Below are 125,654 nucleotides of genomic sequence, written 5' to 3' on the forward strand. Positions count from 1 at the left end.
ACAAAACCTAATTAAGTACCTTTTTAGAAACCCGTTTTTTTCGCAGGCACCGTTTGACCGACTCGTTTTGCTCTCTTTACTTTAAAATGTTTTTCCTGTCGTCCTCTATAAAAACCGTCCCATGCCTTCTTCCGGAGACAGCAAAAGTTAATTACAGCAAAAGTTAATTACACAAAATTAATAGTTACTTTCTAAAAATGTACTCTGCCAAAGTGATCTCATTGCAATTGAAGGAAGTGGAGAGGAAAAAGAGTTCATGTTTCATTACAGGTATTTGATGGTTCTTTTGAAAATATGGTAGTTTTTTAGTTTTAGCTTTTGAGGATTGGTTAATGTTTAACAGTTTTCGGTCTTTTACATCGTCTACCTAATTAGTGTTTTGCCGATTTGATTAGGACCTGTGGGTGAGGACTTGTATCACTGGGATGCTATCATAACGGGGCCTAAAGGTTCACCCTATGAGAATGGTGTTTTCAAACTAGACATTCACTTTCCGCTTGACTACCCTTTCGCGCCACCGAGGGTAAGGAATGAAGCATATGATTGCTCTCTCAAATTTCTGTATTTTTAGGGTTTGGGATTTCGTCAGTAAAGATTTCAATTACTAATAACATTATTCTTGCAGGTGATGTTCAAAACAAAAGTGTAGCACCTAAACGTTAATACTTATGGGAACATTTTTCTTAAGATGTTGAACCCAACTCACTTCAAGACCAACAACAGCATCAATGATGTATTTTTACTTATGAAAGAAAGAAATCGTTATTGTCTTTTGCTTAATAATCTTAATTTTGATTAAATCAGGGCTTTACTGTGTATACATGTCTATGTAATCAGGTACTCACTGAAATACACCAAATGTTAACTGCCCCCCAAATAAGTGAAGGACACTTTTTTGTTGAAGAAATTGCAAGGATTTACGTGGAAGACAGGGCTGTTTTTGAAACCACTGCACTTGCATGGACGGTGGAGCACGCCGGAGGAGCATGAAGTCGTGAATTGTTCTATTTCTTTTGTTTGTTGAATTGTGTTATTTCTTTTGCAAAAAATAAGACCACTATTTTGTTAGCGTGTTTTTATCGAAGTTTATGACTTTATATAATTTTTTATATCAATTTATGCTTTATATGTTTAGGATTTCATAAATTGTCCAAGCATTTGTTAGTTTCGTCATTAATTACGTAAATATGTATCCGATATGAAACATAAGTCATCGATTATTAATTCAAAGATTCATCATTACATACTATAAACTAGGTGTTTGGCCCGCACCTTGTGCGGGCTTAGAGATTTTGATGTTATAAATGAAAAACTGAAAAGAATTAAAACAACTATTTAAGAAATACATATATGATAATATAAAGCAAACCCAAAAAGTAAACACTATCCAAAATTAACAACAAAATAATTTACTAAATAAGTAATTGAACTCACAGATCAACTGAACTAGGACGTGTTCTTCATCTCCACATAATTGTTTTTGATCTTTTTTTCTTCCTCTTATTTATCTTTTAGTTTTTCTTATCGTCTTTTCCTTATATTTCTTCATCATCTTCTATATTTATATCTTCTTCTTATTTCACGATTTCTTTTTTAGTTTTCTCTCATTTTCTTTTATTTCTTTGTCTTTCTCTTTTTCATTACTTTTTATTCATCATATGTCTTCATCATCATATGTATTTTTTTACTTTTTATTCTTTAATTTTTTTTATTACATCTCCTTCTTCTTCACTGTTTTCTACATCTTTTCATCATCTTCTTCCTATTCTACTTATTCTTCTTCTTCTTCTTCTTCTTCTTCTTCTTCTTCTTCTTCTTCATCACCTTCGTGTTCTTCGTTCTCTCCGACTTCATATTCTTCTTATTTTCCTTTGTTTTTTATATCAATCAAATACATGTACTGGAAAACTTTAACTCTCTTTCTCTCCTCCATGCATCCCTCCCTATCATTCTCTCTCTCTCCCTCTCTCTCTCTCTCTCTCTCTCTCTCTCTCTTTCAATATATCTCTCTCATTCTCTCCTTTCCCCCTTCGTCTTAAACTGTATATATCATACGATTTAGATCACTACATTTATAGTAAGAAGTGTTTCAAATATATAAAATATAAAAACACAGAAAATACAAACTAATATAGATTGAATATCATGTCCCTATAAGGTTTAACTCTCTCTACCATTTCTCTTTCTCTCTCTCTATCTCTCCATCTACATGTCCCTGAAGCATCTACATATCTCTGAAAGCTTTAACTTAATTTCTCCCTATCTCCCTCTTTCTCCAAATCCATCATCCACTTACACTTCTTATTCTTTCATATTTTTGTCTTGTCATAATTTTTCTTATTATGATTTTTCTTTTTCTTTTTTTCCAGTCTTCTTTTTCGTTTTTTCCTTCTTCGTTATCATCAACGTCAATTTTCTTATTCTATCTTTTCTTTCCTCTTCTTCATCGTTTAAAACTTCTACTTCATTTCTCTATTCTGATTTGTCTTCTTCTTCTTCTTTTTCTTCCTCTTTTGTTTTGTATTACTCCTCTTCATATTCTTTATCTTTTGGTTTAGTTATTCTTCGTATTGTTCTTTTTTTTTTATTATTATTATTTGTCTTCTTCTTCAATCTCCAATTTTAAGGCTTTTGTTTTCTTTTGCTGCCCCAAATTCTTCATCTTATTTTTCCTTATATTTTCATTCTTCTTCATCTTTCACTTGTACTTTTTGTTTTCTTCATCTTCTTTTTCCTCATATTTTCATTCTTCTTCTTTATCGTCTTTGACTTGTATTTTTTTTATTCTTCTTCCTCTTATATATCTTTCAATTTTCATATTCTTCACCCTTCTCTTTCATATTCATCATTATCTTTGACTTCTTCTTCATTATATTCGTATTCTCTCAGTTCTTCTTTTTTTTTAAAAAAAAATTTTATTAGCCTTGTTTATTCTCTACTTCTTATTCCTCTTTGGTCTTCATCAAACTCTTCTTCTTCTGTTTTTCTTCATCTCTTTCTCATCTTCACCTACTTGTCTACTTTATTTTCCCATTTCTACTTTTTTTACTTTGTTTTCTTCATCTTTCGTTTTTTTCTTCCGGTTTCCTTCTTTAACTCCAACATCTTTTTTTCTTATCTTTATTATTCTTTACTGTTTCATGTTCTCATCTGCTTCTTATTCTCCATGGTTTTTTATTCAAATTCATCTTTTTTTTAGTTCTTATCATCAACTACATCTTCTTCTTTAAACTTCTACTTTAAAGTTGTAAGAATTATAGGTGAATAAAAGTAAGAGCAATAGATATGATTTAGCAGGAAAAAAATATATGTACGTCTTTTATAACAATAAATAACAATTATGAATGAGTAAAAAAAAGAACAATACATAAATTACTAATTAGCAAAAACTAATTAGAAATCTATTTAATCATTTATTTTTACTGATGATTATACAGATTTCTTAGGCATTAGATTTACATAAGAAGAACGTCTAGAAGCAGAAAAAACATTTAAAACACGAATTAAAATAAAAAACATAATTTTTATTTACCTAACAATACTATTGTAAGGTGAGAGATGAAATATTCAATCAGCGAAGTATGAACTATAAAAATAGTAGGTTGTCATTACAGAAATGCATAAATAATAGTATATATCAATTTTAAAAAAAGACATAGATGGATTTTTTTTTTTAAAATGCTAAACCTTAGAAGACGGACGTTGTATGTCAGAAATAATGAAAACCAAGAGGAGTATACATAGCACGATGGATATGCTAGGATTTAAGTTACTACCAACTTTGATATAGGTGGCCAATAACCAAAATCAATGGCTAGGGCTGACTTCAAGATAGGTGGCCTACAAACAAAATCGCTGGCCCATAATCAAGGGAAAAAGTCATATCACGAGTATTTACACATAGGATTAATGATTGACCTATAAGAACTAATTAAAATGCCACATATTTTTTTTTAAAAAAGACACATAGGACAATCAAGTAAAACCAACCACCTATAGTTATACGAACAATAAAGAAGAAGATGTCTAGAGAAAAAGAGATTAGATTCTACAAACAATAAAGGAAAACCAACAACTTATAGTTCTTTGAACAATAAAGAAGAAGACGGCTAGAGAAAAACAAAAGCATTGAACATTACCAGAAGACGATTTTTGTACGTTAAAAAAATATGTAGGCAATAGAGGTATATATAATGCGATAGATGTTTTAGGGTTTAGAGTTTCGAGAATCGGTGGTTATGATCGAGTATAAAATAAGTGGCCCATCTTGTTGGCCCATTATCGAAGGAGTCCATGAACAAATTCGTTGGCCCATTATCGTAAGAAAATCTATGTCACAGATATTTAACATGTAGGATTAATGATTGAACAATAAAAATTAATTAAAATGACACATATTAGTGACATTAATGATTGACCAGTGAAAACTAATTAAAATGACATGTATTAATGACACGTAGGACGATCGCTGTGGAGACGACACCTAAGATTTTTGACTTCGTAAATAATAGTATAGATGAAATATAGGTGTACACTTCATATAGTCTACACATACTCGTGTACACTCGAGAAGGTGTACACCATAAACTTATTTTTAAAGCATTTCGCAGATACGCCTAGCACACCAATATATGAAGCAACCATTGCAAAGTACTCGGATCTCAGGTTTGAAATGATCAAATGCACAATCAGGCGGCTTGATGACGTCGTCGTTTGGATATGAAAATGAGTCTAAGTACGTATCCATGTACGCGGTACCGTAATATGAAATCTCAAGAATCAACTCCTCACCTAATTGTTGCACACGCTCTGACTGTAGACTTCCATGATGCATTGCCAACAATTGCAATGTTTGGCTTGCGGAACAAGGGTCACCCAAGCAAACGCTGAACATGGCCGACGCCAGGGTCGAGAGAGCATCGGTGGGAACATTTGGTTCCAGCATGCTCCTACTTGCAATGAGATCGGCACCTTGGGTTGCAAGTCTCAGGCCTTCCCAGTATCTTGCCTCAGGGTTTCCACTCGCCAAACATTTCAGAAAGAATGGGCGTCTTTCGTTTCCAGGGCATATGTCGTCGGGGACACAACAAAGGGCATAAATGTTGCAAGATTTGAGGACATCGTCGGTGAAAACAAGCCGGAGTGTGCGCTTTCCAGTGCGGACAAATTGTCCGAGTCGCCAAAATGCTTCACTGCCGACCCTCTTGAGGATTTCGATAAAATTTTCATCAGGCAAGTCTGGGAGCATCATGTTTGGTTTAGGTTTTGTTTTCATTGGAAAGGAGGCATGTTTAGTTAAGACAAAGCAAATTCATCATATATTGACTTCACTGGTGTGTGGTTGGGGGGGTGGAGAATTTATGATACGGTTGAAAATAATATAATAGTGTTCTGCCTTTTAGTAAATATTTCACCTAACCATTTTCTACCCACCATTTTTAAGAATAATGGTCAGTTCGCTTTTATTAAAGTGCCCGAAACCAGTTTTCTTTATAATGTAGTGCGACGTGTTGGGGTCAGTTTAGCAGTTATTGAAGTGCCTCTTAACTTTATACCAACCACGAATTAGGACATTTATATATCTATCCACCCTGTCTACAAATAAAGCGAATCAAATTTATTTTTCCGCACACTTAAACAATAATGCACTACTTAAACGATGATGTTTTAGGGTTAATAGTAAAGAAACTAGCTGAGGATGACTCCTACCATCTTGGCTCCATCATTCGCGCAGGAAAACGTGGAAGAGCCATCGCGTTCACCGATGACATGTTACGGTCTGCAGACATCTCTCGATTGGTTGAGTCACCGATCGACGTATCCCCAAACAACCCTTACCGCCCATTCTTTGAACGTTGTCTTGGCGCCTACAATCCACGAGCTATTTATTTTGAAGCCATTAGAGTTGCCATGCGTGAGCGAAGATTGTATTCAGCGATTAGGATGCTTAACCGACTTGTCCCATGTGATAAACATGCTACTTTCGCATGTGCCATGTTTGAAATTTGCGTCGGACGTCCACGAAGGGCTAAAAAACTCCTCACGTATGTATTCACCCTACACGTCCCTTATGCGGCTAATGAAATGAAGCTGTTAGGGCACGACGTTATACGTCACGTATGGGAGTTCGCTCTAGGGCCGTTTCAAGATACGTGGGGTAGCCTTTGGTCCTTCCCCATCACCCTACAAGAAGAACCTATATCGGAGTGTGTAGATGAGCATTACGATGGCACAAATACACCAGACTGCGAGTATTGTCTTCTACAATGCACGGCTCTGCGGATAAGATATTTTTTTTACTTTAGTTTTTTTAATTGCAACTAGTAGTTTATTTTTTGTAATAAATTAAAGGTAGAAAGTAAGTAAACAATTGCATTTCCAATTTTGGAAGGATAAATTATCCAAGCACTCTCATTTCAAACAAGCGTATGTCCAAGTACATCATAAAATATCCAACAACTTATTTATTTAACAAGCCACTCTCATTTCAAAGTTTTCATTTAAAAATGTGTAATGTTATTTTATTTTGAAACAGCTTTATGTTTGAAATCTGTTTATGATCCCGTATACGTAAGTAGGTGTACGTACATAGGTATACGTGAATAGGTGTACATCATTAATTACTGTCAATGAGATGAAATTGATATCCAACCACTTTCATTTCGATTTTGGAAGGCTAAATTCTCCATTTTTAAAAAAAAAATTAAACACCTTTATGATTAATTACTACATTTACGAACATAATTATCATAAAATCAACTACTAAGAAAGATAATGTTTATACAAAAAGTAAGAGTTGCAACTAAAAAAACGAAAGTAGACATGAAAAGGAAAAACATCAGTTGTAGTTCGAAATACTAAGACAACATCAATAATTAAAGACACACGAAATGCAACAAAATACTAAGACACATAAGGTTACGGCTTTCACCAATCAATCATCAACGGCCAGCTTGGAACAACGTTCCTAATGAAGCGGAAGAACCTTTGGGTCTCTTGGGCCCAGAAACATGTTATGCACTTTGGGTCCTTAAAATCTTCTTCAAACCACTGGTGCCAGTAATTGATAACCCCGCACTGACAGGTGTACAACGCCAGGAATCTCGGATGAAAGGCAGCCGCTTTCTCAGTGAAATCGATTGGCAAGTCGAAATTCCATCCGTGTGGAACGTGGGCCAGCAACAACCGGCTCATCCTCCTCCAATTTTTCACGGTGAGCCTGCCCAAATAATCCTCTGCACGGACGAAGTCTTCCGACACTGCTCTGAGCCACATCCTGTACACAAAAATGGCTCGGTCATAGCCTCTCTCCGCAGCATCCCTTATCAATTCCACGCCTTCACCATCGTGGAACAAAAAGTAGGCTTGCATCCCCCTCTGGAAAATAACCCCTGGATTACCCGCGTCATGGAATCTCCTCATCATCGTTGGGTAATGTGGAACCGCCGCTTGTTCATGGAGGATTTGGGTGGGATCAATCGCTTAGAAACTCCTGCTTGTGCCGATACGGTTGAAACGAGAACATACAGCACGAAGGTGGGCTATTTCCCTTAAAAATGGGTTTGTAGCGGCTAGAATTGTTTCCAGCAATTCATCAGGGAGTGAGAGAAGATGGGAAAAATCACCATCACCACCTCTGTTTCTCCTTGGAACCATCGTTTATTTCGATGAAAAGAGAAAAAGAATAGATAAGAAAAGGGATTGAGGAAGAAGAGAATGGATTGAAAATGGAATGAAAGAGGAAGTTATGATGGTTCTAAGTAGGATGTTACAGTGAAGGGATTGAATTTAAAGAGGTAGTTCGGTTTTAGTAGAGCCGAATAGCTGTCTTTAAAAAGAGACATTGAAAAGAGACAAAAATATGTCTTTTCGTTTGCCGGCAAAATTAAATTACCACAATAAATACAGAGAATAACCAAATCCAAGCAAAATTCACAATTTAACTTTTATGATTTATGATTTAATTTATCTTAAGATATACCATAATACTTTTATGATTTATGATTAAATCGAAATTTCAATAACAACACAGATCTTTTTATATTTTGGAAACTACATTTTCTTGTCATCATTACAGTTTCAGTTTTCTCAACAGCACGTTAACCGAGATATAGAGTACACATTGACGAAATCATAATTAGTTTTTAAATTATGCGTACAGAAATAGGTAAAGTGAGACTTTAAATAGATAATGTCGTTTGTATACCAAATCTTCTCCGAAAATTCCCACAAAAGAGATAATGTCATTTGCATACTCAAAATATAGAATATGTGATAAATGTCTTTAACATTCAGGTGTACAAATTTAGGTGTACACATCCTAAACAAACGACAAAATAATATGAAATATCGACCAAATGGAGTACATATTGAATCCAAATTGAGGTGTTCTTTATTTTCTAGTTATTAGGCGTACAGAGAGAGGTAAACTGAGACTTTAAAGATATAAGAGATAATGCTTCTCGAAAAACTACCACAACCACCCACCGAAATTAATTAAAGTCAAACAAAATTAAAGTATACATACATAGAAACAAAAACAAAGTATACATAGAAGGCGTAAATAATTACGTGTACAGATCCTAAACAAAATATTAAATCATAAAGTATGAAATATGGAATCAAATCGATTACATAACCTAAAGAAACATATTCGCGGATGCTAATCAGTTCGATGAATTCTGAAATAACATCAAAAGATGCTAATTATATTGGTGTACACAACGCCGAGGTGTACACACCGAAACTGGTTGAGTTTCACCAATTAGTCACCATTTTTCCATTGACGGCCCTGACCTCACTGCATACCAAAAAAATACGAAGAACTTTTGCATTTCCTATGCCCAGAAACACGACGTGCACATGCTTGGCCCCTTTAACAATTCGTCATGCCAATCAAGTTGAGCATTGGCAACAGCACAACGACAAGACCAAAGTTTCCCAAACTGAGCATTAGTTTCAAATCTCCTCTTCGAGAATTCTTCAGGCAAATTATTGACATAACCACGCTCACCTCCATTATTCTCCTCATTGCCCCTCTGCCTAGTTTTGAAAGATACTCTAAACCCACGGGGTCTTCGACCACTGCTTTCATGTACATCCCATACATGTAAACACCTGTTTCGTACCCCATATCTGCAGATTCCTTGATGAGTTTTATGCCACAATTGTCTCCACGGCAGAAGTAGTCTAAACCCTTCATGAACAGCAAACCCGGATTGCGTGCGTCATAATTCCCAACTTGCGATAAAAGGTATATCGAAGTCTTCGGGAATAGGCATCTCCAATTCCACGGGATCAACCGATGCTAGAAAATTATTGGTTAAAGTGCAGGCCTGGAACCGTTTGCAAACTTGCTTTAGTGTGAAAATTTGTTGGACGGAATTGCAACTGTATGCGAGAACCTTCTCCAATAGTTCGTCGGGTAGCACCATCAGAGGGGATCGACAATCATGGATAACTGCATCACATCGCCCTCTCTTTGGTGCCATAGTTAATTTGTGAGGTTGATTTGTGAAGAAAACGGTTGTTTATAGAGATGTAATAAGTGCGGTTTAGGATTTGTGAGGATAACGGTTGTTTATGTTGCATATATATAATTATTAATGGGTGTCTTCGTTCAATTAAAAAATAGACATATATATATATATATAATTATTAATAATTCACACTAACTGAGCGTATACATTAAATGTGGTTACCGTTAAGATTGTAAATTTGGTGTCTAAACCTAATTTTTCTTGATGTACACCCATTTGATGTACACCTAAATGCATATTGGTGTACAGATACCAAATTAATCCGGGAACAAAGTATTCACACACCAATTAATAAATACTAAAGTCAAGTAAAATATAAACAATTTTTTCTTGATGTACACCCATTTTATGCATTTGATGTACACCTAAATGCATATTGGTGTACGGATACCAAATTATTCCGGGAACAAAGTATTCACACACCAATTAATAAATACTAAAGTAAACTAAAGTATAAGCATATAAATTATTAAATGTATCCACATCCTAAACATTATCAAACACATTATCCAACAAATACACCTTTCATAAACAGTCAATTTCAACATTAAAGTTCACCATTCGTCCTAAGCGTTGGCAACAGCCGGATTCCCAACAAACTCTTCGTATGAGTCCATGGCGTATTTCTCCCTTAACCTGTCAACGTCATCGTCCATTATCAAACCCATATCTTCCACTCCAAGCCCTGCAGCATGCATCTCTAAGAATTTGGCCGCACATGGACCACGGTCACTTGATCTCGCGTTCTGATATATGCCCTCCGAACGACTCCATGTATAAGGGTGGTGCGTAGGCCTTCCGTTAATTTGCTATCCAAATAACGCTTCAATATAAATGGCATACTTTGACACACGGGCGCCAAATACTGCTCCACAGCCGCTTCATCATTATGACTGATGAATGAGTCCAAAATCTCTAAGTTGCCCATTTTAAACTCAATTACAAGGCCCACCCAATGCTCAGACCCCCAGTTCATCAGGACGTAGACAACGTCCACAAACCGTAGAAACATTTGTCTCTAACGCTGATTAGCCCACTTTGCAGATTTTCCCAATACAATGCCCTGAATGGTTTTCTCCCAGTCATACTGATTTTTGTCTCCAGATATGAAACTGTTGTAGTAGTTACCGATGATGGATATGAACAAGGTGTCTACAAATGTTACCCTGTCTTTCAAGTATATTTCACTTCTACGTCTCCAAAACATGGCCATATTGACTTGCATGTGCTGACGAATAACAAAAAATAAATAACAGATAATACAGATAATTAAAAAAATTCAGTAGGTACTAACTATATACTTACCATCGTGTTAACCCACTCAGTAGGCTTCGCTGTTTGTAGGAAGAATTGATTGTTCACAGTATGACCAGTGACAATGCAAAAGTCGCTGTAATGAGAGCAATTGGTAATTGATAACAATGAAAGTTTAAGGATAAATTGCTTTGCATACGATATAACTTACATGTTCATTTCACGCGATAATAACTCCTGGAATGCCTTGAACTGGTCTTGTTCCACTGTTTCAAGTGGTTTGTATGCAGCTTTCGATCTGGATACAAATAGAGCTTTCACCTTTGAATCTGCGGTGTAAATATCTATAATCTTGTCCGACCGTACGCGTGCGCGTTTTCCTCTACCTCTTCCTCCTCTTCCTGTTCCTCTACTTTTTCTCTTTACACCAGACGATCCCTCAACTTCTTGTGGGGGTTTTGGAGTACAAGGGGTCTTCTGCGAAGCATCACTTGCATCCTCAGACGCAGTATGGTAATCGTTCGCCGCATTTTAGTCCTCCTCATTAGCCACAGCCTACAAACCGTAACAATAAAGTGTATACCATATCAATCGTATACCTAGCGTATACCTAAAGAGTACCGTATACCCATGCATATCATATGAAGAAGTTTAATGTCTGACCAGTGCATCCTGTGCATCTGTCTGCGCTTCATTTTTCTTATATGCGTAACTCAATGGGTGAGCAGTCTGAGGTTTGTAGACTACTAAGATGTCTGACCCCAAATTTGTTCGACCACCATCCACCTGAATAAGTCAGAAAAATTATTGCATAGTACACACCCGTTATGAAACTTAATAGAGTCAGCTGCTAACTAAACAAATAGCTCACTTCGTTGGGGCCAGAAGGTGGATCTTCATCCGGATTGACGCCGTAAGGAGGTGGGCGACTTGTTCCTGAATTGGCTTGTTCAGGTTCAGGGGTCTTCGTCGGAGCTTCTGGAGTCTTCAAGTTAGCATGGTCCTTGGGAGAATAATGGTCCCCGCCGTAGTAAGTAGAGGTCCCTTCTTCATCATCTCTTTCTTTCTGGTGTACACCACCAAGGTGGTGTACACCATCATCATGGCGTATGCTAGACTGTGCACCATCATCACCTCCTTCTTCACCTCCATCTTCATCTTCGTCTTCATCTTCATCCGGCTTTTCACCACCTTTTTTTGGATTCTGTCCTTCGCCATCCTGTTCCCCATGATCTTTTGACTGGTGTACACCGTCATCTTCTTCGTCCGATTGGTATACGCCCAATCTCTTGTCTAACACGGTCTTAATCTTACCCAGGAGCAATTCATTCTGACTTATTATCTATCTTTTAAGATCTGCAATCTGTCCACTTTCAGGGCTCTCATCTTCCGATAGATTATACGAGTTCTTTCCCATGCCTCTTTTCCTCTACATCTTTCGTTTTTCAGTTTGATGAGTTTTCAGTTTCTTCTTCGGTCGGGTGGATGGCTCCGGTTCCTGTTCATTGTTAACCTCGTTCTCTGCATCACTAAGATCCACGATAGGTGCCGTTGCCACAGCAAAATCCGAAGGTGTGAATTTGTACCCGACCATGAGTTCCTGCATGAATGCAACTTCGGCATCCTCTACTCATCTCCACAACGCAATTCATTCTGTTGGTCATTGTCACCATCATCCACTACCATCTGTTTCACAGACAACTAAGACAAAAAAACAATTGCAAAATTACCAACACAATCACATAGTACTTATCTTATAAGACAAGTACTACAAATAAGACTACTAAATATAATACTACAAATAATTTACCAGAGGGTCGGATTCCACGGCAAGTATCCTCAAGATGCAATAGTGTGATAACGTTTTGACAACCTTTGGGATCTTCAATGAAAGTCTTCAAGTTATCAGGTTGAGGAATTTTGGAGACCAACATTGGTATAGATTGGAGGGCCATGAGTTGTAGTGATAGAGGGAACCCGTAGCATGCACTGGTTTTCTGTTTAAGTTGATGACGCAATCGTGTTAAAGGATTCTCCCTTTTCTCGGCATCCGTGATTGGCTTCGGAGCTTGAAAACGAGATACTGTTTCTAGATGATATAAGAGTAATCCAACCGTTTGAATTCAATATATAGACATAACTACTAGAGTTCATAACCGCTAATACATAAATCAGACCAATCAGGCGCCCCGTTTCAATCTTAATTTGAGTTAACAAACCGCCAGTACAGTTCAGACAAGGTCGAAGTTCATAAAAGTAACTTACTTTTAGAATTCTGAGCAGGTCATTCTAGAAGAAGAGGAGCGAATTGTACTTTGGAGCTACACCGCCGGCGTGGATTGAGACGACTCGCGTGGATGGGATGTTCAACCCCGTCACTCCGTCGCGGTGGCATGGGCGGTATGGGCCACTGCTCCGTCGGAGCTGTCTTTGAGTTACTCCGGAGCACACGCCTGGACACCGGAGGGACGGTATTGCGCCTAAACGATTTTTTAACTCCCTGCGCCATTACAACGGTCACTCGGAGGGCTAATCGGAGATGGATTGCCGGAGATGCTAGATGGACTACGTCCAGATGTGGATCCCAAATTTTTTTTTAATTTAAATGTTGGGGTGTCGATAAATTATACATTTGGTTTTACTTCGGTTTATGATATTGGACTTTGGTTAATGATTTTGTGTCATCGGTTTACCACATTGGATTTTACCAGAAATTTTTAGTTATTTTAGTTCGACAATGGCAATTTTGAAAATAAAAAATTGCCTTAGGGGCCTAGCGGGAAGACAAACAGTAAAAACAACCATTTCCTTCCTTGGTTTTCAAAACTACACATTCCTCTAATTTAAAACTTAAAAACTACCCATACAGCAATTTTCTCCTCAAAGAAACTGTTTATATGCATCAACCGTCTGGTTTTTGGGATCGAACCAAGCCTGATCATGTTTGCCTTCTCCATCGCTCTCTCTATCTTTTGAAGCAGGCCCCTCATGCCTGGTATAATCGTTTTGCCACTTATGCACGTCGTGTCGGTTTTATTCAAAGCATTTCAGATTCATCTCTTTTTGTGATGTCTCGTGGCAGGTATATCGAATATATGCTTCTCTACGTTGATGACATTGCACTCACTGCTTCCTCCAAATCCCTCCTCAACTCAATTATCGCGTCTCTCCACTCTGAATTTGAGATGATTGACCTTGGAATGCTTCATTTTTTTTCTTGGAATCTCGGTGCACCCCAATGATTGTGGACTATTTCTTCACCAACAAAACTATGCCGCTAACATACTTCACTGGTCCAATATGACAAATTGCAATCCGTGTCACACTCCGGTTGACACCAAACCAAAACTTGCGGCTGTTGACAGCCCTCCTGTTGCAGATCATACCCTCTACCGTAGCTTGGCTGGTGCTCTCATTATATTACTTTCACTAGACCGGATATCTCCTATGCCGTTCAACAAGTGTGTATCTTTATGCATGATCCCCACGAAGCTCATCTTCAAGCTCTCAAACACATACTTTGATATGTTAAGGGAAGAATTTCTCTGGGGTTGCAGATGTACAAATCCTCCACACCAAGTCTTGTTGCTTACTCCGACGCCGATTGGGCTGGTTGTCCCTATACTTGTCGTTTCGGCTTTTGCGTTTTTAATGGCAACAATCTCATTTCTTGGTCTTCAAAGGGACAACATACCGTTTCTCGTTCCAGTGCTGAGACTGAATATAGAGGCGCCGCTAAGGCTGTTTCGAAACTCTCCTGGCTTCGCACTCTTTACCTTGAAATGCATCTTCCTTTACACAAGGCGTTTGTCGTGTTTTGTGACAACGTCAGCGCTGTATACCTCTCCTCCAACCCGGTTCAGCACCAGCTTACCAAACATGTTGAAATTGACATTAATTTTGTCCGTGAATGTGTCACTCTTGGCAACGTCAAGGTTCTCCATGTTCCCTCTTCTCACCAGTATGCTGATATCTTCACCAAAGGTCTTTCTACGCCTTTGTTTATGGAGTTTCGTTCTAGTCTGAGCATCCGCCAGCCTCCTGCTTCGACTACGGGGGTGTTCGACTGACTCTTTAACTAGCACTGATTACAATTACAATCAAATCTTTGACTAGCATTGATTATCCATTCTCTCTTGTAATTGTATATGTACTTAATGAGATCCTCTCCTCTCACGGAGATTCATCAAATTACAATTAGGTCTGAGATTATAAACGAAAACAAAAGTGTTCAAAAAGGAACGAAATTTCCCTGAGAGAAGTTTTTTACTTATTTTAGCCTGTTCATCGTGATACGACTAGGAAAAAAAAGATTCAATGTCTTTTAGCTCTAAGAACCAGACACCTTCAAAAAATTTATTAAGGCAGGGATGACTCATATAAACAAAAACGGCGAAATACATGCTCATATTCATATTTCCATCAAGATCAAAATGGTGATGATTCAAGGATTTACTGCACAGGCTGTTAGTTATATTGGTTCTTCTTTTTCTTTCTTTGCAATATCCAGCTTTGCACGTCTTGCAGTTTGCTCTTGCGCAGAAGTTTTCGCTGTAGCATCTTCCTCACGGATGCAATCCTTTTTAGCCTTTCTTTAACATCCATCGCAGATTCTTCCTCAGTCGTTTCAGACCCAGCTGCTTCATGTACAACATCCGGTTTGCTGTTTGCTTGTTGTTCTTGAGATTCTTTTACCTCCTTCTGTTTATCCTTCTTTTTCTTCTTTTTTGATGCCTTTGACTCCCCACCTTCTGCATTATCTTTCTTCTATCCCTCTCCACTGAGCTCTTCTTTCTTCTTTTGTTTAGCCTCTCTTAAACAACATGCAAATTTTTTTTGTCAGATTAAACTTCTATCAGTATTAGCAAAAACCTACACAGATCAAAATTTGGGTTAGAAATGCTAAACTTCTATCAGTATTAGCAAAAACCTACCTAAATTTGTCATTACTTATCTTAGTCATTTTCTTTCAATTTACCTTATTTCATATTTGCCTCTTCAAAAGGGACATCGTTTGAGAATACAACAATTGAAAAAAAAAAAAATATAAACACTATAAGAAAATATGCTGATTCTTACAAATTTTCCTACTAACATTTTGGAAGGAAATTTTTTTAGGGTTGTTTTGAAAATAAGGACGTTTTTAAGTTTTAATTTGAGAAAAGGTTAGTTTTATGTTTTAATTAGTCAGGGTAGGGACATACTTTCATAATGCCAAACTTACCCTTGTTTCTGAGAAAGAGAGAGACAGAGAAGTCTGTCCTTTAGAGAGATACAGACCCAGAAAATACCGTGGATCCCAGGAGTAGTCTGTGTCCGCGCGCGTAACAGCCGGGAAGAGAGCAACTCATGCACGTGATTGGGTCGTTTTTTGTGCCTGGTTTGAATTTCGGAATGAAATTTCCAAAAACCACCTTACTGTGCCTCGGTTATGGGCCGGACACTATCCAACTCATTAGACGCAAAACTACCCTTCCCATTCTCTTTTATTTTTGGCGAGAAAAATTGTTAATTAGAGATAATGAAGATAAATTGGTTAAAATAAGAAATAAAGTACCCTAACCAAATTAGAAACCTTAGTTTCCCTTTCCAGAAGATGTTGAAATTGAAGGAGAAATTATGTGATGATCAAGAGGACAACAACAACGGTTAGTTACTTAATCCTATTATTGTACACCCATAGATTTGTCATTGTTATTTTCGAATTTTTTCGTTCTGGTGTTCGCTATTTGCCAGTAGTTTTTTAGATATGGTGTTCGCGATTTGCAGTGGATGCGTTCATTCTCATCCATGTGTGATAGTTACTCCTCGAAAGTACAAATTCTTCCTTTCGCTGCATAAGTCTGATAAGTCTATGAATTTATTTGTCACATTCAATGAGTCAGTAAATGGTAAAATGGTGAGATTGAAACGGAAGGAAAGTCTTGAAGTTCAAATTACTAGGGAACGGCGAAAGTCCTTAGGGACAACAAACTTCATAGCCTCTTCTTCGGCAGAGTCTAGTCAACCCGATGATGAAGCAGATGATGAAGATATCGATGATTGTTTGCTGATAGCACATGCCGTGAAAGTAGAGGCAGAGGCCGCAATGAACACCTCCAAAGGTGTACAACCTGAAGCTGTCTCTGTTATCCATCCTGCGTTGGGATTAAAAATGTCCCAGGAATCAGAGAAAGTAGAGGCTAAGGCCACCACTAACACCTCCGTTAATGTAAAACCTGATGTTCCAAATCACGCTATCTCTGTTGACCACCCTGTGTTGGAATTAAAAATGTCCCAGGAATCAGATGAGGCGAGAGATTCGGAAGAGAAGGAAGCTGATGATGTTGACGATGACGCATACGGCTCTGATGATGATTATGATCCGGATTATAATTTTGACTGGTGGAATGATTACGTACTAGCAGATGGTAAGGGTTTCCATTCTAAACCTGGATTTGAAGAGGATAAGGATGACTCTGGTAGTTCAGGGGGTTGTGGACGTAGTCGCGGAAGTGAGCCGAGTGATTCAAACCATATGGACTACTCCATTGTCTTAACGGAGAGTCCTATTCATTTTCCTGGAAGAAAGAGGACTGTATGTGAGAAGGTTCTGGCTCCCCATGGAGATGATGATGATTTTGTGGAGACTCCGACAGGTGATGTCGTTTGGGGGCGTCAGAATGGCGGTGCAGATCTGAAGAAAGCGATTAAACGTACAGACCTATATGGATTTCCGGATGTGGCACCAGTCTCTGATGATATGGAACGGGATTTCGATGAACTTGATTTGTCAAATGAAGATGGAGAGATATGGGTTGGGAAAAAGTTCAGGAACAAGGAACACTTTAAAATCATGTTGGCCATCAATGCGCTGAAGAATGTAGTGACGTTCGAATTCAAAAAGCATGCGAAGAAGTACACAGTCACTGAATGTCCAGCAAAGATATGTGATTGGAGGGTGTTGAGGTGTCAAGTTGGCGACTCTGCGTTGTATGAGGTGAGAAAGGCGTGCTTGAAGCATACATGCCACCTGGATACAAGAAAGAAATTTTCTAAGCATGCGACTTCTAAAGTCATGGCGGCTCTACTGAAGTCTAAGTACGAAAATGCAATAGTTGGTCCACGTGCGAGTGAGCTACCTGTGATTGTTCTCTCCGAATATAATATTACAGCCTCGTACTGGAAATGCTGGAAAGCTAAGGAGCTGGCTATATACTCTGCTCACGGAACAGAGGAGAATTCTTTCAAATTATTACCGATTTACCTCCATGTGCTCAAGTATGCTAACCCCGGCACCATAACGCATTGTCAACCGAGAGAGATGAAATAGATGGAAAATGTATGAACAGGTTTAAGTCCGTATTTATGGCATTGGCTGCGTGTATATCTGGATGGAAACATTTGAAACCGGTAGTTGTTGTTGATGGGACTCACCTGACTGGTAAGTATAAGGGTTGTCTATTAACGGCAAGTAGACAAGATTCTAATTACCAGGTTTTTCCAATAGCGTTCGCCGTTGTCGATGCAGAGTCTGACCAGACATGGAGGTGGTTCTTTGAGAAGTTGGTAGACATTATTCCAGATTCCTCTGATCTTACTATTATCTCGGATAGGCACGGTGGAATTGCCAAAGCTAAAAAGAAATGGTATCCACAGTCACACCACGGTGCATGTCTTGTCCATATCTAGAGAAATGTTCACGGTAAATACAAAGGTTCCGGTCAGAAAGGATTGGTCGGAAAGTCTGGAGAAGCGTTCACAGTTTCTAATTTCAAGAAACTATACGCAAGGCTGAAGGATGTTGATTATCGTTGTTGGGAGTACATGGAAAAAATCCCTCTTGCGCTCTGGACTAGATCACACTTTACTGGTAAGAGGTATAATATGACCTCCAGTAACATTGCGGAGTCTCTGAACAATGCACTATTTGCAGCAAGAGACAGTCCAATCGTTGCAATGCTAGAATTTATCAGGCGAATGTTAAGTAGGTGGCTTGAATGCAGAAGAGAGAAAATTCAAAAGATGGATGGTGACGTTCCAGAAGAAGTTGACAAGTTAATGAACCTGCAGCTTGAAAAATCTGCTGCACTATCGGTTCAAGGCATTTCTTTGTGGGAGGTTGAAGTCAGTTCTGAGTTAGGTGTACGGCGGCATGTTGATCTCCTAAACAAAACATGCTCATGTCTAGAGTTTCAGACATTGAAATACCCTTGCCGACATGCAATGGCCGCGGCTAGGCTTCGTCAAGTGGAGTACAGCAATTTGGTTGATCCAATTCTTAAGAAATCAATTTGGAGTGCAACAGTTAGTGGCAAAATCCTACCAGTGCCCGACCCTGACGACATTCGTATCCCAGCTGAGGTGCGCATTATGGCTTATGTATAATTTTACATTATATGGTGTACGCATATAAATATAGGTGTATGCACATTACGGCGTATGTTTAGGGTTTAGGGTTTAGGGCTTAGGGTTTACGATGTAGGGTTTAGGATTTTTCTTATTTAGGGGATCAAAATAATTTACAAAGACATGGTTCTAGATCAAAATAATTATCAAAGATATGGTTATGAGAAAGAAAACATTATCTATAAAACGGACAATGATCGTGCCTTTGAAATGAAATTGTAGGACAGGACAGCACAAATAAACGGTTTTTTCAAAAATCAAGTCATTACGTTTTTGAAAACCGCAATAATGGAAAACAGTGTTTGAGGAATAAACGCGACCCAAAAAATCAAATGGGAAACGACAAAACTAATTAAGTACTTTTTTAGAAACTCGTTGCACCGTCTGACCGACTCATTTTGCTCTCTTTACTTTAAAATGTTTTTCCTGTCGTCCTCTATAAAAACTGTCCCCTGCCTTCTTCAGTGAAACAAGTTTCCGGAGGCAGCAAAAGTTAATTACAGCAAAAGTTAATTACACACAATTAATAGTTAATTTCTAAAAATGTACTCTGCCAAAGTGATCTCATTGCAATTGAAGGAAGTGGAAAGGAAAAACAGTCCATGTTTCAGTACAGGTATTTGATGGTTATTTTGAAAATAGGGGAGTTTTTTAGTTTTCGCTTTTGAGGATCGGTCTTTTACATCGTCTACCTAATTATTGTTTTGCCGATTTCATTAGGACCTGTTGGTGAGGACTTGTATCACTGGGAAGCTATCATAACAGGGCTTAAAGGTTCATCCTATGAGAATGGTGTTTTCAAACTATCCGCTTGACTACCCTTTCGCGCCACCGAGGGTAAGGAATGAAGCATATGATTGCTTTCTCAAATTTCTGTATTTTTAGGGTTTGGGATTTAGTCAATAAAGATTTCAATCACTAATAACACTGTTTTTGCAGGTGACGTTCAAAACAAAAGTGTATCACCCAAACGTTACTATTTTTGGGAACATTTATCTTAAGATGTTGAACCCAACTCACTTCAAGACCAACAACAGCATCAATGATGTATTTTTACTTATGAAAGAAATAAATCGTTATTGTCTTTTGCTTAATAATCTTAATTTCGATTAAATCAGGGCTTAACTGTGTATACATGTCTATGTAATCAGGTAATCACTGAAATACACCAAATGTTAACTGCCCCCTAAATAAGTGAAGGACACTTTTTTGTTGAAGAAATTGCAAGGATTTACGTTGAAGACGGGGCAGCTTTTGACACCACTGCACTTGCATGGACGGTGGAGCACGCCGGAGGCGCATGAAGTCGTGAATTGTTCAATTTATTTTGTTTGTTGAATTGTGTTATTTCTTTTTCAAAAAATAAGACCACTATTTTGTTAGCGTGTTTTTCTTGCGAAGTTTATGACTTTACATAAATTTTTTTATATCAATTTATGCTTTTTATGTTTAGGATTTCATAAATTGTCCAAGCATTTGTTAGTTTCGTCATTAATTACGTAAATATGTATCTGATATGAAACATAAGTCATCGAATATTAATTCAAAGATTCTTCGTTACATACTACAAATGAAATATAGGTGTACACTTCATATAGTCTACACATACTCGTGTACACTTGAGAAGGTGTACACCATAAACTTATTTTTAAAGCATTTCGCAGATACGCCTAGCACACCAATATATGAAGCAACCATTGCAAATTACTCGGATCTCAGGTTCAAAATGATCAAATGCACAATCAGGCAGCTTGATGACGTTGTCATTTGGATATGAAAATAAGTTGAAGTACGTATCCATATATGCAGTTCCGTAATATGAAATCTCAAGAATTAACTCCTCACCTAATTGTCGCACGCCTCTGACTGTAAACTTCCGTGATGCGTTGCCAACAGTTGCAATGTTTGGCTTGCGGAACAAGGGTCACCCAAGCAAACGCTGAACATGGCCGACGCCAGGGTCGAGAGAGCGTCGGTGGGAAATTTTGGTTCCAGCATGCTCCTACTTGCAATGAGATCTGCGCCTCGGGTTGCAAGTCTCAGGGCTTCCCAGTATCTTGCCTCAGGGTTTCCACTCGCCAAACATTTCAGAAAGAATGGGCGTCTTTCCTTTCCAGGGCATATGTCGCTGGGGATACAGCAAAGGGCATAAATGTTGCAAGATTTGAGGACATCGTCGTTGAAAACAAGCCGGAGGGTGCGCTTTCCAGCGCGGACAAATGGTCTGAGTCGCCAAAATGCTTCACTGCCGAGCCTCTGGAGGATTTCGATAAGAATTTCATCAGGCAAGTCTGGGAGCGTCATGTTCGGTTTAGGGTTTGTTATGTTTGGTTTAGGGTTTGTTTTCGTTGGAAATGAAGCAAATTTAGTTAAGACAAAGCAAAATCATCATATATGGACTTCACTGCTGTGTGGTTGGGGGGTGAAGAATTTATTATACGGTTGAAAATAATATAATAGTGTTCTGCCTTTTAGCAAATATTTCACCTAACCATTTTCTACCCACCATTTTTAAAGAATAATGGTCAGTTCGCTTTTATTAAAGTGCTCGAAACTAGTTTCATTTTTAATGTAGTGCGACGTATTGGGGTCAGTTTAGCAGTTATTGAAGTGCCTCGTAACTTTATCCAACCACGAATTAGGACATTTATATATCTTTCCACCCTGTCTACAAATAAACCGAATCAAAATTATTTTTCACCACAGTTAAACAACAATGTACTACTTAGACGATGATGTTTTAGGGTTAATAGTAAAGAAACTGGCTGAGGATGACTCCTATCATCTTGGCCCATTATTCGCGCAGGAAAACGTGGAAGAGCCATCACGTTCACCGACGACGTGTTACGGTCTGCAGACATCTCTCGATTGGTTGAGTCATCGATCGACGTATCCCCTAACAACCCTTACCGCCCATTCTTTGAGCGTTGTCTTGGCGCCTACAATCCATGAGCTATTTATTTCGAAGCCATTATAGTTGTCGTGCGTGAGCGAAGATTGTATGCGATTACGATGCTTAACTAACTTGTCCCATGTGATAAACATGCTACTTTCGCATGTGCCATGTTTGAAATTTGCGTCGGACGGCCACGAAGGGAAGCTGCTAAACCCTAAACCTTAAACCTAAAAAACTCCTCACGTATGTATTCACTCTACATGTCCCATATGCGGCTAATGAAATGAAGCTGTTAGCGCACGATGTTATACGTCACTTATGGGAGTTCGCTCTAGGGCCGTTTCAAGATACGTGGGGTAGCATTTGGTCCTTCCCCATCACCCTACAAGAAGAACCTATATCGGAATGTGTAGATGAGCATTACGATGGCACAAATACACCAGACTGCGAGTATTGCCTTCTACAATGCAGGGCTCTGCGCATAAGATATTTTCTTTAATTTAGTTATTTTAATTGCAACTACTAGTTTAATTTTTGTAATAAATTAAAGGTAGAAAGTAAGTGAACATCACTTCACAAACTTATTGTAACAAGTAGCTACTAAGAACGTAACTAGTTGTAACAATGTAACTAGTAGTTTAATTTCTGTAGTTGTAAAAAAGTAAGTAAACATCACTTCACAAACTTATTGTAATATTACTTCTGTTCATCTACACATTAAACCCTGCAACTACTAATTGTCTTACCATTAACTATTTCTCAACAAGAACTACCCATCGAATTCAATATATAGTTTCATAAAATTGCGAAGAAAATTCACCCTACACAAACCCTATAACCTTCCCAAAAAATGCCAGATTTACCAGATCATGTTTTCGAAATCATTTTCAAGAAAGTAGCTGAGTCTGACTGCATCTACCTTGGACCGATTATTCTGGCAGGGACCCGTGGTAGAGACATTGTGTTTAGCGCGGAAGTACTCAGATCGGCATACCTATGGACATTGCATGACACACCATCTCGGATATACCCTGATGGAGTATATCGGCCTTTATTCCTGCGCTGCTTAGCATCGAGAAATCCACGGGCCATATTGGTCAAAGCTATAAGGTTCGTGTCAACAGAGGAGAAGATCTATACCGCGATCAGGATGCTAAATAAGCTCGTTCCATCAGACGTCTATGCCACTTACAGCTGTGCCATTTTGCAAATGTGCGTGGGGCGCCCTAACAGAGGGAAAAAACTTCTAAAGATGGTTTTCAGGTACCACTATCCTCATCATTCTCGTGAACTTCGTGAAGTCGCCGAAGATATAGTATCCTTATTCTGGTCATTTTGCCCACGTAATAAAGATACATACAAGAAAAAGTTCAGGTACCCTAGTCTCATTCATGAAGAAACCGACGCGTCGTGCGGAGTGTATCACGAGAATTTTCATTATATTGTTAAATGTGAAAAATGTATCTTACATGTTCGGCACAACGCATAGCATACATGCTTTAGTATCGATGTGGTATGGTCGCTTGTCGATTGTTTTTAAAAATATAATATTTCAAAAAACAGCCTTATGTCTAACAGCCTTATGTCTAAAAAGGTATATGATCCCGTATACCAATGTTGGTGGACGTATATAGGTGTACGTATACCATTGTTGGTGGACGTATATAGGTGTACGTATACGTATATAGGTGTAGGTATTCATCGTTCTTTAAAAATGTGTAATGTTATTTTATTTTCAAACAGCTTTATGTTTCCAATCTGTTTCTGATCCCGTATACGTAAGTAGGTGTACGTCTATAGGTATAGGTTAATAGGTGTACATAAATAATTAAAGTCAACGAGATAAAATATAGGTGTACATAAATAATTAAAGTCAACGAGATAAAATTTATGTGAATAGGTGTCAAACCACTTGCATTTCAAATTTTGTAAGGATCAATTATCCAAGCACTGTCATTTCAAACAAGCGTATGTCCAAGTACATCATAAAATATCCAACAACTTATTTAATTAACAATCCACTCTCATTTCAAAGTTTATTTTATTTTCAAACAGCTTTATGTTTCCAATCTGTTTCTGATCCCGTATACGTAAGTAGGTGTACGTCTATAGGTATACGTTAATAGGTGTACATAAATAATTAAAGTCAACGAGATAAAAATTTATGTAAATAGGTCTCCAACCCTGTTTATGATACGAACATAAGTATCATAAATATCATAAAAATCAACTACTAAGATAGATTATGTTTATATAAAAGTAAGAGTTGCAACTAAAAAACGAAAGTAGACATGCAAATGAAAAACATCCATTGTAGTTTGGAATACTAAGACAACATCAATAATTAAAGAGACACGAAATGCAACAAAACACTAAGATTACGGCTTTCACCAATCGAGCATCAACGGCCAGCTTGGAACGACGTTCCTAATGAAGCGGAAGAACTTTTGGGTCTTTTGGGCCCAGAAACAGGTTGTGCACTTTGGCTCCTTAAAATCTTCTGCAAACCACTGGAGCCAGTAATTGACAACCCCGCACTGACAGGTGTACAGCGCCTGGAATCTCGGATGAAAGCCAGCCGCATTCCAAGTGAAATCGACCGGCAAATCGAAATTCCATCTGTGTGGAACGTCGGCCAGCAACAACCGGCTCATCCTCCTCCGATTTTGCACCGTGAGCCTGCCCAAATACTCCCCTGCACGGACGAAGTCTTCCGGCACTGCTCTGAGCCACATCCCGTACACAAAAATGGCTCGGTCGTAGCCTCTCTCCGCAGCATCCCTTATCAATTCCACGCCTTCACCATCGTGGAACAAAAAGTAGGCTTGCATCCCCCTCTGGAAAATAACCCCTGGATTACCCGCGTCATAGAATCTCCTCATCATCGTTGGGTAATGTGGAACCGCCGCTTGTTCATGGACGATTTCGGCGGGATCAATCGCTTGATAGAAACCCCTGCTTGTGCCGATACGGTTGAAACGAGAACATACAGAACGGAGGCGGGCTATTTCCCTTAAAGATGGGTTTGTAGCGGCCAGAATTGGTTCCAGCAATTCATCAGGGAGTGAGAGAAGATGGGAAAAATCACCATCACCACCTCTGTTTCTCCTTGGAACCATCGTTTATTTCGATGAAAAGAGAAATGATAAGAAAAGGGATTGAGGAAGAAGAGAATGGATTGAAAATGGAATGAAAGAGGAAGTTATGATGGTTCTAAGTAGGACGTTACGGTGAAGGGATTGAATTTAAAGAGGTAGTGCGGTTTTAATAGAGCCGAATAGCTGTCTTTGAAGAGAGACTTTGAAAAGAGACGAAAATGTGTCTTTTCGTTTGCCGGCAAAATTAAATTACCACAATAAATACAGAGAATAACCAAATCCAAGCAAAATTCACCATTAAACTTTTTAATTTATGATATACCACAATACATTTATGATTTATGCCACAATACTATTATCATTTATGATTAAATCGAAATTTCAATAACAGCACAGACCTTTTTATATTTTGGAAACTATATTTTCTTGTCATCATTACAGTTTCAGTTTTCTCAACATCACGTTAACCGAAATATAGAGTACAGATTGAGTCCACATAGACGAAATCATGATTAGTTTTTAAATATGCGTACAGAAACAGGTAAGGTGATACTTTAAATAGATAATGTCGTTTGTATACCAAATCTTCTCCGAAAATTCCCACAAAAGAGATAATGTCGTTTGTATACTCAAAATATATAATATGTGATAAATGTCTTTAACATTCAGGTGTACAAATTTAGGTGTACATATTGAGTCCAGATTGAGGTGTTCTTTATTTTCTAGTTATTAGGCTTACAGAGAGAAGTAAACTGAGACTGTAAAGATATAAGAGTTAATGCTTCTCGAAAAACTGTCACAACCACCAACCGAAATTAATTAAAGTCAATACAACTAAAGTATACATAGATAGAAACAAAAACAAAGTATACATACATACATAGAAGGCGTAAATAAGTACGTGAACAGATCCTAAACAAAAGATTAAATCATAAAGTACGAAATAACAGCAAAAGATGCTAATTATATTGGTGTACACAACGCCAAGGTGTACACACCGAAACTGGTTGAGTTTCACCAATTAGTCACCATTTTTCCATTGACGGCCCTGACCTCACTACATACCAAACAAATACGAAGAACTTTTGCGTTTCCTGTGCCCAGAAACACGACGTGCACATGCTAGGCCCCTTTAACAATTCGTCATGCCAATCAAGTTGAGCATTGGCAACACCACAACGACAAGACCAAAGTTTCCCAAACTGAGCATTTGTTTCAAATCTCGTCCTCGAGAATTCTTCAGGCAAATTATTGACATAACCACGCTCACCTCCATCAATAATATTCTGAATTACTCTCCTCATTGCCCCTCTGCCTAGTTTTGAAAGATACTTTAAACCCACGGGGTCTTCGACCACTGCTTTCATGTACATCCCATACATGTAAACACCTGTTTCGTACCCCATATCTGCAGATTCCTTGATGAGTTTTATGCCACAATTGTCTCCACGGCAGAAGTAGTCTTGCATCCCCTTCTTGAACAGCAAACCCGGGTTGCGTGCGTTATACATCCTCCTCAATAAGTTGGGAAATTCCCAACTTGCGATAAAAGGCAAATCGAAGTCTTCGGGAATAGGCATCTCCAATTCCACGGGAACAACGGTTGCTAGAAAATTATTGGTTAAAGTACAGGCCTGGAACCGTTTGCAAACTTGCTTTAGTGTGCAAATTTGTCGGACGGAGTTGCAACTGTATGCGAAAACCTTCTCCAATAGTTCGTCGGGTAGCGCCATCAGAGGGGATCGACAATCACGGATATCTGCATCACATCGCCCTCTCTTTGGTGTTATTGTAAATTTGTGAGGTTGATTTGTGAAGAAAACGGTTGTTTATGGAGATGGAATAAGTGCGGTTTAGGATTTGTGAGAAAAACGGTTGTTTATGTTGCATATATATAATTATTAATAATTCACACTAACTGAGAGTATACATTAAATGCGGCTACCGTTAAGATTGTAAATGAGTTTGTAAATTTGGTGGCTAAACCAAAATTTTCTTGTTGTACACCCATTTGATGTACACCTAAATGCATATTGGTGTACGGATACCAAATTATTCCGGGAATATAGTTTTGACACACCAATTAATAAATACTAAAGTATAAGCATATAAATTATCAAATGTACCCACATCGTAAACATTATCAAACACATAATCCAACAAATACACCTTTCATAAACTGTCAAGCTCAACATTAAAGTTCACCATTCGTCCTAAGCGTTGGCAACACCCGGATTCCCAACAAACTTTTCGTATGAGTCCATGGCGTATTTCTCCCATTAACCTGTCAACGTCATCGTCCGTTATCAAACCCATATCCTCCACTCCAAGCCCTGCAGCATGCATCTCTAAGAATTCGGCCGCACATGGACCACAGTCACCGGATCTCGCGTTCTGATATATTCCCTCCGAATGACTCCATGTATAAGGGGTGGTGCGTAGGCCTTCCGTTAATTTGCTATTCAAATAACGCTTCAATATAAATGGCATACTTTGACACACGGGCGCCATATACTGCTCCACAGCCGCTTCATCATTATGACTGATGAATGAGTCCAAAATCTTTATGTTGCCCATTTTAAAGTCAATTACAAGGCCCACCCAATGCTCAGACCCCCAGTTCATCGGGACGTAGACAACGTCCACAAACCGTAGAAACATTTGTCTCTGACGCTGATTAGCCCACTTTGCAGGTTTTCCCAATACAATGCCCTGAATGGTTTTCCCCCAGTCATACTGATTTTTGTCTCTAGAAATGAAACCGTTGAAGTAGTTGCCGATGATGGATATGAACAAGGTGTCTACAAATGCTACCCTGTCTTTCAAGTATACTTCACCTCTACGTCTCCAAATCATGGCCATTATGACTTGCATGTGCTGACGAATAACAAAAAATAAATAACAGAATAAGGATACTATATCTTCGGCGACTCAGTAGGTACTAACTATATACTTACCATCGTGTTAACCCACTCAGTAGGCTTCGCAGTTTGTAGGAAGAATTGATTGTTCACAATATGACCAGTGACAATGCAAAAGTCGCTGTAATGAGAGCAATTGGTAATTGATAACAATGAAAGTTTAAGGATAAATTGCTTTGCATACGATATAACTTACATGTTCCTTTCACGCGATAATAACTCATGGAATGCCTTGAACTGGTATTGTTCCACTGTTTCGAGTGGTTTGTATGCAGCTTTCGATCTGGATACAAATAGAGCTTTCACCTTTGAATCTGCGGTGTAAATATCTCGAATCTTGTCCGACCGTACGCGTGCGCGTTTTCCTCTACCTCTTCCTCCTCTTCCTGTTCCTCTACCTCTTCCTCCTCTTCCTGTTCCTCTACTTTTTCTCTTTACACCAAACGATCCCTCAACTTCTTGTGGGGTTTTGGAGTACAAGGGGTCTTCTGCGAAGCATCACTTGCATCCTCAGGCGCAGTATGGTAATCTTTCGCCGCATTTTAGTCCTCCTCATTAGCCACAGCCTACAAACCACCGTAACAATAAATCGTATAACATATCAATCGTATACCTAGCGTATACCTAAAGAGTACTGTATACACATGCATATCATATGAACAAGTTTAATGTCTGACCTGTGCATCCTCTGCATCTGTCTGCGCTTCATTTTTCTTATATGCGTAGCTCAATGGGTGAGCAGTCTGAGGTTTGTAGACTACTAAGGTGCCTGACCCCAAATTTGTTCGACCACCATCCACCTGAATAAGTCATAAAAAAAATTGCATAGTACACACCCGTTATGAAACTTAATAGAGTCAGCTGCTGACTAAACAATTAGCTCACCTCGTTGGGGGCAGAAGGTGGATCTTCATCCGGATTGACAAAGTAAGGAGGTGGACGAGTTGTTCCTGAATTGGCTTGTTCAGGTTCAGGGGTCTTCATCGGAGCTTCTGGAGTCTTCAAGTACGCATGGTCCCTGGGAGAATAATGGTCCCCGCCGTAGTAAGTAGAGGTCCCTTCTTCATCATCTCTTTCTTTCTGGTGTACACCACCTTGGGGGTGTACACCATCATCATGGCGTACGCTAGACTGTGCACCATCATCACCTCCTTCTTCACCTCCATCTTCGTCTTCTTCTTCATCTCCAACCGGTTTTTCACCACCTTTTTTGGATTCTGTCCTTCGTCATCCTGTTCCCCATCTTCTTTTGACTGGTGTACATCATCATCTTCTTCGTCCTGTTGGTATACGCCCAATCTCTTGTCCAACTCTGTCTTAATCTTACGAAGGAGCAATTCATTCTGACTTACTATCCATCTTTTAAGATCTGCAATCTGTCCACTTTCAGGGCTTTCATCTTCCTATAGATTAGAAGAGTTCTTGCCCCTTCCTCTTTTCCTCTGCATCTTACGTTTTTCAGTTTGATGAGTTTTCAGTTTCTTCTTCGGTCGGGTGGATGGCTCCAGTTCCTGGTCATTGGTAACCTCGTCCTCTGCATCACTAAGATTCACGATAGGTGCCGGTGCCACAGCAAAATTCGAAGGTGTGAACTTGTACCCCTCGGCCATGAGTTCCTGCATGAATGCAACTTCGTCATCCTCTACCTCATCTCCCCAACGCAATTCATTATGTTGGTCATTGTCACCATCATTCACTACCATCTGTTTCACAGACAACTAAGACAAAAAAAAACAATTGCAAAATTACCAACACAATCACAGAGTACTTTTCTTATAAGACAAGTACTACAAAATAAGACTAAATATAATACTACAAATAATTTACCAGAGGGTCGGATTCCACGGCAAGTATGTCCCCAAGATGCAATAATGTGATAACGTTTTGACAACCTTCGGGATCTTCAATGAAAGTCTTCAAGTTATCAGGTTAAGGAATTTTGGAAACCAACATTGGTATAGATTGGAGGGGCATGAGTTGTAGTGATAGAGGGAATCCGTAGCATGCACTGGTTTACTGTTTAAGTTGACGACGCAATCGTGTTAAAGGATTCTCCTTTTTCTCGGCATCCGTGATTACCTTCGGAGCTTGAAAACGAGATACTGTTTTGTTAAAGGATACCCTCCCCCATGGATACAGCATGAACCTATCCAAGTCAGTCAACATGTCAACGTATTTCTCGGTGAGGGCCAGATTTTTGCTATTGCAAAAGAGAACACTGTCGACAAGAACGATTAGGGCCAATGGTAGCCGTTTCCATTGGGGTAGATCCGGGTCCTTTAGCATTTCAAGCACATCAAACACGTTCATAGCGGTCGCTCTTCCAAACAGGTCTTTCCAAATTCCTGTCTTTCCAACATCTTCTTCTTCTTTTGTGCTATCAGGTTCGGGATTGCAATTCAATCGAGTGATTTCCTTAAACTCCCGTATCGAATATCTGAGAGGCTGTCCACCAAAGAGGAACCAAATCTCGTGTTTCTTCGTGGTCACAAGTTGTCGTGATAGAAGGGCATGGACTAGTTTTGCGCTGTTGCAAAATCTTGCAACAGGTAGATGGAATAACTTCCCAAACTGGGAATGAAGTAGCTTCTCAAGATCTTCAGTACCCTTTAACGCCTCAACAAGGAGGCCAATGACATTGGCCTTTGAATATATGTTCAACCGAGCACCAACGGGGTAGCAACCATCGCCGAGGACCCTTTTTGGTAGTTTTTCCGAAAGGTTATTTGAACCTTCTCCATCTTCCATGCCTCTATTTGAAGCTTCTCCGTCTTCCATTCCTGTATTTGAACCAAAACAACAAATCCGAAATGCAGGAAAGATATAATATTCTGGAGAAACAGTTAAATGCAAACCAGGGAAAAATTTTGAGGGAAAGGAGTTCGAAGGAGAGAACAGAGATCTGGAAAAACTACCTTATTCGTATTGATATGATCGTGACCAGCTCAGAGGAGGAGGAACCAGAGGTAGCTGGCAGGATCACTCGTTCCAGAGCTAGAGAGATGGCTAAGGAGGCTCACGCACTCATTGCCACAGAGGACAGCGATCACCAGGAGGCTGGAGTTCACATCTTCAACATCTCTATCTTGAAGAATGAAGAACCCAGTAACAATGACTAGGTAACTTAGGTGATGATTCTGTACTCTTTTCCTTGGTGAGGATTTTGGAAGGCAAGGAGGTTCTTCTCCAAGGTTTTTAACGAGACAGAAATCATTGCTACGTCGAGTTACTTAGAAGTTGTTACTAATGGGTAATAACGTGCAAAGTCACAATGACTTGTGCACTAGTTGTTTTAGGCGCACCACTTAGGTTTAGAAGGGACGCCTCGCTGTTTTATTTTTAAATTAAACTTCTTGTTGTTTTATTTCAAACTCCATGTTGTTTTGTTATTAGGGCTGCGATTTTCTCTCTTAGTCTATAAAAAAGAGAAAATCGCCTAAGTCATATTCAGTGAAGAATTTTGATCAAACTTTTAACGTGTTCTTCTCTCTTTGATTTCTGAGAACTAAAAACTCTGAAATTCGAATCTCTTAAAAACTAATTCCGTTTACAAGAGATTCTTCTATCTTATCATCTCATCATCACCACACCAACAATCGATCATCTTCTCATCCTCCACCATATCCATCGATCCGCCGAGCCACCATCATCACCATCGATCCGCCACACCACCATCGCACATCCACGATTCGATCTGCCGAGTCTCCACCATCATCTCTCATCATCGCGAGCCATCCTCGTATCACTACCACCATCCTTTTCGCTTCATCGTTTCAGTCTATCCACCATATCGCCGCATCTATTGTTCTTTGCTTCAGAGTAGATCACCTTGGATCGTATCACGTGGTATCAGAGCCAACTCTGAACCAAAGGCTGAGAAATCTCTAACCCTAAAATCGCCATACTTGATTTGATTCCTTGTTCTGATTTCGCTGCTTAGATCATTAGGGTTTGACGACTTCTAGTGATTATTTGCATCGTGTGTCTTCTGCTTCATTGAATCATCATATCGTTGTTAAATATTGCTTCAAATCGAGTTTGCGAGATCGTGTTAGGGTTCGTTAATTTTCGATTTGGTTAAGTTTGATATTTCGTGTTCATCGTATTCGTTAGGTCTGGTACATCGAGTTTAGGGCTTTGATTGTTCTCGTTTTCGTTAAACTTGATATTTAGTTGCTTCGTTTTTGTTAGGTTTTGTTAGAGAGTCTAGTATTTTCGTCTTCGTTTAGGTCTATTAAGTGAGTCTTCGTTTTTCTTCGTTCGTTTGATTAAAAAAAAAAAAAAAAAAAAAAAAATTTCGTTAAATTTCATTAGTTTCGTTAAGTTTGTTTTTAGATTTCGTGGGGATCTTTTAATTTCTTTTTATGATGCGTTTAGTTTTGCTGTTTTTGTGATTCCTTCTAGAACAAGTTACTGCGAGTTTTTTTTAAATTTTCAGGTACCATGGAGCTTTCGGCTGAGGCGATGGAAGCTCTGAACCGAGCAATGTCTCAACAAATTAAAGAAGCGAATCAGGCCATAGCAACTCAGCTCACACAACAAATCGAACAACTCAATGACAAGTTCGAGACGAAGATGACTGATCTGCTCAAAGACCTCAGTGCAAGTGGAGAAGAGTCGTCTCAAACTCCAACTCCTTCGGAAGCAATGCGCTTAGCAAAGGGTAAAGGGCACATAGGATCTTCCCGGAAACTTCCACGCCACCCAACACCTTCCGAAGCCAGGACTAAAGCTAAGTCCAGTCGAAGCCAGATTGGGGGCAGAGAGACTACGTTTAATCCGAGGAGAAATCCTACTGGTGCAGAACGAGATGGCCCAAGGGTAGATCGTCAGCACCGCCGAGAGGAATATATTGCTGGGCATCGAGTTACCCTGGAATCAGATCCAGAATACTATGAGGAGGACGAAGCTTCTGATCATAGCAGAGAAACTGTGAGACGAGATCGAGGCCGAGGACATGCCCGAGATTATGATCCTCTACGTCAGCAGCTGCGTCATATCAAAATCCAGTATCCTCCTTTCCATGGAACCAATGATCCCGAAGCTTATCTAGATTGGGAAAGGAAGATGGAGTCTAATTTTCTGGTCCAAGGAACTTATGAGCTCAACATTGTGAAGATTGCAGTTTCAGAATTTCATGGGTACGCGCTTCTATGGTGGGAGCAGTTGGGAGTCACCAGAAATCGCCTGAGGGAACTTCCGATTACTACTTGGGATCAGCTTGTTATACAGATGAGGAAGCGGTTCGTTCCAGCCCATCATCAGCGCGAGATACTCAACAAACTTAGGCGCCTTGTCCAAGGTACGAAGTCTGTTCGAGATTATTATCAAGAATTGGAAACTTTGCTCATTCGTGCAGATTTACGAGAAGGCGAAGAGATGGTAATGTCGAGATTTCTTGGAGGACTTAACCGAGAAATTCAAGACAAGGTGGAACTTCAGGATTTCGCAGATATACAAGAGATGGTGCATAAGGCTGAATTGGTGGAATCTCAAGTCAAGAGGCGAAATTTCAAGTCCACATTTACGCCTAGTGTGCCGAAGCCTAAGGAGATCAGCAAGCCAGCTTACTCCAGAGACATCAAACCACCCTCCACTGGACTTAAAGAAGAAGCTAAAGCTGAGTTCAAACCAAGAAGTGGTACTTCTATCAGCAATGTGAGGTGTTTCAAATGTCAAGGAATGGGACATTACTCTCGAGATTGCCCAAACAAGAAGGTCTTCTTGTTACAAGAGGGAGGAGAGATAGTTCCTCAAGAGGATTCAGAGGCCGAATATGAATTAGAGGAAGAGGAAGAAGCTGCTGCTGTGGGCGAGATGCTGGTTGCCAGAAGGACTTTGAGTGTTCAGAGTCAACCTGAAGAGCCTTGTTAGCGAGAGAACCTGTTCCATACGAGATGCTTCATTCAAGGAAAAGTTTGTAGCCTGATCATAGATGGAGGAAGTTGTACTAATGCTGCAAGCGAAGAGATGGTTAAGAAGCTCCAGCTCAAGACTATTCCTCATCCAAGGCCGTATAAGCTTCAGTGGTTGAATGACAGTGGAGCCTTGACCGTATCTCAGCAAGTGATGGTTTCTCTATCCATTGGGAAGTATGAAGATGAGATTCTATGTGACGTCATTCCCATGGGTTCGAGTCATGTGTTGCTAGGCAGACCGTGGCAATCAGATCGTAGGGTGATACACGACGGTTACACCAACAAGCACTCATTCGAGTTCAAAGGTCGCAAAATTACCCTCCTACCTCTCACGCCTACCGAGATTTATCAAGATCAAGTTCAAATGAAGCTCAAGGAGAAGGAGAAAGTCGCCAACAGCCTCTACATAAACCACAGTGAATTTTCTAAACTCTTTGATCCTGAAATGACTACTTTTATGTTTGTGTACAAGGAATCCCTTGTTAGTACTAACCCTTCACAGGAGCTTCCTAGTGCTATGTTTGAGATTTTGCAGGAATACAAGGACGTCTTTCCAGTAGAAATTCCACCAGGGCTACCTCCAATTCGCGGGATAGAGCATCAGATTGACTTGGTACCAGGATCAGCCTTACCTAACAGGCCAGCATACCGAACCAACCCTGTAGAGACTAAGGAGCTGCAAAAGCAAGTGGAGGAGCTGATGAGCAAAGGCCATATCCGAGAAAGCTTGAGTCCATGTGCAGTTCCAGTTCTGTTGGTGCCAAAGAAGGATGGTTCCTGGAGGATGTGTGTAGACTGCCGAGCTATCAACAACATCACTGTGAAGTATCGGCATCCGATCCCAAGGCTAGATGATATGCTGGATGAGCTCTGTGGGTCGACAATCTTCTCTAAGATCGACTTGAAGAGTGGATATCATCAGATCAGAATGAAGGAAGGGGATGAGTGGAAAACGGCATTCAAGACAAAGCAGGGACTCTACGAGTGGCTAGTTATGCCGTTTGGCCTCACCAATGCTCCCAGCACCTTCATGAGACTAATGAACCATGCCCTGAGACCATTCATTGGCGTGTTCGTAGTGGTTTATTTCGATGATATCCTCATCTACAGTAAAGGTTTGGAAGAACATCTAGATCACATCAGATCGGTTCTTGATGTTCTTCGCTCTCAATCTCTCTTTGCTAATTTATCTAAATGTTCATTCTGCACTAACGAGATTGTTTTCTTAGGCTTTGTAGTAAGTGCAGGAGGAGTTAAAGTAGATGAAGAGAAGATAAAAGCTATCAAGGAGTGGCCAACCCCCAAGAATATTGGAGAAGTCCGAAGTTTCCATGGCTTAGCAGGATTCTACAGGCGTTTTGTTCGTGATTTCAGCACCATAGCCGCGCCTTTAACCGAAGTAATCAAGAAAGACGTGGGGTTCAAGTGGGGAGAGACGCAAGAACAGGCTTTTACAGCCCTTAAAGAGAAGCTTATCAATTCGCCCTTACTAGTACTTCCTGATTTTACTAAGACTTTTGAGATTGAATGCGATGCTTCTGGTGTAGGTATTGGAGCAGTTCTTATGCAGGATAAGAAGCCCGTCGCTTACTTCAGCGAAAAGTTAGGAGGATCAACGCTGAATTATCCCACGTATGACAAGGAGTTATACGCATTGGTTCGAGCTCTCCAGACGTGGCAGCATTACTTATGGCCTAAGGAATTCGTCATTCATACCGATCACGAGTCTCTAAAGCACCTCAAGGGTCAGCAGAAACTTAACAAAAGACATGGGCGATGGATGGAGTTCATTGAGACATTCCCCTACATTGTTAAGTACAAAAAAGGTAAAGATAATGTGGTCGCAGACGCATTATCCCGGAGGTACACTCTTATTTCGACTTTAACATCAAAGTTGATTGGATTTGAGCATATTATAGATCTTTATGAATCTGACACTGACTTTTCTGAGAGCTATGCCAAATGTCATAACTTTGCCTGTGAGAAATTTTATAGACAGGATGGATACTTGTTCTTCAGTAACCGATTGTGCATACCACGAGGATCCATTCGAGAGTTACTGGTACGAGAAGCTCATGGAGGTGGATTAGCTGGACATTTCGGCGTCACAAAGACACTTCTTGGGCTACAAGAGCACTTCTACTGGCCGAACATGAAGAAGGACGTTGAGAAAATCTGCTCTAGATGTGTCGTATGTAAGATGGCTAAGAGTAAAGTTCAACCTCACGGTTTGTATACTCCTTTGCCTATTCCTTCTCAACCTTGGACTAATATCTCTATGGATTTTGTAGTTGGCTTACCTCGCACCAGAAATGGTAGAGATTCCATTTTTGTTGTTGACAGGTTTAGCAAGATGGCTCACTTCATCGCTAGCCACAAGACAGATGATGCTGTGAATGTAGCTAACTTGTTTTTCAGGGAAGTAGTACGACTGCATGGAATGCCACAGGTTATCGTTTCAGATCGAGACACGAAGTTCTTAGGACACTTTTGGCGAACGCTTTGGGCTAAGCTGGGAACAAAGCTCTCATTCTCAACTACGTGTCATCCTCAGACCGATGGACAGACCGAGGTGGTGAATAGAACGTTGTCCACACTTCTAAGGACTTTGGTGAAAAGTAACCTCAAGACATGGGAAGAGTGCCTGCCTCATGTCGAGTTTGCTTACAATCACGCTAAGCATTCTGCTACTCTCTTTTCTCCTTTTGAAATTGTATATGGGTTTAATCCACAATCACCTCTAGACTTGATCCCTTTGCCTTTAAGTGGAAAATGCAGTTTGAATGGCAAGGAGAAAGCTGAACAGGTCAGAAGAATTCATGCTAAGGCTAAGGAGAATATTGAGAAAAAGACAAAGCAGTATGAGAAGCATGCCAACAAAGGACGAAAGGAGCTGATTTTTGAAGAAGGCGATCTGGTGTGGATCCATCTGAGGAAGGAGCGATTTCCAGCTGAACGAAAGAACAAGCTAATGCCCAGAGTGGATGGACCATTCGCAGTCATCAAAAGAATCAACAACAACGCCTATCAGATTGATCTTCAAGGTAAGTATGATGTTTCTGATACTTTCAATGTTTCTGACTTGCTTCCTTTTGTTGCAGATTCTGATTTGAGGGCAAATCCTTTTCAAGAGGGAGAGGATGATATGATCGTGACCAGCTCAGAGGAGGAGGAACCAGAGGTAGCTGGCAGGATCACTCGTTCCAGAGCTAGAGAGATGGCTAAGGAGGCTCACGCACTCATTGCCACAGAGGACAGCGATCACCAGGAGGCTGGAGCTCACATCTTCAACATCTCTATCTTGAAGAATGAAGAACCCAGTAACAATGACTAGGTAACTTAGGTGATGATTCTGTACTCTTTTCCTTGGTGAGGATTTTGGAAGGCAAGGAGGTTCTTCTCCAAGGTTTTTAACGAGGCAGAAATCATTGCTACGTCGAGTTACTTAGAAGTTGTTACTAATGGGTAATAACGTGCAAAGTCACAATGACTTGTGCACTAGTTGTTTTAGGCGCACCATTTAGGTTTAGAAGGGACGCCTCGCTGTTTTATTTTTAAATTAAACTTCTTGTTGTTTTATTTCAAACTCCATGTTGTTTTGTTATTAGGGCTGCGATTTTCTCTCTTAGTCTATAAAAAAGAGAAAATCGCCTAAGTCATATTCAGTGAAGAATTTTGATCAAACTTTTAACGTGTTCTTCTCTCTTTGATTTCTGAGAACTAAAAACTCTGAAATTCGAATCTCTTAAAAACTAATTCCGTTTACAAGAGATTCTTCTATCTTATCATCTCATCATCACCACACCAACAATCGATCATCTTCTCATCCTCCACCATATCCATCGATCCGCCGAGCCACCATCATCACCATCGATCCGCCACACCACCATCGCACATCCACGATTCGATCTGCCGAGTCTCCACCATCATCTCTCATCGTCGCGAGCCATCCTCGTATCACTACCACCATCCTTTTCGCTTCATCGTTTCAGTCTATCCACCATATCGCCGCATCTATTGTTCTTTGCTTCAGAGTAGATCACCTTGGATCGTATCACGTATGCTCTCATATATAAACTTCTGTAACTGTTTCTAGATGATATAAGAGTAATCCAACCGTTTGAATTCAATATATAGACATAACTACTAGAGTTCATAACCGCTAATACATCAGACCAACCAGGCGCCCCGTTTCAATCTTAATTTGAGTTAACAAACCGCCAGTACAGTTCAGACAAGGTCGAAGTTCATAAAAGTAACTTACTTTTAGAATTCTGAGCAGGCCATTCTAGAAGAAGAGGAGCGAATTGTACTTTGGAGCTACACCGCCGGCGTGGATTGAGACGACTCGCGTGGATGGGATGTTCAACCCGGTCACTCCGTCGCGGGGGCATGGGCGGTATGGGCGACTGCTCCGTCGGAGCTGTCTTCGAGTTACTCCGGAGCACTCGCCTGGACACCGGAGGCACGGTGTTGCGCCTAAACGATTTTTTTACTCTCCGCGCCATTACAACGGTCACTCGGAGGGCTAATCGGAGATGAATTGCCGGAGATGCTAGATGGACTACGTCCAGATGTGGATCCCAAATTTTATTTTTAATTTAAATGTTGGGGTGTCGATAAATTATATATTTGGTTTTACTACGATTTATGATATTGGACTTCGGTTTATAATTTTGTGTAATCGGTTTACCAAATCGGATTTTACCAGAAATTTTTAGTTATTTTACTTCGATAATGGCAATTTTGAAAATAAAAAATTGCTTTGGGCCCTAGCGGGAAGACAAACAGTAAAAACAGCCCTATCCTTCCTTTGTTTTGAAAACATCCTATTCCTCTAATTTCAAACTTAAAAACTATCCATACAGCTATTTTCTCATTTTTTTATACCATTTTTCTACAAACTTATTACAAAAGTAAAAATGATAGGAAATAAAAGTGATAGTAAACATAAAACCAATTTTCTACGATAAAAATCATTGGAAAACGATCAAAAATTTATCATCAACATTCAACCAAAATAATATCTGTAAAAAAATTTATCAGAAAAATGGTAGGAAATCCGTTAAAATTTTTTATGTGATAATAATAAAAAATTCGTCAGAAATTTCTGACGACTTTTCTACACACAGAATATATAAGAAATTACCTATCACTTTCCTACAAAATAAATATTTTATTATTTAAATGTCCTTCAAATTTTCTACCAAAATCAATCAAAAAAAGAAATGGAAAAGGTCTCACATCGACAAAATAGAGGTTAAGAGCACACTCAACATGTTCTATAAATAGTGTTATACAAGGTAAATGTATGGTGATTCATACAGATCGGAGAAAGACCCAAAGTTTTTTCAAGATAGAGCAATTCTTAGCTCGATAAATGTAGACGTGGGATTAATAAACAAATATATGTTATCGGAAGTACAAGGTAAACATATTTAACGCTTTATAAATATAGATATATGATCTTACACTTGAGTTTCATATCGATATTTTTAGTTATACTTAGTGAACTTTGTTTAACATTTTTCTAGGTGAGGAACATACATGTTTTAGCTCGGACAGTATTGATACTTCTGATAAAGGCAAGATTGACGAAAAAGTCTACACCCAAGAATATCTTAATAATATTAAGATCTTAGGAGTGTCGAACCATGAGTTGAAATTAAAAATAGGAACACCTATTATGTTGCTATGGAATATTGAGCCTAGAGGTAGTTTATGCAATGGAACAAGACTCTTGGTAACACAATTGGCCAAACATGTTCATAACTAATGAGTATATTGGTCAAAAGGTCTTAATCCCACGAATGTTTGTTTTCCCTACCGAGACAAAATTTTCTTTTAGAATGAGGCGTCGACAATTCCCTGTAGCCAATGACTATCAATAAAAGCCAAGACAGATTTTGCAAAAAGTTGTATTGTATTTACCATAACCCGTATTTTCTCATGGACAACTTTATGTAGCTATATCACGTGTTACTTTGAGATCTAGTTTGAAGATTCTGATAACGAATACTATGGGTAAGCCACAAACTAATAATTTGAACGATGTATACAAGGCCGTCTTTCAGAATGTAAAGAAATAATAGTTTATTTTATTTGTTTTGGTTTAGTCGGCGCCTAGGTGGCCGCCTAGATGGCTGTAAGGGGTTAACTGACCCGATTTTCATAAAATCAGTGAAGCAAATCTGGTTTAGTAATAAATTGGACCAAGTCGGAGAAAATCGGAAAAATCAGACCAAATTGGTAAAATCGGTCAAATCAGACTAATTATTTTTATCTATTTTTCAATTATTTTTTATGGTTTTGGATGGTAAACCAACATCAATTTACAGAAATGAGAAACAAAAAAAAAACAAACGAGATTTGATACGTTGGTTTAGGTTTAATAACATAATATAATCATCCCCACTTCTCCATCGTCGCTTATCTCATTCCTTTATAAACTTTTACTGAAGAATGGTTAGTCGATCCATTTCAAATTAATGAAGAACCTAATGATCATCCTACTTACCAAACCCAAAGTGATGAGCCAACTATAAAAATGATATAGCCATTGATTTTGAATTTGAGTATGAAAATGAGCAGGTGGTGGATATGGATGTGTTTGAAGAATAAGTTAGATAAATTTCTCTTTGTATTACATTTTTAAAGTTTTTAGATTAAAACTTACTTTAATTTGAAGAATTTGATGATTCTTAGTTTGGTTTTTATGTTGAAATTTATTCTATAATTTTATTTATCAATTTTATTTATTTATTTTTATTAAAACATATATTTTGACAAAGTAATTTAAAAAAAAACGATTAAAACTTTGCTAATGTCTAGTCTCTAACTATTCCGCCTAGTCGCTAGTCTCCTATCACACGCCTAACTATCACTTAGTGATTTTTTAAACATTATTTATAATAGTTAGTATTGTTAAAACAAGAGAATATTAAAACATATTATTTTAAAATATTATATATAATTTATAAACATTCTATTTAACCTTTCAAAATATATATATAACTTATAAATATTCTATTTAGCCTCTACAAATTTTGAATTTATAAATATCCTATTTAGCCTCTACAAATTTTGTAACAAGCTTGGTATACATTGTAAGTCTTGACGAAGATATCCATCTAATTTATATAATAATTTGTTTAATATTTTCCGTGAGAAATTATGACACCTTAATTTTAGTATAAAAGTGTGTTAAAAATGCATTTATGGTTTAAAAGGAGGTAAGTATTATTATATTAGTTTTTTTCAACCTTTTTCATATATAGAATTCGCTTCAAAATACTAGAAAATGGTATCTTCGTTCTCATATCAATGTATGAACCTAATCTCATGTGCAGATCAAAATACCCAAGTTGTTCCCATTACTTTGAAATGGAGGATTAACATTTCAACAACGAAACAAAGAGATGCTGATGGCTCACACGTAATCAAATGAAACCATTAGACAAACCATAAAGCAACCATCAAACCATAGATAAGAAGATAATTGAAGAGAACACAAAATCATCAAACCTAAAAAGGGTCTGAGATTAACAAAAGAAACAAAAGTGTTCAAAAAGAAACGAAACTTTCCAGTTTGTCTTTAGCCTGTTCATCGTGATACGACTAGGAAAAAAAGGATTCAATGTCTTTTAACTCTAAAAACCAGACACCTTCAAAAGATTTATTAAAGCAGGGAGGACTCATATGAACAAAATACGGCGAAATACATGCTCATATTCGTATTTCCATCAAGATCAAAATGGTAATGATTCGGGGATTTACCGCACAGGCTGTTGGTTATAGTGGCTCTTCTCTTTCTTCTTTGCAGCAGCCAGCTTTGCACGTCTTGCAGCTGCCTCCTGAGCAACAGTTTTCGCTGCAGCATCCATCTCTTTGCTTGATTTCTTCTTCCTCATGGATGCAATCTTTTTTAGCCTTTCCTTGACATCCATCGCAGATTCTTCCTCAGTCGGTTCAGACCCGGCAGCTTCGTCTACAGCATCAGATTTGCTGTTTGCTGCTTGTTCTTGAGATTCTTTTACCTCCTTTTGTTTATCCTTCTTTTTCTTCTTTTTTGATGCCTTTGACTCCCCACCTGCTGCGTTCTCTTTCTTCTCTCCCTCTCCATTGAGATCTTCTTTCTTCTCCTGTTTAGGCTCTGTGAAAGAACACGCAAAGTAGTCAGATTAAACTTCTATCAGTATTAGCAAAAAGCTACATAGATCAAAACTTCCTATTGATACAACACATTAAATAATAGAAATACAGTAGAGCACAATTGTCTGAAGCAATCAATATCATTGATTGTTCTAGTATATATAAAAGGGCAAGAGTTGAAAACATAAGTACCTTGAGAGTCCTCTTGGCCATTATTCTCTTTGGGGGCAACTCCAAAATCTGCTAACAAAGCCTCTAGCTCGGCAAGTTCCTTCTTCTTTCTCTCTTTCTTGGAAAGTTGCCTCTCTGCCTCCTTAGGAGGTGCAGGAACTTCGGGAGCTTTCTTCACCTCAGGCTCTGGTTCTGGATGAACTTGTACCTCTGTTTCCTGATCGTGCTCTTCGTCCACATCATCATCGCCTTCATCAAGAATGTCTTCCTCACTCTCACTTTCCTGACAATAAAAAACAAGCGAGTTTTCATCAAATCACACATGCAATCACGCTAGAAACAAGTGAATCTGAACAAAAACGTTTTAAATAAGAGAAGGAGAAACCAAAGCCTATATATTAGGCTGTCAAGGAAATGATACCACAACATGTGTAACACAAAAGTGAAAACATTCAGGAAGGAGAAAGCAACTAGCTTCAGAGAGAAACAGCATGAGCAACGATAACAATTCCTTCTTCTCCCACACCCAATTAACCCATCAAACATAAACATAGTAGAAATCAACAACCGAACAAAGAGAACCGTTAAGAGATAGACAGATAGCAACTCAAAGCTCAATAGGCATACTACAAATACCACAACCAGCTCAGGAACCAGAGAGACAATACAATGCTACCACTACACATAAGTGATAACATTCAAGAAGGAGAAAGCAGCAAGCGTCAGAGAGAAACCGAATGAGCAACGAAAAAAAAAATTCCTTCTTCTCCCACACCCAATTAAACCACCAAACATAAACAGCATGAGCACGTTTGAAATAATTTATCAGAGAAAATCTCAATAGGCATACTTCAAATATCACAAACCAATTCAGGAACAAGAGAGACAATATAATGGTTTCACTTCAAACCTCAATGTGAGTGTCTTTTGCATCAGTATGGGAAGTTTCAGAAGTGCTCCAGCCAGACTGGATAGGAGCAGTGGTTGCGTAATAGTCATCATCATCATCGTCATCATCGATATCAGCCCAAGACTTAACTTTCAAAGGCGTAGGTGCCCAGAAAACCTGTGGCTCAGGCTCCTTCTGAGGCTCTTGCCGTGAAGACGACTTAGAGGACCCTTTGCTCTTACCTGACTTGTCCGTCTTCTTCTTCTTCTTGCGAGTGTCCAAAGCTGCAAACAAGTTGGTGCTCTGAATCGTAATCGATCCTTCGTCTCTCTTGCTTCCACCTCCAGCCATCTTACTTCCTCTCAAGCAAACGCGATTCAGAAAAAATCAACAACGAAAAAAAGAAACAAAGATCGAGATAAAAGCAACAAGCTTTCTTCTGACAAACTCGATTTCACCTAGAAGTCTCGACGGATAAACAAATATAAACAGAAATAAAAATATGTTAATCTGGGTTCGATTTCTAGGCAAAATCAAAATCTTTGATCGAAAATCATTAATCAGTGATTGCCCAAAAGAAAGAACAGTGCAACCCGGTGGATTGAAAAAATTAGGGTTCGAGATGGGAAATCATGAAATCCACAAGAGGTTAGAAACGGAAACGAGCGAGAGATAGAAGAAGAGAAACTCGATTGGTATAAGAGATAAAGTTAGGGTTTTGCTTCTTCCTTGTTAAGGATGAGGAAATCTGGGTGTAGCAGCCGTATAGGTTAGGGCTAAATCCGAGAGAAGGAGATAACGCGAGAGAAAGACATTAAAAAGCTCGTGTCCCTGAATTTATATGAGATATGTAAATTTACCTTTTGGTACCTAATAATATTTGGTTTATCTTTTTGCTCAATTTGTTTATGGGATATACAGTTTAGCCCAAAAGTTTAGATGGTTAAAAACGATATATGGGGAATTGTTCTGTTCCAGTAATCATACTGGTTTACATGATGTTTTTTTAGAGTTGTTTGACTAAAAACGCTAATGTCACACATCAAATTTTATGTAGTATTTGAGGCTAGTTCATGATTTGGAGTTTGAAATTAGCATAATATATGTCCATCTTTAGTTGGTGTTTTTTTTTTTGAACATTAATTTGTTGGTGTTCTTAATATGTTAACAACGATAATATTAAGAACGGCTTGTGTAGCTTGAGGAATTGGGAATTATGATAGTGTTTGATTATTAACTAGGTGATTACCCGCACATTGTGCAGGATGAATATTAATCATGATTTTTTTATTCGAATATATAAATATAATATATATAAATACAATTAAAAATATTAACTGATATTATAGTTGCAAATTTATGCACTGATTATATAATAACAAATAATATTTACAATTATATTTATTTTATAGTATAATTGTATAAATGCTAGATACTTGTTGGTTTTATAATTAACTTTAATGGTATCTTTTATATGAATAAAATTGCACATTTGAATATACTAAATTAGATTATACATTCTATCTAACCGGTTCAACATCAGACTAAGATATTTAAATTTTAATAGAAAAAAAATTAATTATAATATACATTAAAAATTAGATTTTTTATTAAATAGATAATGTGTTTTTTTTAACAAAATTAAGATCAAAGAAATATGATATAAAGAAATATAGTGTTATTATGTACCTAAGTAATATTATGTATTAAATTTTTATAAATCTGTTTATAAGAAATAGAAAGAGAAAGAATAATATCTTTACAAATTAAATATTAAGTATTAAATATATAATTGATATAAACTAATCTCTAAACAAATTAATGCTAATAGCAAATGGTGTAATTACTCTAGTAAAACAAGTATTTTTTATATGTATTTTGAGAAGTTTTCTTATAATGACACATTAGCATGACTATCTTGTACACATAAATGTCATTTTTAAATTGTCCTTTCTCGAATAATAATAGAAGATTTTGCAGCCATAACACCGCCTAGAAAGAGAAAAAAAAAAGGAAAAGCAAAAAAAAAAGAGTGAAGCAGCTAGTTTTAGAGCATGATTTCTTTTTTTTTTATTGAGAAGAGAGAAACGGAGAGGATGATTTTTTTTGGGCAATTCTTTAAAATATCCCCAAAAACTTAAACTTGACAAAAAGAGCTCCGTGTTTTAGTGCAGACCAATATAGCATTGTTTTAATATAAAAACAATTGATTTCTATTTTCATTTCGATCTTCTCCGAAAACCTTCATTGAATCATATCGCGATCGAGATATACCGTTGCCGGAATCTTTGAAGTGTAATCGCCATAAACTGATCATCGGCGGAGTCGTATCTTCAAGAGGTAATCAATTTTCCTTTTGTTTGTGTGAGCTTTTTGGGAACCGAACCCTAGATTAGGTATCCATGGGGAAATGACTAGAACCCGGCGATCGGCCAAATTTCGTCGGATTTGTAGGTTCCGATGTTCGGATTGTGTGTATTGGGTATAGATGGTTGGATTTGTGGGATTTGTTTTGGTCCATACGGATTTGTGCATTTTTAGTAACATTTCTTTTTGAATTAGGGAAAGCTTCTTTGTTCAAATCGGATTTGTAGGTTCTGATGGTCGGATTGTGTGGTATTGGGGGTTAGATGGCCGGATTTGTGGGGTTTGTAGGTTCCATGTCTTGGTGCGACTTGAGCAATTAGTTTCATTTAGGCTGTTGTATTTTGTATCCAGATTAAGGCTGTGATTGTGTTGCTAAGATTTCTTTCTTTAGGTGATAACAGAGATAGTTCCTTTCTCACATGAAGCTTACGACTTTATCAATGTCACGTCTTGATTCTCTTTTTGTTGACTTTGACTGTTCATTATTTTAACTTCTCCTTGCATAGGGCTTTGATGAGTACATGAATTTAGTGTTTGATGATGCTAAGGAAGTGAGCATCAAGAAGAATACCAGAAAACCACTTGCTGAGTTATTTGAAACTTCGGTTCACTGGGAACCAACTTTCTGGAATCATTCAAATGATATAATTAATCTTCTTCGCATGAATTATCAGGCCCTTCATCAACACAAGTGGAGCTTGATTGATCATCAATGCATATGAAGCTACCATTTTCATTTGTTTTGTAGTTTGGTTCTGTCTCAAAAGGATGAGATACTAACCCAGATGACTTATTGGCATACTTATTGGGTGATTTGATTAAGGGAGCTGGCCGAAGAGTTCTTTGCCTTATGTGGTTGTTGCAGTGAACTTTGAAGAAGAGTTCTGCATAGGAGGTTTTGTAGGTTCTGAAATCTGCATGTATGATAACACATGATTTTGACCATTTTTATGGATCACTTTCAGTATCTTATGTAGGTGTTTTCATTCAGTTTTAAAGGTTTTACAAGTGTTTTCCATGTTTTGGAGTTTTAAAAAGCTTTTCAAGAAACTGGGAACTTTGGAGTGCATTTTGGAGCATATGTACATTTTTGGATAAATTCAGGCCGTCAGAAGTTTGTCAACCAATGAAGACCTTCTCAGCGTCCGATCATCCCCAAATTTGGAGACATTATAGAGGAGACAACCAGCTTTCCAACACACTTGGAATCAAAGCAATCCAACGGTTAGATCTCCAGATATCATCAATGCCCTGAAGGTCGATCAACACAAGCCCAGTCAAGCACAAGTGCTTTCACCCGCGGCTTAGGAAGTTTCACCCCCGGTGGACCTATGTCCGAACCTCAGGAGCCCAACTAAGGCCCAAGACACTTCCTACACCTATTTTACAAGCCCTAGACGCCCAAGACTTGGAGAAACACTATAAATACTCATTTTTAGGTCTTTTGTAAGGGAGCATCTTTCTTCTCTTTGAGAGAAAACTCATTTTTAGTTTTAAGTTTTATTTTTATGCATTTGTAAAAGCTCTCCATCGCCACTCTGTCTTCAATAAGAGAAGTTTTTCTGCAACTTTTTTTCTTTTACTTTTCTTGTTCTTAGTTCTAAACCGATGATGATATCTACCTCAGCCATGTCTGAGTAGTCACCTAGTTGGGTGAAAGGGTAATTCAAAGGGACCCCATGTTCGAGTGACATCTAGGTTTTTAGGAAAAGGATTTCGATTTTTAACATGATTCTCCCATTCATCCAAATCTCAAAGCGGTAATTCTGAATTGATCACCCAGAATCCGATCCTAGGTTTAATCCGAGCCACGAGAGTATTGTATCTAGGTTGCCTGAACTGGATCTTATGGATGTCACCGTCGTAGGAGACGAAAGCTACCTACGGAGGATACGTAAGCAGAGATGGATTCCGATCTACAAAGCATGATCTTGTTCTGGCATGAGAGCGAGAGATAATTGCCATGAACAAGTGATTAGATGATTAGGGTGACGAGAGTTAGCTAATCTTACATGTGTCTATCCTAGTTTCAGAGTCATAGAAAATCCTTGCGTAAATCCCTTGTGTTTTAGAACATGAACCCTAAAGATGAACCTTGAACCCATCGCCGTTCATATAGTTTTCAACCGATTTTTATTTTTAGCTTTTTAATTCTCTGCATAATTAGATTTAGTGACAGACCAAAACTTTTTTTATTAGATTAGGTTTATGATTGTCTTTAGCATCAGTTAGGAGTCATCAACACACAAATCTCTGTGGATTCGATCTCTAAATACTATTGCGTTTGCTGTGCACTTGCAGCTTGTCTAGGGTAAAACTTGTGTTGCCCACTGCACTCACATCACTGTATGAAGCTGATGTACATAAAATAGGATCTCGATTGTTTAGAATTTTAACAGTTAGAAAAGTTGTTTCATTTTGAATGACAAGTAAATTAATTTTAATAAAGCCTTCCTGAAAGTTTAAAAGGTTTCTTATTTGTTTAAATATATCTTCTGAAACATGAAATGTGCACATAAAATCATCATGTTCATAAACAAATCTAGAGTTAATAAAGAGTTACAAATATTCAGTGGCTTCCTAAACTTTTAGAAAAAAAATCATAAATCTTTCAAGAAAGCTTGCATACAGTTTTTAGTAAGTTTAAGAAGGTTTTTAACAAAACTTTCTACAAATTTAGGAAGGTTTTCCCAAATATTTAGAAAGAGATCCATTTTTTATTTGATCAAAGTTGTAATTAACACAGAATTTAGGAAGACTTTTCTTGGCCAAATTCATAGAGACTTTATAAGACTCTCCTAAGAAAATTTGTTGTCTATTTATAAATTTAGGAATGCATTCTTAAATGTTTAGAACAGCTTCCTAAATTTGCGTCATTGTATACATAGGCACAAATTTTTCATTTATACGTTTTAGGAAGACATTACTAAATGTGTAGGATGACTTCCTCAATTTGAGTTAGACACAAAAGTTTTTTACAGTTTAGGAAGGTTTTCCTAAATATGTAGATCGATTTTCTGAATTAAGTTGTATAAACACTTATTTAATACTCATATCTTTGTTTCTTGATTATTGATGAAGACGTTCCTAAATTTGTATGAATGTTTTCTAAATATTTATAAATGCTTCCAAAATTTGGAATTAAGGAAGCCTTTTTGATATGTTAACCCCTTACTATTTGAGCAAATGAAAATGAGTTTTAACTTGGTACTTATGTCTTTTGTAACTTTTCACTTAACTTGGATATATGATGAATCCCTATCATTACAAAAAAGACCACATGTCATATGCCCTATCAGTATTTGCTTTGGGAAAATTTATTTTCTTATAGCTTTTCAATTTTAGTGGGAGTGAGATCTTTAGCATCAATCTCTGCAATTAAACTCTGCAGCAGTGTAAAGGGTACTCATTAACATCTGCTTAAATGGAAGAAAGCAATGGCCTACAAGAATCACCACATCTGCTTAAATTGAAAAAGCTATTCAGAAACCCTTCCTAAAAGTATAAACATCCTTCCTGAATACTTCTAAGTGGTTACGATTCTACTTGTTTTTAGATAGATAATACAAGTAGATATTAAGTAAAATAAAACATACAATACTAACTGTATAAACATCCAATTTCAATTATGTTGCATTTTCTCTCGTTTAATTCACTTCTTCACGAACCTCTCTGCACAGATTTTTCAACAAGAAGATTAGCAAGAGATATATGTTGATTCACTTGATAAAAGCAGAGTAAAAATGTAAAATCTATAACAATTCGCTTGCTTCCTTCTCTCCTTCTTTGTGTTATGTATCAGACATATGACTAATGGAGAAAATGAGACAACAATGTAGTTTTCCTGAACATATGCACGTGTTGACTTATATCAGCTGTCCTAATTGCGCATCAAAGTCCCGCAAATTTGGTGTTAAACAGAGAACCTTCGTCTTCTCCATCTGGTTTTAAATCTTCTGGTGGTGCTGAAATGGAATTGTTGCAGGTATTTAATGGTGGTAAATCTTCTTCATGATCAATTCCTTTCCTAAAGAAATCTACATAGTACTTCTCTTCTACAGTTCTACTTATTCATATGAAAGCTCTGCCCTTGTAAGTTTTTCATATAAAAGAGCCTTTTTATCCAAAGCAATGTACATAATAGCGCCATCTTTGACTGCTTTAAGCTCAAGCTTATCCCTTCATTTCCCATTTCCTACATACAAAAGAACATTCATAGTTAAGAACAAACAAAGTAAAATCACAAGAGATAATCAAGCAGCAGAATTGGTCATAAAGGTGATCCGCATATAAGATTGAAAAAGTTAGGAAGCTTCAACGATTTCATCAACTTTAATCAAAAACAAAGAGCAGAACCCAAAAAATCGAATCGATTCTGGAATTACGAAACCTGCGATAATCAAATCGATTCTGGAATCGAATCGAACTTAATAATCAAAATAAGAAGTCTGCGATAATTACGAACCTGCGATAATTACGAACCTGAGAAATTCTCCAAATCGATTCTAGAAAATAGTTAATTCTGAACTCGAAAAATCTCAATCGAGAGAAGAAATTCAAATGCCCGGAATGAGGATAGGTCAGAAATCACAAGAGCGATGTCATCCTATCTTAATTCATCCAATCTTTAATGAATTTAATGAATGCTATGGTTGTCCCTTCCAGAAAAAGTTTAGTTTTTTGGGGCCATTTCATTCAATTTCTTTTTTTTTTGCCATAAAAAGATCGTTTTTGACGGTTATACTACGTATAAGACATTATAAACTTTCCAAAATCTGTACTCTAAACTTTGTTAAACACAGAAAATCATTCTAAAAATCGTAAAACATATAGAAATCCATAATACATATTCTAAACTACGTCAAAGATATATCTATACTATTAAAAAAGAAGGGTATTTTGTTTCCAAACAAGTTTTAATTAGTTTTTTACTATTTTGTTTTTAGATAATTCATATTTATGCTACCAAACAAATCAATTTAATATAATATTAATAAAATAATATATATTTTAGTTTATATTTTACAATAAATTTTAAATTTTAAATTTAAATTTAGATTATTATAGATTTCCTTAAATTTAGGTTATATTATTTATCAAAAATTATAAAATAAGTTATTATTATATTTTTACAAAAATAATAAATTTGATATCAATTAAGATTTAATTTAAATATTTAAATTCAAATAATATTTCAATGAAAAAGATAAAAATAATATATTACTGTATATTTTTATTAAATAAATCTAAAACTTTTAATATTCAAACTTAAAAAATATATAAAATATAAAAATAATATGAATGAACGGATTATAATTATGTTTTAATAACTATAATTTTTTCGGATTAATATAATTAGATATGTTATAATAACGTTTTTATAATTATTGTACTTATTATATTAATATAAACGGACAAAATAGAATAATGTTTTTCTAATCACAATCATTTATATACTAAAAATAATTAATTAATAGAAACAAAATATATATAAATAAAAAAATATTTATCATTTATTAGAAAATTATATATAAAAAACAAAAACATAAAATATATTACAAAAATTGATTAATTAAAAATAGTTTTCGTGCGGATGCACGGGATAGAATATAGTATATATTAAAACAAAAAAATACAGAATTCAAAATTCCAAAAACTGTAGAACCTATACAAAGAAATAACCGTGAAATAAAAAAAAATTCATTAACAATTTCTGTTTCTATTTTTATTGATATTTAAAGAAAATTCACAACATTATAGTCAAAATGTCTCTTTTTCTCAATTTCCATAATATTGCCTATATTATTGCAAAGCTAACATCTGCTGACAGTCCGGCTATGGATAGAAAAATGTTTATCTCAGGTTAGAACATCATATCAAGCTAGATACTTTTATCTATCAATCAACAAATTTCAAATCAACAGGTAGGTATAGAGTAAAATCATTGCAAATCCGAACGATCTTGATCATAGAAGACAATATTGGTTATGGAATTGTCTCCCATAGCAAGATCTTGTGCACGAACTTCCTCACGCAAGCAGACAAAGCCAGGGTCTTCAAAAAATTGCGTAGAAGATTCGTAAGACATATTTCATATCCTTGTAAAAATACAACAGTACTTATGGAGTCGTCGGAATCTGCCAAGCTTCAAGACGACAGATTTGAAAAGGTCTTGGCTGTAGCCGATGTTAGCCCATTGACGCGTGCAGATCGGCTCCCATAGCCGCTCGTCTTCTGGCGTCCTGTACCAGATCTTGCTCACGCAAGAGAACATAGCCAAGGTCTTCGCGTCCATGTGCTTAAACACCTCGGCTCGTACAGTACATTCTCGTCTAAGTTCGTGAATCTTACTTCTGATCCTTGTTGTTCTTCCTCTGAGCTCATCTTTTTGTTCGCGTTCCTCGCATCATGCTTTATCTGAGATCGACTAAGCAAATTTGAGGCTTAACTTCCGAGCTTGTACCTCTGTTTCATGTTCGTGCTCTTCCTCCACATCAACATCACCTTCATCAAGAATTTTTTCCTCACTTTCACTTTCCTGACAATTAAAACAAGAGAATTTCACCAGAACCCGAAAAAATCACACATGCCTACGCAAGAAGATGCTACCACAACACATAAATTAAAACCTCAAGGAGGTGGAATGCAACTATCTTCAGAGATGATAAATCACCAAACACAAACTATTACGTTTGCGATCATTTAGCTAAGTAAAATTTAGGAACCACAAAACAAAATCAGACAATTCAGAACGGAAAGAGAACTCAAACTCATGAGATTGAGAACAAAAGGCACTCATTTGAGGTCATAATCTGATAAAACATAAGCAAAACCTATGAATTTGTTTGGTTTCTGACCTCAACGTGACTCTCTTTTGCATCATCTTTCCGTGACGGCCCTTTGCTCTTACCTGATCTGTCCATCTTCTTCTTCTTCTTTAACGAAGCAAACAAATTGTTTCTCTGAATCGTAATCGAACCTTCGTCTCTCTTGTTTCCACCTTCGGCCATCGTAATTCCACTCAAGCAAACACAATTCAAATAATGCAGCAAAAATCCGCTTTTACCTGAAAGCCTCGACGATTCAACAAAGGGAAAGAGACGTAAGAGATGAAGGAAAAAAAATAGAAACAAATTATGAAATCTGGGTTCGATATCTACGCAACAACAAATCTTTAATCAAAATTTCTAGACGTGACGTGACTAACCACTGAATCCCACCAGATAGAGCAGTACCCCCGATGGATTGCAAAATTAGGGTTCGAGATGAGAAATCATAAAATCCACCGGAGGATAAAGGAAAGGAGCGAGAGAAGAAGAGAAACTCAATTGGTAGGAGTGTTTTCTTTATGGGAGATAGAATTAAGGTTTTGTCTTATGTTCCTGAATTCGAGCAAATTGTGTGAAACTGTGAATGGAGATGAGAAGAGACGAAGAACGAGTTATAGATTGTGCATGGAAGCTAAGAGCATCTCTAATGCTAAACCCCTTTATGGAGTTCATAGGAATATTATAATATTCTTTTTTTTGAGTAATGAATAGTTTAGAACTCTATTCTTTTTTCTTCCTCCAATGCTGAACCTCTTCATAATTTATTTTGTTCACTATTTGATTCTTATTTGACAAGAAAGTAAAACCAACGTAAACAATTTATTACTCAAGCTTGTAAAACCCTTACATGAATCCGTAGCCAATGACCGACATGTTTAAAAAAAAAAATACAAGAGCATATCTGCATGTCCTGTATTTAAAGCTTGGTCACCTGCAATCACTGAAGCAAAACAAACAAAAAAGAACATTTGGATCATTAAACTCGTCATAAAAGTGAAAAGAGTAGCTGTTTTGCAAGAACTAATGATGTAACGTTTGCCATGGTTTAACACAATGACTTGAGAGGTTTCGCACCTTGGTTTGGAGGGAAGATGAAACTCTGCTCAGAGACTTTTTCCTACAAGCCTGCTTAAAGGAAACGATGTTTCCATGAGAAGATGATGAAGGAGAGGGTTTAGGAGATCATAATGTTGAGAAACATTTGAGATTAAAACTCTTAAGTCTATGGATTAGAGGTTGAAAACATCTATTAAAATAATGGATGTGGTGTACCACTACTGCAAGAGACAATAGCTAAGACAAAAAAAAAATCCAACGTAATATCTAAAACGGGATTTTAAGGGTTGAATAAGTACCTTACCTTCTACTTCTTTGTCCCAAGGCTCTTTCGTTCTCCTCTCTTCTCCTAAGCTGGAGACTGCTAACGTGAGCCACCTTGAAGTCTTTCAATAACTGCTTAATCATGGCGCTTTTAACTGCGAGCTGGTTTGGATATTCTACAGAACCGATGGCTACCTGCAGAGAAGTTCTTGATCGTGAATCACGAAAGTGCAAGAACAAGAACTAATTAGGGACCAAAAAGCTGCAGAGAGCTGCATTATTGATAACAAAACAGCTGGATAATCCATTGCCAAGGAGATTACAATTAAATTACCACAGTTGTCTCTTTTACAACAAAAGAAGAATATTATGAAACCAAGTAAAATGGCTTCATTCACTAAAACTGGGGCACATTGCTACATTCTTTCTTCTTTTTTACAACGGAAAAGACCGTCTTCGTTGTAAATAAAAAAACAAACACAGAAGAAACAAAGTTAATAACCGTTTAGGTGTTAGACAGGTCCAGAGAGTAAAAAACGAATCTATGAGACATCACACCTGTATGTGAGTTTTGATGATCGCCTTTCTGATTAAAGTTGCTAGAAAGAATTCCCATTTCAGAACTCAGTAATCCAACCTAAAACTAGAGATTCAAAACAAGATAACAACAAAACATGTTTCAACGCAGAGCATCCTAATAAGATCATCTAATCAATCAATGACGAAAGTTAGAGGAACAATGGCGCTCACAGCGGTATAAGGCGCGAGAGGAGTGAAAGACAAGATGTCATTTCGATGCAGTAATTTCTTGAATCAGCAGCTTCAGGAGAATCAGGTTGGTTGCAGTAAACCACACGAGAGAAACCAGGTCGTCCAATACGTGAATGGTCTCTGGCTTGAAACAAGTTTTAGCAAATGTTAATGTGAAAAGCTTGCTTAATTATACCTTTCTTCTGCGTCTCCTCTCACCTCCTGCCATTGCCTCTCAGTTCACACCTACGAATAGATCCACACATAAGAATCAGACTTTGAGAACCTCAAAAATCATGGAAATTTTAATATTGTTAATATGTATGTTTATCTACGCAAAACCGAACAAGAAAGGCCATATTTTTGTTGCGTCACAGTGAACAAATCTCTTCGCAATCGCAAAGTTAAGCATCTCGATTTGGCTTCAGCTGATTAGGTTTGAAGGTTTCTCTCAGGAATCTTTTTCTTATTGCTCTACGAAGAAGACGATACGAAGAACAGAGAAATTTGAGAAGAGAGAGAGAGAGCGTCTCAAAAAAAACGTCTCACTAATAGATTACTGACACGTGGCTGATGAACCCTTCCAAAAGTGGGCTCTTGAAATCCTTCCCAAAGAACCGATTCATCGCTTTTCTTTTATTTTTGATTTATTTTTAATCAAAAGATTCTCTATGAACTTCTCCTGAACCCTGCGTTGGAGGTGGTCTAACCAACCAAGTGTAACATAGACATCTCAATTAGTCGAATCAGAAATAAACGGGTCGAATCGGATCGAGCCGGGTCGAATCGGATCGAGCCGGGTCGAATCGGATCTAGCCAGGTGAGATCTCATTGATTATTAGTAATACGGTCGGATCAGCGATAGATGACAAATTAAAATACCAATCATAAAAACCCGGCTTATATACGCCGGTTAGCGTTGAGACCGATTAAAACATCAACGCTTAATACTCAAATCTCGGAACAACCTAAAGCAGGACGGGTTTGATAACTTTGGTTAATAAGGCTGTTTCGGTTCAGGTAAACCTTACCATATCAACCAAACCAAAAAAAATCCCAACATGAACCGGAACCGAGTCAAACTACACGTGGTCCTAGGCTCTAAACCATTTATTTACCGATGGATGATGATATATAAACATAAAGAAGGTGAATCAGCAAAGTCTAGTGTCGAAGTTGAGAGTGACGCTCATGCTGAAGAGCTCCTGATACAGAACCTTAGCTCCATAAGGCACATAAACCCTAACCACATGGTCTGGAGATTGGCAGAGTCTACAGTAAGGTCCTCTGATCTTTCTTCCACCACCGGTTGGTGTCCTCTCGATCACATTAGCAACGTTTTGACAAATTCTGCAGATGTGCATCTGTGAAGAGTCACTTAGAGTGAAGAGACGCTCGTGCAGATTAGCTGAAGCGCCGTGAGCAATTAAGTAGCCTCGCTCCATATCTCCAAACTTGATTCCTCCGAACTGCTTCCTGTCTGCAACTGGCTGGCGCGTTAACGGGTGGACCAGTCCGGTGTTCCGGAATTTGACTTTGTCCTCTAACATGTGAATAAGTCGCTGGTAGAAAGTTGGCCCCATGAATATGAGTGTATGCATCATCTCTCCTGACCTTCCGTTGTATACCCTTTCATTTCCCCATCTTGACCCTGACCACAAAAATATTAACAATCCGGTATCAGGAGTGTCAATAATCAACCACAATCTAAGAATCATGTTCAGTGTATCATCACACAATCACAAGGCAAATGACTAACTTCTTAGCATAGTCTTTCAGAGATAGTGCACATCATAAAAGTCATGCTATCTTTTACTACTCTAGGAGATAAAACCAATATTCACTATGAGATGTTTCAATCTTATAAGGTGTTCCCTAGGAAGCAAATGTCGATCACTTATATTGCATACCAACTGACCAAGCCCTGTACTATTTCAATATTATGTATAGATTGCTAAAACCAAGTGAAAGTGAGAAGAAAATACCTGTGAAGCTGGTCGGTGATTTCCTTGACACTGGGAGTGGAGAAGGGAGTGTCATGACGTGTCAAATTTGTATATGCCTCAGAGTTGTGCATGGGACAAGCTATTCCTTTGGAGAGAGCAGCCTCCAAGAGTTGGCCCGGTGTTTGCCTAGAAGGGAAAGCGTGTGGGTTTATCACAATATCAAGAACTATGCCTTGCATAGTGAAAGGAAAATTCTCATGTTCCCTCTATATAGCCTAAAAACCTTTCTGGCCATGCATACTGGAAAATTTATCTCCAAGACATGGAGAACGAACCTGCAAGATGTAAAAGACAGATCAATGAAACATTTAGATTAATGCAAAGGGATATGCGTTATCTTAAAGACAGCTCTCACTTCAGTATGATCTGGAACTTACCTGTCTCAGAGAAACCACCGCAAAATTCTTCCCATCGTCATTAGTATAATGTTTGTAAACTGATGATATTATTGATTTGGGTATCGCTGTATATATACAAGTACAAGAGGAGATAATATAGGAAGTTATACATATCTGTAAGTTAGAGAATATTCAAGAGATATGCAGTATATTCTATACGAATATATCCCAATATCCCCCCTCAAGATGGACGGCGGTTAGCAAGTCCAATCTTGATGAACATGTCGGCGAACCGGGAACGTGGAAGCGGTTTGGTAAGAGCATCTGCAAGTTGATCCTTAGACGAAACATGAGAGACTCGTAGATTGCCAGCCTGAACGAGTTCACGGATGAAATGATAGTCCAACGCAAGATGTTTCATTCGAGAATGAAAAACAGGGTTGGCGCTGAGGTAAGTAGCACCAACATTGTCACAAAATATAACCGGTGGAGTAGAAACAGCGAACCCAAGTTCCTTCATGAGGGAGTAAAGCCAACGAACTTCAGAAGCAGTGGTGGAGACAGCGCGATACTCGGCTTCGGTTGAGGAACGAGCAACACCTTTGAGCTTTGTGGTAGACCAGGAAATAGGATGCTGACCAACGAACACAACGTAAGCACCAGTAGAGGTATAATCATCTCTGTTACCTGCCTAGTCGGCATCGGAGTAGGCATGGAGAGTCATGGTGTTGTTGCGTCGTAAGAAAATACCAGCATGCGACGTGCCAGCGAGGTAACGCAAAACTCGCTTAGCGGCGAGCCAATGAACCGTCGTGGGCTGATGCATAAACTGCGAGAGCTTGTTGACGGCAAAGGCAAGATCCGGACGAGTAAGGGATAAGTATTGTAGACTGCCAACAACAGTCCGATACTCAGTAGGATCAGCAAGAGGAACACCATCACGAACAGAGAGGGAAGTGGATGAGCACATCGGCGTTGGGACAGGCTTCGCATCAGACATATTATGCCGGTGAAGTAAATCAAGGATATACTTACGTTGACAGAGATGAAGTCCATGAGAGCTGCGGGTGACTTCTATCCCCAAGAAATATGAAAGATCACCCAGGTCTTTGAGAGAGAACCGATTAGAGAGGATGGTGATGAGCTCTTGAACTTTTGCTAATGAACTGCCCGTGATGACAATATCGTCAACATAGACGAGGATGTAAAGTGCAACACCATGAGCATAGATGAAGAAGATAGAAGAGTCCGCAAGGGAGTTCTGAAATCCAAGGCTGGTGAGAAAGGTCTTGAGCTCCTTGTACCATGCCCGAGGTGCTTGTTTAAGCCCATAGAGGGCTTTCTTCAACTCGCACACGTAGTCAGGTCGATCTTTGTCAATAAACCCTGCTGGTTGAGACATATAAACCTCCTCCTCAAGATTTCCTTGTAAAAACGCATTATTGACATCAACCTGTTTGAGTGGCCAATCATAAGCAACCGCATGACCAAGGACGAGACGAATAGTAGGGGCCTTCACGACTGGACTGTAGGTCTCATAGTAGTCAACACCAGGGCGTTGGTGAAAGCCCTTGGCAACAAGACGAGCTTTGTATTTGTCCACCGAACCATCAGGATTAAACTTTGTGCGAAAAACCCATTTGTTGCCGACGAGATTTTGCGTTGGTGATGGAGGCACAAGATCCCATGTACCATGACGAACTTGAGCATTAAACTCTGTGCTCATAGAATTTCTCCAGCGTTCATCTGCAAGAGCTTGACGAACAGTCTGCGGCTCAATATTATTGGAGAGAGAAGCCGAGAGAGAGTACTTGGGATTAGGCTTGCGAATCTGGTTCTGAGAGCGAGTAACCATACGAGTTGGGACTGGCGGCTCATCTTGAACATCATGTAATGGAGTAGGAGGCGGCAAAGAGGACACCGACGGCTCTGGTGAAGGATCAGGGGGCGTAGGAACTGGTGCCGGGAGTAATTGTAAAGGAGTGACCGTAGGAACCCATGCTTCCTCTTGCTCTTGGACCGATGGTGAAGGAGACCCTGCACTATGAGAAAAGGGAAACACAGACTCGCAGAAGGTGACATGTCGTGAGACAAATAGGCGAGAAGAGGAGGGATCAAGACAGAAATAAGCACTTTGAGAAAGAGAGTACCCAAGAAAAACAAAAGGAGATGAGCGTGGTTCAAGTTTGTTAGTCGTATAAGGTCGCAGCCACGGGTAACACAAGCACCCAAAGATCCGCAGCTTAGAGTAGTTTGGTGAAACTCCAAAGAGACGTTTGTAGGGAGAGTCCATGTTGAGAGTCTGCGTTGGCATCCTATTGATAAGGTAAACCGCGGTGGCAAAGGCATAGGTCCAATAGGTGGCTGGCATCGAAGCATGAGTGAGTAATGAGAGGCCGGTTTCAACAATGTGACGATGCCGTCTCTCCGACATGCCGTTGTGCTCCCGAGTGTGAGGTGGTGTGGTAAGATGTGAGATACCGTGTTGCGCAAGAAATGGTCGAAGTGCAATGAATTCCCCACCATTATCAGTATAAAAGGACCCAATCTTGCAGTTGAATTGATTTTCCACCAAGGACTTGAATTGGGTGAATGTGGCTGCGACCTGCGACTTGAATTTCAAAGGGAAAAACCACATATAGCGAGTGAAATGATCAACAATGAGAAGATAGTATTTAAAACCATCAACCGAGTGAGTAGGAGAGGACCAAACATCAGAAAACAGAATTTGTAAAGGACGAGAAGAGACAATAGATGTTTCATGAAAGGCTAGTTTATGACTTTTATTGATTAAGCATGAGTTGCAAGGTGGGAAATCTGAGGGTTTACAAGAAAAAGATGGAGAAAACGACAAAGAGATAGCTTTTAAAATGGGAAATGCAGGGTGGCCCAATCGGTGCCAATCAACAGATGAAGATGGAGAGGCAGATAGAGCAAGAGGAGCAGGAGCGGTGTTGTATGGCCATTCGTATGTGCCATTTTTAACTGGTCCCGTGAGCACCGGAGCCCCCGTTCGAAGATCCTTCACCTGAAACATCCAAGGGAAAAATTCGACGGAAGCCTGATTAGTGTTAGAAAACTTATGCACCGAAATAAGATTTTTCCGCATCGATGGAGCATAAAGAACATTGTTTAAGGCAAATTGACGAGAATGAGAGGGTAATGTAAGGGAACCAGTGTGCGTAATGGGTTGTCCTGTCCCATTGCCAATGATGATGGAGTCATTGCCTGTGTAGGGAGCGTGGAGGGACAAAGCGTTGAGATCAGAAGTGACATGGTGAGAAGCACCACTGTCCATTAGCCAATCATCAGGATGAGTGTTGGGGACGTAAGCAGCGTGAGCATTGGGCCTCCACGATTGCGGATGATATGAAGTCGGAGATGGCATAGAATGTGCCTCGACGATGCGAAAAGAAGGACAGCATTGAACGCTATGGCCTTGAACTCCACAGGCTTGACATTTACCAAGATACGGGCGAGAAGGACGAGAGTTGTCACGGCCCTGATTGTTGTAGGAACGCCCATTGTTGGTGTAGTTGGAATTGGTGTTTGAGGAGCGCCAGTTGTTGTTGGAGTTGTTATTGGTGCGAGAGTTCCGTGACGCATTGTTGGCAGTGACTGGGAACGACGGCATCGGAACCTGCACACACATGATCATCGCTTCACGGTTAATCAGCTTCTCCGAGAGTTCAGGGAAGGAGATGAGGTTGTCACGGCTGTTGATAGCATCAACTTCGGGCTTGTATTCTTCAGGAAGACCAATGAGGATCTGTTCGATGAACTCCTCCGGATCCATGGGTTGACCAAGGAGAGACAGTTCGTCAGCTTTAGCTTTCATGGTGCGAAGATACTCGCTGATGGTCTTAGTGCCTTTGGTGCAACTTTTGATTTGGAAACGGAGTTGACGTGTGTGTCCACGAGATGGTGTGCCAAAGATGGAGACAAGAGTGCTCCACACTTCATGAGTTGTGGTAGCACTGGCAACAAGCGGCTGCACGGCAAGAGAGATAGCACCGATGATGGCGCTATAGAGAAGGCGGTCTTGGCGTCGCCATGGTATGTACGCCGGATTAGGGCCAACGATACCGTTGGTGGTGATGGTGGCATCGGGGGTTTGAGTGGTCTTCTCGAGCCCTTCAAGAAGAGCATAGAATTGACAACTCCACATGAGATAGTTGGAGGAGGTGAGTTTGGTGATATTAGACATATTCACCGAGAGCAGCGTTTGCTGTGGGTTGGAGGAGTCAAAAACCGCGGTGCGAGTAGCAGTGGCGGAGGACTCGTCGGAAGTAGAGATCATCGTGAGAGAGATGAGTAAGAATTTTAGGGTTTATAGGATCAAAAGCTCTGATACCATATAATGTTTGTAAACTGATGATATTATTGATTTGGGTATCGCTGTATATATACAAGTACAAGAGGAGATAATATAGGAAGTTATACATATCTGTAAGTTAGAGAATATTCACGAGATATGCAGTATATTCTATACGAATATATCCCAATAATTAGATGATAATACCACTTTTTGCACAGTCCCTCTCTCAGTGTGCTTGAGTTTTACACTCTTATCATCCCCAGAGTCTGTACATCTGCCAATGACAATACTGTGTATATTAGCACCAAGAAAAGAGAACCCGTCATCATCAAGGCTGTCTACTCTTCCTTTGTTACTGTGTGTCTTTCCAAACTGAACCAGCTCATCCATCTTCTTCCTCGTCTCCGAGTCCTTACTGTCAACATCTGCTTTGTAGCTCCTGATCTGTTCCGAACGAAACATACTGCGTTCCAATGAAGCCTTGTTCATTACAATGGAATCCTCTTGGTTGTATCCAAGATGAACATTCACAGCAACTATTGCGTTCACCAGGAAAAGAAACAAGAAATAAAGTATCATCTATACAAAATCAGTATAAATGGATTAAACACAGGTGGGACTCAGCACTCAGCAGGAAACAGTGTTCACCATCATAAACTAATTGAAATACGATAATACGAATATAAGATCAAACAGACTGAAGATTTAAATTCGAGCAAATGCAGACATTACGACATAGGTTTAGTACGTGGAATATTTAAAACAAACCAAGGGACATGGAAATGTTACTTACGGGTATCTATCATCTCCAATCTTGCCGGTATACAGGACTTGCTGCAGCGTTCTCCTCAGATCAATCAGAGTCTGCAATGGGTTGGCCGGCCGGCCAAGATTAGCTACAACACCAGAAACCCTTTCCATCTTCCTGAAAGGATGAGATGCTCCAGTGGAGAAGGCTCTTCTAAGCCCATTTATGATAATGGAAGCATCCAAATAATGCTCAATAGGCTTCAAGTCGCCACCACTTGTGAGGTGTCTCTGCATGGCCTTGGTAATTGTTCGTCTAGCATGTGTCAGATGCACCCTTATCTCCCTCTTCAAACAGTTCTCCAGCTAGCTCAATCCTCTTGTTCCTGAAGCTGTCTCTATTCACACATTTTCTTTTCCCAGCATATGCATCCAAAAGACACTTCACCATGCAGCCCAGGAATCATGCTTTCTGCTTCAAACTCTTGAGGCATGGAAATATATACAGACGTAGGCAGTCATCCACACTTTCGCCAGGTGGGAATTTTGTGCTTTTTATCTGCTCTTCAACATACGAGAAAGCATTGTTCCCATAGCTAAAAGCTTCACATTCCTAGTCTTCAAGCAGGTTGATGCTATATGGTTCTCACCAAACCTACTTCATTTGATCTCAGACAAGTTACATCAAAATATTTTACGACACATAAAACTATAACAAACATGAGTGATCAAACATCATCATGTTAGGAAGTAACAGATGGAGTATAAATATGAAGAAATTATTATCTAAATATGGTTATTAGCTTTATTATAAAATCAAATACTTTGCTATTTCTCATTTTATTAATTAACGATGATGAATTATTAAATCATAATTGATTTAGAATTGTGAAATTTTTTTTAGTAATTAAAAGGGTATATGCATTTATAATTAATTTTTTCCTTTTAATATGTGTAAAAAATTCAAAAAAATCAAATCAAATCATTTTGAACCGACGAAGTAGTACTAAAAAGTAAAAACTAAAAAGACGGGGTATTATAGTCATTTCTATTAGATGATTTGGCGCGTATAGAGACAGATCTTTCGAGGAAAAAAGGAAACAAATTGGGGATTTCCATTTTCCTCTCCTCTCTCTCTCTCTATAAACCTTGTTGGTCTTCAACAATTTTCTTATTTCTCCTCGATATTAAAATTTCGACATTTCCTCCTTAGGGTTTTTAAACTCGAGTTCACAGCTTCCGGATTTGCCGTCTCACTCTTGAATCTTTGATTAGTTCTCGATGATTTGGGAATTTGGGTTTTTTTTTTGGTGGTTGTTTTTTCTTGCTCCTAATCAGAGAAACCATGTCTCTAGTTGTAAACTCTTCTCTGCAACTGGAGCCCAAAAGGCGAAAGATCGAACATCTGGCGATCAAAGACTCACTGTTTTGTAATTGCGATCACTGGTTCGTTCGCTATGGAATCTGTATTTCCTGCAATTCGAAAGTTGACAAAAGCAAAGGCATATGTTTCGATTACCTCGACGAAGGGATAACAATGAGCCACAAAGCCTTAACCTTTACGAAACGCGTCGTCTCTCAAATCTCTTGGCTAGAAGACAAGAAGCTTCATCTCGTTCTTGACTTGGACCACACGCTTATCCACACCGTAAGAACTTCACAGCTCTCTGAATCTTACAAGTATCTAGCAGGAGAAGCAAAGTCGAGGAAAGATCTATGGAGGTTCAACAGTGGGTATGCAAGTGAAACCTTGATAAAGCTAAGACCTTTTGTTCACGGGTTCTTGAAAGAAGCAAGTGAGATGTTCTCTATGTATGTTTACACAAAGGGTTGTCATGAATATGCTCAGCTCGTGCTTGAGCTGATTGATCCGGACAAGGTTTACTTTGGGGAACGAGTTATAAGCAGAAGAGAGTGTCCTCGTGCGAAGAAGACACTTGATCTTGTGTTGGCTGATGAGCGTGGGATTGTGATTGTTGATGACATGTGTAGTGTTTGGCCTGATCATAGGAAAAACTGGCTGCAGATCGCAAAGTATGACTATTTCAGAGAGAATGATCTTGAGTCGAATAAATCCTCAGAATGGAAGAAGTTGATGAGAGTGAGGAGAAAGGACCATTGGCGAGTGTTTTGAGATTCCTCAAAGAAGTTCACAAAGGATTCTTCAGTGACTGCTCGGAACAAGAGTTGGATGCAATGGATGTGAGGCCGTTGCTACGAGAACCCTCCTCAAGATCAAAGCGCAAGACTGATTGATGTTTGGGAGTATAATTCATTTTGTTAGTTTGTGTTTTTGTGTTATATGAGATATTGTTAGTTATTACTGTAAAAGAGGTGCATTTTGGGGTATGAAATTTAATGAGAGATATGACTTTTGATTCAAATTCAATCCACCATACCCCAAAGAAGATCTATTAAGTTCTTGGTACTTACAGAAACTTACTCTTCTATTAAGGATGTTTTTCTGGTGTTGTCACAGCTTTTGAAGTGAGACAGAAAATGAGATAATAGAAGCTAACTTGAAAGTTGGAAGCAGCTCCTCTGCTCACTCAACTCCCAAAAGACAAAGAATACCTTTTGTCCTTAATTGAGAGATTGATCTTTTTACTCACAACATACCTCTTAAATTGCTTTTCTACAACTGCTTTTGGTGGCATACGCTTGGCCAAGCTCATGCAGAGCCAAGAATGTAACTAGATCCAATCTGTTTTCTGCCTCACACCTCATACCAGAGTCTCAAGAGAAAAATCTATCACACGAATGTTACTAGCTCCACGGTCTTTGTTTGGCGTCTGCCATCTGAGTTTTTGGGTTCTAAGGGTAATGATTTTTGTTTAATGGTTCTCCTCTTGCATGGCTGAGGTCGGTACTGTGACTGAAACATGATTTCATGGAAGCTGCAGTGACACGTACTACTAGAAGTCAAGTTTGTTGCTAGTAATCGACTATTTAAATAGCCAATCATTTGAAAAAACGGTGTTCTACAGATGGCTGCAGAGCAATTTGGTTCATCTCTCCAACTTTTTTTAATATTATCACAAACATTGTACACTGATTTGCTATCAAAAGAAATCAAACTAATGTTGTTATTACAATGCACTTGGAGTAGTAATATGCAGTTCAATAAACTTTTAAACTTTTATTCTATTTTAAACAAAAAGCCATTCGAAAGCATAGAAGAAGAAGATCAAAAACCTTCAAGGATGTTCATCTGCTGTTTGCAGGGGAAGTCCGGTCGGCTTGACCCTTCCGTAGTTCCTCAACCACAAAACCACATACAAAACAATCCCAGCCACAAAGCCTAAGGCAGCATTTGAGCCTAAAGACACAGCTGTGCAAATAAGCATCACAAATGCATCTCCCTTTGTGTTCATATCCCTAGCAGCCATTGCAAGCTCAATACCTGCAAATAGCAACAAAGCTCCAAGCACACCAACCGGAAACTTCTCCATTATACCAACCAATGAACTTCCTAAGACCACTCCTAGCAACAATTTGGCTATTCCCAATACTGCCACACACCCACCACTTCTCCCACCAAACTTGTACTGACCAGCTAACCCGCCTGCTCCATGACAAGTAGGCATTGCCCCAAACCAACATCCCACCATGTTCATCAGCCCAACAGTCATCGAAACCGATGTAGCCGAGAACTTCTTCTCAGGGAATAAATCATAAGAAAGCTTACACACAGCCACAACAGAGTTCAGAACAGAGAGAGGTAACTGTGGAATCGTCCCTTTCAAGAACCCATTTTTCCATGCTTTTTTGCTCATCTTCACTAACTTAATCTTCGACGGTCCGAACTTAATCTCACTCACAAGACTCGGCTTCCTTATAAATGCCAAAACAACACCTAACAAGAAAATTACCAGAGCTGATGGTACATAAGCTATAATCTTCCTTATCGAAACCCATCTTCTTCTTCTTCTTGAATCATCTCTCTCTTCCTCTTCTTCTTCCTCTTCACCATCTCCATTGACAAGAACTATGAAGAGAACACAAGCCAAAGCCAATACCAAACCATCAAGCCCTAACCATGGCCTATCACCAACACTCTTAGACTTCGAAAAGTTCTGTTCTTTCCTTATATACTTAACCGCAGACATTGCAAAGGCTAAGCCCTGTGACAACTGAATCCCTCTAACAACAGATAAAGGAATGATATTGAACACAAACTGCATCAAACCAGAGATCCCTAACACGAACAAGATCCCTCCGGTGCAAATTCCGGCGGTCATGATCTCCGGTATGCCGAAATCATCCGACGTTGATGAGATAGCCACCGCTGCGATCGATTTCATTGGTTGGACCGGCATCGGTACGCCGTAAACCGCTCCGGTTATGGCGTTGTATATCCCCGTGAAGATCAGTGTTGTGCCTAAATCTAAATCCTTGGCGAGAGTTAAAGCGAGGACGATTGGTATGTAAGTTCCGAGATCACCCATTGCACCGTTTAGCTCGGCGAGCTTTGATCGGAAAACAAGATTGTTTTTCAGTATATTGAACATTCCGGTGAAAGGAGAACGCTTTGGGGTCTCCGGTTGACTAGTTTGAGACTGAGACTCCATTGTTTGTGTTTTGAGTTTTGAACTTTTGTATCAAAACCAAACAGAGCAACTCGTATCTCTTTATATTGATGATGAAAATGAATAGCTCCGATGGTGACAAAGAAGAAAACGAAGAAAAGCTGGTGATTGGTGACAGTATTTGATTCTGAGTTATTGTGTGTTAAACATAATTTCCTTAATTTATTAAAATCGTCTTAATATTTTTATGATTTAATTTTTGGTCAACTATAAAGTTGTTGATGAATTTAATATTGGCACATATTCTTATGTCTTCAGTTAATACCCTTTGCATGCTGCAGGTGTTTTCCAAATGTCAACAAAGATATCTTATGAGAGTTTTTTTTTAGGTTTAATGAGGAAAATACCCTATTTATATATATATATATATATTTATTTTTAATTTGAAAACATATCTCTTGCCAAAAAAAAAAAGATAACTGTTTTTAGATGTGAAAAGCCATTTTTTTCCTGATTTAAGTTATATATCAAAGTTAATATATGAAACTATTATTTATTCAATATTATTGCTTTTTCTAAATTTATCAATAGATAGAAAATGAATCTTCAAAGTTAAACAAATAGTGATTGAATTTTTTCAATAATTTTTTTTTGAAGTTTATCTTACTTTAAACTAATAGTATGAATTGTCATTTTATTTTACTTTTCTTTGTTAGTTAGTTTTTTTGAAAGCAAATGCTGCTTCCCTAACTCGGCTAGTGCAGCATTGAATTTCTTGTTTTATTGATATAGTTACTACTTACTTGTTTGAGTGTATTTAAATTACAGTAAAACCTCTATAAATTAATACTCGATAAATTAATAATCACTATAAATTAATAAATTTTACTGGTCCCAAGTCAGGCCAATATAAAAATCCATCAAATTCGATAAGATAATAAGATAATATTTTTTGAAATTCCTATGTAAATATATGGTCCCAACAAAAATATAAATTAATAATTATATACATTTATACAAATATATGTAAATATAGTATTCTAAAATATGACTAATGTGTTTGCTTTTACTAAGGTTGAAATCTCATTGGATCTTATTTCTTTAATTATTATATAAGTAGTTTTTATTGATGTTTTACGATATACATTCAAAATTTATGATTATTTTTAATGTGATAATTGATTTTTTTATCTGTAAATGTTTTTAAATGTATTGTAGTGTTATCTTCAATTTTATCATCAATAATATGGATAGTAACCATAGTCTTTTTATAAATTTTAAACTTATGAACATGTATATTTTTACATGTATAATCCAATATAGTATTAAAAACTATTTTATTGCGATAGTTATGATTGTTAAACATAATTTACATTACGAAATTTTTTAAAATTTTAAAATATAACATTATTCTAAAGAAATTTTTAGAAAATTATAAGCTGAAAGCAAATTTTCTCTATAAATTAATAATTATTAATTTATAGATAAATTAATATCATGATAAATTAATAAAATATCATGGTTCCGACATTAATTTATAGAGGTTTTACTGTAGTCCAATAGGTAAAGGAACAGACCTGTAGTTGGGATATCCAAGTTATCCATTTGGAATTAAACTTTTTCAAATTACCTCAATTTTAAAAAAAATTCTTTACTTTCAAAATTATTGAGTATTAGATAGTGATTTTAACTTCTCGTATTTGATTAAGACGATAGAAAAACAATAGAAGAAATATTCGGATATAGTTTTTCAATAGCCGAATTATTTGTTTCTGGATTTTTAACTCCTATCCACTACTTCCTGTTCCATGAATTCCTGAAATAAACAGACTTGGATGAGATAGTTTGAGTAATGCACCAAATTATGTTAGGAAAATGTTTTGGTAAACCTGACCCCAGTATCTTTTGAGAGGAGAAGTCAATAGATGTCGAGGATTTCGGACCATTGAGTTTGGAGGCATTTCACTGATCAGTTCTCACTATTATGGTTCCCCTTCATTTTAAACTCGTTTTACTTTGTATATATTATATTTGTACTATATGTACATTACCAAATGTATAAAATCTTGAATTTAATAGCGAAACTACAAAGTTATATAAATGTTTTAAGAATTTTTATTTAATAATCTTTCAGTGAAAATGGATCAAAAAAAAAAATTTTTCTATACTTTTAGTATCTGCATCCAAACACTCCTAAACATTTGTTTATAAAGTTCTGTCTGGAAACAATTTTAACATTATCTTAATTTATTATAATATTCATTAAAATTTTTATTTTATTTATATTTATATCTAACTCCAAAAATAGAGATATCAATTTATATTATTCTAGATTTTCTTAAATATCTATACAACTATTTTAGGTTAATTTGAATTTTTTTAAAATATATGTGAAGCTATTTATAAAAATTCAGTTATTATTGTATTTTTTAAAAATAATAAACTGGAAATTAATTTAGAAATTGTTGATGATAAATTCGATTTTTTTCTATGTGGACGAACTGCATGCTTGCACATAGTGTTCACAACATTTTTTCAGGTACAGCTCCCTATACCAAGTGAATATTTATATTGGACTTACGACCCAATATGATATACGGGGTCTCAAATCCATTTAGATTCGGGAGATATAGTACAATAGACTACATGTTTCTGAATTCTTCGTATCTGAGAGCGTATGCCACGCTGTCAGAGACAAGACGGTCGAAAAATGAGTGGTCAGGAGGAGGAGAGGTCACGTTCCCTATGTCTTAGGCATAAACTTGGTAATCTGGAAGGATCAGGATATAAGGAAGTGTGATCCGCACATGTACCCGAAGAATGGAGTCGTCCATGGAAACAACCCCGACAGCCCGGTCTCTGTATCGAGGGATCCAAGCTGTTTAAATTTCTCTCTATTCGACAATGGAAATATACCTTAGTCTGATTTAATTGCCCATACCCTTACAAACCCAAGAGATTGGCATTTAATGTATTGTTATTACACCTGTCAGGTGACAATGACCCTTCAGAGAAACCAGAGGAAAAGCAGAGGTTCAGCAGAGGCCATACCGCGTCTGAACCACGGGCCTGAACCGTACATTCGGGATGAAAAAGACGCGCCAATGAGCAGTTTTGCAAGGAGTGAATCAAGTTAGGGAAACCAGAATGGTCAAACAAGGAAAGCCGAGTATTCCAGAAGGAATATAAGACTTCAAAAGAGAGAATAGCTGATAACAAGAGTTTTTCAGGCTCTTTGGGTATCAACCCCCTTTGTCTGTTGTAGCACAAAATGTTATCAATCCAAGAAGCAGTTTCGCATGGAGTGAATCAAGCTAGGGAAAGCACAATGATCAAACAAGGAAAGCCGACTATTCCAGAAGGAACATAAGACTTCAAAAGAGAGAGTAGCTGATAACATGAGTTTTTCAGGCTCTTTGGGTATCAATCCCCTTTGTCTGTTGTAGCACAAAAGGTTATCAATCTAAGGTGTGGTGCTTAGTACACTAGACTATGTGACCAGCTCTTAATCCAAGCAAAACAAGATGGTTTAGATTCAAACAAGTGACAATATTGTAATTAAACAAGATTAAAGACTTAAACAAGCAATAAACAAAAACAGCAAATGGTTAAGATGATATGAATATATTAAAACATAGAGTTCTAAACATGATAGTTGGTTAGAGTGCATCAGGGTTTAACTAAGGAGCTAATGACAATGATGATAAATGATCTAATCAGCTTAAGATTCCAAAAAGTCTTAATCTTTCCCAAGCATCAAGACACTAAACCAAACATTGCTCATACCTAATCATCATTAGAGACACAATGAAAGGAATGCATTAGAGATCAATCCCAATATACCATATATGCTCAAAACAACATGTCCATGTGAATCAAACAATAGACTATTGACTTATCTCGTTCAGCCATTTCATCCAACACCTTTTGGGTAGATGAAATTCCAAAGAACTGGATTAGAGAGATCATCTAAACCCCAGCATTAAGATTGGCTAAGCAAGAAGAAGATGCATAAATCTAGCCATAAGCAACCTTAATCAAACTCCTAAGCATCGTAACCTACATTTCTAGAGCCTTAATGAGGTGACTACTCACTAATCATATTTAACTCTCTATTTCCTTTGCAAGAAGAGAAGTTAAACATGACTAGATGATGAATAGATGTAGAAGATGGGATGATGAAGATGGATTGATGATTAAACTCTCAAGAACTCTTTTGATTAAGAACTAAAAATGGAGATATCTCTCACAAAGTATGTTTCTTTCACAAAATAGGCAAATAATTTAAGGGAATAAAGCATAAGTCTTTAGAAAAAACCCTAAAATGCATTTATAGACTCTTGGTTCGAACCGGGTCAGTCCAGAACAAACTGGGTACTGAGTCGGTTTTGTTGGGCTGATGAAGTTTTGCTGTGGCTCAGTTCTAGTCTTCTCACCCGCAGCACCTGACTCATAGCCTGAAGCGAGTGTACCTGCGGGTCAGGTCTTCTCCTTCTCCACCCGCAGCTCTCATGTCGCAGCCACAAGCAAACCTTCCTGCGAGTCAGGTCTTCTCCTCCTCCACCCGCAGCACCTGAGTCACTGCAAGTTTCCACACTTAGAAAATTTTATCTGTGGCTTTTCTCTATCTGCTCCGGGTCTCCTTTGTATCAGCATCACTTGCAGCATAATTCCCAGAATTGAACACATGTTTCTGCGACTCAGCCCAGTCGCAACACTTAAGTTGCAACATTTCTCATTTTCTCGGACCAACTTGCACTTGAGCTTGCATAACTTATGGGATATTGGTCCAAAAGACTCGGGACAAACTCTAGAAGGAACACAGCTCAATTACCTAGAACTTTTCTGAATAGTTCGGGTGCATCCAAGGAGAGCAAGGCTTTCCAGTAAGCGGTTCTTTGCGTCTGCTCAAGAGGTTTTGGTTTATTTCTGCGAGACATGTCTGTTCCCCGTTTGCGATATCTTCCAACTCATCACTCCAAATCAGATGATTACAGGCGTTCTGGAAAGATGACTAAAATCTCTCAATTCTTTATGAAGGCCTTGGAAACTTGATCGGAAGGGAAGGGCTTCGTCTTGGGTAATCTTTGAGGTGCATCGGATTGGTCCGGAATGGATGCGAGACAGGTTCATCTTCTGTTGGTCATATCTTCCAGATCACTGCCCTAAATCCATTGATTCCAATTTTTTGGAATCGTGATTCGATCCTCTTTACGTTTAATGAAGACTTCAAAAACTGAATCGGACGAAAAGGCTTTCCGGCAACACGATCTTTGAAGCGTATCGACACCTTGGAATTTTTGCCGAGAGAATATGCACGCGATTCAAGTTTTGGCTGAGAAATCCTTCCCACAGTAAGTGTTTTGGCCGAGAAATCCTTCCCGTGGTACACCATTTTTGACGATAACCTCCAAATGCCCATTTTCATCATTTCTTCACCTTCTTTCACCATTTCTTCTACTTGTTCCATCTTTTCTACTCCCAAACACATCCAAAGCACCTGAATATCACTCCTAACATGCAAGACTCCCTTGGACCTAATGCAAAGTTCTAAAACTCTAAAACAAAGACAAAACATGAAGAATCTATCTAAAATGCATGCATGAGACTCTATTCTGGGACCAAAAATGCATCCTAAACATGAAAATATATGAATATATCAACTCCCCTATATTTATTCTTTGCTTGCCCTCAAGCAAACTATAACAAATGAGAGAGAGAGGTTGAATGATTGGGAGTTCATTTCCAAAATGAGAGAGTTGATCACTAAAAGAATTCAAAGTTCATTTTCTTAGTTGCTAATTCTTAAATGCAAAACAAACAAGATTACTCATAAAACATTAGTCATACTCATCAAAAAGTGAATCAAGCCCAAAAATCAGCCTTCACAAGCATTCCTAATTCCAACCCTTTGACATTCATTAAAGTATCATGTGGATCATGTTCATGCAAAAGAAGTTGATTAATTTGGCTAGGAAATGGGTTTTGAGATTAAGGTGATCTCATTCAAGTAATTTGTACTCCAAGCAAGGGACCTCTCAATGAAAAAACAGACTTTAGTAGAATGCTAAGGGTGAAAAGCAATGGATGCATACATATATAGAACTACATTTACCCAACACTCCAAATGCTTTCACTCCCTAATCTAAACCCATAAAGTCTCTCTCTCTAAGCTACACTTTTCCCAAAGGCGTTTTGCCTTGATGATCATCAGCCCTCATTCATTTCTTTACTTTTTCTATAGGGGAATGCTCTTTTTATTTTCAACACTTGGTGAGTTTCTATTCATTAAACACTTAGCTTTTTTCTTTTCTTTCAGTCTCTCTCTTTTGATCTTTTATTTTTTTTTCTTGAGACTAACAATTCACTTAGAGCTTTTCTTTTCATTTCTCACTCACCACTTTTTTTGCAGAGTTTCCATTCCCATTTCTTTCCTCATTTCCACACTCTCAAAGATCTCACTTTCAGCACAAAGCTCAATCAACCCCTAAACCTCAACCAAGCCTAAGCTAGTCCTGATGATGGACTAGAATCTACATGCAGCCCTATCTATGTCTCTCTAGACCCAACACCTTTTACCAAGTCTACTTTGAAAGAGGCCTCACATGCACACACTAATCATTTGGCTTCAAGGATGATTAAGTTCAAGGTGTGGTACCAGTCTCAAAAGTGGAGAACAACTATTTGAGCTATCAAGAGTGGCAAAAAGGGATAAGAAAGCTCAAATATATCTAATGGTACCCATGAATCAACAAACAAATGCATGAACATGACAACTAAGAAGTCAAATTCAGGGTTATCACTTTAAGCAGGGATGAAACTATTCAAAGCCTGATCCAACTAACACAAAGAAAGTGAAAAACAAGTTCCAAGCATGGATCAATCTTGATTTCTTTCTTGTTTGCAGCATCAGAGAATTAGAAACTAGGGCAACGAATCAAACTCTTAAAGTGATGCTCTCTCTTGAAAAAAATCTATCATTACTCTCTATGCATATGATGCAAACCTATATGAAATGCAATTTACACACAATCCTAAAATGTAAATGCAACTAAATGAACCTTTTTTGTGAAAAATTTTCAAAATTTATGATTATTTTTTGGTTTTTCTATGCACTTAGATGCTATGCATGATCAATAAGACTCAAGATGCAAAAAAGAAAATAAGAACATAGAAAACATGATTAGTAAACACAAAAGACCTCCCCCACACTTAAATTACACAGTCCATGTGTAATAAAAGCATGAGAAAGAGGATAAACAAACATGAAATGAAAAAGATAAAGAAAAATGCTAAATGTTCATTTACAAATGTTTGGAGTGATACCTGATGTGTTGTTTATGCAAAGGAGGAGTTAATATTGCATCAGATGAGGCTAGATATTAGTGGAGATGGACCTGGGTTTATTGGTACTACTTGCTGCGACTCAGCTCACCAGCAGCATCTCACCAGCAAGGAACTTGTCTGAGGCAAGGAATTTTGGCCGAGAAACGCCTTAGTCGGAGTCGGTGAAAATTTAAAAATTTTTCTAACAAAGCGAACCAACCTGGAAAAGATAAAGGATGGAAAAAAAGATTTTTGCTCGAAAAAGAAGAAGACAAACTCGGACAAACTGCAAGTTTGTTCGGAGGTGAAGGATTTGGCCGAGTATTAGCCTAAAACCAAGAAAATCACCTAAGTGTCAAAGGGGCTGTTGGGACTTGGACCCAAATAGTTATCAGAGGATTTATAGCCAAGAGGAGAAGGAAAAAGCTCAGAGACAAGAAAAAGGGAAATGGGCTGTAGCAGGGCAACACATGTCACCAACCGAGAGGACCAGCTGGTCGGCAAAACTTGAACCGCAAGTTTTCTGAGTGCTGGGTACTGTTCACACACTGTTGAGGATACTGAGCGACAGGATGGGAGTCCTGAACAGAATAGGGACTGTAGTAGATACAGTATCGCCTTTATTATTTTCGCTGACATGTAGGGACAAAACAGAGATAATGGGGGACAAAATCTGTTTGAGCCGACCTAGGACTGAACCAAAGTGCTGTAGACTCGCGAGGTGTCAAGGCGGATCACTGCATGCACTGATGGGACATTTTGGGCGACAGATGTATGGTTGCATGAGCTGAACCGCGGCTACATATAGGACTGAACCCTTAAGCAAAAATTTATTCTGAGATATCTCAGCTTCTCTCTAGAAATTTTTTCAAGCGAGTTTAGAGAGAGAAAGTCCGAGAGAGTGTGAAGCAGATCGTGAAGGGGGGTCGTGGTTAGATGCGCAGGTAGAAGATAGGCGAGCGGAATCCGACTTATCGCATCAGGATAATCAAGGTGAGTCACTTTGATAATCACGGTGAGTCACTTAGTCGTGTTAAACTTGCTGACCATGGTTGGTGCAGGTGTTAAAAGGGTTGCATGGTGGTTTAATCCTTTGGGAATAAATACCTAGTGTTTGGGATTGTGTAAAGGCGGTGAATCCACGGATGCAGCCATGGAGTTTGCATTCGCAGATGTGTCGGGAGGACGGTACCAGCGTAACCGTTAAGGAAACAGTGAGATGGTAGAGTGAAACAGTAGATGAGGAGTTTATGCGGTATGTGAGGTAAGTCCCTGTTGGGCAAACAAGGGCAAGACACAGTGGGAATTCATTGAGCTTGGTTTAGGATAAGTCCCAGAAGGGTATAGGAGGGCAATAGACGGTATGAAACCGTTGAGTTTAAGAGTAAGTCCTATAAGAACAATGTAGGGAAAGAGACTGAGAAACCATTGAGCTTGGTTTAAGAAAAGTCCCGAAAAGGCAGAGGCAATACCCAGTACGTAACCGGTGAGCTTAGAATAAGACTGGGTAGGGAAAAGAGGAACAAGAGACGGTTGGCAACCACTGAGCTTAGGTGATAAGTCTTGAAAGGGCAGATTACGGGTGAGGCCCATGAGTTGTTTTAGAAATACGGGAGAGGCCCATTGTTTGGTTGCTTGTTGCGGGTGAGGCTGCAAAGTGATTGTGTGATGCATGTAGGTTCGTATGTAGGATTAGGCCAAAAAGAATTCAAGGAGGAATTTCTCGGTTAAGACACAGCCCAGAGAAGAGGCTCGGAGAGGTACTTGGGTTGCTCCCTTAACCGAGCGCTGCACGATGGTGTGACTCGACTGGTCTGTGGACCGCTTACATGGTCAGAACGTGAGCTCGCTCTGTGAATTTGTGTGGTGATCGGAGTGTGTGTGGGTGCTCATGGGGCAGATGTGTCAAAGTGTGATATATCATGGTTTTTAACCATGGTATAAGTCTTATTTATAGAGTCTTTTTAGTGTTTTTCGAGTTTTTTGGAGTCTTTACAGGTCTTAGGTACGTTTGGAGCTTAACTGGAGATTTTGGAGCAGTTTGGAGCTTAATCAGGATCAAATTCGTCAAGGATGGATTTTGTGCTTTAGTGTCGCTCGACACCATGGAGAGTGACGCTCGACACTTGTCAAAGTAATAAGGAAAAGACGATTTTGTTTCCTGTTTGAAGAAGGAGTTGGGCCCAGAAATTCCCAAATAATTCCAAGAAGGCCCAAAACGTGTTTTAGAGATATATATATAGGGTTTTTATTCCCTTTTTACGAACACCTTAGATTTTTGAGAGAGAGATACTCTGAGTTTTTGCTTTGGGCAATTTTGAGAGCTAGAGGAGAGAAGTCTGAACTCTGTCCGTTTAGAGAGAAGATTTCGAACCCCTTTATCTATTTTGATTTAATCTATTGCTTTCTATTCATCATGTTTGTTGTTCTAATAATCATGTCTGAGTAGATCACTTGTTAGGTTTAGGGTTTAATTAGGGTTTTCTTTGAATGTTCGATTAACTTGCTAGTTAGGGTTCATATCTGTTAGTTCTTCACCATAGGTTGTTCTTAAAGCTAATTCTGGACTGATCACCTAGAACTTAGATCTTAGGTTGCTTAATTGATACGGAAGTGTAATTGAATAACTGGAAAGAACCTAGGGTGAGCAAAGTAGCTATTCGCAAAGGAATTTGGTTCAGATGCTTTGTGAACATATCGAACTTGTGTATTAAATCTGGTTTAAATCTGTAGGATTTACAAAAGAATTTAGAATTATAGGATTTTAACTTAGATAATTTTCACAACGGAAGTTGGTTAGTTATAGTTCTGTGTTTCGAGCTCTAGAACCGTGCGTAAACCTGAACTCTGATTAGTCAAGTTAATCTGCATTTATTGATTTCCTGAAAAACGCCCTAGACCTAATCTTTCTCAAATCAAACTTACATCCTTTTACTGTTGCCTATTTATTTTCATTCTGAATCGCTATTTATTTCCTATATTTCCGCTTAGCGTAATTCGAATCCTATAAGGTTTATTGAGTGATCTCTTGTCTCTGTGGTTCGACCCCTACATACTACAACTGCACATCTGTGCTCTTGCAGAGTAGCTTAGGGATTAAACTTTGAGCATATCAAGTTTTGGCGCCGTTGCCGGGGACTTGATTTCGCCATTAAACCTAATTTTTGAGTTTCGACTAAGTTTTTCTTAGTTTCAAGCGAGCGCGACACCTTTCGTTTTTATAACCTAATTTAATTATTTTGTTTTCTCTCTTTGGTTTTGGTGCTTCAGGTTTATGCATACTTGTGGAACCAGAAGCAACAAGGACATCCCGCTAGTGAATTTGAGCAACGAGGAGCTAGCTGAGTTAGAGCGAACGAACAGAAAAGCAAAAGATACGGCAATGATGGAGAACGCCAACGGACTTGTTCGTGATGATGCTGGAGTCTGGAGAGACCAAGAGGGTCATGTGTGCAATGCGAGAGGCCAAAGGCTTGATGGAGATGGTAACATCATTCCACCAGCACCTTTACCAGTGGATGTTGTTAACCAGAATCCACCACCTGCACCGCGTGGTAATGCTGCGATCGTTCCAAATCAGAGGAACGTTCCAAAAGATTAGAATGTGAGGGAACCTGCACCTGCAAATCGGTCTGGGATTCGCGCCCCTGCGTTTCAAAGGAACGATTTTGAGCTGAAACCTGTGTACTACACTCTTGTGGGTCAGCATCCCTTTCATGGTCACTCTCATGAGCCCCCTATAGATCACATCGAGAGATTATAGGACTTGGTCACCAGCATAAAATACAATGGAGTGTCCAATGATTTCCTCCTCTGCAAGCTGTTTCCTTATTCTCTTGCTGGAGAAGCAGCTAACTGGTTGAAGCAGTTGGAGCCATGATCACTCACTACTTGGGAGGAGACCAGGAATGCCTTCCTGCACAACTTCTTCGATGATGCTAGGTCTGAGGAATTGAGAACAAAAATCTCGACATTCTCTCAAGAACCAACTGAGGCGTTCAAAGCTTCTTGGGTGAGATTTAAGTTTTACCAGCGAGACTGCCCCCATCATGGCTTCTGCGATGTGCAGCTGTTAGGTATCTTCTTCAGAGGTATTGATTGGAGGTATCAGATGGCTCTTGATGCAGCGAGCAATGGAAATTTCAACACCAGATACCCAGACGAAGCTGTTGAGCTCATCGAAAACTTGGCATCTAGCAATAGCACCAAGAATGCCAATCTTGAGCGGAAGAAGCAAGCTGGGAACATGGATAGATCGCAGATTGCTGAGGTGAAAGCTAAGCTTGACTCTGTGCATAGCCTTCTAGTGGGTAAGAAGTCTGTCAGACTCGCACAGGAAGTGGAGAGTTTCGAGCCTGAGGATGAAGCTGAGGAGGAAAATGTCAACTTTGTAAATGGATCAGGGTTTCGGGGTCAGAGGTTTGGTAATCAGCAAGGTAACATAAGTTACAGTGGAAACAATCAGAGGAGCACCTTCAACAGTTATCAGAACCTCTCTGGTTACACGCGTAAGCCTCAGTACCAGAAGCCTTACTCCAGCAACAGTTTTTCCAGAAACTACACCACTCCTTCAGCTCAACCTCAAACTCCTGAAAATGAGATTCTATGCTGGAAAAAATTCTGGAAGGTCAGCAGAAACTCACCGTGGACTTCAATGGAAAGATGGATGCTCTCTACCTTGATCTGAATGGGAAAATCGAGGCTTTGAACACCCATGTTAAGCAGCTTGATACCCATGTTACCCAGGTTGCTCAAACAGCAGGATCTGTGAAACGACAAGAAGGTTTTCTTCCTGGGAAGACTGACACCAATCCAAGGCATCACTGCAGTGCCATCACATTGAGGAGTGGTAAAAATTTGAGTTATGAGCCCAAGAAGACACCTCCTGCAGCTGAGGTCGTGGATTTGGAAGATCCTGAAGAAATTCCTGAAATTGCAGAGCCGGTGTCGAGCGACACCACAACCAGTGTCGCACGTCACCAATCGCAGAGCGAAGCTGATATTGCTCCAAGTCTGAAATCTACTGAGGAGAAAGTCTACAAACCTAAGGTTCCTTACCCAAGGAGCCTAGGAAGTCCAAGCAAGAGCTAGATGATGCACGATGCAAGGCTTTGATGGAAAAGCTTGTGATAGAAATCCCTTTGGTTGATGCTGTGAAAATCACTCCTGTTATCAGGCGTTATGTGAAGCGATTGGTGACCAATAATCTCAGCCATGAACAAGGAGTGATGATGATTTCTGAACAAGTCAGTGCTGTGATTCAGAATCAAATTCCAGAGAAGCTGACTGATCCAGGAAGCTTTGTCTTGGATTGCTCCATCTTCACGGATAGATTCAAGAGATCGCTGTGTGATCTGGGTTCAAGTGTCAACCTCATGCCATATTCAGTCGCTGTCAATCTCGGCATGACTGACTTCAAGCCAACAAGGATATCTCTTATCCTGGCTGATCGATCGAGAAGGATACCTGAAGGAGTGTTGGAAGATGTTCCAATCAAGATTGGAGACTGCATGATACCGACTGACTTTGTGGTTCTGGAGTATGGAGAGGAGCCTAAAGATCCTCTTATCCTTAGGAGACCTTTTCTAGCTATAGCAGGTGCTATCATCGATGTCAGGAAAGGCAGGATCGCTCTGAATGTTGGAGATCTGGTGATGAACTTCGATATGGACAAGCTGATGAAGAAGCCTACAATTGATGGTCAAACCTTCTATGTGGACACACTCACAGAATTCGCAGAGGAGATCTTCCATGAGATGAGACCCACAGACCCACTGGAGGGAGCTTTGACCACATCTGCAACTGAAACTGAGCACTTGGACGAAATTTCAGCATCTTACTTGAAGATGTTGGATTCCAGCGAGCATGTCATGCAGTTGGCAGCGCAGATAGATCAACTTGTGCCTCCTGCAAAGGCCAAGCAATTCTCTGACTGGAGTGAAGAGAAAGCGCCCAAGATCGAGCTTAAACAGCTCCCTGCAGGGCTAAGGTATGCATTTTTAGGATCTAACTCCACTTATCCAGTCATTATCAATTCTTCTTTGAACAACGCATAGGTTACCTTACTGCTGAGCAAGCTGCGCAAGTATCGCAAAGCTCTTGGCTATTCTCTTGATGATATTTCAGGTATACTCATCAGATCTGTGCATGCATCGAATTCACCTGGAGGATGAATCGAAGTCGTCGATCGAACACCAGCGCAGGTTAAACCCTAATTTTAAAGAAGTGGTCAAGAAGGAGATCATGAAGATGTTGGAAGTTGGGAACATCTATCCAATTTCAGATAGTGATTGGGTCAGTCCTGTGCACGTGGTTCCTAAGAAAGGAGGAGTTACAGTTGTGAAGAATGACAAAGATGAGCTGATCCCAATGCGCACAGTGACTGGACACAGGATATGTATCGATTATAGGAAGCTGAATGCAGCAACCAGGAAAGATCACTTTCCATTGCCCTTCATTGATCAGATGCTGGAGAGACTTGCAAAATATCCCTATTACTGCTTCTTTGATGGTTATTCAGGGGTTTTCCAGATTCCTATCCATCCAGATGATCAAGAGAAGACAACTTTTACATGTCCATATGGCACTTTTGCTTATCGCAGAATGCCTTTTGGACTTTGTAATGCTCCTGCAACTTTCCAGAGGTGTATGATGGCTATCTTCACTGACATGATTGAAGATTTCATGGAGGTCTTTATGGATGATTTCTCAGTTTATGGATCATCTTTTAAAGACTGTCTGGATAATCTCTGCAAAGTATTGGCTCGCTGTGAAGAGAAACACTTGGTCCTTAACTGGGAAAAGTGTCATTTTATGGTCAGAGATGGGATTGTTCTTGGACACAAAGTTTCTGAAGCTGGTATCGAAGTAGATCGTGCAAAGATTGACGTCATGATGAGTTTGCAACCACCTGATTCTGCGAAATCGGTTAGAAGCTTTATGGGTAATGCAGGGTTTTATCGTCGATTTATCAAGGACTTCAGCAAGATTGCACGTCCTCTTACTGCTCTGCTATGCAAGGATGTCAAGTTTGAGTTTACAGACGAATGCTTTGCTGCGTTTGAACAGATCAAACAAGCTCTGATAAGCGCCCCTATTGTGCAGCCCCCTGACTGGAATTTGCCTTTTGAGGTGATGTGTGATGCCAGTGATTTTGCTGTTAGTGCTGTTCTTGGACAGAAGAAGGACAAGAAGCTTCATGCAGTCTACTATGCCAGTCGAACTCTGGATGATGCTCAAAGAAACTATGCTACTACTGAGAAAGAGTTGCTGGCTGTGGTCTTTTCTTTTGAGAAATTTCGACCCTACCTTGTGGGATCGAAGGTTATTGTGCACACAGATCATTCTGCACTCAAATACTTGATGCAGAAGAAGGATGCAAAGCCAAGGTTACTGCAATGGGTTTTACTTCTTCAGGAGTTCGATATTGAGGTCAGAGACAAGAAGGGTGTTGAGAATGGTGTTGCAGATCATCTCTCACGCATCAGGGTTGAAGAGGACGTACCCATAGATGATTTTCTGCCAGAGAAGAATGTATACTATGTGGAAAACTGGGTTTCAGAGCAGATTTGACAAATAATTGCAGGCTTTTCAAATTGGAGAAACGTTAGTGTCAAGCAACACCACCACTAGTGTCGCGCGACACCTTGCGCAGCAGAACACAAAGACTTCTAAAATTCGAAGCAGACTTCCTGAGATCAGTTCAACTGCTGTATCTGCCACACAACGTCCTTGGTATGCTGATATTGCCAATTATCTCACTGCAGAGGCTGAGCCTGAGAACTTTAAGGGGTACGCAAAGAAGAAGTTCCTGAGAGAGCTGAGGAGATATCACTGGGACGAGCCATATCCGTTCTAATGGGATTTACAGAAGAAGCATTGCAGAGTCAAAAGTTCCAGAGGTGCTGTTTCATTGTCATGGATCTGAATATGCTGGACACTTTGCGACCTTTAAAACAGTGTCTAAGGTTCTTCAAGCAGGCTTTTGGTGGCCTACAATGTTTCGCGACGCACATGCCTTTATCTCGCAGTGTGATGCTTGTCAGAGGAGGGAAGATCAGCAAGCGACATGAGACGCCACAAAATTTCATCTTTGAGGTTGAAGTATTCGATTGCTGGGGTATCGATTTCATGGGTCCTTTTCCCTCTTCTTATGGGAATAAGTATATCCTGGTTGCTGTTGATTATGTTTCTAAGTGGGTCGAAACCATTGCCAGCCCCACCAACGATTCTTCAGTGGTTCTTAAGATGTTCAAGACCATCATCTTCCCTCAATTTGGAGTGCCTCGAATTGTTATAAGTGATGGTGGTTCTCACTTGATTAACAAGGTTTTCGAGAAACTCCTAAGGAAACATGGAGTTCATCATCGAGTTGCAACTCCTTATCACCCTCAGATGAGTGGACAGGTTGAAGTCTCGAATCGACAGATCAAGGAGATCTTGGAGAAGACAGTGGGTAAAACTCGGAAGGACTGGGCTGCGAAGTTGGACGATGCACTCTGGGCGTACATGACAGCGTTCAAAACACCTCTAGGCACCACAACTTTCCACCTGCTCTATGGAAAGCCTTGTCACCTTCCAGTGGAGATCGAACACAAGGCAGCTTGGGCGATAAAGATGATGAATTTCGACATCAAGTCTGCTGCAGAGAGGAGACTGATACAGCTAAATGAGTTGGACGAGATCAGGCACCATGCCTATGAGAATTCGAAGCTGTACAAGGAGAGGACCAAGGCGTATTACGACTCGAAAATCCTCTCCATGCAATTCAAACCGAATGACCAGGTACTTCTGTATAACTCTCGTTTGCAATTCTTTCCTGGTAAACTGCGTTCTCGTTGGTCAGGTCCTTTCATAGTCAAGGAAGTTGGACCCTATGGTGCCATCGTCCTCCTCACACCAGACAGCAGCAGGGAGTTCACTGTGAATGGACAAAGGGTGAAACACTACTGGGCCAAAGCTGCGATTCCAGATGGACACATAGTTCCTCTGGATGGTGCCCCTCCTGTCTGAATCACCATCAAGTCAAGCTAATGACTTTAAACAAGCGCTTGGTGGACGGCAATCCACTGGTAAGTCTGTACATAAGTTCAGTTGATTTTCGTTTTTTGTTTTCATGTTCTAGGTGCAGAAGCTGGTGTCAAGCGACACCACCATCTGTGTCGCCTGTCACTTGTTTCTGTCAAAAAAAAAAGAAAAAAAAATTAGGAATTCAGGAAACCGGTGTCAAACCAGAAATTCGGATTGGTCTGCTGCAATTCGGTACAAGGAGAACAAGTGTCGCACGACCCCATCATCGGTGTCGCTCGACACCCTCATTGCAGCCAGGTAAATTCTCTGTTTTTCCTGCATTTCTCTGTTTCCTTTCTTTTGTTTCGCCACCTTCAGACTAGATAACACTGGGGACAGTGTTGTTTAAGTCTGGGGGAGGTAGTCGCTGACATTGTGTTTGTTTTTCTTAAGAGTCAGTAGTGTCAAATTGTTTTTGAGTCAAAACTTATTGGAGATTATGATGCTTTTCCTAGAATTATTGTGCTGAACTTTCATCTAAGTGACCACTGCTGCAGATTCAGTCTAGATCCGACTAATGAAAAATCCAAAGGCTGACCAGTTGACTAGAGGCGTCCATGTTTCCAACATAATCCACTAACCTGAGCTAATTTCTGAACTCTTTCTTTTACCTCATTGATGTGATCGATGTTCATAGAGCTTGATTCCTCGTTCATAGTTGACAAATGAAAGCCTGTGTGAAATCTAATGTTGGTGTTTCTATCCCTTGTGACGAGCTAAAAAAGTGAAGAAAGAAAGAAAAAGGCGAAAAATATTGAGATGATTTTCGCTTAGGAGTCAAGGGCTAGGAAAATTTCCAAGGATCCCATCATTTCACTTCTAAGTTGGAATGATCACACAAAGGAAGGAAGCGAGGGGTAGGAAAGTTTCCTATGACCCCATTATTCGCCGAAAACCTTTGATACAAGATAAGGGGACAACTCGGGGACTCGATGGCAAACACCATCAGTACTCGCAGCTTTAACCTTATCGAGGATATGCCATAAAAGAGATGATGAGTGTGCGAAAAGAATAAGTCTAGGGGAGAGAAAAAGTACCAAAGTGTGTATGGCTGATTTGTTTGAGTATAGTACGGGTAAGAGTCTAGAAGGTTCTTGGCATTTGAATCATCAGTGAGATCCAGCGATGAGGGTTTATGGACAATGTTGTGGAATTTTGGACTTAATCTGGGAAGCTGTGAATGTCTGCGGAGAAGTACATGGTGGTTCGATTTGGAATGATGAAGCAGTAGTTGAGTTGCAGAGCGATTGGTCAAAAGCGATGTTCCAATGAAAGGTTGAGTCTCCGTGTTTTTAAACCTCTTTCTCTTATTTGGTATTCTATTTGCTTGAGGGCAAGCAAATGCTAAGTCTGGGGGAGTTGATATATCATGGTTTTTATGGTTTTTAACCATGGTATAAGTCTTATTTATAGAGTATTTTTAGTGTTTTTCGAGTCTTTTGGAGTCTTTACAGGTCTTAGGTACGTTTGGAGCTTAACTGGAGATTTTGGAACAGTTTGGAGCTTAATCAGGATCAAATTCGTCAAGGATGGATTTTGTGCTTTAGTGTCGCTCGACACTTGTCAAAGTAATAAGGAAAAGACGATTTTGTTTCCTGTTTGAAGAAGGAGTTGGGCCCAGAAATTCCCAAATAATTCCAAGAAGGCCCAAAACGTGTTTTAGAGATATATATAGGGTTTTTATTCCCTTTTTTACGAACACCTTAGATTTTTGAGAGAGAGATACTCTGAGTTTTTGCTTTGGGCAATTTTGAGAGCTAGAGGAGAGAAGTCTGAACTCTGTCCGTTTAGAGAGAAGATTTCGAACCCCTTTATCTATTTTGATTTAATCTATTGCTTTCTATTCATCATGTTTGTTGTTCTAATAATCATGTCTGAGTAGATCACTTGTTAGGTTTAGGGTTTAATTAGGGTTTTCTTTGAATGTTCGATTAACTTGCTAGTTAGGGTTCATATCTGTTAGTTCTTCACCATAGGTTGTTCTTAAAGCTAATTCTGGACTGATCACCAAGAACTTAGATCTTAGGTTGCTTAATTGATACGGAAGTATAATTGAATAACTGGAAAGAACCTAGGGTGAGCAAAGTAGCTATTCGCAAAGGAATTTGGTTTAGATGCTTTGTGAATATATCGAGCTTGTGCATTAAAGCTGGTTTAAATCTGTAGGATTTACAAAGGAATTTGGAATTCTAGGATTTTAACTTAGATAATTTTCACAACGGAAGTTGGTTAGTTATAGTTCTGTGTTTCGAGTTCTAGAGCCGTGCTTAAACCTGAACTCTGATTAGTCAAGTTAATCTGCATTTATTGATTTACTGAAAAACGCCCTAGACCTAATCTTTCTCAAATCGAACTTACATCCTTTTACTGTTGCCTATTTATTTTCATTCTGAATCGCTATTTATTTCCTATATTTCCGCTTAGCTAATTCGAATCCTATAAGGTTTATTGAGTGATCTCTTGTCTCTGTGGTTCGACCCCTACATACTACAACTGCACATCTGTGCTCTTGCAGAGTAGCTTAGGGATTAAACTTTGAGCAGATCAAAGTGGTGCATGTTCGGTGGAACATGGCACGTTTAGGGGCCCTTGCATGGTGTAGTTAATATTTGTAGATGCATTTAGAATAGTGATCTAAGACATGTTGGCATGAGTAGCTTCCGCTGTGTGGTGATTTAGCGAGTACATTGAGATTGCTTGGCTTGTGTTGTCCATTGCTTTCCATGTTACGTGAGCTTCAGCTATGTTCTTGTAATATGGTGAAAATGTGTGTTAGGGTCAAGACTCACTGAGTATTGGTGAATACTTATGACTCTTTTGATATCTTGCAGGTAGCCATAGAAACCGGGAGCATAGAGGAAAGGCTACAGATACTAGGAGAAACAGAGTAGATTGCAGTGTTCTTGTAAGATCTTTATTTATGTAAAGTAAATGAAGTACAATTTTGTGATAAGATGCATCGAACATTATGTATTAAAAGATGGTTTTGTAAAAGAGTTTTCAATATAAAATAAAGAAGTAATTTTCACAAAACCTCGACTTCATGATATTAGACCTAGTCTGGGTCGAAACAACTCGGATTCACAGTACGGGTTGAAAATCCTTAGACTGTAAGCTCGAGGAACGGTTTCAGTCACAGATTAGCATGAGTAGTATGAGATACTCGGACCGATCAGTGTCCGTCTTCGCATTGTAACTCTCCAGTCTCGATCTAAGTAATAGACTTGGGTCAGGGATGTTACAGACCTGCTTAGCTCACAACCCAAAGACTGACCCGGTATACTAACTTCGGGTCAGATAAAATCTTATAAATACTTTATCCCTTCCAACGAGGAATGGGTTCACTCTTTTAACAATCTTAAGGTTCATATTTCTCTCTAGATATTTGCGATCCTTGAGTTTTAGCATCTTATACTCTCTGCTCATTACTCCAACCAAGTCTTCAGTTCCTCTCCATGGCGGTCCTTAAACCATAGAGCTTTTCCACCCGCAAACTCTTTCATTTCTTCTATTTTTACCACAAAAGCCCATCACCACTTAAAGGCCCGAGTCAATTCCACCCTTCTCATGAACGCTTGGCCTACTTTTCTTCTCTCGTTTTCTGAACTCTTTCCTCTCTCTCCTTTTCTAACAAGCACAAGGCCTAATATGAACTTGGAGCTGCAAAATACCTTTCAGACCATTCAGGGCTACTTCAGCTAATAGGTGCCTTCCCCGTTCGTCCCAATTCGTGGTCTTTTTCATTGTTTTATGACTTGAGCGCCGGAGAGCATTCGGAAAACACACTTCCATCGTGTTTTTCAGGCTTTCCTGTACTTTCTGGTTTTGCAGGAGACTTGCCTCCGCAGAAGACTAAAAATCTCCTAAACAAATATAATTTAAATATATAATTTTAAATAATATTTTCATAATACTGCAAATGAAAAAAAACCCACAAATTCTATCATTATTTGTATATTTACAATAACAATAAACATAATATTAATTCAAATTTAAAATGTTTAAATTTAAAAAATACTTTTATAATAACAGAGATGGTAAAAAATATATTATTATAGTTTTTATCATATTCTATCAGTTTAAAATTATAAATATTCAAAATTAGTAATTATTTGTATGATATGGTTATAAGATTGAGCGGATTGAGTTGTCAAAACATGCAATTTCTTTGCGAATTAGGTTGTCAAAACATGCAAGATAATTGACTAATTTGAGGTGGGAAAGCGTCCAATTTGTGTTTCAACTGTACATTCGGGTACCGATTAGTGCCTGTACTTTGTTGCTGTGCCCACAATATCTGAATTATGAATAATGAGAATATTCATGCCTGAACTTAATTTTTTTGGCTGAATAATGCATTAACTTTTTACTCGTTACTCAATCCCGCCAAATTATTAACGGAGCCGACTCACCTGTCACGCTGGAATCTCTGTTGGAACAGATAATATGATGTCGTTTTGTGTGTTAAACAGGGAAAAAAATTATGCATGCTCAAGATGTCGAACCCTGCACGCACCCACAACCCAACAAACCCAGAAACCATTAGGCTAGATTAAATTCAAAATACATGTATCGATTAGTACATGTATTTTGTTATTGTGCCCATGATATCTGAATTATAAATAATGAGAATATTCATGCCTGAACTTAATTTTTTTTTTCTGAATCATGCATTAACTTTTTATCCGTTTCTCAATCCCTGCTCAAGATGTCGAACCCTGCACACACCACCAACCCAACAAGCCCATAAACCATTAGGCCAGATTAAATTCTTAGTATTATGTCACAGCCTTATAATTATATTATATATAACCGCATAGCCATTATTAAAAAATAAACAAATACGATGTCGTTATTGTATCTTCTTCTCCCTTTCTCTTCTAATTCCAGCGATTCCTCGATTCTCCCTCAGAGATCGCCGGAGCAGCTTAAATTGCTCAGAATTGATCAGATTCTCTGGGTTTTAAACTTACTTTTATCTCTCGCTCTGTTTTTTTTTCCAGGTGGGAAAAATTCGTGAGATTTCTGGGTTTCTGCTACTTCTCGCAGGAACAACAATATCTTGCGGAGGGAAAGGGTTTCTCCACCGGCGTACAACACTAGACTCTGTCGCACGATTTCACCGGAAGGAAATTGCTTATCGTATTGGTTTGTTTTTTAATATTGGCTGTGAGGTGTATAAATTATCTTAGGCTGCGACACAATACTGAGAAATTGAATTGGTCTGATAGTTTCTGTGTTTGTTTGGATGAGGGTGATGGTGCAGGGTTTGAGTCCTCAAGCCTGCATTTTTTTTTTTCGTTTAACACATGAAACGACATTGTATTATACATCTAGGGATTCCAGCGTGCCAGGTGAGTCAGCTCTGTTAACAATTTGACGGGATTAACTAACAGATATAAAGTCAATGTATGATTTGACCAAAAAAAACTGAGTTCAGGAGTTCAGGCATGAATATTCAAATTGTTCATAGTTCAGGTATGTGTGGACACAAAAAAAAAGTACAGGCACAAATCCATACCATTTTGTGCAGTTGAGGCACGAATAAGCCGCTTTCAATTTGAAGCAGATTAAAAGGCCGAATTAACCCATTTTAAGACTCATAAATATATAGATTAGTTGTGTCAGGATTTAGGCGTTAGTCAGGCGGTCGGGCGGTCAGGTAGCGCCTAGCGCCTAATCAATAAATTGGAGTTTAATCGGAGATTAATCGGGAATTAATTTTAAGGCTTTTATCTAATTTTTATAGCTATCTATTATATATCGTATTCAAATTTGCAAAACCGTGCTTTGGTGTAGTGGTTCAAGCCTGATTTAAACTCTTAATGTCCTGAGTTCGACACTCATTTTTGTGTTTTCCTCACCTTAATTAAAAAATGTTAAAGAGGAAAATGTTCCACATCGACTAAAAAGTTTAAAGTGAAGTTTAACCTGTTCTATAAATAATAACACTTCAATGAACATTGTTATGATCGGACTCGTGCCACAGGGCTTCGAAAAGCCCATCCGTAACTTAACTTATAGATTTAATTAGTTGCTAATCAGCTGATTAATAGTTGACTAAGCTGATTAATTGTTGACCAAGCCGGTTAATCGGTTGTCCGATCAGGTTTACCGATTACAGTGTAATCGTGGCGGAACTACCCTGTCGAACGCTTAGTTGGTCAATTAATCGGTTAATCGGCGATTTTTAGAACATGGGTTGTGGTTGATATATATTTACATAGTAATTAAATTAATAAAATATGACAAAATTTTTGGATAGCTAAAATTACTAATTTTTAAGAGTGTCTTTTTTTCATTGAAAACCTTTTGGGATTTGGCAAAACACAGTTTTTCTATAATCAAATACGTGTATATAGTTGTGATTTAATGTAAACTGTTTAGGTTTTAAGTTTTAATGATACTGTCAACAATGAATTTTTTTCATCAACTGACCACTTTAGGAATTTTCATACTAACTTTATAGTTGAGAGAATTTATTCTCGATCCCTCTTTTACTTGATGAGGTTTTTCATTAAAAACCCATGTTTTACAAAATAAGTTTCAATTTTTTTGTACTTACAAAAAAATAGGTTTGTTTACCTTTAAATCCATTTTATCTTCTATTATTATTTGAGAAAGACACTTAAAAAAAAATTATTTATGTCATATGTTATTAACAACCTTTCTATGTTGAGGTGTCACTCTCATAGAACTTCTCAAAGATTTTTTAAAAATAGGCTCAACATACTAGAGTAATTACATCATATGCCATTACATTAATTTGGTTAGAGATTAGTTTATATCGATTATATACTTAATACTCAAACATTTAATTTGTAAAGTTATTCTCTCTTTTTCTATTTCTTATCAACATATTTATAAAATTTTAATACATGATATTACTTTTTTTTCAACTACCCAATTATTAAATCACTATTGACCCGTTAAAAGGATGATCCGAAGAACCCCCCACAACTCGCTCGTTATGGATGATATGGGAAAAGATAATGCCTTTTGCTCGAGCTTCTTTTGCAAGACTATCCGCTCGGACATTTGAACTTTATGAGAGAGTGGGAAGTTCAAGAAGCTTTCTCGAAAGTTTTGGAAGACTTCCAACTCTGATAAGAAGGATGGCCAATCCGATGGCGATCCTGCCATGCTTACCAGATTCAAGCAATCGGTTTGAAAGTGGACGGATAAGATCGCTTTATCTTTCAGGCAAGACATAGCCCATAGGAGGCTATCCAACTCGGCATCGAGGGCCGAGAGGATTCGACGACAGCCCTGAAGGCCAAAAATCTCAACACTCCTCTCCTCCTTCAGGCTCCATCCTAGCCCACTGACCAGACTGCTGCATATCCATGATGCATCAACCTGACAAATCGGGAGCCTCTGACCATCCGGTAGAGAAATCGGGAGCGAAGGAGTGGGAGTAGTCTCGTTCGTATCGTCTTCTTCTTCTTCCGACTCGTTTGCACTCTTCAAGCTTTCAGATTCAATCTTGGTGTGGATCAAAGTATCTACTGGGGAAATTTCTTTCCCGTTGAATATCTTGTCGTTCCTCGCTTTCCAAATATACCACAAGATGCAAGGATAAATATCCTTTTGTAGATTTGTCATGCCTAGCTGTTTTGTATTCTAAAAAAGAAAGCTCATATTCTGGTAAATAGAAGTACTTGAGAAGAGACCCGGAAGAGACGGAAAGTCTGATAACGCCCAGACTTGTGAAGCCGGGGAACATAAAAACAGAAGATGGCTGATAGATTCTTCAGGATTCCCACAACGAGGGCAATGCTTATCCGATCCCAAATGCCTGTGGGTCAAGTTTTGGCAAGTAGGAATACATCTAGATAAAGCTTGCCACATAAGATGCTTCATTTTTCCAGACGCCGGTATTTTCAAAACGTAGCTTTGAAGGGCTGTGATACTCGGTTCTCTCACAACATTCAAAATTTGTGCAAGCTTCGTTTGTCTAATTAACTCATAACCCGATTTGACCGAATATATCCCCGATTTAGTATGGTTCCATGCATATCCATCTAGGATACGGACCCTGCTAGGTCTCAGCCCAAGGATAAGAAAGACATCCTCAGGTTGGAAAAACACTCTTAGGAGAGGCTCATCCCATTACTTCGTATCTTGACGAATAAGATGGTAGACTAACATTCCTGGTTCCTGAAATCCGATCTGGGGGGCAGCTCTTGGAGCTTGGGCCTTGGTGTGAGGGATCCAAGGCTCACTCCAGGGTCAGGTGTTTAGTCCCGACCCGATTGTCTTTCTGAGTCCCATTTTGAGATACGGTTTGGCAGCCAACATACTCCTCCATACATAAGATGGTAAGTAGATATTTCGATCCTCTAATGGATCCGATTGTCGATAATATCATCCTCTTAGCACTCTGGCCAGGAGAGAAGAGGGGTACTAGATGAGTCTCCATTGCTGCTTAGCCAGCAAAGCTAGGTTAAAATCATTTACATCCCTAAATCCCAGACCTCCCATATCCTGGGGAATACAAATCTTGTCCCAAGCGATCTAGTGGATCCCACTGCTATTCTGTTTCGAGCTCCACCAAAAATTGGCAATGGCGCTCCGGAGTTTTTCTGTAACCCCTTTAGGCAAAAGGAAGCACGACATGACGTAAGTAGGGATGACTTGAGCCACCGATTTTATCTGAATTTCTTTCCCACCCTTGGATAATAGTCTTGCGGACCAATTATTAACCTGATTACTAAGTCGGTCAAGGACAAAGGAGAAGACTTTCTTCTTTGATCCACATATTTGTTCTTGGAGACCCAAATACATACCCATTCCACCTTCCGTAGTGATGCTGATAGAATTTTTGATACTTCGTTTAAGATTCGGATCCACTCTATTCCAGAACATGATAGACGATTTGCCCAGATTAAGTTGTTGTCCTGACGCCTTTCCATAAGTATCAATAATTTTAAATATTTCCGTTCTCTGATGGATGTCCGCTTTACAGAAAAACAGAATATCATCAGCAAAGAGTAGATGGGATACTGGAGGACTTGCTTGAGCTATTTTTAGCTTAGAAATGCGATCTTCTTCCTCAGCTCTCTTGAGAAGAGAGATGAGGCCTTCGGTACACAAAATGAAGAGGAAGGGGGAAAGAGGGTCTCCTTGTCTCAAACCTCTCGACGGTTTGATATTCCCTTTGGGTTCACAATTAATCAGGAACTGATAAGAGACCGAAGAGATGCAGAACATCAGTAGACTGACCCATCGCAATGAGTATCCTAGTTTGGTGAGGAGAGCTTCAATAAATCTCCATTACATCCGATCGTATGCTTTACTCATATCTGTTTTGATGGCCATAAAATTTTCTCTGCAATTTGTGTTGGTGCGGAGAGCATGAAAATTTTCTTGTGCTAACAGAATGTTTCCGAGATAAGGTTTGGTAAGGTCTTTTTGAGGCATTTGCACAGAAGCTTGGAGATAATCTTATAAATCACATTACATAGGCTAATAAGACGGAAATCCGTCATCGCTCTAGGTTTGTTTGTTTTTGGGATATGACAAATATTGGTCTGGTTAAGTCTGGGATCAAAAACTCCCGACCTGAAGAATTCTTTTACCAATTTTACTCTGTCTTGGCGGAGGAAATGCCAGAATTTTTGATAGAATTTACTTGTCATACCATCAGGTCCTAAGGCTTTGTCAAGATTAATATCGAAGAGAACATCTTTAATCTTTCTGATGGATCCTTTAGAAGAAATTGAGTGCATGGAAGAATTATGTGTTTTTGTCGCCGTCTTCATGCCATTTTCCCGGCTCTTTTGTTGGCAAAACATTTCCTCTTCCCTAAGGGCTGCACAGAGCTTCCTCATAATTTCTTCAATCTTTTCAAGCGTTGTATTTTCATCATTGATACCATCTGATTTTGACCACTTTTCACCATTGATTTCAAATGTTTTTTCAAAGGTTTTACTTTGTTTTAGGAACTTTTGTTAGGATTTCCATGTATTTGTAGTTTCAAGGCTCTTTTCAGGAAACTTAGGGAATATGATGGCAAAATGGAAGAAATCCACATTTTTAGCTCAGAGTCAAACTGTCAGAATTTCAACCTTAAATGAAGACTTTTTCACCGTCTGATCCAGCTCAAATTTGGAGACAATCAAGAGGAGACAAGCAGCTTTCCATAGCACTTTACATCACAAAGATCAAACGGTGCAATCAAAACATACATGGAGAACAAGTTAACCCAGTTCACCAGTTCCGGAAGACTCTCACCCGCGGGAAACACATGTTTTACCTGTCCTGGAAGACTCTCACCCCCGGTGGACCTTAGGACGAGCCACAAGGCCCAACATCAAAGTCCACTTTGCCATTTATCTTCAGAGAAGTCCTAAATGAGACCTGGAAGACCTTAAGACCTATAAATATATTGTTTAGCAGCCCTAAACGTGTGTGTACTCCTGTAATGAGATTTTGAGCCACCAAACTCTGTTTTTTTAGGGTTAGGCGATGGAGATGGGGATTCTTCCCCAGATCCATTGTTCTTTCTCCTTTTTATTTCATTAACTTTTCTGTTTCATTTTTTTGCATTCTTCTATGTCTTTTATCATTCATTGCATCATGTAGATTAGTCCCAGAGAGTCAAGTTGTTTGAAGATATCGACAAGCATATATATCGATTAGGATTTATATTGTTTTTAGCCATATTCTGGATCTCATCTCTTCTAAGGTGTTCATAAAGCATGAGAGTAGACTCATGACCTATTCTCTGAGCCTAAGATCGATCAGAGCCACGAGAGTGCTGTATCAGATCATCCGTATCTAGCTTCAGAAGAACATAGTCGCTATAGGAGTCGAGAGCTACCTATAGAGAAGATGTGAGCAGACGAATTCAATGTCCAGTGCATGATCTTAAGTTTAGCATGAGAGCGAGAGTTAATTGCTAGATCTACGAGATTTGTTGATCCAGGTGAAGACAGTTGGTTAATCATACATATGTCTATTTTAGTTCAATGCAGATTCCGAGAAACAGATGAAGATAAATCGCTCGGAAGCTAATTGGAAATGCCATCATACATCGATTAGAGTAACCCGGAGAAGTCTAAATCGCCACCTATGAGTTTAAGAGTCTTTAGTTTGAGTCGATATGCTTTAGATTCTTTTAACAATTTATCCTGCATTGCATTTCTTGTGAATACTAGATTAGGTTTAGTTTAGGATCTTAACCAAAAACTTCAAAACTTTTATTGGTTTATGAGTTTGCTTACTTCCCATTTTGTTGTTTCTCGCAGATTAGACATCCTCCTGATAACACCGGATTTTGACCATTTTTATGGATCACTTTAATGTCTTTTACATGTGTTTTTACTCCATTTTCAAAGGTTTTCAAAGGATTTCTATGTTTTCGGATTTTAAAAGACTTTTCAGGTAATTTGGGATAAAGAGGCACAAATTGGAACAAAAAGACTCTTTTGGATAAATGCAAACTGTCAGAACTCTCATGGAGAGACGAAGACCTTCTCACCGTCTGATCACCCTCAAAATTGGACAACTTATAGAAGAATCAACCAGCTTTCAAATGCACTTGGTTTGGAGATATTCCAACGGTTGGATCTCAAGATATTGCATTAGCCCTGGAGCCACTCGAAGACGGCCAGCAAGTCACGCGACCGCGGCCACCAGCCCATTCCCCGCGGTCACAAGCCTCCCGACCGCGACCAGCCACCTATTTCCCGCGGTCACGTCATTCCCGACCACGGCCGACCAACTCCGAATTAAAGCCCACATTTCTGAAGCCCAAAGTCATCTTAGCCTCAATTCCGGAACCCTAGAGACCATGGAGTATTGTAGACTATAAATACTTGTCATTTAGGTCGTTTTTAGACACAACCCTTCATACTTTACAGAAACCCTTTTCCTTTAGCCGTTTTTATGCGATTTTTGAAGAAGATTGTTCAAGTCTGAGTTCTTCAATAGAGAAGCTTTCTTTCACCTCTTTTCCTTACTGTTTTTGATTACTTTTATTAAAACCAATGATGATGTCGACCTCAGCTATGTCTGAGTAGATCCCAAGTTGGGCTTAGGATTCCCGAAAGGGGCTCTCATAATCGATTAAGACATCTAGGTTTATAGATCTGGGATTTTAACTTTGTTCTCTGTTTATTCTCGTTCTTATTGGATGTATGCTTGATTGATCACCTAGTATCTGATCTAGATAGTTAGTGTTGCGAAAGTTTTCATTAAGTATCAGCCCTAGAATGAAACAGGCGATTTTTCCATAGGAGTGGAAACCTATCTGCGGCGAGATTTTGAGTATTAACGAGTCTTGTGCAGCTCTTGCGTTCTCTCCCTTCCAGGGCCAGAGTGGAAACCTACTGGTCAGGGTTGCAAGAAACAGTTGGTTATGATCACGACAGTGACGTAGTCATACCGCCGTACTCTAGCTCTTGAACCCTATATATCGATATCCGTCAATCCAAATCTATTAACCCTAGTGTCAAAACCGATTATGATCCCCGTAGAGTTCCCGAAAGCTCAGCGTTTTTAGCCATAGTTTACAAACCAATTGATTTTTACTTGCTTATTTAGATCTGCATTTCAATTGCTTTAGTTCGATATTTTGCTTGCTTTATTTGCTTTCCATTCGATTTTTCTACTTGTTCCTTATGATAGATTTATTTGCTTTTTTTTGTTTTATTTTAATCCGTGACAAACAACCAACCTCTAAAAACAATCTAGTCTAGACATAAAGTTAGAAACCGTAGAAGAAACCATGCACACAAATCTCTGTGGATTCGATCCCTAAATACTACAACTGATTAGCTGTGCACTTGCGGCTTTCATTAGTTTTTGTTAAGGGTAAAACTTGTTCCCTCACGCAGTTGACACGCATCACCTCCCTGTGGATCGACACCCTAAGTTCTACAACGTACATCTGTGCACTTGTAGACACTAGGGTATTATAAATTTAAAACTTTTAGAGGACCAACAGGCTTGTTAAAAAACAACCCTAGGCCCGCAAGCCCATCAAGTTTTTGGCGCCGTTGCCGGGGAGGCATGAAGTCGCTGGAGATCTAAACCTGGGGGGTTGAAGCTGCAGACGACTATATATATGTCGAGTTTCTGCCAAAGCAACATAGGAAGTGATCCAAATTCATAAACACCCTAACTTTTTCTTTTTTCTGCTTATTTTCTCTTCCGTTTTCCCTAGTTTCAGAAACCTTTGAAGCATGGATCATCCAAGAAAAAATCCTAACCCCGAGCGAAGGTCCTGCGACCTGTGTGAAGCTCCCTGCGCATGTGAATCACCCTCCAGGCGTGATTTTGATCATCATCTTCGGAACCCTAATCCGAACCACCACCATGGAGACTCATGACCTCCACACCACCGAGATGAGCCTTATTCGCCACACCTGGTGAACCATCGACCATCTCATCCTCTTCCACATCAGATTCTGCACCAGAACTATGAGAACAATCGACTTAACATCCTGATTAATCGATTGGAAGCCAAGCTTAATCAGTTCCTTGCCTCCCAAGCCCTCATTGATGCTGCCCTGCAAACCAAGATAGATGCCATGACCATCGGCCTCAACAAAAGGTTTGATGAACTCTCTGAGCATGTGAAGACACTGGAGGATCAGAGAACCAAAGCTAATGACGTGTTTGATCAGAGAATAGAGTCTGTCAGGGAAGAACAAGACAAAAACAAGTTCACAATTCGGCAAAACGAAAGGGAGCTGCAAACCCTAACCTTCAAGATCGATGACTTGGATAAGGAGCTGAATGAGAGCAAAAACCAGACCTACGACTACACATTGGAGCTGTGGCAAGGCGTAGCAAAGGTTGAAAACAAAACAGAAGAGCTTGATGCTACTTTAGACAAAGTTATCTATGCTTTAGATGAAGTAGAAGAGAAAGTTGAAGAACTTTCTAAAGATCATAAGGAGTATATGATCTGAACTCTGGAATCAATGATTTGGATACCCAAGATGAGACTGACAACCTCTGGAAGCAAGAGAACAACAATGAAGAAGCAACCATGGAAAACCGGAGGAAGCTGACCGCGGCTGCGAGCTCGTCACCCGCGGCTCCGAGCTCCTCACCCGCGGTGGAGCACGACTTCTCAGACTGGGAGAGCTTTTAACGTCTTTCTGAAGCCTGTTCGTCAGAAAACCGACCTCATGTGACCAGACTTAGGTTGTTTGATCAAGCTGTCTTCTCAATTACTGCACAAGCATCAAAGGAAAAGGAAGAATCCAACACTTATGCATCTTGCAACATGGTTTTCACTTGTGACAATGAGCTTCAAGAGCAATTCTCAGAAGATGAAGAGTATGGTTTGTTTGTAAAAGATCCAAACTCTGGGGACGATTCATCTGATGACAACACAGAAGCAATAACCAAGAGCATATCTAGAGAGAGACTGATTGAATTCAACAAGTTTGTAAAGTCCATTCCTCTCTATCTCGGGTTCGATGACGTCTGGAAGCAAGGATGCCTTCAAGTCTTCTTCAGATACAGCAAGGAGACTAAGGAGAATATCTCTACATATTTCAGAGCATCTCTACACATCTCTACACATCCGGAAATGACTGTCTCTTTGAATCCTGGCTTTCCGATCCATCTTTTATCAAATCGAAAAGATTTTTTCTTCTTTATGTTATCAATTTTGATCATAGCGGGGACTGGCCGATGATCTGAGCCCCACAGTTTCATGTACTCCACAGAAGAGTGGGAAAATATAGACATCCATTCTTCATTTCCAAGAGCTCTGTTAAGGCGGCATTTTACTTTGCCCGACCGTCTTCTTCCAATCCAGGAGAAAGAGTTTCCTTTATAAGGGAAATCAAGCATTTTCCGGAATGAAATAGAGGATCTCTCAGGTCTTCTCCTACCACCCCGCTTCTCATGGTTCCCTGTAATTTCATTGAAATCCCCAATCATAAACATGCTTCTTTTTAAGACAGGCTCATCCGGGTGAGGCGTTCCCAAACTAGTTCTCGATTTTTTACAATCAGATCTCCGTAGACGAAAGTCCTAAAATTTTTATGTCTGTCTAGAGTAGTTTCAATATCAATCAAATGCTCATCCGAATAAGAAATAGAAACCGAGGGTTCATCCCTATAAAAAAAGAGCTAGACCGTCACTTCGACCTCTCGGTTCAACGGTACAAACCTGATCATAGCCAAAATACATTTGTATATCTTGCATAAAAAAAACGATTGTTCTTAGTTTCCGATAAAAATAAAAAGCGAGGAAAAAAACAAGCATGTAATTCTTCTAAGTGTTCCTTCGTCAGGTCGGCTCCCGCACCCTGGCAATTCCATCCAATCACATTCATTTCGATCCGTTTGATGGTTTCTGGGCTCCACCCACACCATCTGAAAGAGGGCCTTTTTGTTTCTGGGCCTTTGGAATCTTTTCACATTTGGGCTTATCATTCTTCTCTTCTCTTGGGTCTGGGCCCGAATTAGAGCTTTTTCGTCTTCCCTTAGATTTTAGTGAGGCCCAATTTTTAACAAAGCTCCTTTTCTTCAGGGAAACTCCCATCGGTGCCAGAGATCTCGGTGGTGGCTTCTTCTTCCCGGCGGTCTTGCCCGTTTTTCCGATATCAGCGGCGGACGCTTGGTCTACCTCCTCCTTTTCTGGGCTTCTCCACCAAGATGGGGTCGATTTCTGCACGGCCTCTTCAGTTGTCACCACCGGCGAATCCCGCGTTCCCTCCTCTTTGATCACCTCCAGAGTCTTCTCCTCTGCAGTCAACAAGTCCTCCCCGAGGAGGTCATCTCCTTTTAGCAGCTCTTCCATCTCTCCTTCGTCAAACAGATCTACATCATCCATCCACTCGTCCTCATCTGCGATTCCATCGATGGTTTCATTTGTTTCCATAGGGTCAGCCACCACAAAATTCTCGTCCTCCATCAGATCGTTTTGGTTAATACTTACTCCGCACATGGTGCAGATAATCACCTAGTTTATTGTAAATTACATTTTGAATTCATCTATTCTATTAAAACAGAAACAATTTTAGTGCTTGCTTCTAAACACTCGTAAAACTTTTTTAAAAAAATTGTTTGGAAACAATTTCAAAATTATCCTAATTTATTGCAATATTATTTTTAAAAACACATATTCTTTTATGTATAAATTTATTTAAATTAGACATAAATTTAGATAAATATACATTTCCTTAAATGTAGGTTATATTTAATTTAAAATTCAAACTATTTATTTTTTTGTAATTGAATTTAATTCTGAAAATAGATATTAATTTTAAATTAAATATAGGTTAGATTTAATTTAACATTTGAAATTTAAATATTATTTTCAGAATAATACATATGATTAACGAAAATTTATTGTATTTTTCAATTCATATTCAATAGACTAAAATTTTACATATTGAAAAAGTGATAAATATTAATATTATATAATAATTTGATGGGACGAGTTAGGTTTTTTTTTATAATTGTGGTATTATGTGGGTTAGGTTATCAAAACATGCAAGATATTAAAATAAAAATTATTTCAAAATTAGTAAATATTTATATTATATAATAATATGAACAGACGGGTTATAATTATGTTTTATAACCATGACCTTTTTTGGATTAAGAGAATGAGCGAATTAGAAATATGGTTTTATAATAATGTCGTTTTTTGATTATTAGAATGACCGGATTGGAATTATGTTTTTATTATCGTGGTCATAATAATACTAGAAAAAAAAATTAAAAAACCAAATTATATCTAAACACAAAAATAAATCTTTGACACTTATTAAAAATTATATATATATATTGAAAACATAAATTACATTACAAATTTTGGGGTAAAATCTAGTATGTGTTTGAAAATTGTTGAGTGATGCCCATTTTGTTCCTCAAACCAAACTAAGAGAGTTTAGTTAACTAAGAAGTAGGTGTTTCTTTTGATAAGTAGAGTTGCTAAAGTACTAGTGTTACTGTTCTAAGAAGTGGTGTGTTTAACTAGACTAGTAATAGTAGTTAACTGTTGGAGTTGGTAAAGGAAAGCAGAGCAATGATCGATATATGTATGTGTAACAAAAGCTGTTTTGTAATTTATGAGAAATATGTTCTTGAATGTTTATTTCTTTCTCTCAAAATCTATTCAAACTAAATAATCAGAAATGTTAAGAAGATTAGTTATGTTCTTCTCAATAAGATCAAGATGAGATCAACATGGTATCAGAGCTCATCTTGATCCATGGAGCCTCGTCAAAGTGAAAGGGAAGTTGTGAACCAAGAAGGTTCAGAAACAAGAAAGATGGTGGTCAGAGAAACCAAACAAAAGAAGGAAGGCTGCTTACCCACGAGTGAAAGGGAGCAGAAACTGGTTAAAGAAACAACCAAAGAAGACGTGAGGAACTTCACGCAAAAGTTGAAAGAGATATGAAGAAGTCCAGCGAGAAAGAGGGAGCAAAACACACGTTTACTGTAAACCAAAAGGATGAGAAACCAAGTGACAGAAGTATGTGGCTTATCGATAGTGGATGCATAAACCACATGATTCCTGATGAGAAGATTTTTGCCAAGATCAATACAAGTATAAACGTCCCAATAAAAGTTGGAAATGGAGCTGTGCTAATCTCTAAAGGGAAAGGAGATGTGGAGGTGAACACAAAGAGGGGCAAGAGGATCATAAGAGATATCTTTCTGGTATCCAAACTTGGCAAAAACTTGTTAAGTGTTCCACAAATGATTACAAACGGGTATAAAGTAATCTTTCAAAAGAAAAGCTGCCTCATCTACGATCACTCTGGAAGAAGCATATGAGAGATTTAGATGGAGAATAAAAGTTTTCACATCATCTGGCCATCAAGCGAAGAATCTGCAATGGTGGCTAAAGAAGACATTGCAGGACTATGGCACACACAGGAAGAAATGATGCAATCAAAGGAGATGGTAGTTGGCTTACCCAAGTTCAACACAAATCGAGAAAGATGTGAGAGTTGTATCATCAGCAAACACTGCAGAGATTCTTTTCCAAAAGAAGCAGAAAACAGAGCAAAAGAGAGACTTGAACTCATTCACTGCGATGTATGTGGGCCTATGAAAAACAAGTTATTCAGTGGAAGCAGGTATTTACTTACCTTTATTGATGATGCAACAAGAATGGTGTGGGTTTATTTCTTGAAAGCTAAATGAAAGGTGTTTCCAACCTTCAAGAAGTTCAAAAACCTTGTTGAAAATGAAGTTAACCTCAAGATCAAGAAGATCAGAACCGACAGGGGAACATAATACTTATCTGGAGATTTCACAAGATTCTTAGAAGATAACGGTAGTGAAAGGCAGTTGACAGCAGTGTATTCTCCACAACAAAATGGAGTTTCAGAAGAAGAAATCGAAGCTTTGTGGAAATTGCCAGAGCAATGATCAAATCCAAGGATTTACCTTTAATTTTTTGGGCTGAAGCTGTTTACTCTGCAGCGTATGTACAAAACAGAACTCCAACCAGAGCTCTTGAAAGAAAAAATCCATTTGAAGCTTGGAATGGATCAAAACCCTAAGTAAGCCACATGAAGGTATTTGGGTGTGTGTGCTATGTACATATACCATAGAGAAGGAAGTGGGATGACAAGTCAAAGAAGGGTATATTTCTTTGGTACAGCTCGCAAACAAAAGGATATAGAGTGTATTTGCTGAAGGAAGACAAGATAGACATCTCTAGAGATGTTATCTTTGAAGAAAACAGCAAATGGGACTGGAAAAGAAAGGAAGTGATCAAACAGGTTGATTTCATACCTGAATCGGATGCTACAAATGAAAGTTCAAGGGGAGATGACTCAAATTCAAGCGGTGATGAGTTCACAGAAGCAGGAGACACTCGATCACCTGTTTCAAGTCCTGTTAACTACAGTCCTGGTGGAAGCTCAAGTCAACCAAACAAGAAAACTCGATCTCCTGAGGATATTCTTCTTACTGCACCATATGCGAACATCGAATATTCAAGAGTTATGGAAGAGTGCTTTACGATTGCTGAAGAGCCAAGTCTATTTGAAGAAGCTGCCAAACATTCTGAGTGGAGAGAGAGGAAGAAATACAGATGATTGTTAAGAATCAAACTTGGGAGCTAGTGGAAAGACCTGAAACTAAAAATGTGGTAAGAGTGAAATGGATATACAGGCTGAAGCAAGATGCAAAAGGAAAATTTGTAAGACACAAAGCTAGACTTGTTTCAAGGAGATTCACTCAACAATATGGCGTTGATTATCTAGAGAAATTTGCGTCTTTCTCTAGACATGAAACAATTTGAGTGTTACTTGCTGTAGCTGCTCAGAGAAGATGGAAGTTGTTTCAGCTTGATGTTAAGTCAGCATTCTTGAATGGAAAGCTCAAAGAAGAAATATATGTCAAACAAACTTTGGGATTTGAGGAGGAAGGAAAATAGGATCATGTGTTTCGGTTGCAAGAGTTTGGTATAACAGAATAGATGAGTTCTTCTTGAGAGAGAACTTCAAAAGGAGTGAAAATGATCACGCCTTGTACACTAAAGATGATCATGGGAAGATTTTGGTAGTTTGTATATATGTGGATGATCTCATTGTTACATGCGACGATGAGAAGATGATAGAAGACTTCAAGACAGCCATGAAGAATGAGTTTGAGATGTCGGATTTGGGGTTATTGAACTACTTTCTAGGAATGGAGATAAATCAACAAGAAGAAGGAATTTCTCTGTCTCAAGAATGTTATGCAAAGAAGCTGCTCGAAAAGTTCAACATGAAAGACTGCACTAGCATGAGAACTCCTTTAGTACCTCAAGGCAAAACTCAAAGTGAAGAAAAAGAGTTTGCGGATGCTCAAGTCTATAGAAGCTTAGTGGGAGGTCTTCTGTACTTAACAGCCACTCGACCTGATCTTATGTTCTCAGCATCTTACTTGTCAAGATATTTGAAGGAACCTAAAGTTAGACACTTCAAGGAGGTAAAAAGAGTACTTAGATACATTCAAGGAACTCTAAACCTTGGATTGATGTTCACTGCAGTTAAGGAGCCAAGACTGATTGGATATTCAGATAGCGATTGGGGATGATGCAGAGAGGATTTTAAATCGACTACAAGGTATTCTTTCAGCATTGGGTCTGCAATTTTTTCATGGAAAACAAGTAAACAAGACATCATTGCTCAGTATACCGCAGAAGCAAAATACATGGCATTATGTGCAACAACAGATCAAGCAGCCTGGTTAAGGAGACTTGTTGATGACTTGAAGTTCATAACTACAGAAGGATTCCCTATCTACTGTGACAGTCAGTCCGCTATAGCAATAGGAAAAAATCATGTTCAACACCGAAGGACTAAACATGTTCAGATCAAGTACCATGTAGTAAGAGAAGCAGGGAAAAATGGAGATATTCAGCTAAGGTTCTGCAAAGGAGAAGATCAAATTGCTGAATATTCACAAAACCCTTGGGAGGTCAGAGTTTTGAACACTTTCAATTTGAGCTTGGTTTGATTGACAAAAGGGCAAGAGGGAGTGTTGAGTGATGCCCATTTTGTTTCTCAAACCAAACTAAGAAAGTTTAGTTAACTAAGAACTAGGTGTTTCTTTTGATAAGTAGAGTTGCTAAAGTACTAGTGTTACTGTTCTAAGAAGTGGTGTGTTTAACTAGACTAGTAATAGTAGTTAACTGTTGGAGTTGGTAAAGGAAAGCAGAGCAATGATCGATATATGTATGTGTCACAAAAGTTGTTTTGTAATGTATGAGAAATATGTTCTTGAATGTTTATTTCTTTCTCTCAAAATCTATTCAAACTAAATAATCAGAAATGTTAAGAAGATTAGTTCTGTTCTTCTCAATAAGATCAATAAAATCAAAAACAAATATTAAAAATACACAAATGAAATTAATATAAAAGGGTTATAGATTTATTCAATAATATATTTTTCACAGATTTAAAAATCTGATAAATTTATATTAATAATCGTGTAGTAATTTGCTGATGTGATGACTCTTCATCTTGTTTCAATTGCAAAAGACATGACTGCCATTTAAATCGTTTAAGAAGCCATGTGGTATTCTATAATTCGTTCTAATTGTGTCTCATTCATTTAAATGAACCAGTGTCAAATTAATCATATAGTTTGGTTTGACTTTCTATCTGATTTTAGATCACATAATCTCAATTTAATCCTTTAAGTTGACACTGAATTTACTAAAACTCACTGCCAATTTGACATAGGTTTGGGATCTGACCCTCGATGGGAAGCCCAAAACAAAATTAACCATCCAAAACATCGAGTGAGAAGATGAATTTACTAAACCTCACTGAACCGGAAACACAATGACTAAAAAGATTGTCGACTTTGTCGGTGGATAGGATCTCAAAAACACAGAAGATTCTCACTAGAAAACCCTTTGGAAAAACGCACCAGAGAGTATGAGCCGTCCTCTAGTAATCATTTATCCCAGGGAGCTCAGGGGAGCACACCTTGAGAAACTAACCATGCAAATCATCACGCCTTTCCACTCGTGATTATAAAATTTTATTTGAAAGAGAATTAAAAAAAAAAATCGATAACATATAAGATATGATAGTAAATTTAAAATATATTTTTACAATAGAGAAAACAGATTTAAAAGTAACAAACCCATGTTTTACTAAAAATTCCAATTTTTAGTACTTCCTAACTTAAAAGAAATAACATTTTGTTTACCTTTAAATCCTTGAAAATGATTCAAATTCATATGTGTTTGAAAATCTAAACAAAATTAGAAAATATACAGAAAAAATATAAAAGGTTTATTGGTTTATCTGTTTATATATTTTAACAGATTGTAAAATTTAAACAGCATTTTATTAATAACTGTATAGTAATTTACTGGTGTGGCGGCTTCTCATCAAGTTTCAACTTCAAAATACCTAACTGTCTTTTAATATATCATTCAAGAAGTCATGTGGCGTTCTATCAATTTTAACTGGTTTTACATCACATAGTCCTGATTTAACCTTTTAATTTGATGCCGAATTTACTAAAACTCACTACCGATTTAACCTAGGTTTGGATCTGACCATCAACAGGAAGCCGAAAGGCAAATTAACCATCAGAAGCATCAGGTGGGAAGAGAAACTTACTATGTCTCACTGAACCGGAAACACAATCAGAAAACCTTTCGGGAAGACGCACCAGGGAGGTAGGAGCCCTACTCTAGCAATCCTTTGTCTCAGGGAGCACACATTCACAAAACTAATCGCCGCACTCACCTCCACCTTGTTGTCCGTATAAGATCATCATTGGTAATAAAAAACTAATTCTTATTATACAAAGCTGAATTAATCAACGTAAACATGAACATAAGATATTTATAACTCACGAGATCGTGATATGTGCTATCAATAACTTAGATCGTAACATGTGTCAATGTAATAATATAAACTTTCCAAATAATAAATAGAAAAAAAAAATTTATTTAGAGAAAATAGAAACTAAAAAATTGAAAAAAGTAAATTACCATAAAAACAAATAGAAAATAAAAAAATATAAACTATTTAATTTATAAACAGAAATAAGATATATTTATATTATGAATTTCTATTATATAGATTCGACATTTTGTTCTTGAACTATTTTGTTGTTGTGGAAGTTCTCTTGGCCCAATGGTTGACTAAGGGTTCATTCATACTTCTACATCAAGAGATATGAGGTTTGAATCCCAAAAAATAGTGCAGGTAGAATCGTTTGGCGTAAATGTTCATATGGTGGAACTGTCCGTTGTAAAATCGTTGCAGGTAGAACTGTTTAGCTTGGATGCTCATATAATGATAGAATTTTTTGTTGTAAAATTATCGTTGTAATAGTTATCATAGTTGGTAGTAGATTAATAAATTAATGTCCATGTCATTATTCTATAAAAAATTGTTTTTATGAATAATATGGATCAAATTTGATCTTTTTAAATTGTGAATTAAAAAAAATATATTTCTGGATAGCTAAATGAATGTTTGACTTTAAATCAAATTATATAACTTAATTATGTAGGTTTTCAATCTTAGAATTTAAATATGTTTCTGACCAAAAAGAATTGTATGCTTTTTTCACCCACTTTACACGTAGGACCTATAAGATAGCAAGACGAAAAAAAAATCATCATATGGTAAAAATCATAAATAACTAAGGTTTTAATGATATACATATTAGAAAGATTCTTAGATTGTACGCAAACAAAGCTTATTAGTAAAGAAAAAAGAAGAAGTAAAACTGATTGATGATAGAAAGAAAATATAGCTGACTCAATATCGCCTCGACTAAGAAGACAAAAGAAAAAAAAAAAGCAATTCAGTAACTCTGCCAATGAAATCGACAAAATGAGGTTCCTAAAGATGTGACTTTGTTCAAATTTGTATTGTATAACGTAAAGCCTATGCTTCTCATGCTTTAGGGAATGGCTGTACTTGGGTGTGAATGTGGATCAAGACGCCAAAACTTCAGTGGCGCTGAGCAATGATCGAATCCTCCACATATCCGAGGATGCTGCTATTAGGTTTGCAAGAGATATAATTAAACATTATAGATATGTTATTTAATTAAAATCTCAAGTCTGCATACAAACTTATCAATAGAAAGTCCATAAAAACATGACTCAAAAAAGAAAATGGAGTGGTTACACAGTCCCTTTCATGCAACCAACACTCTCTTTTACCACACTTATTCGCTTATGATCTTAGTATACTTCGACTTCCATATCAAAACCAAAACAAAACCCATTACAGAATTTACAATAGAAAAGAAGGCCGGCCGATCCATCCGTGGCTGCTGCAGCTGCTAATAGATGCGCATAAACACAGCTCTTTGTAGACGGATGAACCAGATTAGTGCCAAAATGTTACCTAACCATTGGCAAGACACTAGTCAATACATATATAATAAGTCTAATAGGTAGTTAATAGACGATGGTCGGGCCTATAAAAGCTCGTCCCATGGCCATCGTCTTATTAGCTGTTTCTGGTTCAAAAGAGCTTCTTTAAAGATTCATGCATAACTATGCACGAATCTTCCAGGTCCTCCTCGTCTATCATCATCTCCTCCGAACGACATTCTTCGCTGCAAAATGCTTTCTCTCCTCTGCAATTGACCACCAAACAAAACATCACACCTCTAAAGATTTTCCAGTTCTTAAATTTCTAACCTATGAACCATTTTCCTCACACTGTTATGCATCGAATTAAGACTATAAATCCTCTAAGTTGTGAAACTCATAATTATCCTATATTGGAAACAGAGCACGCACCTGTACATATATATGTCTTTGCCAACTTCAAGTTTCTTGTTGCAGAAGTTACAGACGCTGAGGAAGTTATCCGAAGGGAACATGGAATCTAACTCTGTTTCAATATGCTTCTCGTTCTTCAACACATACTTGTGACACTTTAAAACTCGGTCACCATAAATATGAGTCGTTTTCGGGTTAGGACCATGTGAAATGACACAAGTGTAGTCCTCTGACATCTCCATCTCATCCTCAGATAGAGACAATGCAATGTCTGAGTTTCCTTCTGAACCGAACTTGGAAGGAGACAGAACTCTGTTTTTTCTCGGACAATCATTCGCTGAAAAAGAACGGTTTCTTAACCTGATTGGCTCAGGCTCACCGATTTCGAATACAACACCAGATCTTTCCTTTTCGATCTTCACGGACTTAGGCTCTGGGAACAACTTGGGATCTTTAGCCCTAATCTCAGAAGACTTGATCCTCAAGGCTGGTCCAAACACGACATCTGGTGACAAAACTCGATCATCGCCGAGAGAATCCACAATGCTTAACCCAACTTTAGCAGGACCACAACAACAATTGAGAGGAGTAGTGAGTGATGATCTGAGGAAGAAGGGCTCAGCCATTGTAGACAATACCCTGAATTCAAGAGGAGATTTAGGGCTCCTGACAAAATCAGAATCTGAGATGCTCTTGTTGTTGTTCAAACCGATCAAAAGACTCAGAGCCAGTGGTTTAGTGATCGGTTTGGTGTTGTTGTTGTTGTTGTTATGTCCGATCTGATCTGATTGTGGATCCACAGACTGAGACATTGTTTGATCTTTGTGTCGAAACTTTGCTCTTGCGTTCAGCATTTTTACGGTTATGATTCTTCAATCTGTTCATAAATCATAACTTATCAGAGACAGATATAACTTTTGGGGTTCATACCAAGATTCATTATCTGATATATATATATATATATATATATATATATGCAGTATAATGACATAATTATGCAGTATAATGACATAATTATGCCGATAAATTAGCATCAGATAAGTTTAAATCGAAAGTACCGTACTTTTTGGCATTTTAGTTACTTTGGTTTCTTAGAATCTTTTTTTTGGAGTTTTTTAATTACGTTTTTAAACTAGAACATATATGAAAAATATCTAAAAGGAACCACAGAATCCAAGAATATGCCAAAATATTCTTGAAAACAATTTTCCATGAGAAATAAGCAACTTGAAATCAGCGGAGAAATATTTGCAACGGACGAAAGAAAATTGAATTGGTGATAATTTTTGTGACAAAAAAGCCCGAAGAAAATATAAATAAATACATATAAGGCAAGAAAACAAAGTGTAAATCTATTATCAAAAATAAAACAAATTATTCTAAAGTGTTCAAGGAAAAAGAAGACATGCAAACTCTATATAGACACCTTAAAGAATTTTAAAGAGTAAGAAAATTCGAAGCATACATAAGAAACTACAACTATACACTAAGCTTAACAAGCTCTAACTAAAATAAAAAATCTAATTAAGAAAGGAAAAATTAGATTCTGGGTTTTTTAAGAGTTTCAACAAAATGGTTACTGGTTAATCGAAAATCAAATTTCTGAGATGGATTTCTTACATGGATCTGTAATCTCTCAATCTGTATCGATAACTTCCTTGGAAAAAAAAAAGAAACACCAAGAAGCAGAAGAACAAAGACACTAATGAAAGAGAAACTGGAGAAGAAGATAGGGAAATTAAAATAGACTGACCCGAGAGGAACCTGGATCCGGATCTTTAGACGGGTCAGGAGAAGGATCCGAAAGCGCGTGAGAATCTAGGTTTTTTGGTGAAGAGCTCTTTTCTCTCTCTCACTCAAGTTCTTGAAGAAAGAGAAAAATTGAACTTTTTGAAATACTTCGCTCTCTTCTCACTCCTCTCTATTTCTTGTTACTTTATGCACTGTTCTTTCTCTGTTTATTTTTCCTTTTTTTAATATTTATTTTTGTCTCAGAGGTGTCGGTTTCATACGCTCTTCTTTCAAAAAAGAACAGAGAAAACTATATTACATATTAACCAGACATTTTTTTTTTCTTCCCACCAAAGATGAATATATTAAGTTAGGTGAAAAGTGTATATCACAATTTTGGGCCTTTAACCACTTTGGAGCTGACTTGAAGGGAGAGGAAACAAACATTCACATTGTAAACTCGGAAGATTATGCACAAAGAATCGTTTAAAAAAAAGAAAGGTTTTGCTCAAATATTTGCGTAGTCTATAGCATGTGGTGATATAAATATGTTCAAACTTATCCTCCTAGCGATTTTTGTTTGTATTGATCGTTTGTATATATAGTCGGTTATATCCAAACTGTATAAATTAGATCATTGGTTTAGTTTCCTTTAACTAAACCATATATATATATCTATATATGATCTTGTACAGAATTTAGTTCATTAATGAAAAATATATTTTTTCCATTTAATATTGGCATCAGAGCTCCAACGAACTGAGATAGCTTCCGCCATTATTTATCAACAAATTTCTTTATCTTCATGAAATCGATTTTGATTCTTTAGTGATGAGTGTTTCGCTTTCTCGGCTGGTTTCTTTCATTCACCGATTGATTTTTGCAGTGATTGAGTTTCTTTCCTTTTCTCTTTCACTTTCTTGTTCTCAATTTTTCTTTCTTATTTGACCTAGAATCAACGTCTTTTCTCATTTCTTGAATCAAATCGACTTAATTTTCTTTGTTGTGTTCAATTTCTTTAACGGAAATGGCACCGCAACCACCCAATCCTGTGAATCCTACAAATCCTGCAATTCAGGCGCAATCTCTTGATCAATATGAGAATCCTTACTTTCTCCATGCATCGGATCATGCTGGACGTTCTCGTCTCCGATCAACTCTCTTCCGACTCAGAACTTCATTCTTAGCGTCGTTCCATACGAATGAACAGAATTGGTTTTATTGATGGTATAATTCCTAAACCCCCCTACATATCATCGTGATGCTAGAACTTGGTCTAGATGTAACGATATGGTTGCAACATGGCTTATAAATTCTACGTCTAAGAAGATAGGTCAGAATTTACTTTTATGCCTACTGCTGAAACGATTTGGGAGAATCTTTTGTCTAGGTTTAAGCAAAATGATGCCCCTAAGCTCTATGAGATAAAACAACGGTTAAGCTCGTTATGCAAGGTGCAATAGATGTTAGCACTTATTATACTGAACTTGTTACTCTCTAGGAAGAGTAGAAGAATTATGTTGAGCTTCCGATTTGTACCTGTGGTAAATGCAAATGCTACACAGCCACTCTCTAGAAAACACTTCAACAATGCAGTCGTGTTACCAAGTTTCTCATGGGTCTAAATGAAGTTTATGAACTTACACGAAGGCATACCTGCTGTTCAAACTTATTCCTTGGATTGAAGATGTCTTCAATATAGTGGCACATGATGAAAGACAGAAATGCATTAAACCTTCTACAAAGTTAGACAATGTTGCCTTTCAAGCTACTAGAGAGACTGCTAATGGTGGCTATATTGGTTTATCTGATAATGATGCCTATGCTGTTGCTTATGAACCGCAACAACAGAGACCTTGTTGTACTCATTGTGGTAAAAGTGGCCATACTAGCCAGAAATGCTACAAGATGCATGGATATCCTCCGAAACAGAAGATGTCTTCTAAGCCTTCTAGTCAGCAATCCTTTCAACCATATTATCCTACTCCTAGTAGTCCCCGGTCTAATTTTCCTCCACAGTCTCAATTCTAACATGCTTCATATCCTATGCATGCTGAAATGGCAAATGTAGTTACTGCTCCAGCTTGGATCAACTACAACTTTGATCTTAGCCGCTTCACTAATGATCAAGTTCAATCTCTGATTCATCAATGCAGTGCTCATGTATGGATTCCAAAGAATTCTACTCCTGATCCTACAGCTATCATTATTGAAAATGGAGTCATGGCTGCTACATCTACATTGAGTACTGTCTCAATAGTATTTCCATTATCTAATCTTTGTTTTGAAAATCACTCTTTCAATTTTCAACATCACTGTTTGTTTTCTCTATATTCTGTTTTTCCTAATGGTGCTTGAATAATTGACAATGGAGCCACTAGCCATTTATGTTCAAACTTGTCAATATTTAGTCGTTTCAACCTCTCCCTGAAACCTGTTCAACTGAAGACCGACCCCTTGTGACAAGATCTAGGTTTTTTGATCAAGGTGTCTTCTCAATCACTGCACAAGCATCAAAAGAAAAGGAGGAACCCAACACTATGCACCTTGCAACATGGTTTACACTTATGAGAATGAGTATCAAGAACAATTCTCAGAAGATGAAGAGTATGGTCTGTTTGTTAAAGATGCAAACCCTGGAGACAATTCATCTGATGACAACTCAGAACCAATAACCAAGAGCATATCTAGAGAGAGACTGATCGAATTCAACAAATTTGTGAAGTCCATTCCTCTCTATCTGAGATTCGATGACATCTGGAAGCAAGGCTCCTTTCAATTTTTCTTCAGATACAGCAAGGAAACCAAGGAGAACATCTCCACATATTTCAGAAGAGCCATGTATCTATCTTTTCCTAGATCATCACCTGACGCTGCTGTTTACAGGATCCATCTCAAAGATCTCCAAGAGGCCAAAGATTACACAAACAAGATAAGCAAAGAAAAACTTGAAGAGTTCAATCAAGTAGTTCAAAGACTCTATCCAAAGGAATTTCGTTTTCCAAAGCATGTAGAGACCACCTGATCGACCACTTATTCTGTGATAGCAAAGATTCTATCCAAGAGATGAAATACTTGTTCACACACGCCCAAGAAGGTAGACCAGTTCGAACTCTGCACAAAGTTCAAGACAAATGTCAATTTCTTATCTCTTGTGTCATTAGGGGTGAAAGATTTATCAATATTCTTTGTGATTCTGGAGCTTGCATTAACATGATGTCAAGTACTGCTTTGAGACTTGGCATTAAGCACATTTCAAGTACCAGGACAAAGATTAGCTTAGCAGATGATTCAAGTGCAACTCTAAGAGGGATAGCCCGAGACATTCCTTTAAGGATTAGAGATTGCCTAGCACCTATCGATCTCTACATAGTAAAGACCAAAGATGACTCATATCCAGTTATCCTTGGATGACCTTTCTTAGTGTAAAGGAAATAAGTGTGTAAGGCTTGCAAGCAAAGAAAAGACACAAGATTTGTTAACCGAGTTCCCGGCCTCAAACCGGTACGTCTCGGGGGAGATCTCTTGCTCCCAAAGCTTCACTATCTCAAAGAGGTTACACACACCACTAACAAGTGATGTTAACCCTGGTTTTACAGGTACACACACTCCCCAAAGAACAAGGATCAAAGACACAACAAATAAAGAACAAGAAACCCCTTGAAACCCTTGATTTCTTTGTTTCTCTAGAACTCTCTCTCGTTGTATTGTCCCTTCACCTTCGTCTTCCCTTGATCCTTTATAAGAAGCAATACAGGTGATAATAAATGGGCCAAAGAACCTTTCCCAAGCTTTGTTCTCTCATCACCATGTCCATTTTCGTCTGGCCCATTAAAGGCCCACCTGTGTGTTTTGTCAAACCAACAACAGCCCGACAACACTTAGCAACTGCTGGAGCCACCATGGTTGGCTCAACCGGAGAGTTTCTTTTTCAAATATCGACAAGGACATCTTCTATGAAGCTACACCACTTAAGAGAAAAGGAGGAAAGCATAAAGCACAAGCATTCGAACCAAAAGAACTCTGGAGTGATGAAGAACCTGCAAGAGAGAACAGAAGGATTTCGAGAAGGACTTATCTTAGGACAAGATCTTATTTGAACTAAGTCTTTTTCTTTGCAAAGTCTATCTAAGGACTATAAACCAAAGCGCTGGATGGGAGGCAATGCATTTAGGTACTCATTTATCTAGTTTGATTTTATTTTTCTATTGAAGTTTTGTTTTTTCTTTTATCTTATACATGCCTTAGTATGCATCAAAAAAAGGAAGGAGAGGAGCAGACCGCGGCCGAAGGAGGTTCAGCCGCTGCCAGGAAGCGTTTTGTCGCGGCCACGATAACCTGGCCTGCGGCCAAGAACAATCCAGCCACCCTTGGCCACTTCCACATCTACCTTTATTCAAATCAATCACATTTGATCAAGCACCACTCCACATCAACCACCATCCATCATTCAACATCCTACCACCTCCATAACCACCTCCCAATCCATCACCAACACCAGGTAAGTTTTCTTTTCCTTAATCTTTTTAATTCTTACATACTCTATTTCTCATCCTTGCCTGATTTATTTCACACTGGGGGCAGTATGATTTAAGTCTGGGGGAGGATTCCATCCCTTACTGACCACCTTTTCTTGCATGAGTCCTTGCATTTTGCATTTTTCTTTAAAACATTATTTTTCGGTTTTCTTAAAACTTTTCAAAAGTCTTTTGAGTTTCAAAAAGTGTTTTCAAAGGTCAAATGCGTTTTGAAGGAATAATGACAAAATTGATGATGATAACCAAACTGTCTGCTTCTACACCGTCAGTTCATAAAAAGCTCTTTCAAAGTTTAGTACTAGACTAGACGGTAGCTAGAGTACCTACACTACAAAATCCCACCAGGGAACTTCTATTCATGGAGATCTTTTCTGACAGGACATATTAGCTCATTTTATTTGGACTTAATTTTGACATCTAATTTTCACATTAATGGTTTTAAGAAGACATCATGATATACATGTAGGACATTTTTACCTTATTGTTACCACTCTTTGTTGTCTTAGATGGCCAGTTCATCTTTAGCTGGTACCTTACCCTTAACTCAAGCCTTTATATTCAAACATCATGCATTCTATCTTAAGTTTATGTCGACAGATATGTTCAAAAACTTCGGAGAGGGAGGAACAACATAGTTTTCAGTCACTCAAGAGAAGGACTGAATAAAACCGGGAAGGAAGTGTACCATGCAATCTCAGCAAGCCTCATGATGCTTTAGAAACTCATTCTTAAAGGTAATTTTCGTGCTCCCTAAGACTCTAAGTCAAAAGACGGTTTCCCCTTTCCAAAAAAAAATGAAAAGAGAGAGAAAAAGAAAGAAAGGAAAGGAAACCAGAAGCCTAAAGAGTCTTAGAAGCCGAAATCATTTGAGCCAAGGCCATAGGTATTCACTCAAGGAGTTATGGATTCACAACCTGGACAAAAATCCAAGTCTGGGGGAGTTATAAGGAGAGCCTGAACAAAGTAGATCAGAAATCTTAAAGCAAGAAGAATGTGACTGGAAACTGTGGACATCAACAGATCCATCTTCTCTTGCTGTTTTGCAGAATATCATGTCTCTCCAGAAAAAGATAACCCTAAACACATCAAGCCTCACCACTAAAAGCCTTTTGATACCTAGCCTTGAATGCCTTGTTTAAAATTCTTTTGATGAGAATCACTGAAACCTTTAATGAATGTTAAGAGCTAGTTGACTGAAAGTTAGTTCTAATTATGTGGATTTTCGCATGACGGATTAACGGATTAGTGATGTCTGTATTTTGGTGAGAATTTTCTAGACTTGATCTGATTGATGCATTGCCCATAAATTAAGGTCTAGAATTATGGTTGCTGATATTTTTGAGTTCCCTATCATTTCTGTTGATTATATTTTTCCAGATTGGATCTTGTTTTGTTTGAGGACAAACAAAGTCTAAGTCAGGAGGAGTTGATAACACCGTATTTGTACAAATTTTCACCATTGATTTCAAATGCTTTTTCAAAGATTTTAATCAGTTTTAGGAACTTTTATTATGATTTCTCCATATTTGTAGTTTCAAGGTTCTTTTCAGAAAACTTAAGAAAAAAATGGTAAAATGGAAGAAATCCACAATACTTAAAGAATACTAGCCAAGGTTTATTCTATTATGTTGATACTGATCTATGCTTAAATGCACTTGCAAATGCAGACAGGGTCACTCGTCCTGACTCTCGGAGGTCTATCAATGGCTATTGTGTTTATCTGGGTAACTCTTTGATCACCTGGAAGTCCAAGAACAACAAACTGTGAGCCGTAGCAGCCCGCTGTAGCAGCACTGAACTTGAGTATCGGAGCTTGGCCTTTGCTACTTGTGAACTTTTGTGGCTTGCTCAGATTATTCAGGACTTAAAGGTCACGGTACACAATTCTGGAAAGCTGTTTTGTGAAACAAATCAGCACTTCACATCGCCACGAACCTTGTCTTCCACGAGAGGACCAAGCATATCGAAGTTGATTGCCATACAGTGCGAGATCAAGTGAAGAATCAGTTTATAAAGTTGTTTCATGTGTCAAGTGTTAATCAACATGCATACATCTTCACGAAGGCATTGCATTCTGGACAATCTCATTCCTTGCTGCAGCACATGTATATATATCAAGCCTCTTCCATCTTGACACTTCTCCCACTTTGAAATCCGAGTCTTTCTTTTACTCAGCTTCTCCACCATTCTATTTTGATTTCAGAAGCTTGAGGAATGTATATTAGAGATAGTCGGTTATATCCGATTTATGTATAAAATAGATCATCGATTTAGTTTTCTTTAGCTGAACCATATGCATATATATGATCTTGTACATACTTTAGTTCATTAATGAGAAATTATTTTTTCCATTTAATAATGTACTCTAATTTGAATTGTGTCCATTCAAATTATATAAAATATATGATCTTCACATTTCTTTCAAATACAACCCACTAATCGGAAAATACAACCTGCATAAACCACTAACTCGGACAATGACAAATATTGTCAAATTATTAGGGTAACTTTTGTATAGCAGCAGAATTACACAAAATTAAAACTTCATCCTATGATGTTAGAAACTTATAAATCTTTACTGATAGAAAATTTAAAATCCAAATCCACACATACTACAACTAGTTTTAGTATAATTCAAAACATATTCTCCATAGAACCTGAAAGTTTGAAACCAAAATCCACACAGATTAGTTTTGATTTACTCTTTAAATCTTAACCAATTTAACAAGAAACTAAACTTAGTTCGTTCAGTGTCTGCGTTTTAGAGCTCTTTGAAGTTTTAGGGTTCATCTAATTTAAAAAAAAAATAGTTTTGTGATTGCATGGAGAAAATGGGTATTGTATGCCGATTACAGATTGGTATGTAAACTAAATAAGGCGCGAGCAAAAATGTTTCAAAACATAAAATAAAACTTCATTTTATCATCCGAAGAGAATAACAACAATCACTTGAGACATGATCAAAATAAAGGTAACCCACAATCCAAAATTAAACACCCAAAATACAATTGTAAATAAATGTATAAAACCTATAAAATAATTAAACTAAGATAAACATGAATTCTTCTTCTTCTTTAACTATTTTTATGTATTATTCTTCATCGTCTCAACCTTTATCTCTCATTCTTCTCTCACATCTTTTTCTTAGTTTTTTTCTTCTTCTGTTTATCCTCTAATACATCTCTCGCTTTTCTTATTCATTATTTTTTTCTTTCATCTTCATCATTGCCTTCAACTTCTACTTCTTGTTTCTTTTTTTTTGAATAGTATGTTAAATTATTCAAGAAAAATAATCGTTTTTTCGTCTTTGAACTTTTAAAACTAAGATACACTTTCAGAAAGAAAATTTGTTGTTCATCGAGTGGATAACCACAGCTCCATCCCGTCTTCATAACGATTATCTCCCATTGCTCTGATAGAAGACAGCTTGTTCCTGATCTGCTTGTCTATGCATTGAATGATTCGTATATCCGAGTTTGGTGCTTCTCCATGTTTCCTGCTGTTCCTCTCCCGCCACACCGTATAAATCATTGCCTGGAACGTGTACCGACATAACCACTGCAGAGTGTTGTGTCGTCCTTGCTCCTGTAGTTGGTCAAGAATTTCGTACCAGTTGTTGGTGTAGTACGGCCCAAGCAGCTTCCTAGATAGACCACTCCAGATCTTTTCCGTGAAACTGCACTCGAAAAAAAGATGGTTCCGAGTCTCGACTTTTACTCTGCAGAAAATGCAGGTTGTATCCGCTCCATTGAGCGACACGATCACCTGTTGCAAGGCGGTTGTGAGACGCTAACCAGGCGATGAAAGTAAATTTCGGTGTTGCACGAGGGAACCATATTCCCTTAAACCATTTGCAGATCGGCTGAGGTTCTCTGATCAGATGCAGAGTCGATTTGGTGGTGAAATTCGGATTGAACTTGTCATTTTTACGCCTCCATAATACCGTATCCTCCTCACAAACACTTTCGTTCTCTGATCCTGAATTACCTCCTCGATTTTATTTAGAACTTCAATTCGGTGTCTACGTCGTCAATGAGTGTTCAGAACCATACCAACAGAGGAATGACTCGTGATTCCAAGATCGATACACCCTCACTGACCTGTGAGATCAATCAGGCGACCTAAAGGGTTCCACACATCATACCAGAAGGATGTTGATTCCCCATTTCGAATATCAATCTTGATAAAGTCTCGAGCTAGTTCCCTATACTTGAGCAGCTTCTTCCACATCCAAGACCCAAGAGAGGAATTGTCTCTAACAGTCCAAAAAGAGCCTTTACGTATGAGATGTCGTCTGACCCAATTAACTCAGAGAGAGGTCTTTGATGCCAGAATTTGCCATATCAACTTGAGACAACTCACCTTATTTGCCTCTGTAATTGAACGAAGACCAAGTCCACCGTCTTCCTTTGGTTTACAAACGTCCTTCCAGACAATTTTTTCTTTCCTTGGGTTAAGATCCGGTCCAGTCCAGAGAAATGCAGAACATAGTTTGTCAATTTTTGAGATACAAGTCTTAGGAAGTCGATATGCAGAGATTCAAAAGTTTGTTAAGTTGTAGATGACTGATCCAATAAGTTGTAGACGGCCTGCAAAACTCAAGTATCGAGCCGTCCAGGTGCTTATTCTCTGGCGAATTTTTTCCAACAGAGGGCTGTAATCGTGAGCTGACATCTGCTTTGTAAGAAGTGGAAGGCCCAAGTACCTCACTGGCAAATATCCTGATTCAAATGGGAACTGATCGAGAATGGAATCAAGTGTAGTTCCTGAAACTCCTGCCATGGATAAGGTCGACTTTTCAAGACTGATTTTGAGGCCAGAGTACCTCGCAAAGTCGCTGAATACACCAAGAATGCCTTCTATGGAGCTTTTCTTTCCATCCGAAAACACCAACATGTCATCTGCGAAACAGAGATGCGTCAACTTAAGATTTTGGCAAGAGGGGTGATAACCAAATCTTCTATCTGCAGCTGCTTTATCTAACAGCTTCGATGGGACATTCATGCAGATTACGAAGAGGTAAGGCGAGAGAGAGCTGCCCTGACGAAGACCTCTCTTGCTCTGGAAATAACCAGAGAGTTCTCCATTGACCTGGACTGAAAATGAAGCAGAAGTGACACAAAGCTTAATCCAGTGTATGAATTTAGGCGGGAGGTTTAAAGCTGTGAGAGTAGCAAACAGAAACGACCAATGAACAGTACCAAAAGCCTGTCAATTTTTACTGCACAGCGAGCGGAGACAGTTGCCTTGTGGTAGTTTTTAACCAGTTCAGATGCAAGGAGAACGTTTTCCATGAGAAGCCGGTCCTTGACAAATGCGGACTGGTTTTGAGAGATGAACTGTGGAAGGATACGTTTTAACCGGTTTGCCAAGATCTTGGATATATCGTTATAGAGGACGTTGCAGCATGGAATAGGCCTGTAGTGCTTCATAAATTTTGCATCTGTTTTCTTAAGGATTAATGCTAAGATGGTAGAGTTAACACCCTTTGGCAGAAAACCTTTATCGAAAAAAGACTGGACTGCAATTACGAATTCTTTCCCGAGAACTGGCCAAGCTTCTCTGAAGAATTCACTCGTATAACCGTCCGGACCCGGAAACTTATTCCCTGGCATCGCAAATAGAACTGTCCGAATTTCCTCCTCTGTTACCCCTTTACTCAGCATCTCCTCATTAGCCGAAGTACATTCAAACCCAAGTAGATTACGAAGTACATCCTCTGGTATCTCATCTTGATCTTCAGACTCATGAGCCAAGAAATTGCTGAAGAAGTTCTCAGCCTCAACTTTTAGATCTTGTTGGGTGACAGCCAGCGAACCATCACTACGCTGAATTTCCCGTATAGAATTTCGGACCTCTCTCTTTCTCGCAGCTTGATGGAAAAATCTGTTGTTTCCATCACCAACTTGTAACCAATGGATTTTTGACTTGTTTAAGATATCTTTCCTCCAACTCTGATAGTCGCTGCCATTTTTCAAACGCCCTATGTTCCTCGTCAATTGCCGCTTGACTAGGAGTTTGTAGCGTGTTGTCTGAGCCTCGCAAAGTTTGTCATAAGCATCTTTCGTCCTCTTTGATAAATCATTAAGCTGGTCCTTACTGAAACCCCGAAGTTTTGCCTTTAGTTCCTTCAGTTTTTTAGAGAATCGATACATTGCCGATGTGGAGTTAAAAATGGATTCAGAATCCTCCCAATGACCCTGCACCAGCGGTAAAAAGCCCGGATGACTTGTGACAGCATTTGTGAACTTAAAAGGGCGTCGTATTCTCGGCTGCTCTGCTTCTATTTGGATGCGACACCTGAGATGATCGGAGCATCCACCCGATTCAAATGTGCAGTAAGTCTGTGGGTATGAACTGTACCACGAATCACTCATGAGAACACAATCTAGCTTTTTGCAAATAAGCCCTTCCTCCCGCTTATTGCACCAAGTATAAATCGGACCATGAGAAGTTATGTCTTCCAAAGAGCAGTAACGTACAACATCCTGGAAGTCTCTCATACCTTGTAGAGTTGGAGAAGCATTTCTGAAGTCTGAATGTTCTTCCGGATCCAGAATCTCGTTAAAATCACCAAGTATAAGCCACGGTTTATTCCTAAATAGTGGTGAATCTTGGTGATTTTTGATGTCAGTCCATAATTCTTTTCTTTCCTCAGCAGTATTCAGAGCGTAGACAAATGAGCAGAAAAATTCCTCTGTTGAACCTTCCAAAAGAATAGATCATGTAATCATCTGACTGCTTTTAAAGCAGGGAGTAACTCGTGCTTGTGGGCTCCAAACAACCCAAATTTTGCCGAGACGGCTGAACTCGTAATTCGACATAAAAGACCAATCTTTAAAAACTGTAGACACAATTCTCATCACTTTATTTTCCTTCACTCGTGTTTCCAATAGGCAACCAAACTGAAATGAACTCTTCCTCAACCAGTTCCTCATAACAGAATGCTTAGTAGGCTGTTAAAGCCACACACATTCCATGAAAACCCGACATTAATTGGGCTTATTGGTGGACTTTTTGTTCAAAGTGCTTGGGAGTGTGTCCTTTGCCCTTTGAGAAGATTGGTCCGATAGAAATTTGTGATTGTTTTTTCAATTACGGTGGAGAGGTTGTCGAGTGGGAACATCTTTCCCCTTCTTCTCCTCCAAGGGAATGATGACTCTCTGATCCTCTGATTCCACTGAAACTGCCACCTCTTCCTCTGCATTTTCCTCCTGATCAACCGTGGTTTCCAGAGTTTGCTCCTCTGCATCTCTCTCTGGATTTGTTTCTGAAACCTTGTCTGTTGCCTTAGTCTCAATCTCACCCTCAGCAGAATCATCTTTGCTCAGAATTGCGAACCGCGAGTTGGACAGTATAGAGACTTGTCCATATTCCAACTCCTTGTTCTGCTTTTTAGGACTGCGTCCCGATTTGCCTGGAGTGACAACTGACCTTTCACCCTCTTCTTTTTCTTCGTCTTGTTGTTTTTCAGGACCCGGTGCATCAATTGTGACAGATTTTGGAATCGCCTCAATAGTTTGATCTGCAACCTTCTCCACAGATTTGGTCGCAGCTGCTTTCTTTGGGCTTGGTGTGCCTTTTACAGGCGATGTTGCTGATTTTGAGTTTACCTCTGCAGGAGTTTGTTTCGCCAAACAAACAGTATCAAGATGTCCCCATTTTTGACAAATGGTGCATCTTGCAGGTAACCATGGATATTTGAATTCCACTAGAGCGTAGGTACCATCAGAGAAAGAGAAATTCATCTCCTTAGGTAACTCTTTTGTTAAATCAGCTTTAACAAAAATCTATGCTAATTTGAAGTCGATACATTGGGCTGTGTCTGGATGGAGACGCACGGGCTCACCAACCGCACTAGTTATGAAACTAAGTCCTTTCCACGAGAACATGTCCATTGGAACATTACGGAGATGAACCCACAACAGAACGGATTTCACTTCAGGCTGAACCTCTTCCGTGAACGGAGACCATTTTGAGACAACCACCGGAATTTCTGCTAGATTCCACGTACCCCTTCTGAGAACTCGATTTCTCGTTAGAGGATTTGAGATCTTAAACTTCATTGTTGTAGCGTTTATCACTTGAATGTCAATCATCTGTGATTTATCGCCTGCTGCCCATATTTTGTTCACTATCGCATGAACCTTTGCTACGTGCGGCGCCGTAGCTAAAAACCGACCAACTACAAAGTCTTCCCACAATGGCGAAGCGTCCGCCAGAACTTTTACCGAACTGATACCGTTTTCTGTTGAAATTTCTAAGTCATATTTTGTCATAACTTTCTTCGATTGCACCATGTTTGCATAGGATGTCACCGGAGCAACAGTCGCTGGATTGGAGGACTGGGGTTCCAGCATCTGATCGGCCTACGACTCCTCCATCGGAGGCAAAATCGGCGGCGGCGGCACCCTTTCTTGAGGAGGACGCAACTTTACCCTAATCACCCTGAAAATCGCCTCAGAGCTAAACGCAGCGTTCAATATTCCCGTAAGTGCTCCTTACTTCTTGTTTCTCTTCTGTTGTGTCTTAATCTTCCTTTCTTCTTCTTTATCTTTCATATTTCTTCTTCTCCAGATTTTTCTTCTTCTTTTCCATCATCGTAGTTTTATTATTCTTTCTTTTTCATGTTTTTTTCCTTCTTCATCACATTTGTCTTCTTCATTCTCTCCGACTTCATATTCGTCCGACTTTTTTTCATCTTTTTCCTCATTTTCACATTCTTCTACTATGTCTTATTCCTCCTCTTCTCCAAATTCTTCATATTTTCCTCTTTTAAAGTCTTCATCCAATTTTTTCTCCTCCTTATCTTTCCCTTGTTCCACTTCATTTTCTAATTATTTTTTTTTCTTTTTTTTCCGATTTCTTATTCCTCTTTTTCTGATTATTCTTCCTTTCTCCAAATTCTTCATTGCATTCTAAACAACTTTTTCTTATTCGTCTTTTTATCTTTTGTTTTATATTTTCCTTTCTTAGTCTTTTTCCTAGTATTTTTGAGTTCTTCTTCACGTCTTTGTCTTCAATTTGTTCTTCTTTACCGTCTTCATCTTCTCGGACTTCTTATTCATCTGATTTTTCTTCGTCTTTTTCACCATCTTCACCTTCTTCTATTTTGTCTTCTTCATCTTCTTATTTTTTTTTCTTCCACTTCGTCTAGCAAGAGCTGCATATATATGTATCTAAGGGTTGTTTTGAAAATAATGACGTTTTTAAGTTTTAATTTGAGGAAAGGGAAGTTTTAAGTTTTAATTAGGAGGGGTAGGGACATATTTTCAATATGGCAAACTTACCCTTCTTTCTGAGAAAGAGAGAGAGAGACAGAGCAGTCTGTTCCTCAGAGAGAGACAGAGGCAGAAAATACCGTGGGTCCCATGCGTTCTCTACCTCCGCGTGCGTATCAGCCGGGAAGAGAGCACTCACGCGCGTGTTTGTGTCGTTTTTTGGGCCTGATTTTGAATTTAGGAATGAAATTCCCAAAAACCACCTAACTGGGCCTCGGTTATGGGCCGGAAACTACCCAAGTAATTACACGAAAAACTATCCTTCCCATTCTCTTTTTAATTTTGGCGGGAAAAAATTGTGGTTAATTAGGGATAATGGAGTTCATTTGGTTAAAATAAGAAACAAAGTACCCTAACCAAATTAGAAACCCTAGTTTCCCTTTCCAGAAGATGTTGAAATTAAAGGGGAAATTATGCGATGATCTAGAGGACAACAACCCCGGTTAGTTACTTAATCCTATTATTGTACACCCATAGATTTGTCATTGTTATTTTCGACTTTTTTTCGGTCTGGTGTTCGCCATTTGCCAGTAGTTTTATAGATATGGTGTTCGCGAATTGCAGTGGATGCGTTCATTCTTGTTATGGCGGGAACGTGGATAAGGTACTATACAGGAGAATGGGATTTCAAAATGGACATATCTCGTTGTGGCAGGTGCATAAATTGCAAAGATGTGTCCGGACCAGATGATTTGAGAAATCTGATTGCGCATGAGTTCGGATTAGACACGAGAGTTGTTTCGGTGGAGATTTCCTACTGGTTTGATGATGTTCTAGCTGAGCTTAATGGTGATGGGAGTTGTCCATGTGTAATAGTTACTCCTCGAGAGTACAAATTCTTCCTTTCGCTGCATAAGTCTGACAAGTCTGTGAATTTATTTGTCACATTCAAGGAGTCAGTAAATGGTCATATGGTGAGATTGAAACGGAAGGAAAGTCTTGAAGTTCAAATTGCGAGGGAACGGCGAAAGTCCTTAGGGCCAACAAACTTCATAGCCTCTTCTTCAGCAGAGTCTAGTCAACTCGATGATGAAGCAGATGATGAAGATATCGATGATTGTTTGCTGATAGCACATGCCGAGAAAATAGAGGCAGAGGCCGCAATGAACACCTCCAAAGGTGTACAACTTGAAGCTGTCTCTGTTATCCATCCTCCATTGGGATTAAAAATGTCCCAGGAATCAGAGAAAGTAGAGGCTAAGGCCAGCACTAACACCTCCGTTAATGTAAAACCGGATGTTCCAAGTCACGCTGTCTCTGATGACCACCCTGAGTTGGAATTAAAAATGTCCCAGGAATCAGACGAGGCGAGAGATTCGGAAGAGAAGGAAGCTGATGATGTTGACGATGACGCACACGGCTCTGATGATGATTATGATCCGGATTATGATTTTGACTGGTGGAATGATTACGTACTAGCAGATGGAAAGGGTTTCCATTCTAAACCTGGATTTGATGAGGATAAGGATGACTCTGGTAGTTCAGGCGGTTGTGGATGTACTCGCGGAAGTGAGCCGAGTGATTCAAACCATATGGACAACTCCATTGTCTTAACGGAGAGTCCTATTCATTTTCCTGGAAGAAAGAGGACTGTATGTGAGAATGTTCTGGCTCCCCATGGAGATGATGATGATTTTGTGCAGACTCCGACAGGTGATGTCAGTTGGGGGCGTCTGAATGGCGGTGCAGAGCTGAAGAAAGCGATTAAACGTACAGAACTATATGGATTTCCGGATGTGGCACCAGTCTCTGATGAAATGGGAGGGGATTTCGATGAACTTGATTTGTCAAATGAAGATGGAGAGATATGGGTTGGGAAAAAGTTCAGGAACAAGGAACACTTTAAAATCACGTTGGCCATCAATGCGCTGAAGAATATAGTGACGTTCGAATTCAAAAAGCATGCGAAGAAGTACACAGTCGCCGAATGTCCATCAAAGATATGTGATTGGAGAGTGTTGGGGTGTCAAGTTGGCGAGTCGGCGTTGTATGAGGTGAGGAAGGCGTGTTTGAAGCATACATGCCACCCGGATACAAGAAAGAAATTTTCAAAACATGCTACTTCTAAAGTCATGGCGGCTCTGCTGAACTCTAAGTATGAGAATGCAATAGTTGGGCCACGTGCGAGTCAGCTACCTGCGATTGTTCTGTCCGAATATAATATTACAGCCTCGTACTGGAAATGCTGGAAAGCTAAGGAGCTGGCTATATACTCTGCTCACGGAACAGAGGAGACTTCTTTCAAATTATTACCGATTTACCTCCATGTGCTCAAGTATGCTAATCCCGGCACCATAACGCATTTGATAACCGAGAGCGAGAGAGATGAAAAAGAAGGAAAATGTATTACCAGGTTTAAGTCCGTATTTATGGCATTGGCTGCGTGTATATCTGGATGGAAACATTTGAAACAAGTACTTGTTGTTGATGGGACTCACCTCACTGGTAAGTATAAGGGTTGTCTATTAACGGCCAGTGGACAAGATGCTAATTACCAGGTATTTCCAATAGCGTTCGCCGTTGTTGATGCAGAGTCTGACAAGACGTGGAGGTGGTTCTTTGAGAAGTTGTTAGAAATTATTCCAGATTCCTCTGATCTTACTATTATCTCGGATAGGCACGGTGGAATTTCCAAAGCTAAAAAGAAATGGTATCCACAGTCACACCACCGTGCATGTCTTGTCCATATCCAGAGAAATGTTCACGGTAAATTCAAAGGTTCCGGTCAGAAAGGGTTGGTCGGAAAGGCTGGAGAAGCGTTCACAGTTTCTAATTTCAAGAGACTATACGCAAGGCTGAAGGATGTTGATTATGGTTGTTGGGAGTACATGGAAAAAATCCCTCTTGCGCTGTGGACTAGATCACACTTTTCTGGTCAGAGGTATAATATGACCTCCAGTAACATTGCAGAGTCTCTGAACAATGCACTATTAGCTCCAAGAGACAGTCCAATCGTTGCAATGCTAGAATTTATCAGGCAAATGTTAAGTAGGTGGCTTGAATGCAGAAGAGAGACCATTCAAAAGATGGATGGTGACATTACAGAAGAGGTTGACAAGTTAATGAACCTGCAGTAGCAAA

General features: G+C 38.6%; 8 protein-coding genes, 2 long non-coding RNA genes, 1 other non-coding gene and 2 pseudogenes across 13 annotated transcripts; 5 read left to right on the plus strand and 8 right to left on the minus strand.

Moving 5' to 3' along the window:
- The first annotated feature begins 18,140 nt into the window (after positions 1 to 18,140).
- LOC112088121 lies at positions 18,141 to 19,160 on the plus strand. The gene is made up of 2 exons (XM_024158277.1): positions 18,141 to 18,441; positions 18,490 to 19,160. Exons 1-2 carry the CDS (start codon positions 18,141 to 18,143, stop codon positions 19,158 to 19,160), a joined length of 972 nt encoding a protein of 323 aa, XP_024014045.1.
- Positions 19,161 to 27,347: 8,187 nt separating this feature from the next.
- Positions 27,348 to 30,874, minus strand: LOC18022366. The gene is made up of 8 exons (XM_024158278.1): positions 30,176 to 30,874; positions 29,924 to 30,010; positions 29,550 to 29,814; positions 28,982 to 29,313; positions 28,774 to 28,896; positions 28,710 to 28,720; positions 28,133 to 28,217; positions 27,348 to 28,052 (listed from the first exon to the last, which is right to left on the minus strand). Exons 1-8 carry the CDS (start codon positions 30,872 to 30,874, stop codon positions 27,348 to 27,350), a joined length of 2,307 nt encoding a protein of 768 aa, XP_024014046.1.
- A 10,623-nt stretch (positions 30,875 to 41,497) lies between these two features.
- Positions 41,498 to 44,026, minus strand: LOC18022367 (peptidyl-prolyl cis-trans isomerase FKBP53). The gene is made up of 3 exons (XM_006405174.2): positions 43,247 to 44,026; positions 42,358 to 42,619; positions 41,498 to 42,166 (listed from the first exon to the last, which is right to left on the minus strand). The coding sequence occupies exons 1-3, from the start codon at positions 43,574 to 43,576 to the stop codon at positions 41,787 to 41,789; spliced, it is 972 nt and encodes a 323-aa protein (XP_006405237.1). The 5' UTR covers positions 43,577 to 44,026; the 3' UTR covers positions 41,498 to 41,786.
- A 5,142-nt stretch (positions 44,027 to 49,168) lies between these two features.
- Positions 49,169 to 50,257, minus strand: LOC112088209. The gene is made up of 2 exons (XR_002900386.1): positions 50,058 to 50,257; positions 49,169 to 49,787 (listed from the first exon to the last, which is right to left on the minus strand). It is a non-coding gene; the product is annotated as an uncharacterized LOC112088209 (long non-coding RNA).
- A 3,204-nt stretch (positions 50,258 to 53,461) lies between these two features.
- On the minus strand, positions 53,462 to 54,777 carry LOC112088217. Of its 2 annotated transcripts, none has more exons than XR_002900387.1 (4): positions 54,493 to 54,777; positions 54,301 to 54,385; positions 53,778 to 53,937; positions 53,462 to 53,547 (listed from the first exon to the last, which is right to left on the minus strand). It is a non-coding gene; the product is annotated as an uncharacterized LOC112088217 (long non-coding RNA). The 2 variants fall into 2 exon arrangements; XR_002900388.1 differs by having other exon boundaries at positions 53,493 to 53,547; positions 53,783 to 53,937.
- Positions 54,778 to 55,646: 869 nt separating this feature from the next.
- On the minus strand, positions 55,647 to 62,643 carry LOC112088122 (annotated as a pseudogene).
- A 444-nt stretch (positions 62,644 to 63,087) lies between these two features.
- LOC18022369 lies at positions 63,088 to 64,334 on the plus strand (annotated as a pseudogene).
- Positions 64,335 to 64,946: 612 nt separating this feature from the next.
- Positions 64,947 to 66,481, minus strand: LOC18022370 (molybdate transporter 1). The gene has a single exon (XM_006405177.2). The coding sequence runs from the start codon at positions 66,470 to 66,472 to the stop codon at positions 65,099 to 65,101; it is 1,374 nt and encodes a 457-aa protein (XP_006405240.1). The 5' UTR covers positions 66,473 to 66,481; the 3' UTR covers positions 64,947 to 65,098.
- An 11,224-nt stretch (positions 66,482 to 77,705) lies between these two features.
- On the minus strand, positions 77,706 to 77,812 carry LOC112088274. Its single transcript, XR_002900439.1, has one exon. It is a non-coding gene; the product is annotated as a small nucleolar RNA R71 (small nucleolar RNA).
- Positions 77,813 to 78,870: 1,058 nt separating this feature from the next.
- Positions 78,871 to 81,614, plus strand: LOC112088123. Its single transcript, XM_024158280.1, has 3 exons — positions 78,871 to 79,779; positions 79,883 to 81,289; positions 81,342 to 81,614. The coding sequence occupies exons 1-3, from the start codon at positions 78,871 to 78,873 to the stop codon at positions 81,612 to 81,614; spliced, it is 2,589 nt and encodes an 862-aa protein (XP_024014048.1).
- Positions 81,614 to 82,768, plus strand: LOC112088124. The gene has a single exon (XM_024158281.1). The coding sequence runs from the start codon at positions 81,614 to 81,616 to the stop codon at positions 82,766 to 82,768; it is 1,155 nt and encodes a 384-aa protein (XP_024014049.1).
- Positions 82,769 to 102,375: 19,607 nt separating this feature from the next.
- Positions 102,376 to 102,843, plus strand: LOC112088125 (uncharacterized mitochondrial protein AtMg00810-like). Its single transcript, XM_024158282.1, has one exon. It carries the CDS (start codon positions 102,376 to 102,378, stop codon positions 102,841 to 102,843), a length of 468 nt encoding a protein of 155 aa, XP_024014050.1.
- Positions 102,844 to 106,368: 3,525 nt separating this feature from the next.
- LOC18022371 lies at positions 106,369 to 108,875 on the minus strand. Of its 2 annotated transcripts, none has more exons than XM_024158423.1 (3): positions 108,777 to 108,875; positions 107,042 to 107,900; positions 106,369 to 106,875 (listed from the first exon to the last, which is right to left on the minus strand). In XM_024158423.1, the coding sequence occupies exons 2-3, from the start codon at positions 107,875 to 107,877 to the stop codon at positions 106,761 to 106,763; spliced, it is 951 nt and encodes a 316-aa protein (XP_024014191.1). In that variant the 5' UTR covers positions 107,878 to 107,900; positions 108,777 to 108,875; the 3' UTR covers positions 106,369 to 106,760. The 2 variants fall into 2 exon arrangements, with proteins under 2 accessions (XP_024014191.1, XP_006405241.1); XM_006405178.2 differs by lacking the exon at positions 108,777 to 108,875 and adding an exon at positions 108,644 to 108,764.
- Positions 108,876 to 125,654: the final 16,779 nt, after the last annotated feature.

Source organism: Eutrema salsugineum, unplaced genomic scaffold, assembly GCF_000478725.1.
Source record: "Eutrema salsugineum unplaced genomic scaffold, Eutsalg1_0 scaffold_15, whole genome shotgun sequence".
Taxonomy (NCBI): domain Eukaryota; kingdom Viridiplantae; phylum Streptophyta; class Magnoliopsida; order Brassicales; family Brassicaceae; genus Eutrema; species Eutrema salsugineum.

Excerpts from the sequence above, each read along its gene's own strand:
- LOC112088121 (XM_024158277.1), top strand. The coding sequence starts at position 18,141 with ATGGCATTGGCTGCGTGTATATCTGGATGGAAACATTTGAAACCGGTA. Across the intron at positions 18,442-18,489 it reads GTATCCACAGTCACACCACG|GTTCCGGTCAGAAAGGATTG; the intron begins GTGCATGTCTTG and ends GTAAATACAAAG.
- LOC18022367 (XM_006405174.2), bottom strand. The coding sequence starts at position 43,576 with ATGGCTGGAGGTGGAAGCAAGAGAGACGAAGGATCGATTACGATTCAG. Across the intron at positions 42,620-43,246 it reads CAAAAGACACTCACATTGAG|GAAAGTGAGAGTGAGGAAGA; the intron begins GTTTGAAGTGAA and ends TTTTATTGTCAG. Across the intron at positions 42,167-42,357 it reads TGGCCAAGAGGACTCTCAAG|AGCCTAAACAGGAGAAGAAA; the intron begins GTACTTATGTTT and ends GTTCTTTCACAG.
- LOC18022370 (XM_006405177.2), bottom strand. The coding sequence starts at position 66,472 with ATGGAGTCTCAGTCTCAAACTAGTCAACCGGAGACCCCAAAGCGTTCT.
- LOC18022366 (XM_024158278.1), bottom strand. The coding sequence starts at position 30,874 with ATGGAAGACGGAGAAGCTTCAAATAGAGGCATGGAAGATGGAGAAGGT. Across the intron at positions 29,314-29,549 it reads AACTCATCAAACTGAAAAAC|AATCCAAAAAAGGTGGTGAA; the intron begins GTAAGATGCAGA and ends GACGAAGGACAG. Across the intron at positions 28,053-28,132 it reads CTGAGTGGGTTAACACGATG|CACATGCAAGTCATAATGGC; the intron begins GTAAGTATATAG and ends GTTATTCGTCAG.
- LOC112088124 (XM_024158281.1), top strand. The coding sequence starts at position 81,614 with ATGGGATTTACAGAAGAAGCATTGCAGAGTCAAAAGTTCCAGAGGTGC.
- LOC112088125 (XM_024158282.1), top strand. The coding sequence starts at position 102,376 with ATGATAGAAGACTTCAAGACAGCCATGAAGAATGAGTTTGAGATGTCG.
- LOC112088123 (XM_024158280.1), top strand. The coding sequence starts at position 78,871 with ATGGAAAAGCTTGTGATAGAAATCCCTTTGGTTGATGCTGTGAAAATC. Across the intron at positions 79,780-79,882 it reads GATCTAACTCCACTTATCCA|GTATACTCATCAGATCTGTG; the intron begins GTCATTATCAAT and ends ATGATATTTCAG. Across the intron at positions 81,290-81,341 it reads ATTTTCTGCCAGAGAAGAAT|GCTTTTCAAATTGGAGAAAC; the intron begins GTATACTATGTG and ends AAATAATTGCAG.
- LOC18022371 (XM_024158423.1), bottom strand. The coding sequence starts at position 107,877 with ATGCTGAACGCAAGAGCAAAGTTTCGACACAAAGATCAAACAATGTCT. Across the intron at positions 106,876-107,041 it reads AAAGACATATATATGTACAG|AGGAGAGAAAGCATTTTGCA; the intron begins GTGCGTGCTCTG and ends GGTCAATTGCAG.